We start from the raw sequence: 144,179 nt of genomic DNA on the forward strand, positions 1-144,179 counted from the left end.
AGAGTATGCAGTAATCATAGAATATGGGTAGTCCAGGTTTGTTTTCTGGAAAAAATAGAGATTTTCTAAATAGTTTATTGCATGATTTGTTTTCAAAATATTCCAGGATGACTAGAAAGCTATATCCTGTAGACCATAAAGTTTAGTGTATGTCTCTGAAAGCAATCGTATTAATCATAATTCAGATTTTTGTATTTATTTATTTTTGTATTTATTTATTATTTTTCAGCGTTTTTCCCCATCATTGGGAGTTGTTTCTTTTTCTCTTTTTTTTAAGTTAAATTATTTTATTTAAAAATATTTTTATTGTATTTTTTCCCATTACCATTTAACCCCCTATACCCCTATCCCCTCTGCAATCACCACATGGTTGTCCATGTCTATGAGTACTTTTTCTTTTTGTTCCAATCTCTCCACCTGCTAACCTCTCCTCTACCCGCACTAGCTGGCATCTTGCTCTCCACCTAAGAGTGTGTCCCCATTTTCCTTGTGAGTTCAGTTTGTTCATTAGTTTTCACATATGAGTGAAATCATATGGCATTTATCTTTCTCTGACTGGCTCCTTCCACTTAGCATAACGTTCTCCATGTCCATACATACTGTCACAAAGGGTAAATTTTTCTTCTTTTTTTATGGCCAAGTAGTATTCCATTGTGTAAATGCCCCATAGTTTTTCTATCTACTCATCAATTGATGGACACTTGGGCTGCTTCCAAATCTTGGTGATTGTAAATTATGCTGCAATGAACATAAGGGTGCTTATGTTCTTTTGAGTTAGTGGTTTCTTCGGATATAGTCCCAGAAGTAGAAAACACAACATTGGAGTTGTGTTTCAATTCACCTTTTAGAATTAGAAGATTAAAAAAAAATTATTTTGAAGAGTTTTAATTTTTTCAACTAATATATATTAAGCTCTCACTTTATTTCAGGCCCTGTTCTAGTCCCTGGCTATACACGAGTTGATAACAATTAAAAAAGGTTTTGTCTTGTTTTAGCTAAGGGAGATCAGTAAGGTAATAATAAAGTTGAAAAAATTGTTTTACTTACATACATGTCTGGTGAAATATTTTAAAGTTCTGTGATTTGTAGGAAGTTTCTTTACCATGCTAGCTCTATCTATTAACATCAAGAGGGGCCTCCAATCACTGCGACAAATAAAAATGAACTGCTCAGGGAATAGGCCACACCCTTGGGAACCACTGGAGCCAAGTATAATGAGTAATCGAGAGAAATGCTCAGGTGAGATTGGAAAGATGGTCAGTGGTATCCAGGAAGTCTACAACCCAGTGGATGTTCAAAGAGCTACAGGTTTTTTCACAGGATCTAGTAGGTCTTTACTTTTTAGTCTTTTGGTTTTGTATTATGATTATTTCTTATAAACAGCATATTTTCATGAAATCATTTTAGACTCAATTTAAGAGATATTACCTACCACCTGCAAGAGACTGCAAAGCAATACTATAAACCCACCAATCAGAGCAGTGCTATCAAACAATGGTTCTCAAAAGATATCAGATAAGGGAATAAATAAATTACTTCTTTTAATCTTCTTCAATGTTTTAAAGTTATAAGTCTTGCTTTTTTATTTTATATGAGTACTTTTACATTTTTCTAAAGCATTGTTAACATTTTCCATAACTGTCAAAATCAAGAATAAAATGGTTTATTTTGAAACCTCTTTATTTAAGAGAATTTCTATTTTTCCCTTATTACTTCTAAGCCTTTGTTAATAAAATCTTGAGGTTTAGATCTGTATTATTACTAAGACTTTTTTTTCCCCACTAAGTAACTTTCTCTCTTTGACATTTGCCTCTAGTTTTATAACCAGATTTACAATTATTTAGATATTTTATTTTAATTGGTCTGCATGTTCATTGCCTATTCTTTTATGTTGACTTTTCTGTTTTTGACCTGTTAATTATATTTCTACTTTCTGCCTTCAAATAATTTTTCAAGTAGAATATAAGGGTATTTCTTTCTAGAGACCTTGTATTTGATCACCTTCACTGACCATTTTGATAAGTGTTGAATTCTTGGGTTACAACCCTTGAATAATTAGCTCCTGAATAACTTAGAGTTGATTTAACTAAGACAATGTTTTAAAGCATACTATTTTCAAAAGCACTGTTATTTATATTGTTCTAAAATGTAAAATTAAATAAAAAGAATAGATTTAATTTTTCCACTTTTTATATGGAGAAATTTCTTAATTGCTAATTATGAGATAGGTCATCTCCTTCATCCCTCCTTTAGAAAATCAGATATAAAGTATATATCACAGGGTTTGGCACTCATTTACTCATTTATTTATTCAAACAAGAATACAAAGGTGTATGATTCATTCAGCTTTTAGTGAGCAGTTACAGTTTTAGCTCATGAACACAACTCAAAAGAAGAGGAAGTCATGATCTTTGAAATTTGAGGAACTTACTATCTTGTTGGAGAGACAAAAACTATAAAAATAACTGGGAATCCAATTACAAGGCAGTATATAATTTAATATTACACACACAGCATGTCTGTAAAACACAAGATAGATGTTATATGCCACATGTAAACTTTGTGACATATATGTGTATACCTGTATATATGTACACATATAGTCATGTATCACTTAACGATGGGGATATGTTCTCAGAAATGCATCATTAAGTGATTTCCTCCTTATCTGAACATCACAGAGTGTGCTTACACAAAACTAGATGGAAGAGCCTACTACACATCTTGTCCATATGGTATAGCCTATTTCTCCTAGACTACAAACCTATGAATTGTTAAAGGGACTTATTTAAGAAAAAGAATATCAAAACTATGAACATTAAAAGACAACAAACTCACAACTAGCAACAACTGAATCTAGAAAATAAAAACAAAATCCAATGAAGCAAACCAGAATAGGAACAGAATCATAGGTATGGAGATCATTTGAAGCATTATCAGCTGGGAGGGGGATAGGAGAGAAATGGGGAAATGATGCAGGGATTAAGAGGCATAATCAGTTGGTACAAAATAGGGGGAAGTTAAGAATAATATAGGAAAAGGTGAATCTGAAGAACTTACATGCATGATCCATGGACATGAACTAAGGGGGGTGGGATTGCTGGAGGGAAGGGGGATACTGGGCAGAGGGGAGCAAAGGGAAAAAAATTGGGACTACTGTAACAACATAATCAATAAAATATACTTTAAAAAAAGTAAAGAAAAAAGAGAAACTGAGGGAAGTGAGTTTGTGCATACAAGTATGTGTGCCTGTGTGCTGGGAGTTGTGGGGTAGGGAGGGCTTCCTCTTCTCCAGCCTCTCTTGGCCCCAGGGTGTAGGGCAGGTGAACTTCCTTATCTATTTAAGCCACCCATAGCTAGCAGTATATTCAATATTTTAGTCAGGTTCAACCTTTTATTTCAATAAGGCAAATTTATGGCTTATAATCCATATAATCTTCTGGGACTGCTATAATATGTGTGGTTCCTTGTTGACTGAAATGTAGTTATGCAGCACATGATTGTATATATACACATGCTTTATATACCTAGAAGTTGTAAAATTATTCAACTTTGCATTTAGTGTGTGTCAGTCTTTAGGATATTAGAAATTTAAAAGTGATTAAAATTGAGTAAGGCACTCAAGGAACTTCTGCAATGGTGAGGAAGAGAATCAGTCATCAGACATTGCAAAGTGAAAAAAGATGTATGAGTCCTGGCGTGGAAGCTCAGTTGGTTAGAACGTAGTACGGGTACCCCAAGGTTGCTGATTTGATTCCCAGTTGCAAGAAACAACCAGTGAATAAGTGGAACAAGAAATAGTTGTTTCTCTCCCTTTCTCTCTTTCTCTAAAATCAATTTTAAAAATATAATAAAAAGAAAGAAAGAAAGATGCATGTGGAGTAAAATGGATAGCACGAGACTTCTTGGTCTCTCACAGAGTTTGCTTGTTTAAAGGGCCACCATGGTCCTAGAACATCTACAGACCCACCGACTGTAGGAACAATGGCCAGGGCAACAGCTAGAGAGGAACCACTCCCATACAGAAGTGGAAGAAGTGCCTGGAAAAGAGGTGAGTGCTGAGCAAGCGGCATTGTTCCCTCTCAGACCCCTCCCCAACATACAGCACCACAACGTGGTGAAATGGGTCGCTGTGTACTGACAAATACCTAAGGCTCCGCCCCTTACAATGTAACAGGAGAGATAGCTCTACCTAAGACACAGAGGCAAACACAGGAGCCTGTCAAGATGAGGAGACAGAGAAGTCTGGCCCCAAAGAGGGAATGGATTAAGGTTTCAGTGATAGAATTAAGTGATGAGGAGATAATCAACCTAACAGATGTACAGTTCAAAACACTGGTATTAAAAATGTGCACAGACTTGACAGATATGCTTAAGTATGGCAAATGCAGAAAGGAAGAAGGGAAGTATAAGTTAAATGAAACAAAGGAAAATCCACACAAAACCAATGGTGAAGGGAAGGAAACCGGGGTTCAAATCAATTATTTGGAACATAAGAAAGAAAAAACAATCGATCAGTACAGAATGAGGAAACAAGAATTGAAAAAAATGAGGAGATGCTTAGGATCCTCTGGGACAACTTTAAACATGCCAACATCCAAAATTATAGGGGTGCCAGAAGAAGTAAAGGAAGAGCAAGACATTGAAAACTTACATGAAAAAATAATGAAGAAAAATTTCCCAAATTTGGTGAAGGAAATAGACATACAAGTCCAGGAAGCACAGAGAATACCAAACAAGCTCAACTCAAAGAGGACCACACCAAGACACATCATAATTAAAATGCCAAAGGTTAAAGATAAAGAGAGAATCTTAAAAGCAGCAAGAGAAAAGAAGAGAGTTACCAACAAAAGGGTACTTATAAGATTATCAATTGATTTCCAGAAGAAACTTTGAAAGCAAGAAGGGACTGGAAAGAAGTATTCAAAGTAATGAAAATTAAGGAACTACAACCAAGGTTACTTTAACCAGTAAAGCCATCATTTAGAATGAAAGGGCAGATAAAGTGCTTCCCAGACAAGGTAAAGCTAAAAGAGTCCATCATCACCAAGCCATTCTTATATAAAATGTCAAAGGGACTTATGTAAGAAAAAGAAGATCAAAACTATGAACACTAAAATGACAAAAAACTCACAACTATCAGCAACTGAATCTAAAATATAAAAACAAAATCCAATTAAGCAAACCAGAATAGGAACAAAATAATAGGTATGGGGATCATTTGGAGGGTTATTAGCTAGGAGGGAGCAGGGGGGAAATGGGGAAATGATGCAGGGATTAAGAAGCGTAATTGGTTGGTACAAAGTAGACAGGGGGAAGTTAAGAATAATATAGGAAAAGGTGAAGCCAAAGAACTTATATGCACGACCCATGGACATGAACTAAGGAGGGTGGGATTGCTGGAGGGAAGGGGGGGACTGGTGGAGGAGAGCAAAGGAAAAAGAAATTGGGACAACTGTAACAACATAATCAATAATGTATACTTTAAAATAATCCATGTTCCAGAGGTGGAGGAATGGATTATAAGAATCTTAACCTAGTATCTGAAGGGGTGTTTGTACTGGGTGTCACGGGTCCAGTGAGTAATTAGCAGGAATTACTCCAGTGATGGGAAAAACAACAATAAAAAACATGGATCATACCGAAGTCTTTAAATGTAGGGACAAGCTTTGTTTATCTTTGAAGATCCAGTCCTTGGGCATGTTACCTTTTTACTGGTGTGTAACTGGGCCGCCTTCTTGATGATGGGGCATTTCTCTCTCTGCTAAGGTTTTTCAATAGAAATGAAATTGCCTAATGACTGATGAATGAGTGCTAAGGTGCAGTGTTTTGGTGAACTAATAAGGTAAATTTATTTATATCAATTTGTCTTATCCTAGGATAAACACTTCCTTGGGTGATAGTGTTTTTGTTTGCTTGTTTGCTTTTGTTTTTATTTTTGTTTTTGTTTGTTTTTTATAGCTGGCTGGTCTACTAGTGAGAATATTAGGGCATACAAATTCTAACTCAAGGTAAACTTTAGGGAAGTACATGCTATCTCTTTGCCTCAGCTTTTCCCTCCTCAATTAAGTAGTATAATCATATTAACCAAATCATCAGGCTGTTATGAAAAATATTTTAATTAAAATATTCCCATACCAATCATCCCTTTGGTGATGAATAAAACTTGGCATAATGAGGTGGTAATCTCCAGCTCAATAGGTGGGAGAGAATTGCAACAGGAACTTCTGAGATTCCTCAGCCTCACCTGGGAACAATTATAATAACAATCACAACAACAATAATAACATAAAAGAAAAAAGAAAAACCCAATTGTACTTAACATTTATATGATACCAGTGCCAAAAATTCTATGTGGAAGGAGGGTGGCAATCTAGTTGGAAAGAGGTAGGGAGGCTAGAGACTTGTCTTGAGGTTGTGTTGGTACAGCACTTCACCTAAGACTGAGAAAATGATGACTGCTAAAAATGAAAGGAGGAGGATGGGGCAGGCAGGTGGAGGAGGGGGGTTGTCAGGCTGCCTCATTCCTCTATTCACTCCTCACAAGCTATTTCTTAATGCTGGCTGGTGCCTGCTGCTTTGCCCTTGCAGAACTCAGAATGATTTATTCACATCAATACACCTACCACAGATCCAATCCTTGTGTAGCCTTTGTTCAAAGGAAGCGTTATTTGTCCTGGAATTTCTGTCTCATGTCATTCTCTCATAGGATAATGCTAATCTGTGTAAGGCTGAAGTGCCAAAGGAAGGCCTTGGGAAGTTAATGAAATTCTTTTATGAGGTATACGTCACATCATCTGTGAAATTGTCTAGTATCAAATAACAAATGTTTGGGCGACAAGGGGTTAAAACTCTTCCATCTGTGTAGTGGTTCAAAGTCTGAGTGTTACACATTGATAATTAGAGGAGGATGAGCATGATCTTGACTCGTCAGGATAAATGTGTTCCCCCTGCCCCAACCATTATGTCAATGATGGCCTTATTCTAGAACCTCCCAAATGGTTTTGAACATTTCCAGTCATTATTCCTAAAAATAAAATATTATCTACTATGTACATGAACTCTTGAGAGTTTTCATAGGTTGTAATTAAGTAGGCGTAAAAGGTGAGTAACACTTTCAACTCAAGTGGAATGCTGGTTTGTTTTATCAAGTATTTGCAAAGGTTCTGATTGGTGATTAAAAGTGGATTAACAATTTTAGTTTCCTCCCTCAGGGTATCAGTCTCTCTTTTCTTTTTTAGCATTCTCTGAGCCCTGCCTTGGGGCACATGCTTCAGGTTGCTAGATCCAGTTTAAAACTCCAGATTGAGTTTTACATATTAAATGTGCATGTTTGATTTGGAGTTCTTGAGCTTGCCTGGGGCACCCTCTCTAATTAATCATTCCCCCAGGTTTAGAAAACTTCTGCCCAATCCTTTCTGATTTGTCAAAGGAAATAGAGAAGGTCTTAGTTTGAAGAAGTCCCTATCTGGTATGTGTCACATCATATGGATTTTAAGATTTAAACACATTTTCTTTCTATATGCAGTGGCTTTACTAAACCAGAAGATGGAATATTTGCATATATTATCCATCATTCACCCACACTGGCAGACAGAAAGCTTGATAGAGTAAACGAAAGGAATAACTGTTTAATAGTTCTTTTATTTTCCATTCAGAGCACACACATTTTACTGAAAAAAGGCCTCACAGCACGGAGTCTGATATTACAGCAGTGTTTTCAGAAAGCAATAATTAAATACTCCTCATTAAACTGGTTCATAAAAAACCCTATTAAAACAATACAAATAATTAACCTTAAAAATGTTGCTTTAAATTCCAAGAGGGTGGCAAAGACATGCTCTTAGGTTCAGTAAGAGCCTCACAACCCCCACCCAATAAGTTGATTAGCAGGAAGTAAAAACTACAAACAATGGCTATTGAGCAGTCCAGTGAAAAGTTCCTCAAATCTTGCAGAACACCAGTAGGAGGTAGAAAATTTTTTACTCCCTTATTCTATTCTTCTCTCCAGCAACATGCCCAATAAATCACCAAGTACCTCCTCCCAACGGAACACCAAGTGCCTCGTTGTTCCCACCATTGTGCCCGCTGTCATCCCCAGACTCAACCCATTGTTCCTGCCGTTACCCCCAGGCCAAACCAATCACTTGGCGCCCCGATAGCCTGTTCCAGTCATCTATCCCTCCCTTTAAAACCTTGTCAGCCTGTACGCCAGCTGCTGTTCTCTCCTTTGAGACAGCCTGGCAGGTTCCTCTTAATAAATCTTGCATCTCAGCTTCTTTGGTTTCGGTTTTTACTATTTCTAACAATGCTACAGTAACAGTCTTTCTGTTCACCGGGTTATTTCAAAAATCTTGTGTGCTGAATTTTTCTAAGGCAAGCAAGCACCTCCCTACTGAGTAAAAGGCCCAGGAATATTTGAAATGTATTCAATTAAATCCTGTTCCTTTAACAGTCAGTCTTCTCCAATAATTTATCCCTAATTCTGACAAGAACCCAACCAAAGGCTAATTATCTTTAATCACTTAATTAATAGGTAATTCTTACAAAGAGGCTAAACACCTGAACCCACCAAGTCCTTGTTGCATGGGCAAATCCAGCTAGTTCTAGGTGCTAATTTTACTAAATGAGAATTTGGCCAAATTGTATGTTATTGCAAATTATGGTAAATCTATCCAATTAAAAAATAATAATGAAAAAGTTATTCTTTTGTTCCCCTTTAATCACGGAGGCGGCTGTGTAAGGCCCCAAATGCACAGGGCATACGGCTCCCCTCACCACCCAGATGGCACTGCTGGCTCAGCCTCCCCGAGGTCCATGCTAGCAGCCCTCACCCCTTCTCCTCAACCGCCCAGCAGCACTGCTGCTTTAGGCTGGGCTTTCTCCACAGTTCCCCCTAATTTTCTGTTCTGTGTCAATGCTTCGTCTTCTCAGGGTTTTCCTAAACTTCCTCACTCAGGTCCCAGACCTGTTTGTGGTCTGACCTCTTGAAGATAAATCAACCTTCACAGAGAGAGACATCTGGGTCTTAGCAAAGGGTTGCTAATGATTTTTCAGTTGCAGATTTCATGATACATCTTGGATGGTTATTCAGTTCAATGGTTCCTCAGTTTTTCTAAGCTGAAAAGTATAAGTGACCCCTTCTGCTAAGCACTTTTTATTTTACCTTGTACCTGCAGCCATGCAGAGATGGTTATCACCAACACAATAATCATTTAATAAAACACTCAAATGTCTCTAACATTTCATCTCACTCATTTCATTGAACGCTGTTCTTTTCTGTTCTTTCCCCTTTCCCTCCCACACAATATTTCTTCTTCTCTCTCATCCCTCCTCCATCTTTAGAACCTAGATCCGTGATTCTCATATCTTGCCTGTATCAGAATATCTGAAGGGCTCTTATAACTCAGATTGCTGGACTCCACCCCCTAAATTTCTGATTTGGTAGGTTTGGGGTGGGGCCAGGGCATTTGCATATCTAACAAGTCCCCAGGAAACTGACGCAGCAGGTCAGCGGGTCAGGACAGCACCTGGCAACCCCTGCTCCATAGATAAGAGAAACTGCAGGGCCACCTGTTCTAGTTCGAGTGTCAACTTCCCATCCTTGCTTCACCTCCTTTCGAGCTGGACGGCCTCTCATCTCGTAAAGCTCCCTAACCTTCTGTTTCTTCACTAATAAAATGAACTTAACAAAACATCCCTAGCAGGGTTGTTAAAAGGAAGAAATGAGATCATGTTTATTAAGCATTTGAATGAAGAGGGATTGTGATGCTTTTTAGTGTTATTTTATTTCTTTTCTAGAACTCAATTTTCAGGACTTCTAATTAATCCTTTAAGCACCCAATTTGGTTAAGGTAGTGTGTCTGTTTAGAAAATAAGAAAATAAAATCTCCTTGGGAGGATCTTGATAAAATAATGATTCCAAAATTCTTCTGGACATGCGCAATAATAGCCAAGAGAGTTTTGAAAGGAAGCTCCTCTTTTGATTGGGATTTTACCCCATCAGATATCAAAACATAAAGTCATCATAATCAAAACAGTATGGTATTGGTTATTGGCTTAGGAAAATGTAAATAGATTAACAGAGTAAAAATTCTATATCACATGCGGACACTCACACACTCATATGTATTGTAAATATGATTTTTAAGTCGATGAGGGAAACATGGACAATTAAGTGATGTTGGAGCAGTTAGTTATTGATTTTAAAGACTTTGATATTTGCCTCATAATACACAAAAATAATTTCTGTGTGAGTTTTTAAAACCTAAAGAGTATTGAAATTTCTTTTGATGTGTGTGATACAGGGTGATATTTCTATAATCTTGGGAAAATGAAAAGAAATAAAGGTAAAAATTATACTTGAATTGACATAGTTTGAAACTTCTGTTTGAGAAAGGTATTTATTATGAATAAAGTTGGAGGAAAAAAGGATTAACACTAAATGATAAAACCACCTTTTTCAAAGTAATAAGAAAACAAAATAAATATTAATTTAATGCAATAATAAAAAGCAGGCAAAGCATATCAATAGGCAATTCAGAGGAGGAAAAAGAAATATAAATGCCTGACAAAGACTGTTAAGATTTAGTGTTGTTAAGGCTCTAGCGGCCCTATCACTGCCACCTAATATTCATGGAAATGTAAATTTATGCAATTTTTTTGGTGAGCAAACTAAAAATGCACATATCACTTTGAAACACCAAATCTACTTCTAGAAATTTATACTTTATTTTATACAACAGAAGTACTTTCATGTAGGCACAATATGTTCACAGGAAAGTTTACTGTGGCATTTCTGTCAATACTGAAACATTAAAAATGTGTACCAACAGGGCAGTGGTTAATTATATTATGGTACATCTACTATACGGGATACCATATAAAAGGTACTTCCACCAAAACCCTTTGTTGGCTAAAACATCTATTTGAAGGCATAGTTTAACTTGCAAGAAAATAAGCAATATTCGTAGGTGCAAAAAAGAAGAATGAGGAAACTGGAATGTTAAGCAAGTCCAAGAATGCTCCAAGGGCATTGCTTATAGCAGAAATTGCAAGCAGGGAACAGGAGACAAGGCCCTGGGCTTGTGCAGGACGGAGAGTTGGAGCTGAGGCATCTGGATAAAGCAACTCCTTGTGGTAGCTCTTCAGTGAGATATGAGCATGCTAGAAATTTCCATCCAATAGCAAAAGGAAGGTAAAAAAGACAACTGGACTCTGGGGGAGAAAGGTAAAAGAATCTTTTCATACCATTCAGAAAAGGCCAAAAATAGAAAAAATAAATGTAATTTGCAAAAGAGCAATCATAGGAGTCAATAAATGCTTAACTCTACTAGTGTTTAGGAAATTACAATATAAAGCTAAAATGAAATATTTGATAGACAAATATTACAGTCAGAGTATACTATTGTCTTAGTTTGTTTGCACTGCTATTCCCCAAAAGCCCCACAGACTGAATGGCTCATAAACAGCAGAAATTGATTGCTCACTGTTTTGGAGGCTGGGAAGTTCAAGATCAGGGTATCGTGATGGTCAGGTGAGGGCCTTCTTCCCAGCCACAGACTTCTTGTATCTGAACATGAAGAAAGGGCTAGGGTTCTCTCTGGAGCCTTTTTTATAATGTATTAATTTCATTCATGAGGGCTTTACTCTCATGGTTTAAGCACCTCTCAGAGGCCCCACCCAATAATGCCATCATCTTTGGGAGTTAGATTTCAGTATATGAATTTTGAGGGGACACAAACATTCAGACCGTGGTACCTATTATTAGAATACCAGACCTATGGTGGGAGAATAAAATGCAACAAGTACTTTAGACAATCATATAGCAATAACTAGACAACTTTAAGATACAGTATCCTGTGGATCAGTGGTCCATTTCTACATTTATACTTTAGAGAAGCTCCCACACAGGCATAGAGAATGTATATATAAGACAGATAATAGTAAAAATTATAAACAACCTAAATGTCCAATAAGAGAAGAATATGTAAATAAGTTATGGTATAATCAAATAGTAAAATGGTATTCTGCAGTGAAAATTAAGAAACCATAGCAATATATATCCACCCAGGTACTCTTACAAGATAATTTTGAATGAAAAGTATAAGTCATAGAGAAATACATATAATATGATACCAGTCCTGTAAAGTTTGGAAACATGCAAAACAGTACTAAATATTGATTAGCAATTCATACATTTCTATAGTTACAGCAAAAGAAAAAAGAAAAAGAAAGAAAGAAAGAAAGAAAGAAAGAAAGAAAGAAAGAAAGAAAGAAAGAAAAAAAGAAAGAAAGAAAAAGAGAAAGAAAGAAAAAGAAAGAAATAAAGAAAAAGAAAATGGGGATGACAGACACAAATTCAGAATAATAGTAACCTTTGCTGGGGGTGTGAAGAGGTGATGCTGTTGTTGGATAAACAACATGAAGCAAACTTTAGTGTCCAATGGTAGGTAATCATGTAATAAGTGTTGACACAATTCAGAATATTTTCAATGTTCCAAAATGACAATTATGTAGATTATATATTAACCTGGAGAAAGATTTTGATGTGATTAATAAAGATTCAAATGAAGAGGTACATTATATTACTTTAAAAAATACAGGAGCACGTGGAACAGGTTTGAAAGGTAATGTGCAAAAATGGATATAATTTTTCTGTTAACATTGACTGACTGATTAAAAATTAATTGTCCTTAATATTGATATGACATAGTCTCAATTTTTAATTATTTTTTAGATTCACCTAAGAATCAAATCAAAATCCCTGAGGACTCTGAGTATTGATCTGATAACTTGGTCAGAATCTGAATAAGCTATCGTTTGAAACTCTTATATGTACCTTAGAGCCACTAAAGTAAGTTCAAGGTTTGGAGTCACTAACTTGAGGTACACCTAATTTTTGTATGGATGAAGGGTATAGAGGAGGTGGTATTATTTCAGCAACTTTTATACAAATTTGAAAGTATTTTAAAATCAAATATAAATATATTCATGTGGAAAAGTAAATATGCACCAAACATCCTAAAAAATAAGAGCAGTGTGAAGAGAGTTATTGAATTGTATGCTAAGACATATTCTAAAGCTTCTATCATTAAAACTATATGATATTGGTTCCTCTCATTTGTCAGGTTAGCTGTTATAAAAGTGGTAACAAGTGTTGGCGAGGATGTGCAAAATTGGAACCCTACTACATTGTTAGTGGGATTGCAAAATGGTGCAACTACTATGAAAAGATATTATTGAAGTTCCTCAAAAAAAAATTTACCATATGAAGCAGTACCCTTCTAGTCATTGATCAAAAAAAATTCGAATCAAGATTTTTTAAAAATGTCAGATAATTCATATTTCCTGGAATTGCTTTATTTTTAAATTATATTTTAATTGATTATGTTATTACAGATGTCACAATTTTTCTTCCCTTGCCCTGCACCCCCACTTAGCAACCCCCCCTCACTCCCTCAGGCAATATCCTTTGTTCATGTCCATGGATCATATGTATAAGTTCTTTGGCTCCAACATTTCCTGTACTGTACTTGACATCCCCATGCTATTCTGTAACTACCTGTTGGTACATCTTAATCCCCTCATGTCTTACTCATTCCCCCAAACTCCCCTCCCATCTGGCAACCATCAAAACACTCTTCATGTCCGTGTTTTTCTGTTCTTGTTTGCTTAATTTGTTTTATAGATTCAGTTGTTGATAGGTAATATGTTTATTGCCATTTTATTGTTCATAGTTTTGATCTTTTTCTTAAATAAGTCCTTTTAGCTTTTCATATAATAATGGTTTGGTGATGATGAACTCCTTTAGTTTTTTCTTGTCTGGGAAGCTCTTTATCTGCCATTCAATTCTAAGTGACATCTTTGCTGGATAGTGCAGTGTTGGCTGTGGGTCCCTGCTTTTCATGACTTTGAATATTTCTTGCCACTCCCTTCTAGCCTGCAAAGTTTCTTTGGAGGAATCAGCTGACAGCCTTTCAGTTCACAGACCTGTTCTTAATCCACTGAGCCATACCAGCCAGGACTCAGCTAACAGTCTTCTGGAGACTCCCCTGTAGGTAACTAACTGCTTTTCTCATGCTGCTTTTAAGATTCTCTTTTTTAAAAAAGATTTTAAAGGATTTTTTTTTATTATTATTATTGTTGTTCTATTACAGTTGTCCCAAGTTTTCCTCCTTGCCCTCCTCCACCCTGCCCAAGCCCTGGTCCCATAGTCAATCCCGACACCATTGTACATATTCATGGGTAATTCATATATGTTCTTTGACTAGTCCCTTCCCCTTCTTTCCACCATTATCCCTTTCTACCCTCCCTTCTATCTGCTCTCTATTTTTCATCTTTGGTATTTTAATTATGATGTGTCTTGGAGTGGGCTTCTTTGCATCCATCTTGTTTGGAACTTTGTGCTTCCTTAACTTGCATGTCAATTACCTTCATCAAATTAAGGGAGTTTTCTTTCATTATTTTTTCAAATAGAGTTTCAATATTTTGCTCTCTCTTTTCTCCTTCTGGAACCCCTATGATATGAATGTTGGAACACCTGAAGTTGTTCCAGAGACTTCTTACATAATTTTATTTTTTGTATCTTTTCTTTTTTCTTGTTGTTCTGATTGGTTGTTTTTTGCTTTCTTATCAATATTATTAATTTGATTATCAGCTTCAACCACTCTGCTGTTCTTTCTCTATAAATTGTTCTTTATTTCAATTAGTGTATCCTTCATTTCTGACAAGATCTTTTTTATGCTGTTGAGGTCCTCATTAAGTTCCTTGAGCATCCTTATAACCAGTGTTTTGAACTCTGCATTTGATAGATTGCTTATCTCCATTTTCTTTAGTTCTTTTTCTGGAATTTTGATCTGTTCTTTCATTTGGGCCATGTTACGTTGTCCTCTCATTTTGGCAGCCTTCCTGTGTTTGTTTCTATGTATTATGTAGAGCTGCTATGACTCCCTGTCTTGGTAGCACGGCCTAATGTAGTAGGTGCCCTATAGGGTCCAGTGACACAACCTCCCCTATCACCCAAGCTGGGTATTTGAAGTGTGCTCTCCATGTATGTTGAGCATACCCTCCTCTTGTAGTTGAGCCTTGATCGCTGTTGGCAGGTCAATGGGAGGAACTTACCCAGGCCAGTTAGCTGTAAAGACTGTCTGTGACCACTGAGCACCAACATCAACCTTCTGAAGAGGATCAGCTGTGCAGGGACAGGACGTGTAGACTCTGAGGTTTCCCAGGTGGTGCATGCCAAGTTCAGTTCACTACATCTGTGTTCTGGCCAGGGCCACACACAAAGCAATCAGAGCTACAAAGCAATCAGAGATGGTTGCTACTTGTGCTGGGCTTGGAGGTTTCCAGGTGAAGCCAAGCTGTGAACCTAGGCTGGCTACTCTTAGTACTGGGGCTGGAGCTACTTAGCAAGAGGTACAGAGGCTTGGGGCTTTCTGATGCTGGTTGTTTCTTGTTTGAGAGAATTTAGGAAGTTTTGAAGCTTGAGCCAAGACCAACTATTCATATGGAAAAGCCACTGTTCACAGCCTGGGTGAGCTGTAAGTTGGGCGTGGGGAGTAGAACCTCAGGGGATCTCCAGGGTGGGGCAAACAGTGGTAGTCAGGTTGATGGAGTCTCAGATATGGCACCTGCCTGCTGGCACTGTGTCTCTGGTGAGAGTTCAGAAAAGAATCAATGGATTCTGCCTGCCTTTCTATCTGGGGGAAAGCTGTCCCTCAGTTCTTGCCTTGAGGTCAGACACTTCAATTCCTCTCTATATGCCACTGGTGCCTTTCAAGCTGCTACCCAAGTGCTGGAGCTCAGAAGTGAGTCTGAATAAGTCCGTATGCAGGTCCTTTAAGAGGAACTGCTTGGGACTCCAGAAGTTTCTTCCACTGACTCAATCCCTGCTAATTTTTGTAGCCAGAAGTTATGAGGACTTATCTTCCTGACATTAGAACTCTGGGCTGGGTGACCTGGTGTGGGGTTGGGACTCCTCACTCCTACAATATCTTTCCTGAATTTTTATCCACCACTTGTGGGTGTGGGACCAGCCTGTTTAGTGTCTTTGTATCTGCGCCCCTTCAACCAGTATGGATGGATGTGATTTCTTTAATTCTGTAGTTGGTGGACTTCCATTCAACTCGATTTCTTACTGTTCTGAGTGATGGTTGTTCTATAATTTAGTTTTAACTTTGATATGGTTGTGTGAGGAGGCAAACTGTGTTTACCTATGCCTTTACCTTGACCAGAAGTCTGGAAACTCAGATCTTGAGGAGATTTCAGCATTGTATGCTCATTGCAGCACTATTTGTAATAGCCAAGATGTGGAAACAATCTATATGTCCATGACACATGAATGAGTAAAGAAATTGTAGTATATAGATATAATGAAATACCATTCGGCCTTAAAAAAAGAAGAAAATTCTGCAATATGCAACAATATGGATGAACCTTTAAGGACATTATGCTAAATAAAATAAACAGTGATGGATAGACAAATGCTCCATGATTCCAAATACTATACGAGGTATCTGAATCAGTCAAATTAATAGTCTCAAAGAGTGAATGGTAATTGCCAGGGGCCTGGGGTTGGGGAAACTGGGGAGTTACTAATGAACTTGCATTAAGTTCTAATTAAGCAAGATGAGTAAGTTCTAGAGAAATGATTTATAACATTGTGCTTTAATCAACAATAGTGTATTGTACACTTAAAAATTGTTAAGAGGGTAGATCTCATGCTTTTATCACAAGAAAATAAAATTGTTTTTAAAAACTATGAAACTGAGACATGAATGGATAGCCATTGCAAAAATAGAAAGTTCAGAAACCAATGCAAATAGGTATAGAAATCAGACCCCAGTAAATACAGAAAAGAAGAAAATGATAAAGATGTATATTAAATTGCTGTGGAAAAGATTGATTTTTAAATAAATAATGTTGGAACAACTGGATAATCTGGGGAAAGGAGAAAATAGAGTACATATTCAAACCATGCATCATAATAAACTCCAGATGGATAATCTATGTTAATGAAGTTATTATTTTAATAGATGCTGTTTCCTACCTCTGTCCACTGAAAGAGCCAAGATGTAGTGACTGACACCATGCAAGAACTGAGATATTAGTTTTTAAATACCTTTCTCACTAAAAGGAACCATGACTCTGGAATATTGCATGATTAAAAAAACTTGCAGTGAAAGAGCATAAGATAAACCTGAAGCTCTTGGGTCAGAAAGCAAGGCAGTACTGAAAGAGTGATGTGAAAACAAGACAGGCACACTACTTGACTGACTAAATTGAGACAATAAAGAGCATCAAAAAAATATTGACATTGATAGATTATAGCACATTGAATATGAATATTAAAAAACAAGAAAACAACCAGACAAGTCCAGATTGTAGAAAATTTCTTAAGCCCTGGACTCTTCAAAAAATGCCAATGTCATAAAAAGCAAACAAACAAAAGGAGGGTACTAAGTTAAAGAATAATAAAGAGAGGAGATAACTAAATAAAATGTGCAAGCCTTGGTTGGATCTTGGATTAAAAAAAACACAGCTAGAAAGGACATCTTTGTAGATAATCAGAGAAATTTGAATATGGACTGTATATATTTCAGCGTCAAATTTCTTGAGTGTTATAATGATGTGTTTATGCAGGAAGATGTTCTCATCCTTAAGAGGTGTGTGACATCTAATTAGTGGTGAGTTGTCATGATATCTATAACTTACTTTCAAATAATTTGTCATGAAGTGTGTAAGTCTCTGTGTATGTGATGTTAGCAACTAGATCTAGGTCAAGAATGTATGGTGTTCAATGAATTGTTCTTTCAATTTCTTATATCTTTGCAGTTTTTCAAAATTAAAATGGTAGAGGAATAAAAGGCATAAAAATTCACTATCAATTCATTAAATCGTCACTTAGGTATATAGAAATATTTATAGATCATGCATTATTTTATATTATTTATAAATAAAGATAAATGTAAAAATAAATATTCAAGTACATTAAGGAATAAATAATGTAAGTAGAAACCATCTGTCTCTTTACTTGACAGATGAAGACATAAATCCACAAATAAATTAACTCCCCTCTGGTCACACTCTAAAGTGTGTAAGATTCTATTTCTGTGATCTTTATACACCAGCTGACCATCAAATATTGTTCTTTGAATGCTTGAAATTTTCTTTCCAGGCTCTAGGCTTGAAGAAGCTCATTGTATTACGCCAGTACTTTATCAGCAAAAATAGAACTTTCAAAGATTTTGTTTTTCTTCTTTTTATATCTATTTTTCCATTACATTTCAGCAGGGATTAAAATATCAGTAGGGAAACTATATTTTTAAACCCAATTCTTTATAAACTGGTGAAGCAGTTGGAAGTCCATTAAATCTATTGAATAAGGTGGTAATGATGCTGAAATGAACAATAAAGCGAGGGTTAAACAGATTCTAATTGATTTAATACTTTGAAAATGCACAGAATCTTCTGTTTCTCTGTGTTAGCAAGGATTCATCTTCAACCACAAATCATCACAGATCAAGATGTGACACATAATTATTCCCCAAGTCCATACTCCGTTCTGTCCCCTGCTGGCTGTGTGACTTCTGGCAAGTTACTTAACTTGTCTGGTTTCCTCAGGTGTAAAATGAGAAAAATGGTATCTATAATAATTCACAGATTTGTTGAGATTAAATGAGAATGCACAGGGTCTTGTACATAGTAAACATAGTTATTTAAATTAAGTGTTTTTTTTATCAATTAGATATTTCTCAAGTGACTGAAGAGTTTAAAGTAGTTAATATTTTACAGATACCACTTTCCTTTCAATTTTCATATTTACATACCATGATGACTTGACTAGAAATATTGCCCATATACACTAGACTTAACTTTTTGACATGAAATACATTTAACAAACATTGTTTATTTATCTGCAGTCCTTCCAGGATTTTTATTTTGGTCATGTATAATTGTTTAATATATATATTTCCTTCTTGTATATAACATCAGGAAATAGTGCCCTGGGATATATAAGCCAAAGATAGCTTTTTTTTCCCCCCAAACATATTAGTTTGAAACTGGTGCTTTAGTGATACCTTCTCACATTTTTTTCCTGTGAAGTAATTTTACATTTGATTCGATTTTACAATGTATTTAAGGATTTGCAGTTAATACAGGCATTTAGCAAGGGAATTTAGGGTTTTAGAGGAATTGTGAAGAACTGACTCAGCTTAAACTCTTGTTCTGACCTCTTCAGAGTTCTTTATTCTGTGTAAAATCTAACTGCACATTGGCTCATTTGTTCATTTTCTATAAGTATTTATGAAGGACTTACTATGCTCAGTGCTAAAGGGAAAATGTAAGGAATACTATCTGTTTTCTTGTAAGAACCAATATAATTTGAAATATAAATCATACACATAATTGTATATCTAAGAATGGACGATAATATATAAATGGCCAAAATGAGTGGTCTAGAGGGGAAAGTTAATAAATCCAGCAATGGTCAGAAAGACTCTATTTATGTTAAATGAGTTGCTTTTTAAAAATATGGGCAGAAATTGACCTGCAAGGAAGGAAAAGGTATTCTATGTGAAAGGAACTGTGTGACCAAAAGCTTAGAATGGAGACTAAGCTTAGCATGTCAAAAGAATGAAATAATAAGTAGACTAGAATGTGGGATTTGGGAAGAAGTAGAAATAGGTTATGGGGAGATAAATTATAGAACATCTTAGCTAGAAAAATGACTTACTTTACTCTGGTGGAAACAGGAATCTGTAAAGGATGTTAGGCAGTGGGGTAACTTGGTGAAAAAATATTTTAAGGAAATTAAAAATGTATTGATGTAACTGAAAGAATGAGAAAAAAGAAACTGAAAGCAGAGAGCCCTGAGCTCTCCATTTAGTTTTTCTGAAGAAGATAATGGCATGTTGTATTTAGCATAATAGAACACAAACATGGAAATTCAGGGCTGGAGATAGAATTTTGAGTCATTATCATTAAAGTAGTATTGAACAGTTTAAAAAGATAAGAACAGGATTGATTGGGCAAGGAAATAAGCTAACAAAAGCAACAGAAAAGGAGTGCTGAACTTTAAGAGAGCTTCATCCTAAAATAAAACATCCTTAATGTCTGTATTGTATTTTATGTATTCAAGCTGTTTCATATTTTTAGGTAAGTACAATGCCAGACAGTATTTTGTGAAGACCCACAGCATCACCTATCCTGCCTAACGACCCTGGATAGGAAAATATTTGATATGGCATTAAATGTAATGCTTAAGTAACTCATGAGGGTTCATTCCCAATGTTATCACTGCATGCTGTTTTTCTGATTAAATATAATGGGTATTTATGATCTTGAAGAATATTCCAGATTCACATGGAAAGACCAAAGAATCTCTGTATTTGTGACAGATCAGGAGGTCAGTGGGGGAAAGAGAGGAAGCAGAAAGATTGGCAGAGGAGCATATGGGCTTTTGTGGATAAATTTGATCATATCGAAGTTGTGTAGGGTAGGGAGTGGCCTAGAAAGAAACTCGACTTTTTGAAAGTCAGCTATGCATCAAGTATAACGTTCTACAATCTGAACATGAGCTTACAAATTCTTGAATCCAATGAAGAATGAAGTGAAGACTGAGTGACGTTGGCTCACACATTGTAACTGTGGTTGTAAACAGTCAAGGCTCAGTGGGTTGGAGTCGAAAACAAATGATTACACTCTGGGTAGTGCGGGTCAGTCAGTTGGAGTGTCACCCCATAAACTGAAAGGTCATGAGTTGGATTCCCAGTGTGGGCACATGCTTAGGTTGTGGGTTCGTTCCCCAGTCACACCACGTTTGAGACGCAACCAATTGATGTTTCTCTTTCACACTGATGTTTCTCTCCCTTTCTCCCTCTTTCCCCTTGTCACTAAAATCAATAAGCATGTCCTCGAGTGAGGATAAAATAAATAAAAACAAATAATGAAAAACCAAATGCTTATTTAAGGGGCTACATGGAAACAGGCTTAAAGGGAAGGTTGTCTCTTCCCAGTTGGCTGGGGAACAGAGGGAGGTGGCTGTCACCTGACTTTGTGTCTAACTTGATTTATAGAACAACTCCAGTAGTGTGTCCTTGTGACATCGTGGCTAGGGAATCTTAGTGTAGTCCCGTCAGTATTTTGATCAGTATTCTGATAGGACCTCTGGGGAATTGCCAAAGGAGAGATTCTTAGTTACTGACCTGGATCTTCAGAGACTTCTTGATTCTTACACTATTCAAGGCCTGAGGGAGGCATTTGAGCAGATCAGCTTCTCTCCAGTCTTCTTACCTTGTCTTAGCATCTATGAGCCTTTGAAAGCCTCCTCTGTTTCTCTTGGCCAACAGTATTAGGTTGCCCTTGGTAGAGGGCTGGTAGGGCCTTTTCTTGCACTAGTTGTGTTTAGGCACTGGCCCACATGGTCTGCTAGGTTTAATTTACATTTGGCACTGGGCTCAGTACTGTGTATACCTTTCAAAACTGCTAGGGAATTACAATGTGCAACACCTGGTAATTTCAATTAGGGTCTTGGTGACCACCAGACAGTCAGCTGACAGCTGGGGAACAAACATTTATAGTGGATCTGGAGAAAGAATAGCAAGTGAGGAATCTAGTGTAGCTAGGAATTTTTCTTGCCTTAAGCTACTTAAAGTCAAATGGCTTATGTGTCGACTTCCCTTCGAGGTGCCAAACAAATGAAAATAAGCTTCAAGGCATGATTTCCTAATGAATATGAAACCTTGCCATAAGCAACCTATCTCAATAGAAATACTGGCCTTGCAGAGCAGGGAGAGAAACTTAGGGTGAAAGGCAGGATGATTTTCCCTTCAGTAGTTTATTTCCTGGCCTGAGAAAATATTTGTGTATAAATGTGTAAAAGGAATTACAGAAGCATAGCTAAAATTTATATTCTCTGAGCATGTGTTATAATATTACTAAGATGCAAAGGTCTGGCTTTCTGAATAGATTAATAGAATATTCCTAGAAACCTCCATCTCCGAATTGGTCAGTATTTGTTAAAATATATGTTTACAAAAGGAGAAAAAAGAGAAACAAATATCTGGAATGGCCTAATTGGTTCCAAGTGTGTGCATGTGTGTGCGTGTTCTCTGAGGATGCTCTTCCCTCTTATGAAGAAATAATGATATTTATTCTCAGAGGTTTATTCTAAGGGAATGATGAAACCATACTATTATATATGGTTCAAATAGTTTATTTTGTTAAATATTTTGTCTCTGCCTTACTTGCATCATAAGAAAACAGAATGGCATTTTATTTTATTTTATTTGGAAGTCTGTAATTTATTTATTTTCATTTTATTTTATTTTTTACTTTATTTTTATTGTTGACACTATTACAGGGGTCTCTATTCCCCTCTTCTTGCCCACCTCCATCCAGGCCCCATCCCCCTTACTTCTGGCCATGACCACACTGTTATCTGTGTCTATGGGTCATGCATATATGTTCTTTGGCTGATCCCTTCACCTTCTTTTGTCCAGTCCTTCCTCTTGTCTCCCCTCTGACAGCTGTCAGTCTGTTCCATGTATCCAAGCCTAACAGAAAGGGCATTTTAAAAGAAAGGAATAAATTGGAATCAATGAATTTAGATGTTAATTTTATTAAAAATCAGAAATATAGAATAAATTATAAGCAAAACATAGGTAATTTAATTTTTCACCTCCAATGAGAGAATCTTTTGTTCCCTACCCTTATTGTCTTAGAAGGGCATTAACCGCAGTGTGGAGACTTTGGGAAGCAGCTGCGAACCTGGATGGATATTCCACTCACTTGCCAATGTTTTGTGACCAAACAGATGTGTACGCAAATCACACCTGTTCTAATTCCAGAAGCTCTGCTTCAGTCAATCACTTTAAAATAACTTCTGTCTCCAAGACATAAAATGTACTAAAGAATCTTGAAGGCTGGACAATGAAGGTGTCAGCCGCTCCCTGACCAAGGGCATGGCTGAAACATATGGTTGCATTTTCTAGGCTTTCATGGGACTCCAGGGAGCACTCAATGACAAATCAATGAAAACTTCTCATGGATGGGAAAGCGAGAAGCCCAGAAAACATGTTGGGGGAACAACAGGGCTCATCTTGCTCTACAAATGCTATTATTTTTTTGGCTCTGTTCAGAAAAATCTTAAAGTGGCAATTGCTGTGTGTGAGACTATTAGGGCAGGTAAATCTTATTTTGAAAGTAAAAGCTGTCCTTCGAGAAGTGCAAGGTAAAGTATTTGACATTTACTATTTTGATTACTCTTAAAATATTTTTTATGTGTATCTGGCATGAACCAGTACTACAAAACTAAGAAGAGCAGACTGACACTTTTCATATAATGATAGACTTTAATAAGGTAAGATTCTTCTGGCTTTATATCCCATATCCCCAAGCTATCACTGATTGTAAGTAGAATCCAGAGTGTTAAAAAAAAAAAAAAAACCTCTGAAGAGTTATTTTCACAGAGAAATAAATTGATTTTATTTTCTATTTATTTTCTCAAATTCCACAAAATTATTTAATAGGGATAAGCTATGATGAGTTAACAGGAAGAACAATAACAACAAATGGTTCTTAGTGACATAAAACAACAAATTTGTATTTCTTACTTAAGCTAGATGTCCGAAGTTGGTGGGCAAAAGAATCTCTTCATCATAGCCTGATGGCGACAACAAAAAATAAATTGATTTTAAACTGATGATGAGCATTCTGTAAACTGGGTTCTGACATAGGTCCCTTTACTTTTCTTCTCTGCACATGACCTCTTCTTATTCCTGTTTGGTATATGGTCAGAATTTACTGTGCTATGTTTGAAAACTTATCTTTTCCACTGCATTCCTTGCACACTTAATAGTTACATCTTGGTCAGAGCAACTGTGTCTGGTGTTTTAATCGATAGCAGCCACATTCACTGTAGACCCTTTAGTTACCCAGTAGCCACAGTTCTTTGTCATTAAAGAGTTTCAATCTTTTTTCCCCCTTACTCATCCTTTCCTTTATCACCACTACAAATTCTTTGCTATAAACAGAGGGCATGCTTAGATCTTACCACAAATATATTCCAATTTTATTTAAGAAATTCATTTTGATTTTTTATTGATAGGTATCCTACATCACTTTTTAGGAGCTCCAAATTTGCACCCAGGATGAAATCTCCATCACTAAGATTCTACTACACGTTCTTACCTTGGAAACAAATTTGTGCAGACTGCATTCTGAAAAGAGCTACGACTTCAGGTTTATAGCACAGGCATTATTGTTATTCATCATGTGCAACTACATCTGGGCAGGAAACAAAAAGGCCCAGAACAGCACAAGCTGCCCAATCCTGCAATAGTCTGTGGGACTCAATAGAAACAATGACGCTTTTGCAATACTGCTGGACACATTCTTCATGCTCTTATTTCCAGTGGCAATGAGCAAGACTGGGTGGGCCCTGGTCCTTCTTTGTTACTTCTTGTTCCTACTGCTCACTGTGCAGTACAGGCTGGGGAAAATTTTGACTGAGAAAATGTTCAACATAAGGTTAATTTCATTATGGGAACTGTCAGGATGGCAGAGAAATGCTTTTAGAAGATCTTTAGTTATTTGCTTCTATGCAACCCCCGCCATCACTGTTAGTTTTTCTGTCTCCTCCCCACTCCTCTCTTCACCTACAAATCTTGTATTGCTGTATATTTATGTAGTAATATAATAAAAGGAAAACTAGAGTAGCTGTTTTAGCTGATGTTGTTATGAAATAATGTTTATTACACGTGCAAGTTGACAGCCATGCATGCCATTTATGATGCACTGATTTCCCTGACATCTGAAAAGGATTTTGAGATTAGAGCTGCTCTAGAACACACCATTCACCTGGCTATACTCTATGGTTACCAGACAATAAAAAACAGTATCGTGCAACTGTATTTTGAGCTCTGAAAAATAGATGGAGAGGATGCTATTTTAAAATATCTCAGACTGACTTTGGTGGTTTACTTTAGTTGGGCTTAGGGTAACTGAAGGAAGACCATTCCACTCCTGTCAATTACAAGGGAAGGCCCATAAAGAGTAGCTACTGTGTCTTTCATTATATTGATTTGAAGACGCAGCAGGAATGTTTTGTTTGCTAAAACAAACCAGAAAAGATGAACATGCACATAACGAAAACATAAAAGTTGTAGAGGCAGAAAATTCTGAGCTTGCTTCCAAACATTTGTCTCCTAAGTACAAACTTATTATAACCCTCAAGCTCCACAAAGGAATAGCTTGCAGATAGACCTTGGGAATATGATCCCCCTCTACCACCACCACCCCAGCCTCAACCCTCTCCATGCACATTTTACAGTTCTTTGCGTCATACTTGAAAATAATTTAGTAAAATGAATAGAATCCCAGAAAGCCTGCTTACCACGGCTCTTCAATGAAGAATCTTTTCAGGCTGGTTATTGGCAGTGGAAAGAATGCAGCCAGATACTGGAGAAGGGTCCTGGGGAGCGGAGCAGCCAGGCCCACTGGTGTGCAGCCACCACCATTGTTCACTTAATGAGCCTGCTGGCACTTTCCCCAGCATGGGCTGCTGCCGTCCTCACACCTGAGTGGTTGATGATATCAGTTGGGGATGTGGCTCACAGCTGTCGGGATGTGGTACAGAGGAAGTGAGCATGAGTGAGCTTTATCAGTTAAGTATTGGAAATTGTTCTATAGTTAAAGCTATCTAATATCCTGTAGCTTATCCGTCAACAGTAAATCTATGATTTCCTAATAAATTCACATTTCTGCAAAAAAATCAAGGAAAAGACAGGGAAATTGAGTGTATTGAGTTTTTTTAGCATTAGTTTTCATGACAATTTTGAGTTCAATGTTCTTTAAAAATTTGACCAGATATTTTGGATCTGTGAGATTCAGCCCCATAATTTAGTGATGTAGATGATGTTGTTTCAATTGCTCTTGTGAAAGGTACAATTTTTTCCCCAGTTAAAAATATTCCAGATACATTCTTTTTTTTAAAAAATTAATTAATTAATTAATTTGTTTGTTTATTTATTTTTAGAGAGAGGGGAAAGGAGAAAGAGAGGGAGAGAAACATCACTGTTTGGTTGCCTCTCACTGGTGCCCCCAACTGGAGATCTGACATGCAACCTAGTCATGTGCCCTGACTGGGAATCGAACCAGCGACACTTGACTCACAGGCCGACGCTCAATCCACTGAGCCACAGCAGCCAGGGCTTCCAGATACATTCTTTATGTAACCTGTTTATCAGCAAGTATAGAAATATTCTTGGTATGACACATGTAATGTGTATTTGTATATAAAATTTTCCAGGTATTTTAGATGCAGAATAGTGTCATTTAGGATTTCCAGAACTCCAAGAAATATTTTAAACAGGACAGATAGTTTACCTCAGTCAAAGTTAGACATTTATTTAACTTAAACCATGTCATATAGTCTTTTGTATGTGAAACTAAAAGTGCATGCATAAGGTACAAGATTTGAAAGATACAGAGAGATTCATTGAAAAATAAGTCAGTACTACCAGGTGGATCATTTTGTAAGTTATATAAATGTCTAACCACTAGGCTGTACACCTGAAACTAATATAATATTGAATTTCAACTGTAATTGAAAAATAAAAAGTATTGTTAAAAAGTCAGTAACCTCAGCAACGAGGACTCCTGCATAACCAATTTATCATTTTCTTCTCTATGTTTACAAGTATTTATAATAGATTTATTTATACTATATATATGTATGTATGGAATTCAGTTAACCAGGCCCCTATTGGGCTGCTTTCAAATTTCCATGAACAATGTTACAATGGTGTACACTTGGAACACACTTCCCCTAGGTATCAGCATAGCTTCTTTCCTCATTCAGGTCTTATTTAAATGTCACCTCCTTACCTTATGTAATCCAGCACCCTTCCCTCATTACTTCTGACCCCTCTTACCCTAATTTCCTTTCCTTCATGCAAACATGTGACATATTATGTATTTATTTATTTATAGCTTATCTCCCCAACCAGTATAAGCTTCATGAGACTACTGCTTGTTGCTCTCTCTCCAGTGTCCAAAATGTTAGTCCTGGTATGTAGTTGGTGCTCAGTATACTTATTAAATGATTAGGTCATTCTGTACCTTTGTGAGTCCATTTGTAGGAAGAAATGACTAGAAGAATTGCTGTGTCAAAGGGTGTAGGTACTTGTAATTTTGACACATATTGCCAAATTTCTTTCCTTAGAAGCTATAAAAAATTCTATTTCTATAAGTAATGTAGCAACATTTTTTTCTAAGTTGATAAAACTATGGTATGTCATTTTAGTTACAATTTGTGTTTTATATTATAAGTGATGTACATACTGCCAAAGTCTTTAACTGTTTATGATGGCTGAACATGTATAAAGTGTTTTCATCTGAGCTTTCTTGACAGACCCAATAATCTTCCTGCCTCTCATGCTCTGATACCAGACATTGCTTATTATCTGGTCTCCTTGGCTCTAGGTCCATCGTGATTCTTGGCTATCTCAATCATGCCTTTGCTCATATACTCTGAAATCCATAAATAATATGTATAAACACTGGCTGATAAAATCAGTGATTAAACATATTTCCTTAATTATAGTCCCTAAGTGTTCTTATGAAGATGTCCATTTTCTAGCTGTTTCCTGCTATAGCCTTTAACTATCTGAGCACATAGGAGCCTTCAGCTTTCAGAGAAAGCCTCTTCTCTCCCAACAGTTGTTAGTATCCTTTCCCAATAGTGAGCCACACACCACTGGGTAACCAGCCTGGTAAGCAAGTTTATAGGTAAATTTTGGTAGCTATTTTTGACTTCTAGATTTTTATGCAATAAAATTTACCTAATTTTCCTTTCACCTTAGCCATTTAATGTTCTTCCACTTTCAGGTCCTCAGTTTATACCACCAGGAAGACTAATATCAAGCAGTACATCTTACCATAACAGGCAAAAATACAAAGGATTTTATATATAATCAGGCCTGAATAAGAGTGCTATCAATCCATTGTGCTGTTTCTTAGTTAATCTTAGCTCAGGAACTCTTTAGACTCCCCCTTTAGAAATGTTTGTGCCAAACCTATGTATTTGGCCACCATGGTTTTACATTACTGTTGTAATTCATTCTTAGGCTTGTTGGGTAAAATCTAAATACATAAATTACAGAATCTTCCTAAGAGGAATAAAATAATGTCATTAAGATGATCTTCAACACTGGATCTTCTTGCTACTGCAACTCGAATCACCAATTGTATAGCCTCCTCCCACCAAAAGAAGGAAGTCATGGATTATTTACCTTTTGTGACTGTACCAAAACTTTGAAAAAATGTTACCATTACAAAAACACAGAGAAAAACATCAAAACAATTTTTAGGTCTGAAAACGTGTGTTGTCTTACCTCTAACGAGAAATCAAATGCATTATAACATGATTTTTTATTTTTAAGTGTTAGTCTGGGATCCTCTGAATTTTAGTGTGGTTTGTGCTTATAAAATTGTTGTACGATATTTGTTAGATAATACTTTCATTTCTTTCTTTTTTATTAGGTGGGGGTATTATGAAGAATCAATGTTTCAAACATAAATAGCATAATAAAATCTAGTATTTAAAGCAGTTTAGTAATATATCGATCAAAACACAATTCAAAGATCACAGGAAAATTTTTTCTAAAATTCTCATGTCAGTAAATGCTATATTTGGAAAATTTAATGAGTTATAAAACATCATGTGTCTACATTTAGGAAGGCAGAGAAAATTAGGTAATAAAGAATTTTACTTTATAATGACACAGGAAAATGTGCAGTAATATTCATGTTGGACATAACCTTGATAAGAAATATCTTTAAAAATATTATTTTTATAAGCAGCAGTCATAATGTCAGGGCACAGTGATTATGAAAAACTTCAGTGGCTAAAAGAAGATAACCTTGACACTATGATATAAAATCCCTGAAGTGTTATGGATGACTATGTTCTATAAATGTAACTTGGAAACATCTTCATGCTGAGATTTAATACTTGGGGGTCAGTATAGTGGTAAAGTTTGAAAAAAATAAACATATCAACTAAACAACCTTCATTATTGTGTCCACCAAGGAGTCTCTGTATGAAGTTGTTCACATCAAGAATTATTTCAACACTGAGTCAAAAAGCCTAAAGCATGCAGGAAATCAACCAGACAAAGACAAAATTCTTTTAAAAAACCCATGAATCTTTAAATTCTTGCACATAAAGTTTTACATAAAATGTACTTATACACATATGTCATTTAAAGATAAATTTTCCAAGGGTACCAAGATATATATATTCTTCAACTATTTACTCATTTTCCAAAAGGTAGTTGAGTTAATCAGAGAGAGATAAATGTTACTTTATAATCATTGTCACATAAAAATTAAAGTATTAGCCCTGGATGGTGTGACTCAGTGGATTGAGTACTGGCCTGTGAACCAAAAGGTGATCGGTTTGATTCCCAGTCACAGCACATGCCTAGGTTGCGGGCCGGTTCCCCAGTTGGGAGTGCACGAGAGGCAACCGACTGATGTACCTCTCATATACTGATGTTTCTCTCCCTCTCTTTCTTCCTTTCGTCTGCTCTCTAAAAATAATTTAAAAAAATATTTAAAAAAGTTAAAGTATTAAAAGAAGTTAAATACAATTTTTATTTTCTAAATGGAGATCAGAGAATTATTAGGACAGCAAAACTATTCTGTATGACACAGTGATGATAGATGCATGTCACTATACAGTTCTCTAAACCCTAAAATGTACAACATCCAGTGAACCATAATATGAACCATGGTTTACATTATGATGCGTCACTATAGGTTCATTGATTGTAACAAATATACCACTCTAGTGCGGGGTGTTGATGATGAGAGAGGCATGTGTGAGGGCAGGAGGTATATGAGAGATTTCTGCACATTCTGCTCAGTAGTGTTATAAACCTAAAACTGCTCTAAAAAGAAATCCTATTTTAAAAACCTTCATTTTATTTTATTTATTTTTATATTAAAAATACTAATAGGTTTTTGGAAGTGTCATGGGCATACATACTTTTAGTATATATTTTGGTAAGTTTTTACCTATGTGCACATCACCGAAAGTATCACCACAATCCAGAAACTGAATATTTCTGTTACCTCCAAAGGTTTCCATATGCCCCTTTGAAATCCTACCTTCTCTTCCACCTGATCCCAGTTCCCAGGCAACCACTGTTCTGTCACTATAGATAAGTTGGTATTTTCTAAAGTTTACATACATGGACTTATACAGTATATAATCTTTTTTGTCTTCTTTCACTCGGCATAATTAGTTTGGAAATCACTTGTGTTGTTGTATTTATCTTTATTATTAGTTTTTTAATGCTGAGTTTTTCCGTTATATGGATGTGCCACAATTTGTTTTCCCATTCACCTGTTGATGAAAGTTTGGGTTGTTTCAGTTTTGGCAATTATAAATAAGGCTACTATGAACAGTTGTGTACAAGTCTTTGTATGAACATATGCCTTATCTTGTCTTGAGAAACAACTAGGAGTAAAATGGCTGAGCATATAATGTGTGTATATTTATTTTTTTAATAAAGTGCCAGACTGTCTCCAACATAAAATATCATTTTATATTACTACTAGTAGTGTGGAAATAGAGAGTTCCAGTTCCTCTAATGCTTGCCAACCTTTAGTATAGTCAGTCTTTTTAATTTTAGACTTTCCAATGGGTGGTATGCTTTGTAGTTTTAATTCGCATTTCCCTATGACTAATGATGTGGAGCATCTTGCATGTACTTACTTGCCATTCATGTATCTTCTTCAGTGAAGTGTCTGTTAAAATCTTCTGCCTTTTAAAATTGGATTGTTTTCTTATTCTTGAGTTTTTATATATTGTATATGTCCTTTATTAGATATAGGCTTTGCAAATAATTTTTCCTAGTTTGTGGTTTGTACTTTTATTTTCTTATATCTTTCTAAGAAGAGAAGTGTGCTATTATGCTTATTTTTGTTTCTCTATAAATAATGTGTTTTCCTTTTAGCTCCTTTTAAGATTTTACCTTTTTCATGGTTTTGAGTAATTTGATTATTATGTGCCTTACTATAGGTTTTTTTCCCCCATGTTTCTTGTGCTTGGGATTTGTTGAGGTTCTGAATCTGTGGATTTAGTTTTCATCAAATTTGAAAATAATTCAGTCATTATTTCTTCAAACATATTTTCTATTTTTTTCTCACTGTTTTGTTGGGCACTCCAATTACACATAAACTTTAAGTTATCCCAAGGTAACTGATTCATTTTTTATTAAAAAAAAAACACAACCTTTTTCTCTCTGTATTTAAACAAAAATTTCTATTGCCATATCTTCAAGTTCATTGATTGTTTTTCTTTTGCGATGTAAACTTGCTTGTGATCTCATCCATTGTATTTTCAACTCCAGCATTGTACTTTTCATTTCTGGAATTTGATTTGGATCTGTTTTATATCTTCAGCGTCTCCATTTAACTTTTGGAACATATGGAATATAGTTGTAATAACTGTTTCAGTGTTCCTTCTAATAATTCTAGTATCTGTGTCAATTCTGAGTCAATTAATTCTCTTTATTATGAGTTATACTTTCCTGTTTCTTTGCACAGCTGATAATCTTGGATTGCATGCTAGCCATTGTGAATTTTATCTTATTAAGTGTTGAATATTTTTGTGTTTTCATAAATATTCTCAAGGTTTGCTCTATGATGCTGTTAATTTACTTAAAATCCGTTTGATCATTTCAGGACTAATTTTTATGATTGTTAGGTGGATCTGGAGGAATGCTCAGCCTAGGACTATTACCTACCGCTGAGGCAAGATCCTCCTAAATATTACAGCCAATGCTGCATGAATTAGGTTTTGGGGTCTGGCTGTTGTGAAAAGGAACCATTCCCAGTCCTGTGTGAACATCTGGCACTGTTCCTTCCAATTATTTCAAACAGTTTTTTCCCGGCTGTGGGTTATCTCCTCATATGCAGGGGCCGATCAATGCTTAGCTGAATACTCAAGGGAGACCTTCTGCTGGTTTCTGCATTTCTCTTCCCTTATAGCTCTCTCCCATCTGATATTCTGTCTTATAAACTCTAGCCTCTTAGGTCTCCCTGGACTCTCAATTGTGTCTCCACTAAGAAGGTTCATCAGGCTCAGTCTGGGTTTTCCTCTCTGTACAGAGGCTGGGAAGCTCTTTCAAGCGGATACAATCTTAGGGCTTCCTTCATTTGTTTCCTGTCTTTTATTCCTCGTGTCCAGGCTCTTAAAACTTTGCTTCACTTACTTGGGGTTTGTTTTTGTTTTGTTATTTTATTTCAGGCAGGGCATTACCTCATCTCAACTAGAAATAGAGGTCTACAAAAATGAATTTTCTAAACATACTATTTTTGGAGAAGAAAAAGTAACATTTTACAGATGTATGTAAGGAGATATGCGAGTGCAACATTTCTGTTTACATGTGGAATATATCCTAAGGTACAATGTTAATAGTTTGGGCTTTCCTTTAATTTGTTTGGATATTAAAATGATTATTATTTAATATATGTTAAGCCTTCTAGATGCAGGCACCATAGCTGTATTTTAATTAATCAAATTCCTGTCTTGAGAAACTTGAAATCCAGTGGCACAAGAGATAAATAATATTAGAACTTAAATATTATACAAAATTAAATTATCAGTGGGCATGAATAGCTAATGTGAAAATACATGAGGCTAAAACTTTCTTTTAGTGGGAGAGTCAAGCCACAACATAATAATAAAAGGAAAGATTATTGAAATTTATGAGAGGAGATAAATTATGTAAGTTTCCATAACTGGAGTATTATAGGATGATTATATGGATATAGAACAGATGACATGTACCACATAAAAATTCCATGAGGTATTTGGGTAGGTATTATTATTGCAATCTGAAAGATGAGAACACTGAAGTCTTGTGAGAAAAATAATGGATTCTTCAAAGACGTACTTCTGATGCTGGAGTAGAGCTGTCTGTACCTTCTCTGAGCACCCCTAATTGTTCCTTTCTTCTATAATTGTGAGACTGCATCAAACCAACGGGCGATATGATTATTGCCCTTACCACAACACATATGGATTTATCACATGGAAAAAATACATGTTTGAGAAGTACAATTTGACCTGGGTTGTAGATAGCTCCACGAAATGGGAATGAAGAGATTATGTGTGTTTATGTTTGTGAGCTGTATAACAATTCTATGGTTTTGACTCTGTTACTAAACTGTACTGTTTTATCCATCTTTGAATGTCTGTTATTTAGCATGGCACTACATATATGGTTAAGTGGTCAGTAAATAATTGTGGAATAAGTGGACAAATGAATATTCTGAATTTTAGAAGAATTGGAACTAAAGTATACTAATTGGGAACTTAAAACAGGACTATTTTTCTTAATTTAATAAGTTAAAAATATTTCTTTAAGAAGGGTAGAGGTAAATATTTTTAAAGAAGCACAAGAATCAATCTCCTAATCTTGTATCTTCAGTGTTTGAAAGAGTCATAAAGGACTTACAGTTTTACACACTTTACCTCTTTCACGCTACTATTCCTTTTCTTTCATTCACTTCCAGACCACAAGCCCAGTCTAACCATGTCCCACCACCTGTTTGCTGCCCCACTACATGAAGCCACCAGAACTTCACCTGCACCCAGCAAAGGTCTCTCCACTTGTCCTCTTGCCCTTCTGTGGTCTGTTCTTCACAGAGCAGTCAAAAAGAGTTTTAAATGTTATCGCTTCTCTTTCTTGGCTCAATATTTTTAATGACTTCCCATCAAGCCGAAAATAAATTCTAAACTCTATTTTATGACCTATCAGGCCCAACAGGGCGCACTGTCCCCCCACCACTCTGCTTGCCTTTTCTACCAACTTCCCCTGCCTCATTCTGCTTATGCTGGCCTGGGTGCTCTTTAAACACTAAGTGTGTCTCACTGCTCACCCCTTGTCTTAGAATGCCCTGCCTCATTTTACCCTGAAGTTATTTGAGTAATGGTCTCTCCATTAGAACAAACATAAAAAGCTCCCAATGGACTCATCTAAAAACACACTTTTGGCTATACAGTCGTTGTCCCTCAGCATCTGTGGGAGGTTGGTTCCAGGATGCCCGCAGATATGAAAATCCATGGATGCTCAAGTTCCTTATATAAAATGGCATAGTAATTGCATATAACCTGAACACATTCTCCTCTATGCTTTAAATCATCTCAATACTACTTGTAATACATAATACAATGTAAATGCTATGTAAATAGTTGTTATTATGTATTGTTTAGGGAATAACAAGAAAAAGTCTGTACATGGTCAGTACAGAGACAACTGTTGTAGGCCTAACTACATTGTACACATCAGCAACAATGTAATTTTTTTTTCCCAAATATTTTTAAAAGTTTATTTATTTATTATTATTTTGTAGAGAAAGAGAAAGGGAGGGAGAGAGAGAGGGAGAGAAACATTGATGTGTGATCAGTTGCCTCTTATTGCCTCTCCCACACCCCCTGTACGGGACCAGGTAGGTGCACAACCTAGGCATGTGGCCTTACTGGGAATCGAACTGGTGACCTTTCAGTTCACAGGCTGGCATTCAATTCACTGAGCCACACCAGCCAGGGCTTCCCAAAGATTTTTGATCCATTATTAGTAGAATCTGAAGATGGGAAACCCATCTGAAGATGGGACTGACTGTATACACACTATAGGTTTGTTAAACGACCAGTCATACTGACGTCTAATTACAAAGTGTTTGGAAATAAGGATGGTTTACTCTCCTTTTGCAATAGGAACAGTTTGTTGTGAAGGGGAAACCATTGCATGGCTTATGGCTGTCTTGGGAAGCTGGCTTTACTGTATGAACCATGAATTATCCAGCATCCACACTGGCAGAACAAACAGCTGTCATTCCTTCTGTCTCCCTCAGTGTGTTGTTACCTCTGCAGTCGGCATTTTTCAGCTCTAATGCACATCCTTAGGACTTTAAAACCTAACCTTCCCTCCAAGGTCAACTGCAGGTCAGTTGACGGGGACAAAGCTACATTACACAATTTGTTTACTCAGATCCATTTTATGCCATTAATATGGATACAGTGTTTTGCTAGAAAAAGGAGGATGTGTTCAGGGAGAAGAACATGAAAAATGACTTGGGGAGAAATAGGATATTTCTAACAAAGAGATATATTAGTATAAGAACTTATTAAAAACATATCATTTATAATGCACAAATTGTAGTCATTGCAATGGCCATCATTGTTATTCTAAACTGCTTCTCCAGACTTTCAAAGGAGACCAGTGTCCTCAAACAGTCTCTTTTGTCAGTGATGGATTTTTCTTTTTATGTTGCAGAACTATAAGATGTGTTCTCTGCTTAGTTCAAACAGTTGCACGTCTTTTATTTTATTTTTATTTTATTTTATTTTTTTATGGCTGCACTTCTGGTCATCCCTATTTTCACCGATTTCCCTTCCATCTTGTCTCTTCTAAGCTGGTTATAGGAGTTAAGATTTTTTTTTCCTTTCTGAAAATAAACCAAACAGAAATTACCTTTCTGCTTCAGGGAATCTGCTACCTCCATAAAAATATTAATAAAAATATGATCCCTGTAGAATCTCTGTAACAATCAATTTTGTTCCCTATAAGAACGTTGTGGCACCGTGTGTTTAAATGGCTGCGAGTGATACGCACTTGTATAATGCGCAGGACGACGGTGCACTCTCCCTCAGGTGCACGTTCTATATATCTGCATGAAGAATTTTTGAAAATGTTTGGCTTCTCTTTTCCAGGGTAGAAATAGCCACTGAGGCATCACTTGAACTACATGTGGGTAATTGTGAACAAACAGCAGTATACAGATTATGCTGTTGACTAGAAATCAGAAATGGAGTGGTTTAATTTGAAGAAAACATTTGTGTTTCTTAATGTCAGTGGTATAGCAAACAGTTGGAAGTGGAAGGAAGATAATAAATGCTACAAAAAGAACTACGGATAATGCCTCAATTTTTTATATGTTTATATAACCATAAAGTGGGGAAGTAATACAACTAGTGAAGGTACTTTTCAGTGAAGAATACATGATTCACAGAGCTCAAGTCATGCAAGGTATTAGATGCCAATATGTTTATTTTGTGGATTATGGGCTATGATGGAGTGAATGTGTCCAAAATTCCTATGTTAAAACTCTAACCCTAATGCAATGGTATGTAGAGAGGACGTCTTTTGAAGGTAATTAGAGTTAGATAAGGTCATAGGGTGGGTCCCTCATGATGAGATTAGTGCCCTGATAGGAAGAGGCACCATAGAGGGTACTCTCCATTCACCCACCCACAGTGGATACAAAGAAGAGGTCAGGTGAGCACACAGTGAGACCATAGCCTCTTGTTTAAGCCACCCAGAGTATGGTATTTCCTTTCATACCTGGGCAACTCAGACAAAGTTTTGGATTAACTGAAGTAAAGCTTAGTAAGAATTAAGGAAAGTCTCACTTCCCCAGAGAGGTTCAGAAATTAGACTGATTGAAAAAGGGGCACAGTAATAAATCTCACTGAAAGTATCTTCACAGGGTGATCTGATCATAAATTCCTAACTGGAGAGGTCTTGGTAGGTAGTCATGCCCCAGGCCTATAACTTCTTTAGTAAAAGGTTTTTAAGCCAGCCCTGTCCATTGTTTTTGTGCATCTCGGTTAACACACCTTTGAAACGCCAGAGGTAATCTTCTTTTCCACAACCCTCGGGGAGCATAACCTTGTTATTAACTGTCCTGTAACCTGGTGTCAGCCTTGCTTTCTCCCACTTTCATGTAATCTTCTTATGTTCCCTCCTTAATTCCAAATGCATAAAAGAAACTTCAAACTGTCATTTTCTGGCACACTTGAGGTCTCCCTTCCTTGTAATTGTAATCAATTCGGCTCATATAAACTGATAAAAGTTCTCTATAGGTTTGGGCATTTTTAGGAGGACAAGACAGTGGCTGATTATTGTTGGAGAGGGTGGGGGTCAAGAGGAGAGCAGTAATTAGTTTCAAGAGCTGATGCTGTTGAGCATGTTTCATCTCCAGCTCCTCTGTGTTTGCCTGGCTCTAAAACTCAAACCTCTCCCTTGAGTCTCCCTTCCCTTGATTTCTCACAGCTCTAATAGGCCATTGTTTTAATATTGAAGCCCACTGGAGAAGAGAGTGGCTAACCAAATCAGGTGTAGTCTACCCCTAAGTATTTCAGAGGAGATGATTCTTAAAATATTTTATATGTTTTATTCACAATTTTAAAATGTTAGTCATGCATTTCAAAACCATTTAAGTTAGACTACTCAGTTTTACACTAGATAGAAACCACCTATAAACACTATATTGGTAATATTGTACATTAACTATACTTTCTTTTTACAAAAGAAAACCCAATATGTACTTACCTGTCAGGGGAGATACCATGATCACGAAGGTGGCTTTCCTAGGGCGAGGCTTGTGCATTGCACTCCGGGTGTGCTGACCCCTGCGATTTCCCCCAATGTGGGAAACTCGACTGCATAATTGTGGTAGTGGGGGACTGCATTCATGCTCTCCCCTGAAAAAAAAGAAAATATATTGGTGATTGCCGTTAAAGTGGCCTTTTAAAAAGAGTTAACTTTGCTAAAAGGAGGCTCATCCTGAATTTTAATCACTAACAACAAGAAAAAATAAAACAAACGTACAAGCTTGAAAAATAACTTAAGACGCAGTACTGGAAATCTATTTAACACTCATTATAATAAGTATGTTTAACAGTAACTCTACTTAATTCACATTGTTCCCACATGAGTCCACAGCAGAGGGGGGCTACAGGGAGCTCTAGGGCGGCATAGAACCATATACGTTAGGAGATGAGTGAAAGCTCATACTATCAGGGAAGGGAGGGGGAAAGAGAGAAAAGGAAACAGAAAAGGAACTGAACTTAACAAAAACTACAAGTGCTCGTTATTCAGGGGGCCAGTTCTCCACCTACAGGTTGGATAAGATCTCCCCTCACCAAAACCCCACACTTAACCCCGATTTCCCATATTTTGTGGGCAAATTAGACAATCCAATAGGAAAACGAAAGTTACGTTTAGCTGCCCCCGCTGCCTGGATGGCAGTGAAGCGATTTTCCTCCCTCCTCTTTCATGTCCCGCGCTTTCAGGCACCCAGCTGGCTCCTGTAAGGTGGCTGCTCCACTAAGGTCGACGCCCTGTTGCAACCCATCAACAGCTCGCTCCCTGGTCCCCCTTCACCTCTTTCCAGCCCACAGAGGACAGTTACCTAAAAGAGTACGGGGGTATTTGGGGAGAAGAATACTCTCACCCCACCTTCCCAGGGGGTTAAATGGCTTTAACTATTACTTCCCCACAGCACAAACTGCTTTAAGTCTCCCCTTCCCCAAAGAGCTCTATCCATGCAGGAAGCCTGGACCAAAGACCTATCCAGAGTTAGAGGGAGAGGGTGGGAAGAGGGAAGCACTGTCCTCCTTTGGATGGAAGGGTGACCTGGAAGGAGGCTGACCCTAAAATCAAGGAGTGGGAGATGAATAGGAGACTGTGGGATATATAAAACCTTGGCATTTTGGGCCTTGATGAGAGAGACTATCTCCTTGGCCAAGGGTAGGTTCTCAGCTAAAATGGTCAGTGTATCGATGTACAATTTGCTATAGAAGGTCAGGTCTCCCAGTAGTTTCCACCGGTGTAGGCTCTTATTACCCAACTGCTTTCTCACTGGGGACTGGCCCTCTCCCTGCATTGCCCCGGACCTTTTGACTGTCAGGTGACCTGTAGGTTCTTGATTCCTGCAGGAAAAATTTCAAGACAGGAGTCCAGGTGAGAGCGTAAGTAAGTTAATTTAAGCTTGAGACAGTGAGGCAGAGGAAGGGCCCCTGGTAAGCTGCCCATTTCTCCCCTGTGTGCAAGTCTCTTTGGGACCCTTAGAGCATAGAGTAGAATAAGCAAAGTATACATCTGTGGAAAGGGGGACGCAAATGTGCTCAAAGAAGAGCATGCTCTGGCTTCCTTTGTCCTGAGGTTTCCGTCTATTTGCTATAGGTGGGAATGTTAGGGGAGGTCCCAGGGGAGGATTTCAACAGAATATTCATTAGATTTCCGGATGTGTTATTTAGTATGCTGATGTATTGAAATGAGCGTATAATGGAGTCTAGGGTCATTTTCTAGTTAGTTTCACCTTTATTGTGGAATAGTCTGGCTCTAATTGTTTTTCTTTTCTTTTTTAAAACTATCTTCCTGACTAAGGTGATTTAATCCACCTGCTCTTAGGTATCTTTGGTTAGGGAGGATAGAGTCTTGTGGTTTATCAGCTGGCTGTTAATTGCTCAGCTATTCTGGCAATTTGCTCAGCCATTTGTTCCCGTTTCCTTATTCTACTTGCCAGGGAATTTTCGTAGCTTCTTACTAACCTGCCTCACTGTAGCATTGCACAACTCGGCCCCACGCCGAGGTCCCTCCGTGGCTGAAGCTGAAGTTGCTGTGATACACTGCTTCCCTTCTGAGGTCCCTCCTGGCCCTGGCTTCACCACATGCCTGCAGTGGAGCAGGGTTGGTGAGGACACAGCGGGAATCTCGGGTATGAAATGCCATGGTCTCCCTCGTGGTCTCCATTCACTTCCGGCCCAGAAGCTTCTTTCTCCACAGACTCAAGATGACAGCAGCAGTGGTGGCTCCAGTTCTGACAACGTATGCTTCCCCACACTGCCTTGTGCAAAATGAGCTCGGGGAGGAGAAATGTTGGGTGTTTTGTTTTAATAGTAACTTTGAGTTATTTTCCTTTCCCTACTCCCTGTTATACATAAAGAAGAGTGAACAACATTCAACAGCAGGTGTTTGTTGGACCACCTCTACGTACTTACACCCGGCACCAACTTCAAAGATGAATAAGACCTGGTCTCTGAGCATGAAATGCTTCCATTCCAAGGTGTGGTAGGAGAGTGTGTGGAGTAAGGCACTGAATAAATAATAATGTGTGATATTTTCAAGTTGGGGAAGGAGAGACTCAGTCAGGAAAAGAGAGAGGGAAGATTTAACAGGGCTTTACAGAAAGTAAAAAAGTTTGAATGATAAAGAGAAATCAACCAAATGGAATTGGGAAATAAGAGCCTTCCAGGGCAGGTGGGTATGAAAGAATTCATAATATTTAGGAAACTAAGAATCTGGTTGTAAGAACAGCTAAGTGGGTTTGTAATTGGGTGAGGGCAGAAGATGAGTTTGGAAAGTTGGGTAGTATCTACATTGAAAAAAATCCTTGTAAGACAGGGCTAAACGATTTTCCTACCCAAATCTTGGCAAAAAGGAACCACTGAAAGTTTTAAGCATGAAAGTATTAAGATAATTTGTTTTCTAGATAACCCACTTAGGCTGAATTGAAGGTAGATTGCCTGGGGTTAGGGAGGTCAGACTGGAGCTTGTGGTAGTGTTTGGGGTGATGGGGGTGTCACAATTAAGGAAATGGAAATGGAGAGAATGAGCCAGAGAAGTGCCAGAGATAGAATATACAGGGCTTGGTGGATCTTAAAAGGAAGAACAGTTGGTTGGATTTGCCTATCTGTAAAACTTTAGAATTGGTGAAAAAATTAGGAAATTCCTATTTTCAGTTGAGCACAGTGAGACGAGACCTAAGTGTTCTGAGGTGCAAATGATCATTGCTTGATAGGTGGATTCAGTGGTCACTTTATCTATGAGTGAGTGTGGGACAACGGCCTCTGCCAACCATGGCATCGTGTATTTCTTATACCAGGAGTCCCCTGCCCAACCTCACAGAACTCCTGAGAACCCAAGAGACTGGGCTTTCTCTGGGAAGAGTGGTCTAGGCAGCACCCTAGGCTGGATTCTACGCTTCTCCTACCTCCCACCCCCCAAAATAAGGAAATAAAAGAATCATTTGTACCTAAAAACACTTAGGTTTATATCATATAAATCCTGAGTTCTTAAGTGCAGCATGGAGAAGGATGCTTAGTTTCTTTTGTATCCAAATGTTTTTTATTGGTTTACCCTAACTCCAAGAATTATATAGGAAAATAACCGGTCGTAATGAAACCTGCGAAGTAAATTAATGACAATGTTGAATCTCATTTATATAGAATCATTCATTTAGATATACTTTTGAATTAATCAAAGTATTATTTCAATGAATAGCAACCAAAGATCATACTTTGTGGAGTCTCCTCTTCATTTCTTATGTATTACAAATAAATTATAATAGAAAAAAATGGAAGTTAGAAATGTAATTGATTAAAGGACATTTTGAAGGGTACCATGCTTGAAAGTGACCTCTCCTGTCCTGGAGGACTTTGGAGTATCAAGGTTATATATCATTCCTCAAGCCAAGTGCCACCACTGATTACACAGCTAAGGCCCTCGAAAATTTTATTCTAGCCAAATTAATCAGATTTGGAGAAATGTACTACCTGGGAGAAAGATAGGAACCTGGTTTGAAAGCAGCACCTGTGGCCATACAGTGGGATTTAGCATGAGGTGGGTAGCCAGCAACATGTGGAATTGGGAGTAGAATCAAAGGAAAAAAATAGAAAAGTGCAGACCTCAGGACAGCAGAGAAAAGTTATGAGTGAGTTGTGACCATGCTGGGAATCCTGGGAAGTTTATTTCTCTTGATGTTTTTCCTTTGGACTCTGAGAAAAGCTATGTTTACTATGTAGTTCAGTTTCCCCTATGCATAATTCTCCTTCATTTCTCCAGCCCTTGAGTAAGGTTGAATAGTCCTGTACAGCTATGTGGTAGTGCTGAGAATAAAGTGAGAGTAAAGGGAAACGTGACTTAGCTTGACATCAGCTCTCCAGAGACTTAACAAAGGAACAACTTCAGTCTCAGAGGCCTCAGGGGCATCAGGCCAGTGCATTCTTGTGCTCTGAGTGTCTGGGACAGCCCCTGATGGTCACAGAGACTGTGGAGCAGGCAGTACAGGGCAGACTCGGAAAACCCCTCTTCCCTCCCAATATAACAGGGAGGTGATGCTTGTAAGAGGGGAGGGTGACAGAATATACGTGGCTATAAAGTGCTGTTTTTTTGTCTGTTTTTTGCACTGTCATAATTTTCTGGCCACTCTCTTAGTAAGATTAAAAGATAATAAATGGCTCCTTCTGAGAATCACTACCACAAATGTTGCTTCGGTAAGATATTACTTTTATCTACATATGTTGTTAAAAAAAACAGTTTAAAGAGATTTCCTATAAGGACAGTTATACATAGAATACATGTTCCTATGTCCTTTTATAAGTACAATTCTGGTTAAAAATCAATATGCATAGATCAGCATTTATACTGCAGTTCAAAGATAACTATGCGTATATAACATATACCATGCCTGCTAAAAAGCAGGCCTGGGGAAAGTTTGCAAATAATTTAACAGTCTTCAGAAGTACATGCTGTGGAGCATCTGGAATCTCTTTCGTCTTTTTTTGGATGGAACAATTTCAGATTTGTTTTGCCATCTTCCCTGGATTTTTTTGCCAAACGACCCAATAAGGGACAACTTAAAACCTGAAATGTGCTTATCCTTCTGACTGTTTTGTTTCACCCTTCTGACTTCTCTGGCATCTGATTATAGAAGGGAGTTTATTCTCTCATCATCAAGACACACTGGTCCTACTGAGACTCATTCTCAGGGCTCACCTCTTATTGGTGCCCCGCTGACAGCAAAGTTACTTGGCTCTGCTGAAAATGATCTTGTGCTTTTTCTGGCTACAGTTGCTGCACAGGAATAAGGTAATGAAGGTCTTAGAATCGTTTTATGTTCTACTTTTCCATGTTCTCTGAGTCAAGAAACCTCTGGATCTTGATCGAGATGGTTTCTCATCTGATCTTAGGATCCAATTATAGTTTTAATGTATACATCAGATGATGTAACAAAATATTGGAAATTCCTGACTTGTTGGAAGAGAGCAGGTGTTTTTCTGACTAGGGAAATCTACACGCATAGTTGCAAAGGTTCCTGTGCTTGTCTATCACATCTGATCTTGTGTGGGAGACAATGGGTAGCAGCCATCAATCTCTCCCATGTGGGCTTCTGGGTGAACAGCTTTTCTGGAATGTGTTGTGAAGTGTTCCTGTTGGGAGCCATGCACTTTCAGAGTCTTGTTCAACTGTGACTCCAGACTGACAGCTAGAGACTGAGAGTCACCTGCCCTCTCAGTCCTATTTAAACTGGTAGAAATTTTGACTTTTGCAGGGACAGAGAACACAGCAATGACTATCTTTTACAGAGTCACCTGCAAGTTTAGATTCTGTGCAGCTAAAGGTTATGAGAGTTTGTGTACTGTCATGATAATGAAGATATTTTCAGAGTGTTTTCCATTTTAGAGTGACATATTTCCAATCTACAGGCCAATTAATACTCAGAATGATTAACCAAAAACATACAGGTATATTCATAATAGCCTTTGAGGCTTTTGGGGGAAGTGATACTAGCTCTTGTTAACAGACAATTCTAAAATCTCTGTGGCATTGGGCAATAAGAGCTAATTTTTTTCTTGCATAAGGTCCAGGGGGGAAGATGTTTGTTACATGCAATAAACCAAGAATTTAAACTTCTTTTATATTGTGAGTCAAACACCTTCAGATATGCTCTTTGCAAGTGCATAATGGGAAGAGAGAGTGACTAGTGCAGGGCTGACAAACTTTTCCTGTAAAAAGCTAAATAGTTAATATTTTGGTTTTGCAAGCCACATAGTTTTATTGCAATTATTCAAACCTGCCATTTTAACAGAAAAGCAGCTATAACTTTAACTTTTGTCCTAACAAAATTTATTTACAAAAACATGGTGGGCTGGGTTTAGCCATCATGCTATAGTTTGCTGACCGGTGGATTTATGATTTATTTATGATTCTGACACAGAAGTAGCATATATTTCTTCCACTCATTCTGCGGGCCAGAAATGAGTCACATTGTCTTGGCCTAACTGCAAGAGAGTTGAAAATGTAGTTTAGTTGGGTGCCCAGAAGAGAAAAGGATGTAATGGACTCCAGCTGTCTCTATTACACTCTTCAACAGCTTAATGTGATGGCCCTTCCAGGCAAAACAGAAGTTCCTAATGATTCAGTTTTATGACTAGGATGTTAGATTATTTAAGTTATGTATTTTTTCTACTGTGGCTTTCGTTTGAAAAACTACTGCAATGACAAAGGTCCAGAAAAGAGCCATTCTGCAAGGTACATTGAGAATTTCATTGCTTTCATGGTCTTGGTGCTGCTGCCTCACAGAATGGAGAGAACAGAGCTTATAACTAAGAAAGCAGATGGGTGCTGCCTCAATCCACGCTGGTGGGATGGGAAGCACAGGAGCTTTCATTCTCGTCGCTTTTGTCAGACTCAGTCTGAGGAGGCTGTCTTAGTCTTTTCAGGCTGCCGTGACAGAACACCATAGGCTGGCTGGCTTATCAACAATAGAAATTTATTTTTCAGAGTCTGGAAGCTGAACAGTACAACATTAAGGTACTGACAGATTTAGTGTCTGGTGAGAATCTGCTTCCAGATTCATAGATGGCTTTTTTCCCCCTGTGTCCTCATAGGGCAGAAGTGGGGAGTGAGTTCTCTAGAGTCTCATTTATAAAGACATTAATCCCATTCATGAGGGTTCCACTTTCATGATCTAACAACCTCCCATAGACCCTGCCTCCTAATAATAGGAATTGAAGAAGGGGCACAAAAATTCAGCATACTGTATTCCCTCACTTATTGTGGGTATTACATTCTAGACCACCCCACGATAGGTGAAAATCCGTGAAGTAGGAACCTTACATTTATTTTAGTATTTATATATATTTTAAGGCTTTATAAACCCTTCCCACACACTTATAAACCATTCCCAGTCCCTTATTAACCTTTCCCACTCCCTTATTAACCTTTTCAACACTTTTATAAACACTACTTATGTTCTTAAACATATCCTACACTCTTAAACCTATGTAACTTTAACAACATACATATACAGTACTGCAAAATCCCATGATATAGCGAAAAATCCGTGATAAATATAATATTTAAAAAAATCCCACAATACAGTGAGGCCGTGATAAGTGAACCGCAATATAGAGAAGGACTACTGTAAAGCAGAGGACTAGGGGAAGGAGGTTAGTCCTCAACAAACCTTCTTTCTTATGGCTTTTGGGTAGGGTTGAAAGAATCCTGTTTTTATTATTTTATTACATACAGCTAGGGCAAAAGTAGGTTTATACATATATGAAAAATAATACAATAGTTAATAACTGATAACAGAAGAACAAATTCTGTTTCACATACAGATATAAACTTTTGCCCCACCTGTATAAAATAAGTCCCTGAAGACAGACTACATTTTATTTCTCTGAAAGAAACTTTCCTTTCTTGTCATCTTTTCTTTAGCCATATGATTACTCACCAAGTGGCTATTAATAAATGTGTTTTGAATTTAAGAAACTAATAAAAACCATATAAAGCAGTAAAGATGTAGAGTATAGGTCAATGGTTTTCATGTACAGTCTAAGTTTATCTTGAGTCATTAATGGAATTTTTTACATTAATAATGTCTTATTTTCCTTTGCTCTTCTGAGTACTAGAACTTCTCCCAGACTAGCCCAAGGCCAAGTTGCCTATATACATAGCATAGTACACTATACATCGTGTAGTATAGTATGGTTAATTTTTAACATGCAAAATGGGATTTTCAAGTAAATTTTGAGATCCAGGGAGAAACTATTTTTTAAAAATTAATTTATCACTTGTTATAAAATATCTAGTAATCAAATATGAAATGCCCATGTGATAGAAGTCTATTATATTTTAACATTTTTATCAATTATAGAAACACCAGGAGTCTTATTGCTTGATGGTATGAAGGGAAGGCTAGAGGAAAATTTTTTGAAGCAAAACCTAGGGGCATCTGTGGAAGAGAAAGGTAAGAGAAATGCGAGAACTGGTCAGGCATGTGTCCTAATTGCCCACCTGTGGTTTTTTCTGTTTGGACTTGGAGATTTTGATTTCTAAAATTTAGATTTCCCAATTTGTTCTTGGTGTTAGTATAGCATAGTTGGATATAGATATAGCTGAATCTAGCTTAGAAATGTGCCAGGCCAAGGAGAGCTACAGGGTGGACCATCTGAGTTGAGGCCAAATGGGAGGTCCAGTTTATATTTTTTAATAGTTGAAACCTTTATTGAATTATAATTGCTAGAAAACTGCACACATTTTAATGTATACAATTTGATATATTTGGGCATATGTATTCATCCATGAGATCATCACCACACCCAAGGTAATAGGCATAACTATCACTTCTAGAAGTTCTTTTGTGTCCCTTTGTGTATGTGGTAAGAACACTTAACATGAGGTCTACCCTTTTAACAAATTTTGAAGGACACAATACTGCATTGTCAACTGCATTACAAATGCTATTTTGTATAGCAGATCTCTAGAACTTACTCATTTTGCATAACTGAAATTTTATACCCATTGTATTTTCATTTCCCCCACCCCCCGGCAACCTCTATTGTAATCTCTGCTTCTATGATTCTGACTATTTTAGATACTGTATTAGAAAAATGCCATTTTCCACCTTTGTCTCTCTTTTCCTATTCACTTAGAACACTTTGCTTCTGACACTTCTGGTCACTAAACGTGTGGGCTTTCCCCCACCAAGTAATTCTCTGCGACACCAGCTGGGTGTCATACAATTTAACTCAATTCTGACACTCTACCTAGAGAGAGCAGCAAATCCCACAGGTTAAGGGCAAATCATAGGTCCTCAGGTTATCCGAAACTTCTGTGTGACTTGTCTACAAATCAGAGGTTCCCTTAACCGTCTTTGGATTCAGTTAATTTTCTAGAGGGGCTCACTGTCTTCAAGGAAACATTTACTTATGCTTACCAGTTTATTGAAAGATGTGGTAAAAGATAGAGGTGAACAGCCATATGAAGAGATGCATCTGGTGGGCTCTGGGAGAGTCCTGAACGCAGGAGCTTCTGTTCCCATGGAGTTGTGCGGCACATCACCCTCCTAGAATCTCTCTGACTGCATACTTTTGGGATTTTTATGCAATTTCATTACATATTTATGATGAATCATTAACTCCATTTTCAGTCCTTCTCCCTTTTCAAGAGAATGTATTGCAGAGCTGAACATTTTAAGCTTCCATTCATGGCTTATCCTTTCTGGCGACCAGCCCTCATCTGGGAGTGTCCAGGGGCCCACTCGGAGTTCCTTCATTAGAATAAAAGACACTCCTATTTATCACCCAGGAAATGGTTTCAGTAGCCCTGTGTCAGGAATTGGGGTCAAAGACCAAATATGAGAACAAAAGATGCTCCTAATTTTCTTATCATTTAGGAAATTATAAGGGTTTCTGGTGCTCTGTGCCAGGAACCAGGGGAAGAGGCCAGTACATATTTTTTTTTTATCATCTCACACATATATGAGTGGAATGATGCAGACTTTGTCTTTCTGCGACTGGCTTCTTTCACTTAGCACAATGACGGGGCAATCCAGTGCACACCTCAAGGTGTCTACAGTCTACACCACCAGTGCCAACTGAGGTGAGGCTGAATCACTGAGGGAACACTACCAGGCCCTGACCTAGAGAAAATAAACTACAACTTACACATGTCATAGAGTGAGTTTTAAATTATGGAGTGTCAACAATTTTTAGTCAGATAAGGGATACTATCTTTCACACTAATTCATGGAGGGACAAGCATAAGATTCAGAGTGGATCCAAGGATCACAACTAACCGCAAAGCCCATGTCGCTCTTCACCACAAAGCACCCAGAGGCAAACTCATGGGGAGAAGCAGAAGGAGGGGAGCCTCTGAGAGGCACTTTTATCCTAGCGAAACTGAGTGACACTTAAAGGTACTATTGAAATGATAGGATCAGACTTCAAACAGACTGGACATGTAGGTTATTTTTCCTTGCTAGTCAGCTTGAGTGGAAGGTGGATTAATTATAGACAAAGCAAGAAGTTACATTTTCTCTGCACATCTGAATTGGGAATTGGTTTGTGAGTTAAATATTTGCTATTCTGCTATGCTGATTAATGAATTAAAAGAAAACTTAAAAAGAAAACCATGTAAAATTTTTATTGCATTTTAGACTCTCAGCTAATTGGAAAATATTTGTATTATCCACACATGCGTATATATTTACATCCACTTATCCTGAAAGAATCAATTATAATAAGTAAAAAGCACTTCATCTTAAGATTTGGTAGAGATGTAATTGGATGTTTTCTAAGCATTATAATAATATACTTAATAGTGTGACTCAATATACACATAATAGTTTAATTTACCTCAAAAACTCAAATAGATCCTTAAAAAATATGTTGTTATAGGAAACTTGCTTCCTTTTTATGCAATTGATAGCATCACAAAAAAAGGTAAGTCATTACATGTTTGCCTGTTGTTAACATTTCCTGAAGACACATGCCATTTTCCACTTTTAAACTTCTTGCCTATTCCATGTTATTACTGTGTGCCCAAGATATAAATTTATCAGAAATAATTCAATAAATATTAAAGAGTGGAAGTACTCTCATGCAAGGGGGAAGGGAGCAATTTTTGTGTCACCTGTTTATAAGGAAATACTTTATCTGTTTCTTACTCTCCCTCTGTAGGGAGGCATATGGCATTAGTTCACTGTTTCTCACTGCCCTACCCTGTCCCTCAGCTTGCATGCACGCGTGTGTTTGACTGAGAGGAACCTCTCTGGGTGCATTTGAGAATGCGAGAAGCCAGCTAAGCCTCCCCTTAAGGGCTGCTGATGCTGAGAAGGAGCCCCTGCCTGGCTGGTTGCTGTAGCTGCCACTAAAGGCTGGAGAGCTGCTGGGAACCAGCGCAAAGGATCCGCTGCTGTGCTGCACTGTCAGGCGGCTGGCCTGGCGCCCCTGCCTTGCTGCCACAATCACAGTCTCCGACCACATTAGACTGTAATTCAATAAAATTCAAATCCTTAGTTGCCTGGAGAAGCCAGGCAGTGGGCCCAGAGGCCCTTTCAAATCAGGGTTTTTACAGTCATTTTAATCCACAGGAGATGCCATTATTTCTCTGCCTCACAAAGACAAGCGGAACTGTACAAACACAGAGGGCTGGTAAGACATAAAGTCTTGAGGAGGAAGTTGAGCCAGATTCTCTTTCAGGGGGAAAAAGGTGAGAGCAAATCCATGTGTATTGTTTGGTGTGTTTATTTGTTGTCTATTTTCAATTTTCAGGGACAAATTCAGGTAGAAATGATATGATAAATAAACAATGAGAGAATGTATATGCAAACACACCATTTTGTGTAACAAGCCAGTAGCCAGCACACTGCAGATCTTATTTTATTCGACCGAATGAATATTATTAGAGTTGCTTCCTTTTCCTGTTGAGTTAGGTTGGATACTAGAGTGATGGTTACAGTGATTTCACTTTGCCAGGGCATCCAGATTCGGCTTAGCACTAGTTCTACTCAGGGATGTGGAGGAGCAGTACCCATGGCATAGCCTTGGTAGAGCAGTGCTGCCTGGTGGTTATACCAGCAGAGGACGAAATGAGTAAACATATGCTAAGAACATAAAGCAGTAAATAGGTGCTATTAAAAATGTGGTCTGCAGACCAGCAGCATGAGCTTATTAGAAATGCAGAGTCCTAGGCCTGGTTACAGAGCTACAGCATGAGAATCTGAATTTCAACAAAATTCCTATTGACATGAACCATTTGAGAAGCATTGCTATGCAATTGTTGGTTCTGGTATCTCAGGCTGGCTTTAGCTAGCCTGCTTGGTCAAGGTGAGCTGGATAGCCCTGCTGATTTGCCTTTCCCTTCCAGGCCCTGAGCCCCAAGAAGAGACTTTGTCCTCCTGACACTGGCCTCTGCTTATCCTGAGTTCTTGGTGGCCATTGAACTGTGCTCCTGTGAGCCTATGTTCTGTATCACCCTCAACCTACACCCTGACCTTGAATGTTTACTTTGCATCCAGATCCTGATTATTTCTAACTCTACCAGCTTATTTAACCCTAAGTTTCCATTAGTATCTTTGCTTGTCAGCTTTATTGGATGTCTTAAAATTGTATTTTGCATCCTGATGCCTTTGCAGTTCAATCAGAAGGTTCTATGCTCAACTTCACTCCCTGAATGAAACAAACAAGCAAACAAAAATAGTAAGAACATGTTAGGGGAATAAAAAAGGTTGGGGTTGTAACACTTTCCTCCTGGGCTCCACACCACACAGAAACATTTGGTTTTTATAGTTGGCTCCCAGAGGCAATTTTCTAACAGATTTTATCACAGAGAAGAGAGGTCTTTAAAGAATGCAAAGGTCAACAAAGCAAAATGTGCTCTATTAATGGCATGGGTGTGACATTTGGACCTCTTAGCAGCCAATATTCTTTTGGCTTTAGGAAAGAGTCCATTGCCACACCTGCTTGCTTTATTTCACATCAAATTGTCTTCAGTAAAAAGGTTTGGAAACAGAGACCTTACGAAAGCATTCTTGCCAAGCTTATCACAATTCCATGATGCTTGGCTAATAATGCAATGAGAATGGATGACACCAGGATGCCAGGGCCCTTGCCGTGTGATGATTTGAAAGAATGTAATCGTATGTGAAATGGACAGAAGAAATGCTTCAAGGGCACACTGGCCCATAACTTAAAGTAACAGGGCAGCCCCGTGGAGAGGCAGGAATTCATAGCAGTAAGCTTTGCATCCAGCTATGGATCAAATTGGAAAAGAGGAGAAGTTAGTTATTTGTAGACTGTGAAATTAATGTGCCCCATAAACCATTTCAACTGTGGATGTCCTAGGTGCTTGGAAGGACTACTGGGCCATCCATAATTATTGATTGCCTCTTCTGTGTATGGCACTTAAGAAAACATCCAAGGGGCAGAAAGAAGAAGTATAGCACTTAGATCCTTTCCCCTTAAAATCTTACAGTCACATAATGCATGTGAGAAATACATACATATACTGTACATTGGGGAAGGTCATCAAGACATGCTTGCCAATTTTACTCACGAGCTGGACCTAGGCAACAGAAGGCTCCTCAGTCCCTCTCCTGTGCCTTGGAATGTGCGATTCTGCTTGCATCCCATGTACCCAGAAGGTGCTCCAAGATTGTGTCCTTAAAATAGAAATATAATATTGACGCTATCTGAACTGGGTATGTGGTTGAACCCAGTTAAGATCTCTTTATAAACTTTTACAATTTGGCAGGCAGGTTTGGAAAAATCCTTTTCTTACCAAAGACAAACCTCCTGTAAGGTCCTTCGTTATTGAAACTGCCACCTACCAATCTGAAATGGTCTACCTCTTTTTCCAGTTTCTTCCTGCACTTCTATTATGGGGGCACATTTCAGAATACACCTGAAAAGCTCTTGGCCAGGGTTGTGAATCAAAAATATATGAATATGAAATGGAAATAAACTTTTGCAAGAAGTAAATTAAAGGTCCCAAATGAGTAACAGAGTTAAGGTTACTTCCAACTAGTCTACAGGGGTCAGGACAGTGTCAAGGAGAAGGTGCAGTTGGAGCTATAACTTTGCAGGATCAATTTATATTCCTTGCGTATTGCACTAACAATTGTGTAAACACAGAAGCTTGTGACCCAGGTGAAACATGGATGGAAATAGAAGATGGATTTTAGGTCCCCAATCAGTAAACTTTTTTTTTCTCTGGCCATCCCAAACGTAAACATATTGAGAGGTAATAGATAGGAGTCAGACACTTGGAGAGAATGCCAGTATTATTACTGCTAGAAGTTCAATCAAAGGACACGAGAAATGGGTAGCTGCATTCATTTTAATAATTTAGTGCTGACATGGGCAGAATTAGCTGCCCATCACTGGAGCCACAGGTCACACTGCATAGAGACTGGACCTTACCTCATGGCAGAGAAGAGGTAACACGCACTGTCTGCAGGCAAGGTGCCTTACCTTGCTGGCTTATCGCTTTTTCCAAAGTTCCCAAACAGAAAAGTAATTTCTCCTCTCTTGGGAATATTTATCACCCCCATGCACTCCCCAGAGTTTATTCTATTGTTAATAGACTCTCTAAGTTGATTTCTGTGCAACCAATCAAATGCACAAACAACACAATTATTTATCTTTCTTTAAATATGTACATTTTTTGATGTCAGTCTGTGTGCATACACATTGAATCTACATATAGTTTTTTATTGTTTGACTAGTTTTTATGTGTCTGATACAGTATTGTAACTATAGAAATAAAGCTTTGGGATAAAGATTGTAGTCCTTAAAATCGTGAGCTCTTGCCTTGGCTGTGTTTCTCCATTGGTGGAAGTGTTTCCTGCGCAGCAGAAGGTTGCAGGTGCTGTCCCCAGTCCGGGTGCATAAGGGAGGCAAGCGATCAATGTTTCTGTCTCACATCGATGTTCTGTTTTGTTTCTCTCTCTCTCTCTCCCTTCTCGCTCTAAAGAAACCAATAAAAACATATCCTCAGGTGAAGATTAAAAAAAAACTGTGACCTCTTTCCTTAACCAATAAATTTGTTATATACTCATACTTTAAGGTTATTGTCCTGAAGATCTTGATACAGACGATTGCTGGCGAGTTCCTTTTCCTTCAGCCTGATTTAATACACTCTGATGATAAGAGACTTAGGAGAAACAAGAAAACGGCAGTGTTTGGACTGTTATGTGGAAGGCAGATGAGATTCACATTGAATGGCCTTATTGCAAATAACTAAGAGCAAAGATTAGAAGTCATGTGGAGATAGTTTACATACACATAAGGAAAAATTTTTGAACAATGTGAACCACTTAAATATTGAAGAGGGCTGTCTTGGGAGATTGTAAATTTCCTAGATTGTAAATTTGAAATTTACAAATCAAATGATGGGGATTTTTTTTTTTTTTTAAGTTATTTTAATCAGCACATGGCTTGTTGTCTAGATCAAAATCTCTAAAAGCCTGTTCTAAAACCAGTGGCTCACTGGCTGTGTGACATTAACCCAGGGAGTGTGTAAAATATAAAGATTTCTGGATAGAGATTCCAATTCAGTGGGTTTTGAGAGAGCCACATTATGTAGATCAGAGCTTCCCAAAGGGTGTCATGTTGTGCCAGGAATAGGTTTTTTGGAGGGTCACCAAGACCACCTTCAGGCTCACAATTCAAGAGAAAGACTCATGGGACTCAGGAAAGCTGTTACACTCATGTTCATGGTCTATTGTGAAAGGATATAGGGTAACATCTGCAAACGAAAAAAGATGCATAAGGCAAAGTCCAGGAGGAAGCAGGTGCAAATGTCCAGCCGCAAATATCCAGGTGCCTCCTCTCAGTGCAATTGCTTGAGCAGAGATACATTTAATTTTCCCAGTAATTTGATGTGTGACAGCATGTGCAAAGTATCACCAGTCAGGTAGGTTCACCCAAGCCTTGGTGTCCACGGTTTTTATTGTGGGTCAGTGCCTAAGTAACTAACCTTAGTTATTTAGTGTCCAGCCCCCTGAGATCAAACTGATACAGCATGGTCCAGGGCCTCAGGCACACAAAAACATTTACTGTTCATCTGGCAAGATATTCCAAGTGATCAGCGGTTATTACGCAGTAACCAGTCAAGGTCCAGTCCTTTCTTTGGAAAGTTTAGCTTTTGAGCAATCTAGACCTGCTGAGTTAACTCCTGAATGTACAGAGCTTAAGATATGGCTTCATGTATTGATCCCTTTAGCCATCAGGAGGTCAGTGACCCCAGGCCATGCTGTTTGGGGCTCCTCAGGGTCTGATGCAAGTGTGGCAGGAAAAAAATTGGAAAGAACCCAGGTAATTCTGAAAAGCAATAAGGCTTGGAATATTTAGGACTAGATAATTAAGGATTTTCAAACCATTGTTTCTATGATTCGTGGAGCTACAGTTCCTTACAAATGCCTATCTTTTTCTCTCTCTGGATACTTAATTGATTAAGTTTAGTTTCTGGCCAAAGAAAATGAATTTTGGAGAAGTATTTGCAACAGATGCAATGGCCTTTTGAGGATGAGAAATAAACATAAGCAGAAGTATCTTAACTGCATCCCCAGAGGAGGAGGTGATGGGAAACTCAGTTTAGAGAGTCCTTATATTAAGAGGGAGTGGAGGGTAGGAGTGGTTCTCTGACAGGCTTTTATAAAGAGTTCAGAGCAAGAACTCTTATTGAAAAATTGTGTAATGAAGGATGTGCAACAAACTGTTGAAAAATGCATTTTCAATTTTGTGGGAACTCCGGCACATTATGTGTTTCTCTAGGTCCCAGTTATCTTATTAGCTAAATGGGATTAAATGAATCTATCTTTGCATGATTACAGTGCTAAATATAAAGAATATTTTTGAGAAATTTGCAAATGTAAATGTTAATTACCTGATTAATATTTTGCAGTCATTAATGCTAGTTTATAGCAGATATCTGCTCACATAGGTTATATATATTTTAGAAATGAATTAATTTGCATTTTAGTGTCAGCTTTCTTCTTGGTAATTTGCTGTCAGCAAATTACACTGTATTTCTCCAATTTTGTTCCCTATACATTATTGTCCTCTCTTGGCATCTAAAACGTCTTTATTTCCTGGGTCTCTCCCTTTTTCTCTGACATTTTCTTGTTCCACTTTTTGGGATCTCTGTGTTTGCCTGTCCTTTGTATATAGTTGTGCCCCAACTGTATTTATAGGGTTCTATTCTTACTGCCATATGTTTTCCTTTTATCCTTTCCCTTCAGAAATATAATTAAATAAATGTTTACTGAGTGTCTACTATATTCCAGAGAGTGTGGAAGGCACTGGGGACAAGAGATAAAAAGCAGACACCCTGGCCTCAAAGACTTTAGCTTCTTAAAAACTTGACAATCATGCCAGTTTCTTGCCTTTGTAGTCCCAACCCGCAAATCATACACTGAGCATCTCTGCTTAGAAGTCCTGTAGGTACTGCATACCCAGTCAACTTATTTTCCTTCCCTATAGATAGACTGTCTGTGTTTCCTTTCTCTATTGAACAGCATTATCCCATGCTTTCGTATCAGTAAGTTTGTCTTCCTCTCTGTATGTGTTCCATTGTCAATTCCTGTTTATTCTGCCTCTGATATGTCTCTCAAGTCCATTTCCTTATCTCTGTTTTCACTTTCTTAGTTAAGGTCCCCACTGGCTCTCACTGGGATAGGTTTAGCAGCCTCTAAATTGTGTCCATGCTTCCAGCTCATCACATGATTTCAGAGTTGACTTTCTACTTATACTATTCATACTTTTGTGCATCTTATTCTCCTGCTTACTTTCATATAGGCCATAACCCTTCCTATGCAACCCTGACTGATCTCTTGTCTCCCACCATTTTCACACATGCACTCATGTCCTAGCAACATCAGACTAGAATTTCCTGCACAAACCCATGTCTTGCCATATCTTGGTGCCTCTGTTGATCCCCAAAACAAGGATTGCCTTTGTCTCCACCTTTGCTTGGTGAACTTCAACATTCAAGGCTTATATTCTTCTTCTGTGAAGTTCCTTCATCTTTGATACTGTCTCCACATTTCCCCAGGTGCTGTCTCCACATCTCCCAATTCTTTGTTTCTATCTCTCTTCTAACTTGGTTTTTGTGTTTCCTGGAACTTGTTCAAAGTCTGGCACAGAGTAGATGGGCAATTCTTTTCCTCCCCCCCCACCCCCTGTGGCTGATGAATAAGCAAAATGAAACTCATCACACTTTATATCTAAAGCTCTGTCTCCATGTGACCTTTAACAACTTATTTTAGCCTTAGAAAAAGACTGGACTTTTGAACAGTTGATGTATGTAATTGATGTAAATGTAATAGTGAAATGTAAACTTTGATTTGCTGAGTTTACATTTAGCTTAGTACAAAAAGATAATTTATATTTTCTTATTTCTAGGCTCTTCTTTAAAAAAATTATAATAGAGGAATTACACCTGAAAAATTAAGATAGTCCAGTTACGTTACATCTTTTCAGTAGCTGTGTTAAAGGAACTGAAAATATTTTGAGATTTTTTACAAAGTATAATTACTTTAGATTCTATGCCTATTTATTCTTAATGTTGCATTTATACTTCAATGAAGAATATACTGAATGGTGATAAGATTTTCTTATAGGTTGTTTTAATAGGTTATTGAGAATATAATTGGGAAGGCATATAGTTAATTCTAGTTACTCTATTTACATATGTATTCATAAGCTGGTTATATACCTATTATCACCCTTTTTCATGATAGTATTATTTAGTCCAGTTATTATGGGGTTTCCCTGTAAGTTTTAGGTATTCTAGGGTAATGCGTGGGTAAGTTGATTATTGTTGCAGTCTGTTCCAGGAGTACACTGATTGTCTCCACAGGGTGGATTTTGTAGATATACTTCAATTCATTTACAGCTCAGAATGACATGAGAGTTGGAGTAATGCTATTGGCGTGTTAGGCTGCATGTGATATTTTCCTGGATTCATCTTGGACCTAATATTATTTCCAAGTGATTTTTCTTTTACAGTGTTTAATCTAAGAAGCATAGCAAAAGAAGACTTAGAATTCTCTTTGACTAACCATTTAAATATAAAGTCACTCAGGATACACTAAAAAATGGCAATAAAAATTGGGAAAAGTATTAAACTGACTCCAAACATTAACTCTTTTTAGTGAATTGGATGGTATAGAGGGATCCATCAATGTGGCGCTTACTATTAAAACAAAAATAAGTTTTAAGTATATTTTTCCCTAACCGAATGTGTACTATGTTATGGCACTTCAGCCGTTACTCATTAATAATTTCATAAATCATAAGACAAATCAAACTTAGGTCTATAGTGATCAGAGAAATGATCCACCCTCCAGCAGATTCAACTGTTGTGGTCGTCTGAACATGCTAGCTGGTTTTAATCCCTTTTTATCTTTGCTGACTTAGTCCCATCTGTCCCATCTGCTGAAGTCTGCCTAACTCCTGCCCCAGTCACTAAAGCTAGTAGTAGCAAGTGCTCCTGACTCCAGGATGTTTATATGTTACCCTCAGACTGTGTTCAGTGCCGGTCTACTAAATATCTCTATCACTGTAATTTTTCATCTCATGTTTATAATTGTCTGTTTCGTGTCCATTTCCACCTTTAGACCATGAGCTCCTTGAGATTAGAGGCTGTTCTTTGCTCATCTATGCCTACCATGATGTCTTCATTGTAGTGGTAAATACTGTATGAATGTTTGTATAGAATAGATGAAGCCAACTCTCAGGGACTAGAATTTTCATTGCTATGCAGTACCACTGAAAGCTCTTATCTAGAAAAACTGGACTAAACATAATATCACCTAAATTTTATGGACACATCTGAATCACTGTATTAAACTACTGTGTTTAACCTAGTTCTAAAATAAAGTCAATATTTCTTGTCCTCTAGTTATTTAAAGGTTATACTCTTTAAACAGAAAGTGGAGGTGTATTAAAAAGTGTAGGGAAAGCCATAAGTGTAAATTACTCCCCAATATAATCTCTTGAGTTCATATTTAATAATGATTAGTTATTCTATCAATAATTACTCCATGTGTGAGGATATTTGTACATAAATCACTTTGTTTGGCTTGGATCTAACATTGATGGGACATAATTGATCTTTAAAATTTTTATGAAGAATCACAGACTGTGAAATTAAAGGTGGTTTTATTGTCTAACTTTGCCTTTTCATCAAGCAGACACCTGTTTTCTTGGTAGTGAAAACCTTGCTTTATATATATTATTGACCATTTCATCAATTAAGTGTGTCTCCCAGTAATGAAAATCATGTTACTTTTTACTTTACATCAGGAAATTTTACTAGAATTTTCTAACCTGCTACACTGCCAGCTAGGGTTTTTTCCCAGCCCCCAAAAGTCTTTAAAGCAGGCATTAATGTCTACATACTATGTTTTCTAATTCATGATTGGATATGCCAGTTTGTCATTTAATCTTTTGTATTGCACAGTGTTATGTGTGATAAGAGTTCGAATGTCCACTGAGCCAGTTTTATACTAGTTTTGTCATTCTATAAAAAGCTGTTTATTTACATTTTACTTTCTTTTTTCTTTCTTTATTTCTTCCATTATTTTTTCAGAAACTGTTCATTTTCCATCAACCTTATTTCATTATTCATTTAGGAGTCTGTGGAAGATCAGCTTAAGACCCCTCTAGTTGTTCCTGCCCATTCAGTGGCTGGGCAGTGGGGCTGTGGATCAGTCTTCAGTGGGGAACTGCTCCATAGGCACAGAGGGCACCTGTACCTTCAGATCAGTCTGTGACCTTGAGTTGAGGAGCAGTAAATTTGGGAACTGGAGCAGTCCATTCCCCCTGAAATTCCTCCTTGGTCACAGCCTTTTCAGCAGCAGCCCGCTCTTCCTTTTCCATCTCTTCAGGATCTCTGCAGCAGCAGAGATCAGGCAGGACCTCCCATGGGTGCTCACAGAAGATGGTGCCGCACATGCTCAGAACTCCCCGGGCCAGCATCCACCGCCTCAGACCCACTGAGTGAGCTCCCTTTTGTTGCAGAGGATGGTAATGTCCACATAACACAGAGGAGTCTGTGTTACATAGAACAATGGTAGGCAGGTCAACCTAAGACACCTCTGTGAAAGGCTGGTGGTTATCTCTGGGACCAGTCACCACTAGAAGCTGTGGTGCCTGGAAAGCTGCCTGGATCTGGTTACTGAAGGTGTCAGGAGGGAAGCGGCCAACAATAGGAGTGGCTGCAGTGGCAGCAGCAAGCTTCAGCACAGTTCGCTAGCCAGTGCTCCTGAATGATATCGGGCTGACATAGCCAGGTTTTTAATGGCAAATGACATAAGCTGGCAACAGAAGCTTTTCCTAGGTTCTTTTCAGATTTATAATGTAGATGCCATCACTTTTCCTTTTGCATATGGAAGTCAAGGCAGATGCTACCTAAGTGGCTTCCTGCTGCAAACAATTTAAGGACATCCTACTCCTTAATTTACAGGACATCTATGGCTCCAGAAATTGTGAAACTTTCCCTTTAGGTTATGATGGGCACTCAGAGCAACATGGTATGGACCCCTCTCTGGATAGTGTGGAAAGGCTTTACTTTCTGATTATTCATAAACACTGTCATTATCTTGGGAAAAAGAATAGTTATGGTAAACAGGATGGCGCACAATAGTTAAAGCTTATAAGTGAAATTGAAAAATATTATGGGTTTATGTTTTTGTTTCATTCATAAAAATTCATGGTCCTTTAGGACATCAATGTCAGTTTCCTAGTGCTGGTGGAACAAATTACCACAAATATATTATCTTAAAACAGCTTAAATTCACTATTTTACAGTGCTGGAAGTCCAAAGTCCAAAATGAATTTCACAAGGTGTTGATGGGCTTCCCTTGGGAGATATTATGGAAGACTATTTTGTTACCTTTTCTAGTTTCTAGAGGCTGCCTCTATTCCTTGACTTGTGACCATTTTTCCATCTTCAAAAGCAGCAATCACATCACTCTGGTTTCTACTTTGATTACATTGAGCCCATTCATAATCCAATACAATCTCTTTATATTAAGGCTTTTAATCACAACTGCAAAATCCCTTTTCTATGTGTGTTGGAGGTCCCCAAGGTCACCTCAGATTTGATGTTTTGCTAGAAGGACAGATCTCTGCATAGAGTCATACAACCACGATTTATTAAGGCCAAAAAAATACAAAGCAAAGTCAACCAAGGGAAAAGGCACATGGAGCAAACTCTAGGGGGAAACAGGTACAGGCTTTCAAGGGTCTTTTCCCAGTGGAGGAAACCAGAACGTTTCTTAATTCTTCTAGCAAAGGGTTGTGACAACATACGTAACATATCGCTAACCAGAGAAGCTTATTAGACACTCAGTGTCCAGGGTTTTTATCAGGGTTGGTCATGTAGGCCTCCTTTGCCTGCCTTGTACCAAAACTTCAGACTCCCAGGATGAAGGCAGGTGTTTACCATAAACCATATTGTTTGCACAAACATTTTAGGCACTCTTATCAGTTAATGGTGGGAATCCTTAAAATCTTAATTCCCAGATGTTAGTCAAGGGGCTAATTTAGCAAGTAGGTCTTTTTAAGGATAGCAGTTTAGGACTGCTATGTTAACTCTTTTCTGTATACCATGTAAGGAAACATTTGAAGGCTTGAGGGATTAGGATGTTACATGCTTGGGGATATTATTTTTCTGCCTACAGCATGTCCATTATTTAGTTTTATATGCATAGCTCTAGCCCAGTGCCTTCCACATAGTGGGTATATGGGAAATGCTTCTCTGCTCATTGACGTGTGGATCATGATTTGACATACTCCCTATAGCTCTGTCTTAGTTAATGGCATTACCATCCATCCAGGACCTAAATAGAAAATCTATTTTGATTCCTTCCTTTCTCTTTCCCTTGGTATACAATCAATCATCAAGTTCTATTGGTTCTACTTTTGGAATGTTTCTTGATTCCACCTCATTCCCACAGGACCATACCACCACTGTAGTCTGGGCCACCTAACTTTTGTCCATATTTGTCTATAATCACTACGCTTGTTTCAGCTACTAGTTTTGCTTCCCTCCAATCCATTCTCCAGGTAGAGAAGCAAGTGTGTTTTTTAAGGAACACAAACTAAGAGTGTTATTGCTCTATTAAAAACCTTTCAGTGGTTTCTGTCTACTTCTCAAGACTCAATTTCGACCCTCTTTACCTTGCACGCTATACAGTTTACAGGTACATGGGGTTTCTCTTGGTCATTGAAGCAGAACAGGTTACCTCCTTACCTTTAGGATTTTGCATGAGATTGTTCCTTTGTACCAAACACTTCCCTCCTTCCTTGCCAAGTTAATTCCAATTATCACTTCACTTGAGTTTCCGTGAAAACATTTCTTCCCCAGGGAGATCTTCAGGCATCTAAACAGGTTAGGTCCCTCTATTGCCTGACCCTATGTACTCTGTGCTTTGCCTATCGTTATACTTAACCCAAATGTTATTTTTGTTTTGTCCTTCTTCCCTGATAAATTATAATCTTCATTATGGTAGAGACTCTGTTTTATTTGCCATTATATCACTAATATCTAACACGTGGAATTAGACATAGTAAGTTTTCAGTAAATATTTCCTAAAAGAGTGAATAAATTAGTGCTAAAAGTTTTTATGAATGATTGCATAGCTGCTTTGGAAAACAGTCTGTGAGTTCCTCAAAATGTTAAACATAGAGTTACCATATAACTCAGCAATTGCACTCCTATGTATATATATCCAAGAGAAATGAAAAATAAAAAAAAACCCATACAAAAACTTGTACATAAAATTCATAGCAGGACATAATTATCATAATAGGCAAAACATGGAAACAACTCAAATCTTCATCAACTGATGAGATAAATAAAATGTGGTTTATCCATACAATGGAATACTATTTGGTAATAAAAATGTATTAAGTGCTAATGCATACTACAACATGGATAAACCTCAAAAAGATGCTAAGTGAAAGAAGGCACTCAGAAAAGATCATATATTGTGTGATTTATGTGAAATGTCCAGCATAAACTAATTTATATAGAGAAAGGGTAAATTAGTGGTTGCCTAGACTTGGAGAAGTTGGGAAGAAATGTGAAATGACTGCTGATAATTATGGGGATTCTTTCTGAGCTGATAAAAATACTCTAAAATTAATATGGTGATGGTTGCACAATTCTAAGAAAATACTAAACACCATTGAATTGTATATTTTAAATTTGTGAATTATTTTTTTTCTTTAAGTATATTTTATTGATTATGCTATTACAGTTGTCCCAATTTTTTCCCCTTTGACCCCCTCCCTCTGCCTGGTACCTCCCTTCCCTCCAGCAATCCCTCCCCCCCTTAGTTCATGCCCATGGGTCATGCATATAAGTCCCTTGGCTTCTCCATCTACTTTACTATTCTTAATGTCCCCCTGTTTATTTTGTACCTACTAGTTATGCTTCTTGATCCCTGCACTATTCCCCCATTCTTCCCCTTCCCCATCCCCATTGATAACCCTCCATATGATCTCCATATCTACGGTTAAGTACCTGTTCTAGTTGTTTGCTTAGTTTCTTTTTTTTTTTTATATTCACTTATTGATAGTTTTGAGTTTGTTGTCATTTTAATGTTCATAATTTTGATCTTCTTTTTCGTAAATGTGTCCCTTTAACATTTCATATAATAAGGGCTTGGTGATGATGAAGTCATCATCTTGTTTGGGAAACACTATCTGACCTTCCATTCTAAGTGAGTTTTGTGGGATAAAATAATCTCAGTTGTAGGTCCTTATTTGTTATCACTTTGAATACTTCTTGACAGTTCCTTCTTGCCTGCAAAGTTTCTTTTGGAAAATCAGCTGCTAGTCTTATGGGAACTCCTTTGTAGATAACTCTCTTCTTTTCTCTTGCTGCTTTTAAGATTCTTTCTTTATCTTTAACCTTTTGCATTATAATTGTGATGTGTCTTGGTGTGGTCCTCTTTGGGTCTAGCTTCTTTGGGACTCTGCCTCCTGGACTTGTATGTCTATTTCCTTCACCAAATTAGGGAAGGTTTCCTTCATTATTTTTTCAAATAAGTTTTCAATTTCTTGCTCTTTCTCTTCTTCTGGCACCCCTATGATTTGGATGTTGGAATGTTTAAGTTGTCCCAGAGGTTCCTAAGCTTCTCCTTGTATTTTTCAATTCTTGTTTCTTCATTCTTTACTGGTTGACTGATTATTTCTGTTTATGTTTCAAATTATTGATTTGAACCCTGGTTTCCTTCCCTTCACCATTGGTTTCATGTGGATTTTTCTTCATTTCACTTAGTATAGCCTTCATTTCTCTCCTTATATGTTTGCCATACTCAATCATTTCTGTGAGCATTGTTATCACTAGTGTTTTGAACTCTGCATCTGTTAGGTTGGCTGTCTCCTCCTTGTTTATTTATCTCTGTGGATCCTTGATCTGCTCCCTCTTTTGGGCCATACTTGTCTGTATTATCAATTTGACAGCCTCTTGTGTTTGCCTCTGTGTTTTAGGTAGAACTGTTGCATCTGTTATGTGATAAGGGGTGGAGCTTTAGGTATTCATCAGTGCTAGGTGATCCTTTCACCACCTTGTGGTGCTGTATCTGGAGGAGCGGTCAGAGAAGGAACAATGCTGCTTGATCAGCACTCACTCCTTTTCCCATTACTTCACCCACTTCCCTCTGTGACTGGCCCCCTTCTAGCTATTGCCCAGGTTGTGGTTCCCAGAGTGGGTGTGTTTGCATACTTTCTAGGACCATGAGGGCCCTCTAAATGGACTCTCCTGAGAGACCAACAATTTCTTTCACTGCCCCAACTCCCACTGGTTTTCACAGCCAGAAGCAATGAGACTTTATTTTCCCCGTGCTGGAACTGTGAGCTGCGTGGTCTTCCCTGAGTCTGGGATTGCTTCCCAGGTGTCCCTTTCAGCTTTTATAATGTGTAATAGCTCTTTCTGCTGGCCAGCTGAAGCCACAGTCCTGCTGCCACCACATCCACACCACATCCTCTCCACCACGGCTCTCTGTATTCACGCCTCCTACTTGTCTTGATGAGAATTACTTCTTTACATCTTTATTTGTTGGACTTCCATGCAGTTTGATTTTCTGGTATTTCTGTTTGTTTTTTGTTTTGAGGTACATGTAATCCTTATGGCTGTAGAAGGAGGTAAAGCATGTCTACCTAAGCCTCCATCTTGGCTGGAAGTTTAAATTTGTGAATTATATAGTATGTGATTATATGTTAATAAAACTGTTATTATAAAAAATAATGACAGAAAACTCACTAGTTCATCATTGAACTTTGAAAGAGAGCTGATGGAGATTATGTCTAATCTAGACCAAGAAGAATATTGAACTCAAGAAATATTAGTTGGCTGAGTGACTTATCATTCTCTATTGACTGAAATGTCTGGCCAGCTAGTTCACCTCCAACTTAATTATGTAAGTGCTTTTTCTTGAGACAACCATTGTATGTTGGTATAGAACAGAAGAGCATTATGCATATTTTGTCACATGAAATATTTTAAAAGAAGTGAATTTAAGGATTGAGAGTTAATGAAGTTAATAATTTTTGTTGGTTCATCAAGGAGACACTCAAGTGAAGCAATACACCCCACACACATGCTAGGTACAGAGACTGCAATGACTGATTCAGGCAAAGGTGCCAGTAGTTTGGCTCATTAACTCATATTGCTTTTGCACTATAAGTACTACATGTATAACAACCCAAAGAAAAAGGCAAATGGTTGCTTCTTACTATTATGAAAATAGTTTTTATCTGATGTTCCTTCTGAAAGGATCTTGAGGACTCTTAGTGGGTAGAGCGTACCACACACTCATGTAGACCACACGTTGAGAACTGCTGCCCTAAGTGACATATAAAATCACAGAAGCCTTAATAGGATCTAGAATGTGTTTACAGGTCTCTCTAGCACTAGGTTGTGATCCAGTGGTCCTTACTTCTAGGGTTGATAATCATTCCAATCAAGTTGGAAATTTTATGGTTACATTTCTCCTTAAAGTAGTACACTTCTAATTATGGAAGCAGCATTGCTAATTGTTAAGTGTTGGATTGGCCAAAAAGTCTGCTTGTTTGTTTGTTTGTTTTCTGTAAGATGACGCTAGTAGCACTTAGTTGTCTTTAACTTTATTTGAAACAATTTTGTTAGGTTGTAGTGTGACAGCTGTCATATCACTGTGCATTTAAAAAAACCTTATCAAAATTTGTGAATTTTTGTGTAACCATGTTAATATTAAGATGGAAGAAAGTGTGCAACATTTTCAGCATATTATGCTTTATTATTTCAAGAAAGGTAAAAACTCAGCTGAAACACAAAGATTTGTGCAGTGTGTGAAGAAGGTGCTGTGACTGATCGAGCGTGTCAAAAGTGGTTTGCGAAGTTTCATGCTGGAGATTTCTCGCTGGACGATGCTCCTCAGTTGGGTAGACCAGTTGAAGGTGATAGTGATCAAATTGAGACATTAATTGAGAACAATTAACATTATGCCATGTAGGAGATTGCAGATATACTCAAAATATCCAAATCAATAAATTTATTGATGAAAATGAAAAATGTGTCTTATTTTAGAGAAAAAAACCATACAGAATTTTTGGCTAACCCAACATTTAGCATTTATGTGCTTTTCACTGTCAGAGGATGCATAACAACAATCACTTAAATCTTATTTTATCTCAGGTCTCAATTTGTTTTTCTCTTCTTTGCTCTCTTACCTAGAATAGCTTTACTCTCTAGGAGGTAGAGGTGGAGTCAGGGCCTTTGTGGTAAGTAAAGTTCCATGGTTTAAGAAATTCACAACATTCTTTTCTGAGTATCTTTTCTGGATGCTTAGATTGGTTATGGATTAAAACATATTCTGGCTGTTCTACATCTGGGAACTGAAAGGCCAGCCACCAAATTCTTGATTTGCGTTTAAAAGATCACATTCTGAGCTTAGTTGTAGGCATGGTTAGCTTCAGCACATGAATAATTCTCTCAGCAATAATAGGTGGGAGAAACTGCCAAACCATTCTGTAATGTGCACTTAGGTTTTCAGACTAAACTACCATAATTTGTGACAACATGATAATGTGTCAGTGGCAGGTTTGAGTTTTGCATTGTGTTAATGTTGTCTTTGTTTAGCTTTTTACAACACCTTTCTTTGGGAAATACTGAAATTTCTTTTTGTGTTGCAGATTTGTCAGCATGGCCAGGTGGCATTTAAAGAGCCTAATGAGAAAGATGACTTGGTTCCAAGTGGCAATGTCAAAAGACACACTGCAGCTGCCCTGTCTCAGAGGTCTGCAATAAGACCGACATTCTCAATTATATCCCAGTGTTGCGTTGTCACTACTGCCTTCTCAGCATCCACCTTCTTCAGGCATACCTCTCTTCATCTGTTCAAGTAGGTGCTTTGGCATGAAGGAAGCTGTGCTTTATCTCCCTGATGCATCTTGCTGTCTTTAGCACATTTGCTTGCTGGTGGTGGTGCCAGGGCTCAGCTGTTACATGACAGGCTATGATAGAGTGAATAAATTGCAGTTGATTTTTCTTGTTGAAATGCTCATCAGACTTTGTATTTCTCCTTTAAAAAAATGAAGGCTGCTTATTAATAGTTACTATCAGGAATATGAAAAATATAACACAATTTATACTGTTTTCACATTTGATCATGTTGGATGAATTGTAAAAAGAAAAGTTCTGATTTTTCATAGCATTCACTTAAATGTGAACAAATTCCAGATTTCCCAGAAATCTCACTTTATGAAATTAAAGTATTAAGAGTATATTGATTTGGCCTTAGCTTTTAAAACAAGAAAGGGGGAAGGAGGGAGGGGAGCAAGGGGAGAGAGAAAGCGAGAGAGAGAGAGAGAGAGAGAGAGAGAGAGAGAGAGAGAGACAGAGACAGAGAGAGACAGAGGCAGAGAGAGAGAGAGAGAATCATTACTTCTAGCTTTCCTTTATCCCAGAAAAGTCAGGATCCCTCAAGGGAGTACTTTTTGGGAGTCCAGGAGATTGCTTTTCACTTGAATGTTATTTGAAATTTCCTGTGGATAGTGGATCTAAAAACCTTTGGGACAGAGCTGAGGATTTGTGATCGAAACATTCTTGACCTTGCTTCCTATAAAACCACAAATTAATACTGCTAGCACTCATTACCACAGGATAACCATCCAGCTGTCCAGAATCCAGACAAAATTGAGTAATAAATTCAGAAAGTTGGACGCGCCCTGTTTTTGAACACTTGAGTTAAACCTTTTCCACCTGATAATGTTATTCAAATCTAAACCCACGCTAAGTTAAAAACTGTAATAAGAAAACTCCAACACTGTAAGGTTTTTAGAATGGTGTTTAAGATACAGCTAACTCTAATTTATGGTTTTAAAAAAAACAAGGAACAAAACTAGAAAAACTAGACCATATTTATGTGCCTCTTTTTTTCTTTCTGTAGTTCATGTTTTGTGAGGAAGATTCCACAGCACTGTGCAAACAGGGGTTTGTTGAAAACCAGAAGTTTCTTGAGGTCAGTGGCTCCCTTTATCTGTACTAAAGGTCAAAATTAGCAATTTTACCAGTTAAAAGACCTTGAACAAAGTCATGTCCTCATGACTTAGCTTCTTCAGTTGTGAAGTGGGGATAATAATAGTGCTATCTCAGAGAGTTGTATAGGTTTTAGATGAGTGAATATAATAAAGCACTAGAATAGTACCTGACACATAACGAACACAATCTAATTGTTAGTTTTTGTTATATGTTTAATAATTGCAGTAAATATAACTGAGATGATGCTAAGTGTCCAAGAAAAAAGATAAGTAGAGGGAAGGAGAGAGAGAAAAAGGGGAGACAAGAGAAAGAGAGGATCTTCTCCCTGATGAGAAAGGGAGAGGAGATAGCAGATCACAGCGGGTGTGTTCCCTGGCGCTTCTCCATGGAAACAAACTCCACGTGGGTTGAGAGTTTCCTTGAAGGAGAAGAACACCACATGGCTCAGTTGGGGCATGGGGCCTCCCAGCCTTGCCAAAACTCCTGTGATCTAATGAAGGGACGATCACAGCCAGGCCTCAGCAACAATTAATAAAGATGGATGAGCCAGGACTGTGAGGCAAGGGGATCCCTCTCTATCCTTGGAGCTATAACACACACAGTCTGTGTGCCTTCTGGAAGGAGAGAAAACTTTGTAGGCTGAATATTTGGAGGTGGATTTAGTTTATTTGAAGATAATAAAGAAATTTAATGTTTTCTGTATAGCTGGATTGCAGAGTGAGATTTATATCCACTACATTAATTGGTTCTTGTAATAATATTATTTGTAGATGAATTCTTTTAATATTTCACATATGTTCTGTTTTCCAAAGTATGTTATGTCTTTGATGACAGGGACCATTTAAGAATATCTGTCATCACCCTCCACTGTGCCTTAAAATCAGTCTCTGAACACAGTGAATATTTAGCAAATATCATTATTGTGCTGTCCAGAGACTCCAGAACAGTGGTCCTCATCTGGTGGCTAGGCATAACTCTTCACTAAATTATATGACACAACATTTTTATCAAAGCACAATGTTTTATCTCTGCTACAACTCAATACTGTCACTTGGAGCTCTGTGAGATGTAATGTAGAAGGAATGGATGCGTGATGCAGTTTAGTTGATACAAAACTGGCTTTAAAGAAAGAGCGGATGCATTTTGAGACATGCGGAACCTTTTGCACCATAAGGATGTAAGAGAATAGGCTCAGGGCAGGAGACAGCGCTATTCCAACCGCCCTGTATAAAGGCTACAAGAGAATGAATGAAGTCATACTAGGGAAGCTTTATGGAAACTGAGATATTATGTTTTAATAGTGATTTGTGTTACTGTGAATGACTTTGATGATGATGATGATTTTGGTATTTAATCCCTTTAAGTATAGAGTCAAAATTCTAGAATTCGAAAGTATGATAAATTCCAAAAGGGCGAGAACTACTGTTTGGGGAGACTTATATGTTAATATCGTATGAGGTACTGGGATGGTAGGTTCTTGATTTTTTTCAACACCATCCTGTTGAATCAAAAAGAAATATCTCAACTGGATTACCTAAATATCTCCTGTCTATTGGCAAGTGGTCAAGCAGACTCTAAGCAGCAATGAGCACTGTAGTTGCTAATTTGACTTGCCATATTTCCATAGAGTTCTTCAGTGAAGAAACAAGCCCAAATGTATTCAGACAATTTATACATGAGCTTAATGTTTACATCAATTTCCCTTGCTCCCAAGTCTCATGGGTGGTGCAGCTGTGAGTCCATGTGAAAACTGTGTACGCAGGGATATGTTACAGTCAAGGAACCCTGAGCTTAGGAAACCCCTAAGGTTATATGGGGATATTAGCAAACCTGCTCCATCTTTGCTCCCAATAAAGACATTATTTTTATTACCTTGGAATGCAAGCAAATCTCTGAGGAAAGCAGAGAGACTTGATTATTCTAGATGAGTAAATGTGCTCTCTGACCAGGAGAGTGACACTCCTCTAGTTTCCGTGGCTGTCTATGATGCAAACTTCCCCAAATAAAACGGTTGTTGCACAGTCACCTACATGCAATGCGCTGGGTTAACAGCGCAAGGAGCAACGGAGGCCATTAGATCGGGATTTGAGTGTGAGTTCTGCTGCTTCACTAGTTGGGTCTTTTTGAGGGAGTTATTTAACATCCCTATAAATAAGAAAGAATATTTTTCTCCTTCCAGAGCTATTAAAAAAAAAGAAAGAAATTAGATCATGCATTTAAAGCACTTAACACTGTACTTAGCACAATACTAACACATTGTAAAAGTTAGAATTGCCTTAGGCCAGTCCCTTTATATCGCGGTTCACTTCTCGCAGCCTCACTGTATCACGAATTTTAAAAAATATTATATTTAATTATTTATTGCGGATTTTTTGCTATATCACGGGATTTTGTGGTATTTTATATGTATGTTGTTAAAGTTATGTAGGTTTAAGGGTGTAGAATAAATGTAAGATTCCTATTATGCAGGGGGACCTGGAACATAATACCCGTGATAAGTGAGAGAATACTGTATATCAGAACACTTGATCAGCAATAGCTTAAAAAATTAAGGCGTTTTCTTTGCTCACATTAAAAAAAAAAGAAAGGCCAGAGATAAGTACCCTAGAACTGGTTCAGCTCCTCACTGATGCTAGTGACGGCTTGCTTTGCCTTCTCACTGCTCTGCCTTAGCATGTGGCTCCTGTTATAGTGGTGAATGGTTGCTGTTCCTCTAGGCCTAAATGTGCATTCCAGAAGGAGGGTGGAAGACCAAAAGCCTTCTGTTTGCAAGCTCTGCATCTTTATTCTGGAGGGAATGCCCTTCTTAGGGATTTCTTCTATATACTAACTGGCAGAACCCTGGCTGGTTTGGCTCAGTGGATTGAGCGTCGGCCTGCGAGCTAAGTGTCGCTGGTTCCATCTTCCAGTCAGGGCACATCAGAGAAGGAAAACTCTGACTCCAAAAAACCTCCGCTGCCTTGCGGCATACCTCTTCAGGGGAAAGGCTAAGGGAGTAAACCCCGACAGAAAATCTGGAGCCGGAGTCCCTAAGGCGGTTTGACGTTGTAGTCAACACCGGCAACTCCTGCGGCGCACCTGAAGCCAAGCTGTATTGACTCTGTCTTTCCCTTGGACCTTTCAGCTGCGAAGAGAGGGGGGGTCTGCTGCATGGGCAACAGCAGACCCTCCATATCACCCTGCCCAGGCTCTGTAGCTTCAGCTTCACTGGAGAGGACACTCCAGCGTCATCGCAAGATGTCGATTCAACACGGGAGGAGACAGATACCGTGTCACTCCCGAGTCGGACTGCACAGCCATTCTCGGCGGTGCAGATAGACTCTTAAGAAGCTACACCATCATCTCTCGAGACGGACGGCTGCCGCCGACGACGACGACAACTAACTGGCAGGTTTTGGGTTACATAGCTGCTCTTTCCTGGGAGATTGGATATTTTTCGTTGACTACACAATTGCCCCAAACAAAACCAAAAGTTCTGATAGAAAGGAAGAAGGTAGAATGGATCGTAGTAGTTGACTGGCAGTGTCTGCTACAGACGTAACCCCTTGTTCAAGCTGTTCACAGTCTAATATGGTGCTCTAGTGAGTAATATAACTTTTCACAGACCCTAGTTGGTATATGCTTTCTATTAGGCATTTATATTTAAATTTGAAAAGGTTAATTCTACTTGATTTTGTGGTCAAAAGACAGATATATTCCCAGTTTCCAGATTTCAGATACTATGAATAGCATGTTCAGTGAACTTGAAAATGGAATAGAAGTAACATATTACAGCTAATTAGGCCTACTGGAAAACCTTATTGCCCCTAACATAGGTAGCCTAATTACCTTATATTTTAATTTTCTCTTCTTCATTAACAGGTACTAAGGGACATCTTCAATAAATTGGTTCTCAGCATTTTGGTTTTAAACTTCTGTTTCCATCTTTATATTATCAAGAATTGGTCAACTGGGTATCAAGTCATTCTGTGTAGTCAAGCTTCTTGGATGTGAATTAACCTATTAAGTTTAAGAGTATCTATTTCAGCCGTTTCCTCTGATATACATGTATTTCCACTCCTTAATAGAGGATACTGAAAATAATTTACCCTAATTTTCATGATTCAGAATCACTTTTTGAGTATAGTCATTATGAAATTCTATAGTCACGGATATTGATATAAACACCTATTGTCAACTTACCTTTTTGCTTACTTGCTTCTTTCTCACAGAATGAAGCTTAGTTGTGAGATCCTTTGGGTCAGTGTAATAGGCCCCCTTCCAGAACCTCTTATCACCCTCAAGGAAGTTATAAATGTCTTCCCTGTTGCTCCACTTGCTCTTGAATTTTTATCCCTGTTCAAATAATAATTTTTTAAAGCTTGTAACATCTATAATTGGACCAAAAATATTAACCTATTATCTTGCCCCCGTCCTCTCTTCATTAATTTCATTAATGAAGTGAGAAAGGGAATCTCCCTCCTCCTTTTAAAGACTTTGGGAAGTGTTTTCAGTTGGCCTACTCCAGAGTAGAGGTTGGCAAACATTTTCTGTAAAGGACAGGTAGTATATGTTTTAGTACTGGGGGCCACATGCAGTCCCTGTCACATGTTCTCCCCTTACTCCTGCTTCTTTCATTCTTAGCTTGGAGGGCTGTACAAAAATAGACCATGGGGCAGAGTTGGCCTACAGCTGTACTTTGGTGATCCTTGCTCCAAAAATGCAGTTCTTTATTATTAGAGCAGTGGTATCCAAATTTTTAATAAGGGGACCCTATTATTAAAAGCTTTGAGAATGTACTCATGGTTTTTATGTAAAAATATTTACACATCTTACCAAACTAATAAATTATGTACATTATTAACATGCACAAAAATAAAAATTTAAAAGCATGAGTTACAGTATGAATATAAATAAAAGCTCTAGAGGTTCTTTCTGTGCCTCAGAAGATCATTTTGCCCTCTTCTCGGGGAATCTACATTTCATCTCAGAGTTGTCTCTATTAGAGGAAAAAGGTGACACTTCTCACATGACACCAGCCCTACAATATTCTAGGTCTTAATATCAGCTTTTTCCTTGAGTCTAGTTACACAAAGAGAATTTGATTCATTGGGACCTGTCAAAATAATGGTTGTAAAACATTATAAGAATAGACTTTAAAAAATCAGTTCTCTAAAGTTATTCAGAGAATAAACTGTGATCAAAAAGAAGCTCCTGAAGACCATGAAATTCCCTTTCAGGAACATGATTTATTAACCATTTTCCACTGGTGAATATATCGTCTTCTAATGTGATGTCTCACTTGAAATGCCATGGCCACTTTTCAGGAAACAGCACACAACACAGGTAAATGCATTACTTATAAAACTGAATTTTTAAGTGAGCAATAGCCTAGAACACAAGAACTTTCAAATTGTTTTCTAAGAACCATTATTGAACACAAGATTATTCAGACCCCTACATTCTTAATCTTGGGTTCATGGATTTCATAAGTGGCTGCAGATGGATTTTAGTGTATCAATGAACACAAAATTTTTATGGAGTGTATGAATGTAATATTATGCGTATTTCTGGGAGTATGGCCATAATTATCTATTTAGGAAACAGAAGTCACACCAGTTATTTTACTAGAGAGAATTTAGTGTAAGAAACTATTAACTAAGTATAAATTATTAACAAGGTAACTGAAAAGGCAAAAAGAGAATTCAAAGTTATCACAGAAGTAGCAATTGCAGGAAGCTGCTATTATTCCTAGAGCTGGAAAAACAAAGGAAAGGAGCCAGTATTGTAACTAAAATTCAGAAACATGGGGACAGGACACTACAGATTTAAAACTAACATCTCAGAAGAGCCTCTCCTGATGTGGTGCTGGGACCCAGAACTCTCAGGAGGGACATCAGACAGTGGGAGAAGGGTCTCTGAGGGGGCACCATAAGGCTGGTTCTTCACACTAGACTCACCTGCGGCTTCAGAAGCAAACTGCCCTGCTTGGTGAAAAAGCATTGATGGACAGTGCTCAAGCAACCCGTCAGCTGAAAGGAAAAAGCAAGACCTTTCTTCCTCTTTCCATCTTGCAGTCTTCCTGAAGCGCTCCCTATAGGTGAACTCCAACGGGTGTCAGCTGGCAAAGCAGAAATGTGGTTTGTAGCGTCTCAAAGCTGGGTGGATTTGAAGATTGGAGATCATAGCTTCATCCTGGACTGCCGTCCATAGACTTAATCAAATTCTTAAACAAGACTGGAACTCTAAATGTTAAAACCTCTACTCACTCCTTTTTAATATTTGGGAAAGATAATTATATTATATATGGAGGTGTTGCTTCATAGGTAAAAACAAATGAGAATCTGAATATTCTGAAATACAGTAGTCCCTTGAACAACACAGATTTGAACTGTGCAGGTCCACTTAGATGTAGATTTTTTTCCAATAAATACTGTAAATGCTTTTTTTTTCTTTCCAATGATTTTCCCAATAACATTTTCTCTAGCTTACTTTATTGTAAGAATACAGTATATAATACATATCACATACAAAACATGTGTTGATTGATGGTTTATGCTATTGGTAAGGCTTCCAGTCAACAGTGGACAATTAGTAGTTAAGTTTTGGGGGACTCAAAATTTATATGTGGATTTTTGATTCTGAGGGGTTGGTGCCTGTTACCCCCATGTTGTTTAAGGGTCAACTGCATTTTATTTTTCTGTGTTTTGGTATCACATACTGCAGACCAGTAATTAATTAATCTTTTGGGAATGTTCTGGAACTAAAGTTCTGAAGAAATGTAGTGAGGTCCCATTTCTTTACTTTTAATGATTGGCTTCTTTTCTTTGACTTTGTCTGGGAAGGATTTCATTTCTTAAGACAGTGTAGAGCACACCACCTGTGGTGGTCTCCCGCATCAGGATCCCCCGGGGCCCTGTCTCTGCCACTCCCTTGCCCTTCTGTCTGTGATCAATGCAGGGGTTAGAGACACGAACATCTGAGGTAGTCATGCAGCCCAGCCAGGTAACTGGTCCAGGTTTTAAAAGAGGACATCTCTCTCAGGTGTTCACGTAGGGAGACATGAACTAGAAGCTGCTGATAGCCCTGTTTCTCACCATGAGGAGGAAGCCACTTTGAAGAAAGAGGGAATTGGGCCATAACAGTGAGGGAAGCAGAGAGGAGTGGCAGAGTCCTGTAAGTCTCCAGGCCTGGTACCAGTGCCTCTGAAACAGCTGCACCAAGCCTTGTGAACCCAGTTTGCTTATATGAATCAAGCTTACTTTCTTTTCCCCCTTAAGCTTGTTCAGGATGGTTTTCTATCACTCATACCCAATAGAGGCTTGCCTAAACCAACACTGTTGTGTTATGTGCAACTATTTCTGTATGCACGATATAGATGATCTCAGGGACTCAGCTGCTGTAAGAGTGATGGAACTTATATCCAAGGTTGTTTGAGGAGTAAATAAAGAAATACACTTAAAGCACTTAGCATGGTACTTATCAGAAAGCACACATTAAAAACATTTTTACGAACCCACTATTGTATCATCAATGGCCTAGCTTGTCACTAGACTATACTATGTATAGCAGTTTCTCCCTGAGCCCCCTATGCTACTCAACTACACCATTTGGTTTTCTCTTTTCAGGACATCCTGATGCTATCATAGACCAACAAGGTTCGGGGAGGTAACTATTAATGCACAACAGCAATGTGTCATTTCTTCAAACATTCACTTAAGTTGAGTGCAGGTGTCCATAGGGGAAGGCACCTTTTTAGGCTCTAAGGGTACTTAATTTTCTTTTTCTTCTGCTGCGCATCACTGTTACTCTTCTTCCTTTTCTACTACCATCAGCTGGCGAATTCTTGTTGTTATTTCTAATTGGTGATGTTGAAACTTCCCATTTGAATCTATCTTCTCTCAAGCTTTTCCTTTTGTTATTTTTTCCAAATTTTCTTACATCTGTTGCTTCTCCCATGAAAAGCTTAGTTAGTTGTGTATTGTATTGCAGAAAAGCAATGTAATACTTTCAGTGAGAATTGTAAGTCTCATGCAGACCAGCATATTTTTACTGGCATAGGATAGGAAGCTAAATTTTAATCAGAAGTTTGCTTGATGACCCAGGGATCAGTTTGAGACATAGGATGACTCCTTTACACTGCTCCTGACACAGCTGTTTGATTCAGCCATCATTGCTGCAAGCTTGAAAGGATAAAAGTGCTTTGTTATTCAGAAATTATTTTTGAATTGATATTAAACCAGGCAGTGAAAGAGTATGCCATTGCTGCTATTTAAAATGAATGTTTAAAAAATAAATTTGTTTTATGTATCTGAACAACTGTCTGCCTCATAAATACAAAGAAATGAAGATATACTCAATTACGAAACAAAACAAAACAGAAACAAAACTAACAAAGCAAGTGGGAGCAAGTGATGTTTGGGATAATTTCCTTTAATAATGGATAAACAAATTATTATTAGAAAGGTAAATATCTTTGTATAGGTTCTACCTAGGTTATTCAAGTATAGTATTATCAATTTAATACTTTTAGCCACATAGTTTACTAGTTTTTAACAGGTTGATTCATATTGACATTAGATGACTGAAATACCTGTGCTGATTATTCAGCTGTTTGAATTTTATAGCCATTGTTTGAGACAAAATTCAACATGCATTAGTGCTCTGAGGCAGTGTGGTATAATAATAATGTGTACACATGTCTATCTTATGCCCCTACTCTCCTCTGCTTTCCAGGCTCAAACATTCAACTAACTGGCCACTGGATAATCCACATGAATGACCAACAGATAGTTTACAATAACACATCTGACACAGAATTCTTGATGTGTATTGGCAACACCTACTCCTCCCCTTCTCTTTCCTATTGCATCAAAGTCCTGAGGTGTTCCTGACTTCTCTCTTTTGCTCATATCCTACTCCACTCCATCAACTGTACCTTCAGAGTATACCCCAATTTCAGACATCACATGACAGCTCCAATAATGGTCTCATCTGGTCCTAATCCTCCCTTACCTCTCTTCTGAACCTTCAACAGCCCCCTAACTTTTCTCTCTTCTGTCTCTTGGGCTCTTTGACTACTCTTCACAGAGCAGCTACATGGATAGGTTAAAAACATGTCACCTCACATCATTCCCATACTCAAGAAGGTCCGTAAATACCCAACACACTCCAAATGGCACCCAAGTAATTTTTAATTTTCTTGTTTACATTTTCAGTATTTTCTGTAATTACCATGTGTAGTTTTTATAATCTGAAAAATAATTTGGCTTCATTTTTTGCTTTTACACGTGGTATAACATTTTAAAATACAAATTAAAGAAAGCATTTCTTGGTGCAGTTTTGCTTTCTTTAATCACTTGGTTTGATATACATTCCCTGATGCTAATTTCAGAGGCTTCCTTTTGTTTTGGCTACTCCTATTACTAGTTAGATTAGAAATAGTACTCAGTGACAGTAGGAGACAGCGCAGTATAGTGGTAAGGGCATGGATTTTAAACCACAAGACCTTGGATCTAGTTTAGTTGACAATGGATTACCCAAGTAGCTTTAGCCAGTTGACTTAAATCTTTTTTGTCCCCCATCTTAAAAAAGTGAGACCAATAATATCTGGCTTACCTCGTCGTCGGCAGCCGTCCGTCTTGAGAGACGACGGTGTAGCTTCTTAAGTGTCTATCTGCACCGCCGAGAATGGTTGTGCAGTCCGACTCGGGAGTGACACGGTATCTGTCTCCTCCCGCGTTGAATCGACATCTTACGATGACGCTGGAGTGTCCTCTCCAGTGAAGCTGAAGCTACAGAGCCTTGAGAGACGATGGTGTAGCTTCTTAAGAGTCTATCTGCACCGCCGAGAATGGCTGTGCAGTCCGACTCGGGAGTGACACGGTATCTGTCTCCTCCCGTGTTGAATCGACATCTTGCGATGACGCTGGAGTGTCCTCTCCAGTGAAGCTGAAGCTACAGAGCCTGGGCAGGGTGATATGGAGGGTCTGCTGTTGCCCATGCAGCAGACCCCCCCTCTCTTCACAGCTGAAGGGTCCAAGGGAAAGACGGAGTCAATACAACTTGGCTTCAGGTGCGCCGCAGGAGTTGCCGGTGTTGACTACAACGTCGAACCGCCTTAGGGACTCCGGCTCCGGATTTTCTGTCGGGGTTTACTCCCTTAGCCTTTCCCCTGAAGAGGTATGCCGCAAGGCAGCGGAGGTTTTTTGGAGTCAGAGTTTTCCTTCTCTGATGTGCCGTGACTGGAAGATGGAACCAGCGACACTTAGCTCGCAGGCTGACGCTCAATCCACTGAGCCAAACCAGCCAGGGCACTGGCTTACCTACCACATAGGATTTTTGTGAAGATCAAATAGATATTTGAAAGTGCCAAAGTGTAAGACACTCAGTGAATATTAGTTTAGTTAAAAATAATAGAATCACACAATAGTCAAATGCTGAATTGTGAAATCTAAAGTAAATTAAGGGTTCAATTGAGGATTGTATTTGTCATGTTTTATCTTAACACAATATTTATATGCATAGAGGATGGTTAGATTAATGGATGTCAGATGCGAAATGAATAAAAATAAAAATGACAGATGTGGAGTTAGAGCAGCCCTGCTCATCCAGAAGAGACAGCTATACATAGCTTAGGGGAAAACTGCCTTTTTAAGAAGATGGGATTTATTATATACCTTGAAAGAGCATCTAAGAACATAGATAGGTATGGGTGGAAATAGTGTCCACATCAGAGAAGGGAGAGAGGTTACACCTGCCAGGGTTCGCTTGTTGGGGCAGCTTTAGGCTGACTTTGGGAAGAGAGGCCCTCTTGGCTGGATGACCTAGGAGAAGCTTTGTTTTGCCAGTCCTGGAAGTACTGCGCGTGATGGTGATGAGGTCTAACGGCCTCTCAGCCTACTGGAAAAATTTACAGTTGGAACCTCAGGAGAGGGAATAGATCTTCAATCAGTTTAAAGCAACCAAAAAGGTTGTCAGGCACTTTGCTAGACCTATTTACATATTACCATATTTGATTATTTGCATTCGTTTTTAGATAGATATTATTATTATCACTTTAATAATGGGAAAACAACTCAGAGGGGTTAGAGAAGTTGTTCAAGATTACATTACTAGAAAGTGACTAACCTGAGATTGCAGCTCAGTTCTGTTGGCCATTTTACCCTATGTCCTCTTGAATCCCATTGAAATCATGTGTAATAGAGGCCTCGACTCTATTCATATTAATGATTTTCAGAGAGAAAACTGTAATTTTTTTCAGGAGTGTTGGTAGAGTCTTTGATACTAGGATATATTACAACTGAAAACAGTGATGTATGGAGCTACTTTCTTTACAATGAAGGATGCTTAGATTTGTGGTTTGGCATCTCTGAAAGATTATCCTGTTTTTTTTTTTTTTCAAGTTAGATATTTTCTAAACAAAGAAACATTTTGCTTTTTTAGGGATAGCCTTTACAACATCCCAAAGATTGTCACCAAATCAGCGTGTATTGATGTAAGAAACCAAGATTTTGGCGCACTAAGAGTTCTGGATCATTTCATCCAGTGTAGGTAAATGGCAGAGCTACCTATAATTTCTGACCTGCTTCATGGATTCAGGGACATTATTTGACAAGGACACTGCTTCATTATCATTTTTCTGTTCTAAGTCACAAAACAAAACACATGATTTCAGTGAGATCTTTTCAGTAAGGTGTGGCTTCTTTCTAAATGCTTCAAGACAAGACTTGTGTTGGATAAAATCCAAGAGTTAGTAAAATCCTAGCCTTTTCAAAACCAGCCTTCTTTTCACAAAGATTTCCATTGTCTAATGTATCATGAACAGACATAAGGTACTTCTTTGAATTCTGTTGGCTTCATATTTTTATTGGAAAAAAAAAGGCTTTTAACACCTAAAGCACTGAGACTTTTGTTTTTAATTCACATTCAAATACAGAAGTAAAATCTAAAATATAGAAATTTTATTATACTTTTTGTACTTTATTTTCTTTGGCATTTTATAGCTAAATTCTGTGAAACAAATATATAAAAATCAAATGTCCATAAATATAATGACAAGTTCAGAGTCTCTAATCCTTTTCAGAAGGCCTCAATTCCTCACCATGGGGGCCTTTCAATAGAACTGCTTGAGAGGCAGCTAAGCTGGCCTCATGTCATAGAAGTTAGCTTCCCCCAGAGTCTGATGGATGGAATATAAGAGAGGGAGAGATAGAGGAACCAAAATTTCTTTTACGACCTCCCTTTGTAAATTACACACTATAACTTCTGTATTCCCTTGTGGAGGGAACTATAAGGGCAGGCTCTTTGGGGGCCAACTTGGACGCTGTCTACCACAGTGTCCTTGAGGTAAAGTGTACGTTTTTCTTCTCATTTTGAGCTTCTAATATTTGTCAATATTCTAAGAAGTTATGTGAGAAAGCTGAGCAAACCAGATTCTATACAAAGGTCCTCCACAATGTAGCCAAGGTCCAATTTATTTGAGTTCTTCATTCTCTTTAGGAGTGGGGAACAGGAAAAAAAAAACAAACACTTCTTAAAGCTAGAAAGAGTTATGACAAAATTTACTGAAAATTCTGTTCTCTAACATGCTAGGTGTGTTTTTGAATTGTTTGGAAATAATTTAGAGAACATGGCCTGAAACAGAAACATTGTTTTCCTATTCATTTTCATTGCAGAAATAATGACAGATTATTGTTGGCAAACTTGTCTTTTTTAAAACAAATTATAAATTGGGCAGTGTAAACTGTGAAGTATCAAATAAGTTTTCATATTGACTGGTTCTGCTATTGCTCTCTTGATGTACTCATGGTGGAGCTGTTGGTTAAATCCTGTCTCTTACATGTTCAAGGAAATACTAAAACTGTGTTCACATAATTATTAAAGAGAAAGTCACATCCTATAGAATTGTGTTGCAAATTTTGATTATTTGGGTCAAACAGTGTATAAAAGCAATGACTGCAGGTCAGGGATTCATGGTTTCAGATCCTTGTTTGACCTTTTCTTAGCCATGTGTCCACATGTGCTCTCAGATGCAGTTTTGTAAAATGGGAATAATTATCATATGTGTCAGGGTGTTGTGTACAAGATACATGAGGCTCATAGTAAGCAATAAATGTAGTTATTATTAGCTGAGTTAAAATAATTTATTAGTATCAATGACTGGTGAATGCTTAGCAAATTTCCTATATCAAGACTTTCCCTTTAAGGCAATTTCTTGTGTGTGTGTGCATGCACACACATGTGTTTTAAAATAAGAGGCACTCGATGAGCCAGGATTAAGAAAATATGTTTTCCTCAGAAGGTCTCTTCTACTGGAAAATTTATTTGAAAAATCTGAGTTGTGTTAATATAGACAAATAACTAGAAACCATCCATCTATCTATTTTTCCAGCCAGCCAATCATTTAGCTGACATTTATAAAATATCCAATATGTGATGAGCACTAAAAATGCAAAGAATAAGATATAGAACCTTCCTTCCCGGGCTTCACAAGTTATGAAGATTCATATCAAAGAGAGATAAGCAAATAATTAAAGCAGTGTATCAATTGTTATATTTGTAATGTATCTGATATGAGCCACATATGACACTAGGTGCTTGCACTGTAAGAAACATTTAACTGCCCAGGAGAGGATTGCTGAGGGGTAAATGCTTCATCTGGGTCTTGAAGATGGCTGAGGAAAGGACTAGGGAAAGAGTGGTTGGGGCGGGGATGGAGGGTGGGCACAGACAGTACTTTCTGAACAGAGGCTATAGCCTGTGGAGAGGCAAGAAGGAAGAGGAGAACATGGTATTTCCTGAGGACCCTCTGTTGTTGAAAATGTTGTGACTGTGGAATGCTCAGCAGTGGTGGTCAGGGCAAGGTGAGGGAAGTAAATGGGCCAGATTATGAAAGAACTCACAAGCCATAATGAAGTATGTGAACTTTACCTTGTAGGTATTGGAGAATTATTAAGGGATTAGCACTCATTTACTGTGAGCTCTGGGTAGTTTAAACCCATAGCTTGCATAAATTAAACTATTCTGTGATAATATGGAAAGATAATTGTCAGATTCAAAGACCTGGGTATGACTCATGACTCCATCACTTCCTGATGATGTGATCTTGGCAAGTTATTTACGTCTCCATGTGGTTTGCTTATCTATAAAATGGGGTAATAACATTATACTTGTGATTGTGTGATAACTAAAACTTTAAAAATACATGTAATATTTAGCTCATAGTAAGCACTTAGTGTTAGCTTTTTAAAACAATAATAATAATAGTAAGCTCTGGGTGGTGTAAATGATTCAAGAATCATTATTCATTACATAATGTGAAAGTGAGTGGTGAGTCTGTGAGTGCTGATGTGAAGGCAGCTGAAGAATTTTTGGAAACTCTAGATAAACTGATTGTGGAGGAACATTACTTGCCAAAACACGTATTCAATATAGATGAAACCTCCTTATTCTAGAAGCAGATGGCTGAAAAGACTTTCATCCATTAGAAGGCCCAGTCAATGCCAGGTTTCAAGGTTTTCAAGGACAGGATAACAGCCTTGCTTGGGGCCAGTGTTGCAGCTACAAACTGAAACCCTTTGTGATCTGGTACCATGAGACTCTGGGGCCTTCAAGTATATCAGTAAGCAGACACTGCCAGTGCGCTACAGGGGCAGGAGGAAGTCATGGATGACCCCATGGAGGACCCAGCTCCTCTTCCAAGCAAACCAGCAGGGACGTATTTCTGAAAAAGAGTGACTGCTCCTCAAGAACGTAAGGCAGGTCTTTCATCAGGGATTCTAGAAAAAGACATTGCTATTCTAGGAGATGACAGCTGCATATGCATTATTGTCCCTAAAAACCTTTCGGTGCAACAAGATGTGGAGGTGGAAGACAGTGATATTGATGATCCTCGCCCTGTATAGGCTTAGGTTAGTATGTGTGTTTGGGTTTTAGTTTTTAACAAAAAAGTTTAGAAAGTAAAAAATTAGAAAAAGCTTATAGAATGAAGATATAAAGAAAGAAAATATTTTTAACTGTAAAGTGTGTTTTAAGCCCAGTATTATAAGAAAAGAATTAGGAAGTTAAAAAAATTAAAGTTTATAAAGGAAAAGTTACAGTAAGAAAAGAACTTTTATAAATTTAGCATAGCCTAAGTGTACAATGTTTATAAAGTATAGCAGTGTCCAGTCATGTCCTAGGCTCTCAGATTCACTGACTTCCCCAGAAAAATGTTCAGTCCTGCAAGCTCCATTCATGGGAAGTGCCCTATAGAGGTATGCCTTTGTTTATCTTCTGTTTTGAATTTTGACTGTACCTTTTCTGTGTTCAGATATGTTGAAATATGGTAAGTATTAGTAACAGAAATACTGAGCATTGTGTTACAACTGCCTACAGTATTTAGGACAATAACACAGTGTACAGGCTCATAGCCGAGGTGTGTAGCAGACTATACCATCAGGTCGGTGTAAGTGCACTCTGTGGTGTTCACAAAATGAAATCACCTGACAATGCATTTCCTATCCCCAACATTAAGCAAGGCATGACTATCTAATTTAGCTCCATATTGAATGGTTCAGCCACTAAGTAATTTACTGGTTGAGAGACAGGAGAGATCAGTGGGGACTGGATTCATTCAGGAGAAATTCATGGAGAAGGCAGGGCTTGAGCAGAGCCTGCAGGAAGCAAAGTCAGTTTCAGGTGGTGTCAACAAAGCTGAAGAAAAAATTTCAAGGGGAAAGTAAAATATCTGCTATGTGTTCCAGGAAAAAGTACTTTCTGTGCCTGTTTTTCTCCATATATAAAAAGAATAGTTTGCAGTTTCTTTTTTTTTTATCTTTTAAGAAATCACGACATACAAACCCTGAAAAAAAATCTAAAACATACTCACACAAAGAAACAAAACCACCATGATATTTTCTCATTTGCACTTAACTCGAAGTTTGGGAGCCTTTTTCCTGGTGTGGATGCTGCCACAGGCTCCTGACATTCTTAACTTGATTGGATCCCTGCAGTGCAGTCTACTTCAGACTACCTTTTTTAGACCACTTGAAAGTTTTTCGATTTATTCAACAGAATATATCAGGCTGTCAGCTTTGGAGAGCTAGTGCCTGAAGAAGATATATCTTTCCTCTGCAGGTGGCACTGGCTGCCAATTTTTCTTTGGGGTGAGCTCTTGTTCCAAAGAAGCCCTCTGTGGTTTGAGCCCCAGTCACATTTGAGTTGATCTCCCTTTCTGTCTACTGCTGTATCTGGATAATGGCTATACCTGCTGTGTGTGAGTGGAGAGAGGAGTCTATTGTGTTATAGCTTTGCTTTGTGATTAGCAAATTACTTTTTTGCTTAAACTGGGTCATCCCATCTCTTTTTTCTTACCCGAGCAATTTATCTGCCTCTATCATTTCCTGGATGTTCATATCAATGTCACTTTGCTTCAGCTGGTGTCCCTTGAGTCTTTGAAGTTTCTGCAATCCATCTTCTCTTTGATGATTTGCTATCCACTCTGCAGAACAGCTTCACTCTCCTGCTGTCCATCCTCATCACATAAGCAGTCTGGTTCAGCTGAACTGCCATGAGCCTTCCCTGCTGGGCTTCAGTGAGGAAGCAGAAAGATTTCCTCAGGGACCATCAGAGACCTCTACCAGGTCTGCCCATAGCATATGACAGAGCCTGAAGGGAAAACATACCCACTGCTGCCAGCTTTACTAGGTGGGCTTTATAAGGTGACAATAACATCAAAAGTAATAATGGGAGAAGGAAAGGAGCTCTCTTTTGTTTCTGGGTCTTCCTCTTGCATGCTTGCTCTTACTGAATGTCAATTTCCTTTTTTTTCCCTCCTGCATAGCAAGTTATCAAAAGATCAGTTAATTTTTAAAAAATTTACCAAATGAGTTATAATTCCAGGCTGAGTTTTGAGGCTTACTAAATTCTAGTAATGGAAAAGTTTAAATGAGGCCATTGGGCCCCTGTCCCCTATTTCTAGGAGGGAGGGTGCTCAAGGATCCCAACAGATAGGTCTCTTGTAAAACAGGCCACAGGAAGAGAAGCTGGCTTATGGTGATGGGTCTGTATTTAACAAGTAACAGTTAGTGGTAATGAGGATTGTACACTATTAATAAAACAGCTAAGAAAAGGACTAGGGAATTATGGCAGCTAATGGTCTGAGGAACATTTTCTATAAACCCGATTTTATGATACATTTTAGAAGAGCAATTTGATCATAAATATTCACTCTCTCATGACATGTTCCGCATAAAGTCTGATCCCAGGAAAATTTTTAAAATACCTTTTAAAATTATAGGAGACAAGGAAAGATAGCTTTCATATGCAAGGGAAGTTCTCAAATTTTTTTCTAGTGAAGATTTACCCTTAGGGAAACTCATAGTAAAGTGAAAAGTTCAACTCACTGAGAATACTTTAACGTCTATAAAAGGATGAGACATTTGATCAGGTGGTAAGTGGCTCACAGGTGTCTTGTTTTTCGATTTCATTATAATAAGGAGTTTTGCTATTTCTAGAGTTAGTGTTTGGTATTTTAGTCATAACATTTTGTCTTCTCACAGGTGATGTAACTATTATCTTAATTTTCCTCAGCGGTGCTAATATTAGTGACAACTCCTTCACCCTTCCCCAGGCATTGTGGGCTGGGCCATAATTTCAAGCATGGCCAGTAAATTAGTGTAGAGATATTTTCTTGATAATACTTCTTCCTTAGTTCCTCAGGGCATATTTTAATCTGGGATTAAGTAACCGTGGCTTCCCAAACCAGAAACACACAAGAGAACCTAATTATATTGCCACTCAAATTACTGTTTTTCTTAGACTTCTGGAGCAATTTCTTAGTCTAAATTGGGCAATGAAGAAATATGTTGAAGAGCAAAAGATAAAAGTGATATTTAGAAATTTTAAACTCTAAATGAAACTTTAAGTGTGGGAATTATTATTTTTTGCTCTATTTGTATTCCCCAACCTAAAGCAGACCTGTATTCAGAATAAGTATGAAATCAGAAAAAAAACACATCCCAACAGCATATGTGTGTATAAGATATACCTTATTTGTTAATTACTTGTTAGTTTCTACTATATTTCTTCTTTCTGCCATTTTTGTAAGCTACTGATCTATAAACTATTTTAGTAACATATCTGTTACTATAATATTTTTAGTATGCACTCCCTAAATATCTTTATATATATATTTTTTGCTTATATATTAAATACATTTACCATTATGCTAATATATTGTGTGTATTAAAAAGCATACACAGAAATAAAGACAAAGTTGAGCACAAATCAACAGATTATTTAAAACATCTTGTGAATCAATGGTAGTATCTTTTGTTAATAGTTTAGGGCAGTACAAAGAGTTAAGACAGGGGTAAATGTAAATATAAATAGTAAATGTAAATCCATATTTCAAATAATTTTTTGATAAAATCAAATTACTTTTGGTGGCCAGATTATTACTCTTTTTATACTTCATAAGGGAATTTTCATGTAAGGAGTATAATGATCAGCTCTGATATTTATTGTTCACCTATGTTTACATTATTAGTATTGTATTCAATCTGTAGTCTTGCAGGAGTATTTTTAAACTTGTAAAGCTTAAAGAGTTCTTTTACTAAAACTAGAAAAATCCATAGTTCTACAGAGTAGCACTTCAGACCCACTATCTGTCCATTTAAGGTGAGTCTTATTTTATTTGAAGGTCATGGATATAAAATAAAGACCAGTATCATAGTCAAGAAATCCCAGTAGGTCTTCAATACAGTAGCTATGACTCCTGACAACTATTCAGAATCACCTCATTTAACTTTGCTACTCTGTATGAATTCTGTTAAGGGCATCATTTTAGAAAAGAAAAGTCTAGCAATTACATTCTAATTAAGCTGTTTAAAGTACAGGTTAACTCAAGTATGCATTTACTAAGGTATGGTGTTAAATAGAATGTGTCCAGATAAAAGAAAATACCCTGGTACCAAGTTTGTGAGCTGCAAGAGAGTTCTAATGAAGATACAGCTACTGAGACTGTTGAAGAGCTGAACTGTTTACTAATGTAATTGATCTTAGAAGATTGGTTCAAGAAAAATGGGCATAAGAAAAGATAGAGAATGTTATTTTGGAGAAAGAAAACATCTAAAACAAAATTTCTGATTACTTCCCCTTGATTTTAGACTGCAAAAATGACTTGTTTCTTACATAAATTTGGAGATCCCCATTCTACATAACTATAGGATTAAAACTAATTTCTTTGTAAACACTTTCTCAAAGCTTATGCTATCACATATGTAACTCTGGGAAAGATAGCAATGGCTTCTCCTAATCCAGGGAGAAATATGAGACTGTCTATTTTCTTTATTTTTTCCTCTAAATATTTTTTACTTGCCTTCTAATTTTTGAAGCATAAGCCATAGTAGAAGCAGTGCCTATATGTTCCAGAAACACCAAAAGGGCCCCCTCATGTTATTTGCAGGAACAACTGATGTTAAGACTAAGTTCAGATTATGATTTAAGGATTTTTGAGATATATTTAAACTATTCAAGTTTATTTGTACAAAAGAGGCTAGCATCAGGAGTTATAACTTCTTGATATAGAAGTATATTAAATTTGTATCCTAAAAGTCTCTTTTTGTGTTATTGTGTAAAATCAGCAAGTGTATTTGGGAACTGGTACAATGGATATTCTTTCTTATTCTCAAAAGCTTCTTGATAATAACATTTTCTTCTTTCTGACTTAAATTATGAGGCTTAGGCATTAAAAAGGTTGGATGTATTCCTTTCACATATTATATATCCCTTGGATATCCAGCAGATTTTGAATTCTCTTATAGTATGAGAATCAGATCTTTTTTATTTTTAGTCAAAGTGCTATTCAGTTTTGTTCCTTTAGCATTTAAAAAAAATTGTATCAAAATCTATTAATGCTTTCTATAACCTCTCTACAGATAAGGTAAGACAATAAAAAAATGTCCCCCCAAAATCAATTCAAATTATTGTTATAAAAATACTGAGTAAACTACTGTACAATAGATGAATGTGTTTGACTTTCCAAAAATTAAGGCTTAATTAATAGGCTTCTTTTGATTATTGACCAGTAGCAAAATTTAAGGAATGTTCATGAATCTTTATATTCTGGAAATATGGGGGAAATTAAAATTAAAAGTCTTACAGAGGACTATTATTGTCTATAGCTAATATTTCTTTATTTGTAGAGTAGTTTATAGCCACTGTAGAAACTTTTTAATTTTTTTTTTATCCTCACCCAAGGACATTTATTTTTCATTCTTCTTAGAGAGAGAGGAGGGGTGAGAGAGAGACATCAATGTGAGAGGGAAGTATCAATTGGTTGCCTCCTATACACACCTTGTCTGGGGATCAAACTCACAATCTAGGCATGTGCCCTAACTGGGAATCAAACCAGCAACCTTTCAGTTATTGGATGACTCTCCAACCAACTGAGACACACCAGCCAGAGCTGAGACTTTTTAAAGTTCAATGGCAAAAATATTGGTTGTCACAGAAGGCGAACCATGAGAATCATAAGATCTCCAGCCCCACCCTCAGAAATTCTGACTCGATCTGTTGGTGGGGAGTTGGGAGGGAAGAAATTAGTATTTTAAAACTCTCACCATGTGATTCTGTTAATAGACCAGATTTGGACTACAGTATAGAAGTCAGATTTCCTACTACAGCCATGGGAAAGGAGAAAAAAATCCCTTTATGTTTTGAGAAGGAAGAATTTCATGCAATTACATGTAAGAGGGGACATTTGCTTCAGTGGGTCTGTTGCTAATTACAATATTCCTGGCAGAAACAATATTACATTGCTCCCAGATGACAAAGCCTGGCCAGCTCAATGAGAGGATATGAGAAGATAGTAACAGCCCTCAGAAAGAAAACTGGAGGGAAACCCACCCTTTCCAGTCTTGGTGGACTGTGTGCAGAAGGAGAGAGGGAGACGGGAATATCAGTCAACAGCCTGTCTACTTTCCTTCCCCCCATTAAACTTCATTGTGGAGTAGCTTTACTTTGGTTCAACCACACAGTTGCTGGAAGCAGCTCAGGGATATTGGGTTTATTGGAAAGACTGCAGGAACTTGGGAGAGAACTAGCCTTCTTCAGCTTAGTGTCACAGCGTAACATAACACAAGTGGGATGGCATAAGTCAAAGAAAGGATACATAACAGGTTAAAGTTTAAGTTTGGGACTCACACATGCAAAATTACTATATGTGAAATTCCAAAGTGAGGTGCTAGATTACCATATACTGAATTTACAAAAGAAATAGAATACCAGATTTTATATTTCATAGGTCTCTTCTCTAGGGGTCCCTCACTTATATTAAAACTATAAAAAGGTACAGAAAGTAGACATAGGGAGATAGTTGAGAATAAAATGTGTATGTGTTTAGTGGGGGGAGGTTTCTATCTTCTTCACTGCAAGCTCAGTTTGGGAGGAGGCTTCAGTGGGGCCCCTCAGAGGGTGTGAAAGGCATTCCCACAGCTTGGGCACCTGTCTGTGACAGCAGGGTAGAGGTGACAGCAGGGTAGAGGTGGCCAAAACTTCTAGACCTCATTGGGACAAAGGATGCCTGAGTATTTTCCATGGTGGTCCATGTGGAAAGAAGAGTTTGCTCCGAGTTGGGAAGATGAAGTATCGTTTAATAGTAAAAGTCTAAATTGAGGGAGTTCAGAAGGGCATTGGTCCGACACCTGTCAAAGGGGCATAAGTGGACATTCTCAATGAAGGAAATCTCCAAGGAGCTTTTGAGATCCCTGTGAGGAAGAGTTGGGGGCCCCTCACCAGACAACAATGGTACCTGCATTGTCTATGCCCTTTCCCTTAATTCTTTTCTCTCTGCACCCAACCTTGGAGAAATTCTAAATCTTCCTTACTAAATTGGTGGAAGGGAAGGAGTAGGATTAAGCATGGACAGAGGAGGACCCTGCCCCTCCTATCCCACTACAAATGGCTAGCTCAGGCCCCAGCAAGAGGGAGGAGAGATGCTAAAGCAACAGTTTGAGTTTTTATCACATACACTAGCTTAATTTGCCAAATTAGAATGTTTTGTGAGTTGCAATGACTGAAGGATTGCTTAGAAGTGTGAGTCTTAAGTGCAGGGGGGGATTCTTAATCTAAAAATGTTAAGGAAAAGGGGATATGAAAAGTTGTGTTTTGATCACATTAGGTATGTTCAACACACTAGTTTCAAATAGGCTGGTTATTAAAGGGACCTGAAAACGTCTGTATGCTCTGGGGAGAGCTGTGTAGCTATAGAGAGGGATGGCAGGGGATAGTGTCTAGAGGTGGCAGTTTTCTGATACTGTATTGACTGGATGCAAATGGGTGAGTTCAAGAATTTCAGTGATGAGAGTCAGTGAATCATACCTCCCACCAAAAAAAAAAAAAAAAAAAAAAAAGTAACGTGATCAAATATTGGCCTGAGTAGCACAAGAAGACCAGATCAGCTGCTCTGCAGAGATCGCCTTCAAACCCATTTCCCATCAGAGGTTGGGAAGTAGGGTTTGAAGGTCTGATGTAATACCCCTCCCTCATTAATCAGATGCCATCTTGAAGAGGAAGAGAGGGATGAATGGAACATTGAAGATTTTTTGGAGTCATATAAATGGAAACTGAGTTACATGAAAAGAGAGCTTAGGTCATTAGATCAAACTGAGCTTACTACGTTGGACAAAATTTTAGTTTTTCCACACTAAATAATATCTGATAGCAGTGGTATTAGTAAAAATGGTAGTTAAGAGTAGTGGTTATTTTAAAAAAAGGTTAGATCAAGATAGATCGGGAAAAAATAGCATAGTGTAAGTGAAGTTTTGACTTTTCTCCATTTCTGGTTTATTTTTCTTGTTTCATTTGAAAAGGAATATATATCAGGCAGCTATTGTGATACAAGCTTCATGCTTACTATTTTCACTGATTTTAGGACAGTATTAGGAATCTTACATTACTGTGTTTCTTGGGGCAGAGGAGAAAGAATCTGGTGTGGGAGAGAAGAAGGACTGCTCTAGAGAGAGTGGAGGAGAAGTCATAGAGTGGTTTGTATTTTATACTAAGCAGTCAAAAATAACCAGTGCTTCCTTTGAATTATCCTTGTTTTGGCTGGGTTAAGGGCCAGTGTGCTTAGTTTTTGCCACCATGAAATTTTTCAAAAAGAGAGAGAAGGGAGAGAAATTGATTCATTATTATATGGGACACAGTTTTCCTTGACTTTAAGAGTGGAGGTTAGCAAAAATACATGATATTGTTAAAACATTCTTATTTAACACTTCCACTTTTGCAGCTTTCTTTTCTTTTCTTCTTCTTTTTCTTTGTTTTGGGGGAAAAAAAAAGGACTGAAAACTCCTGCTCCCCCCAAACTGTGAGTCTATAGAAGTTCTGGATTTCCTGAGAGCATCACAGGAATTCAGACAGAGTGAATGACCTTAGAAGTACAAGCTGCCTTGTAGATGGCTGCAGGATGTCAGGATGTCAGGATGTCTGTAACAGTCATGGGGATGGATCCTTTTAAGAAATCACTCACTTTGGGTGATCAGGCTGTGTGTTACAGCAGACAAGGCATGGGCTTTCTCCTGGTTAGTCAATTTATCTATTTTTCCTCCTGTGTTTGTTAGAAGCAATGCTCAAGGTGGTGAGGGTAGTAAAGAAAGGAAAATTATTTAGACCCAACAAATGGCTCTTTCTAGAATGCTTTGATGGAATTTTTTGTTTTTTTTCTTTGAGCTTATGTTTTTTTTTTTTTTTTAAAGTAAGGTAGAAAAGGGAAAAAAATTTGTATGAGACTATTAGGACATCATGATCTTGCACCAGTCTGTATCTAAGAAGTCATTAAGCATCCAGATTATTTGGGAGATGGTTACACTATGGGTTGTGATAAGAGAACACTAGGTGCAGTACTTGTCACGGTAAAATGCACCTATCAGAAAATATGGGAGAATTATTATACACTGCAAAGATCGATTCGGCCCAGTTATTGAACATGAAATTGCTTTTAAACAAAAGTATTAAAAACTTAGACACTATAGAAGAGATGTCAGCTCAGCTGTGACCACAAAAGAAAGCATGGGATATCTTAGGTCACATATAGAGATAATTTTCCTTGCTAAATGTCACATTTTGCATATACTAATGACCTTCCTTCTCATATTTAAGTTGAGAGAGTACCCTAAATGAGTTTTAAAAAGACAAAAACAACCCTGGCTGGTGTGGCTCAGTGGATTGAGCATCAGCCTGCAAACCAAGTGCCACTGGTTCGATTCCCAGTCAGGGCACATGACTACGTTGCACATCAGGTCCCCAGTTGGGGGCGTGAGTGAGAGACAACCACACAGTGATGTTTCTCTCCCTCTCTTTCTCCTTTCCCCTCTCTCTAAAAATAAACAAACAAACAAATAAATAAATTATTTTTAAAAAAGACAAAAACAAACAAACCGAAAACAAAAACAAAAACTCTTCCTTCATTTGCTAATTGACATATATTTTTGGAGACTACTTTAACTGACAAGTTTATATTAATATTTGAGATACCACATTTATAATACTTTGAAATAAGCATAACATGATGTCCCTTGAGTCAGGAATGCACATGTGTTATCTTCAAATAGTATCAAAAGAACCAAAGTGGGCTTTCATTGCAAACTGATTTTGCTAGAGGTGGGCCCTGTATGACATACTCTATTATGCAATAGTGGCTTATTTCAGCCTGATTTTTCTACTTGCTTATTTTTCTCCATGCATCCTTAGGAAACCATTTGAGAGGACTTTTGATTAAAAAAAAAAAAGAAGAGAAACGGACCAGAAATCCAGCTACCAAAACAACATGTGTGATCTAGCCCTGGCCAGGTGGCTCAGTTGATTGAAGCATTGTTCCGTATATTAAAATGTTGTAGGTTCAATACCCTGTCAGGGCACATACTTGGTTGTGGGTTTGATCCCCAGTTGGGGCACACACGGGAGGCAACTGATCAATGTTTCTCTCTCACACTGATGTCTCTCTCTCTCTCTCTCGTGCTATCTCCCTTCCTCTCTCTTTAAAATCAATAAACATATCATTGAGTAAGGATTAAAAAAACAAAACAACATGTGTGATCTCACCATGCACTGGGATCAACACAGGTCATTGGGAGGCAGGCTGGAAGAGACCAAGGTGGGCCTACAAAGTGTTCACAGGCTCTGTCCTCTCTCTCAGGAAGAGCTCTGGTTTTTGAACTGAGTAGGATTAAGTAGCTTTAGGAGGATGGAGTTTAGTACTATCCAGGAAGTGATAGCATTTCTCAGCTACTCTGTTACCCTGAAAGAAAATATGAGAGCTGTTGTGGTTTTATATTTGAGGTTTTGTTTCATACGTTTTGGGGGCAGAGGAAGGATAGTATTGCCCTGAGTTCTGCATAGTTAAATCATAAAAATTTAAAGAGGGGATCTTTTCACCATGGCTGGTGGGGCTTAGTGGATTGAACGCCAGTCTGCAAACTAAAGTGTTGCTGGTTCAATTCCCAGTCAGGGCACATGCCTGGGTTGTGGGCCAGGTCCCCAGTTGAGGGTGTGTGAGAGGCAACTACATATTGATGTTTCTCTCCCTCTCTTTCTCCCTCCCTCCCCCTCTCTCTAAAAATAAATAAATAAAATCTTAAAAGAAAAATAAAGAGGGAATCTTTTCAAAATTTTGCCTGAGCAAAGAGCAAATAGGTATCAATCATCCCAGATGTTAATAGCACACAGTGGCAATATGTTTGTTTTTAAATATATTTGATTTAAGCATACAGATACTCTAATAGTATCTAAAAATAATATATTAGATATTATTTACCAAGAATATAAATGACATATATAAGAAGATGATTAAAAGCTTCTAAATTCTCACCTGGGCTTACAACACACAAATAGCCCAAGTACATCAGGATGAACTCACACTGATACTAATATTTAAATTGTGGTGTGGTTCCAAAGAATGGACTAACCATATAAGGATGTCTTGGTGGAATTTCATCCATAGTGTTGGGAACCATAAGCCTAAAGTTGGAGTGAGGTCTTTCCTGGGCATGGAGATTCGGGAGCATGAATAATGCAGCTAATGAACCCAAGGAAAAGATTTGTCCATTTAATCAATATTTGCTTTACTTTTCAAAGAAAATATGAATTCATTGAAACAGTTTTATTTATTTGACTCACAATTAAAAAAAATATATAAAAATTTACATATTTCTTTCCCCCTCTTCCTCTTATTCTGTCTGATACCTTGTGTTTACCTATGGTAACCACTGTTAAAATAGTTTCTTAAATATTTCTGTGTGGCAGATTAGGTTTCAAAAATGGACACATATCCCATCCCACCTGCTCTTTTACAATGTGACTTTGTCACTCCTCCATTTAAAGAAAATCTATTTCCCCTCTCCTTGAATCTGAGCTGCCCAGTGTTCTAAACTCTATAGGAATTAATTCATTTGAGCTTTAAAAGAGCTGTATCAGGAAGTAGTATTATCATCTCCATTTTAAATGAGATAATCAAGGTTAATACCCAAATGGTTACTTAAGAGTAACATTCATAAACTGGAAATTACAGTAGCTGCAGGAAGAAATAGAAACTTTAATTCACCCCATAGTCCATAACAGATCAAGAGGAACACTAATAAATTGAAAGGTTGGTTATTATTTCAAATATTTTCTTTCTGATATTTCAGTTGGTTATTTTTTTTTGCTTTTTTAATAATTCTCAAAAATTATTTTCATTGTTTCAAAAATATATTTCTCATTTTCCTTTTATCTTATAGTTTTACTATTATTTTCTTTTTAAGTCTAATTCTGTTCCTACATATTTTTACATTTTCAATTTTTAAACTCATATTAAAAAATCTATTATCTCTTTTGCACTCTTTAAAAAAAATTCTGTTGGCACAGAGACTTTTTATCTCAAATCTCATCTCTTATCTCACTATTTTTAATTCCTAATATTTAATCCTAATTGGGTTTTTAGTTATTTTCTTTATTTTTAATCTCTTTTATTATTATTCTTATCATATCTTATTTTTTTTCTAGTCTTCATGATGAGAGTTCTTGATAAACTTTCTAATTTGTCTCTCTCCCTAATAACATCATCTGCTACACAATAATTGTCCCCCAAAGCCTGTAAGCTTCTACCTTGAACGAAATGAATTTGGCCTTTAAGATCTAGGACAAAGTTCTGCACCTGAAGCAATGAATTTGATGGGTTTTAAGCTATATGGTTGTACCTTTTGAGGTCCATTATCTTTCCTATTTTATGGATGTGGCCAGTTGAGGTCATAAAAGAAAGGACTCTAATATAGTGGCTTTAGTTAAATTTTTATATTATACAACTGAAAAAGAAGTTAAACATTTACTTCTCAAATGCCAGTGTTTTAGACTTTTTGTTCTTGCTGACAGGTAAAAAAAGTTGGCTGAGATTAGGATTTGGGTTTTGCTGCTGAGTGTATAGGACAGGGATTTTTTTTAACACCACTATAATCAAGGTGCACTCTATTCTGGGCACGTGCTCATTCTCTTTTTGATGATAATTTTTATTTATTTTACACACTTTCCTATTTGAATTCATCATCACTGTGACTGATGACCAAGATGGATGTGAAGCTAAAGGAGGCATTTCCTGGAATGACTGCAGTGGGTCCCTTCTCTATAGGCTTCTCCCCTTACAGGAAATGCAAGAACATCCCTAGAGACTTTGGCCACATTTCTTCCCTGAGAACCAGAAATATAGATCATTTAATGGTAAGACTTCTCTGCTTATATTATCTCAAAATGGATGCTTTGGACAAAATACTGAAAGATAATATCTCTTGTTTTCATCTTTGGGAAAATAAACAGAACCAATATTACCCATGGTTAGATTAATAAGGTTAATTAAATGGCAGCGAAGACTAAGGTGAACAAATGGGGCTTTAAGATACATTGTTTGCCTGCTATTATCACAATTCACAATGGTAGCTTAAAGGGAAATTTTTTCTCTTATTTCCTGTGAACAGTTTGGTAAATTAAAAATGGTCGGCCCTGGCCTGTGTAACTCTGTTGGTTGGAGCATTGTCTCGTAACCAAAAGATTGCAGATTCAAGCCCTGGTCCAGGTGCATATTAGAGGCAACTGATTGGTGCTCCTCTCTCACATTGATGTTTCTCTCTCTCTAAAAGCAAGGAAAAAATGTCTCCCATTGAGGATTTAAAAAAATGATTTGATACATTGGTACCTTAGAAAATGTGGAACTCTTTTAGTACTTGCTTTGTCAAAGATTTCTAGGTAGCAAATGAAACAATACAAAACCAAACTAAACTACCACAACAAAAATAAACTAGTTAGTGCTTGACATAGGAAACAAAAAACCAGAAACATCCACTTGCAATTTTATCAAGTGAAATTCTAAAACTGTCTAAAAAATCTAGTAAAGTAAAACTATATGGAAAGCTCCATCAAACTGACCATTAAAACAGATTTTGAAATATAATTACTTGAGGTAGAATTTGGGAAAGTGAGACTGAGGATTGGTGGATTTGTAACATGTATTTGCCAGCTTGACAAAGGAAGATTATCTGCCTTGAATTTTGTACTGAACTATTTTCCTTATACTGTTTCATATTCTGTGGCTGATTTAAGAGTTTAAGATATTCGTGGAAGGTTTTATGTATTTTCAGTTGTTCAAAGACTTCAGGTAGTATGCTCCATTGTCAATTTCTTTCTTTATTAATGTCAGATTTAACTTAAATATAGTCCATTCTTTTGTTTTTAAAGAAATAGTTACAGACATGTATATGCATATTAAATTCCTTTGACAATACAGGCCATGACCTTCTTGGTGAATTGTAAATTTGATTTCTTATATTAATGTTCCTCTGACGAAATAAACAAGATTTAAGCGTGGCTTTCTATTATTGACGAATCATATCCTATATCACCTTGTAGAAACATCTTCACAAAAAAAATAAGACTGTTTGCAATTTTGACATTGTAGAAAGAATTAATTGACCTTTAATTTGTTGGCAAGACTTGATTATGAGCAAAACTAAATGAATATCTTTCCCAGTTATTTATTTTTTTATCAAATAGTGCCTCAAATATTATGGTAAGAATTGGGGTTATTAGTAACAGTCTTTTGATTAATCAGATAACAATCGCTTCAATAGAGAAGAGAGAGACAGAGTTCTGATTCTTCTTTACAATAATTTCACCATATTTTGATGGTTATTCTAGATTAGCTAGAAACATATTCTGACATAAAATAATAAACATGATGATAGTGATGGTGACATAATTTTTTGGCACTTAGAATATTTATTAAAGGAAATGAATGAAACCATGCTTGTGTAGTTGCTCAAAGGTTACTACCTAATCTAAAAAAAAAAAAAACCCAAAACCCCCAAAACCCATCTTTCTAAAAGGCTGAAAACACTGTAACAACAACATAATAGGCTAGCACTGAACACTTCACATATACCAAGAACTCTGCCTACACCTTGATTATGTCACTTAATTATCACAATAACCCTTTTAGAAAGACATTATTATTCCTGTTTTTAAAACAAGGAAACACAGGTAGAGACAGAATAAGTTCTCAAATGTCACACAGTAAGTGGCCATATTAGAATTCAAAACTCAGTTTGATGCCAGAAAGCAAATAAATAAAATTTGATAGAAAGCTAAAGATTTGCTAAAAGCTTAGTGAAAAATTAACCTACTTCAAATAAAAATCTGTGATAATATAATTTTAAAATTCTGGCTTAAAAAAAAAAGGTGAATCAGAACAGATCTTCATTAGTGATGGCCTCTTTTAGTTGGAGGTGGTTGATACACTATCAATTTTTAAAAATAGGACCAGTGGAAGTGGTATGAATTTCTACATTTTTTTTTTCTCATCAAAACACTGGAATTCTTGTCTGTTTCAAAGTTGTATTTCAGATTCAAAGGACATATCGAAAAATTTGTTTGCTTTTTGCACACACTTTCCTTTGATGCTACCTTCACAGGCAACAACACATCTGCTGTTGGCTCTTTCAAAGGGATTTTTCACAGAGAAAGTAGAAACATTGTCTCATATCAATATTAGTAGTAATAATTTCAAATACCATATTTGCCAGGATCAAGGCCAATTTGAAAAATTAAAATAATGTATTGTTCTTCCAGAATTGTTAACTCATTTATTCTTTGCAATTATTTCAAACTCTATTCTTTGTAGGCTTATTTTCAGGCTTTGATAAATTGCTGGTACTATATGTAGAAACACACACAGTAATTTTCAGACATTATACCATTCAGAGTTACATCAGTGGTATTTAAAGTAATACCTACAGGATAATTTTCTGGTTCTTCCAGTTATATCTTAATAAAATCTCAACAAAAAATAGCCAAAAGAGTGTTCCTACTGGGTATACACTTCCATAGTTTAGAACAACATGTTCAAAAGAACTTCCAGTTTGAAGATATAAGATCAATTAAAGTTTATTGAGATGTCACTTTATGATATTTTATTTTTAAGTATATGTACTGATTATGCTGTTACAGTTCTAATTTTTTTCCCTTTTGTCCCCCACCACCCAGTGCCCCCTTCCCTCCAGCAATCCCCCCACCTTAGTTCATGTCCATTGGTCATATATGTAAGTTCTTTGGCTTTACCCTTTCCTATACTATTCTTAACAACCCCCTGTCTATTTTGTTCCTACCAATTATGCTTCCTGATCCCTGCACAGCTAATCCTCCATGGAGGGTGGAGGTTGGTGGTCAGTGGTCAAGCCAATCCTTGCAGCTGATTGGTCTGCTAAATCCCTCCCATTGATCTGCCAACAGCAACCAAGGCTCAACTATAAGAGGAGGGTGTACTCAGCCTACATGAAGAACTCACATGAGTACCCAGTTTGGGTGATAAGGGAGGCTATGCCACTGGGCCATACAGGACACCTACTACATTAAGCCACACTACCAAGACACAGAATCAAAGCAGCTCTACCTAATACATAGAAACAAACACAGGGAGGCTGCGAAATTGAGGAGGCAAAGAAATATGGCCCAAATGAAAGAACAGAACAAAACCCCAGAAAAACAATTAAACAAAACATAGATAGCCAGCCTATTGGATACATAGTTCAAAACACTGGGGATAAGGGTGCTCAGAGACCTGACTGATTGAGTATGGCAACAAAATGAAGGAAGAAGTGAAGGTTATATAAAGTGAAACAAAGAAAAATATACAGGGAACCAACAATGATGGGAAGAAAGCCAAGATTCAAATAAATGATTTGGAACAAAAGAAAGAAATAACCATTCACTCACACAGAAAGAAACAAGAATTGAAAAAAACGAGAAGAGGACTAAGAATCTCTGGGACAACTTTAAATGTGCCAACATCTGAATCATACGGATGCCAGAAGAAGAAGAGCAAGAAAACTTATTTGAAAAAATAATGAAAATAATGAAAGAAAACTTCCCTACTTTGGCAAAGAAAAGAGACATCATCTTATGATATTTTAAAGATGTGTTGGTAATAGAATTATCAAACTGTTATTCTTGCTTTCCTTGGTAATATAACTGTGTTTAACTCTAAATCTGTTGGAAGGGTTTTGATTTCATGCTCTACTCTGTAGGTATTTTCATTTAGTGCTGCTTCTACTTTTCCAGATGTTGGTTCTAGGGAAGACATGTTGAATCATAAAATTCAGGAGATAAGTTTTCTGTTAGTCCTGATATTGTCATCATCATCATCATCATTGAACAAAATGACTGAATCATTTAAGTCCAACACACTTTTGAATCAGAAGACAGAGGAGACAGACAAGTAATGCAGTGACATTTCTATTGTACTTTCAACTTAAGGCTCCAGTCGTGGTTCAAACTCTTGTTTTTTCTTCACTATAGGTACAACATCTTCGGGCTAATTTAATCCTACCAGATTAATGTCAATTTTAGATATGAAGTGAGTATTCTTTCCTTCCTTTGGGCTGTTGATTTTTACCACTCCTAGCTGTGCATCAGCCTGAAGAAAACGTCCTCCATGAAGGTCCCAGGACGTATTTTCACGTAATTTCTAATTATTGCTCAACATGTTAAAACCAATTACGTGACTTGTCCAATTTTTAAAACTTCCAGTCCTATGTCTTCCACATGTCTCTAAGGTAAAATCGCTGGAATGAGTAACAATTTTGGATGGCAACCTGACTTCCAGAGAAGTCATTTTCCCCATGCTGCTCTGGCTCCTGGGAGCCGCCATCTTCCTCCTCCTCCGTGCCCTTCCTTCTTAATCCGCACCCAGATGCCGCGCAGGTTCACAAGGGCCGCTTCTGTGCTCAAACGGAGGACGGGCCGGCCTCAGGAGGCTTAGCCACCCAGGGTGCGGAACTCCCCCTCAGCCTTCGGGTCGGAGGTGCTGCCGTGCCCACACGGGCCTGCACCAAAGCAGGCCAGGCGCTCCCAGGCCTACCCGCAAGGTGGGGGGCTGCTTGCCCGCACCCCGGCTTCTCCTCAGGCCCCTCTGGGGGAACATCCCTGATCATAGCAGCGACGAGGAGGGCGCTTGCTGGGCGGTTCCCCTCAGCCCACGACAGTGCTTTCACCGCCATCCAGGCCGCCTGAGAAGCTCCCCCCCCCCGACAAAGGGCTGTAGGAAGGGAGGTCAAAGATGAACGCAAACTTGGCCTTTTGCGTTCTGGGCCACGAAATGGCCGCACCCGCGGACCCAGCCGCTCCATCCGTTTGCAGCCCCTGCTGTGGCTGTCCTGTACCCTGCCCAGCCACGGATGGGCGCGGGTCTCCTCTGCCACTGCCTCCCGTTGATCGCCACAGCAGAGTCCTTAACACAACACGGAATCTGTTGTGTAATTATCAACAAAGAGAAGGGCTGCAGGCCTAAGGTAGTCATTGGTGGTAACTGTTGCTCAACAATTAACCAGCTTATATTTAAGATTCTGTCCTTATTAGCAACTTAGGCCGTTCAGTTACTGAGGCAGGTATTTTGTAATTGGTTTTTCTTGTGTTGCTGAGAGGCCCCTGGTGTGAGCCTTGTGCGGGAGAGAAGCCATAAACCACAACCTCACGGACAGTAAATTTGTAGAACATGAGCAGAGTGCAGGCACAGAGAGACCCGTAACTCTTAAGGTACCCACTTTTGGAACTACCACTTCAGGCACCAGGGGAAGGCTTCTCTGTGATTCTTGTCCACTATCTTGGATTGAAAGGTGATTGAAATGCAATTGAATCCCAATGCCATGAAGGTTTGTGGATTGTGCTATTTCCAGGATAGGAGATAGCGTTGCTTTGGAGTGCAGGAAGATTTGAGTGGCAGAAGCACTCAGGAAAGAGAAAGACAAATTAATTAGTTTGTCCAAGCCACCATCGTTTCTTGCCTACTCTTCAATAATCACATCTACACCTTTCACTTTTGCCTCTCTTTAATCTATCCTCCAATACTTTACAAGTGTAAATCCAATCTTGTCACTTACCTAATTAAAACTCCAATGGCTTCAGATTCTTCTTAACACTCCTGGCCCTTGTAACCTTGTCACACAGGACATCCCCAACCCCATTCCCATCCCCATCCACATCATGCTTCTGCAGATTGACCTGCTCTTTGTTTCTGGAGAAACCTAAGCTCCTTCCTGCCTTAGGGCCTTGCACATACATATTATTTTTCCTTGAAATGCTTTCCACCCAACCCCTCCACCTCACTGAACTAATTTCTTCCTATCCTCAGATCTTAATTTAAAGTTCAGCTCCATGGGGAAGGCCATTCCGACATCCTGGGCCAGATTAGGTTTCTCTAAACGCGTTTATATTCTCTTAAACACTCAAGACTGCTTCCTTCATAGGACTTACTACAATTTTTTTTGTGTAATAATCTCTCCCAATAATTGTTTAAATGTTTCTTCCCTAAAAATTAAAAGCTCCGTGAGATGACGGTTGTTTCAAGTGTATTGCCAGTCCTTAGGTTGATGTCGGGCACGAAGCATGCACTTGTGTTTTTTTTTTCCCCCCCCGATGGAACATCAGTTAATTGTGTTATTAACAATGCCACAGTTAGATCCAAGCCAGATGGCCTAGAGGAATAAAAATGCCACTAACCAATTGTGTAATCTTTGACATGCCTGGATCTCAGTTACTTTGTTTTAATTGAAGATTGTAATTCCTGTAAGATAGTTGTACTTTAGAAGTGTTAGAACACTTGAAGTTATACACACACACAATAAGGATATTTTGATTAATGATGAATTTATGTGTGTGCTGTTAAATATATAGGTATAGCTATAGTTTGAAATGAATATATACATCAACCAGGGTGAATATCAGTACACTGTATTCAAGAGGGTTTTAAAAAACACCAGGATTATTACCTCTCTTAACAAGAAATTCAACCATAGGGCCAGCTTTAGATCTTAGTTGTCATGACTTTGGCTCTGCCTCCCTGGCATTTTCTCTGCCCTCCTCTGTGAGTAAACCTTGTTTTCAAACTAACAGCTTGATGGTGTTAGCAGTTATGGGCATAATATCCAGACACAGCAATATCTAGAGAAAGAAAATCTATTTCTGTGAGTCTTAAAAGCGAGGTAGAGAGGCTCCTCTCCTCTCCTCCCTTCCCTTGCCATACTCTTTCTTTCTCTCTCTTTCTCCACAATCAATCAATCAACAAAAATAAAATAAAATAAATAAACCAGCTCCAGACAGGCGAATCTGACTGTCATGACTGGCTTCATCCAAACAGGCTTCAACTCCTTGGTTGGTAGTGGCACCACTCTCTGATGAATCCCATAGATCCATGGAAAAGGGTAGATAATAGGATGACATTGTAGTTGTTTTTGGAAGGAGGAGGAAAAGGTGAGGAGATGGATGCTGGGTAGGCAACCAATAGTGTCTGCTACACAATATGTTAAAGTTATATATTTAAAATTATTTTTCTTATTCATGGAGGTCAGAAGATCTAGGTCATATAGGTAGTGTGGAAAGATGAAATGTAGTATCACATAGTGATTTAGAATATAGAGTGTTAGGATTATTAGCAAATGATATCACTAGTAAGCCAGTTCACACTGGTATGAAATAATGAAGAAAGTTTCTCTGCTGTGTAGGTAAAAATCATATCTGATTATAAGGTAGAGGGATAACAAAAGACTCCCTAAGAAAGCATGACTGTCAGGAATGACACACATATTCTTCACTTGCAGACATAGTTAATTGATCACAGAATACTCATTGAGGGTGGAAAAGGTTTGGAGTCCTTTCCAGAGAGCTCCTGACTACCAGCTGTAATTAATACTCCAAAGAAAGCCTATTTACTATTATGATATAGACATATTATAGAACTAATTTTTTTTGTACTAAGAGAAGAACTGGTTTATATGAAGCAGAATACAAGAATTTCAGTGTAATTTCAAATTAAAGATATAGACCAAAAGCAGAGGAAATGGAAATATGAGTAGTAGTTTTAAGAAATCATGTTTGTTTGTTTGGTTTTTTTTGGTATAAATGGCCTTTGAATTAGTCCTTGCAGTATGCAGGGGTTTTATGGATCAATGGGTGAAAAAAGGAACAGAAAGAGGACATGGGTCAGAGCATTAGCAACGACAGGTAGACACTAGGATCAATGCTGTTAAAATATTGAGATGAAAATGTGCGTGTCCCCAATCTTCTTTTCTCTGTGCCCTCGTTCTCCACCTTGTGGCACTTTATCCTCATTCTGTTTGCTGTCAACCAAATCACTCTGTCAGCAAAAGATCTGACAAACTAATTTGTGAGAAACAGCACATGACTGATAAAGCTCAATGAGAAATCCTTCTCTGAGCTATTTTGAATATTTGTTAGAAGCAAAGCCTTAAGCCAAAGGTGTGACGTTAATAAGGTATAATTTCATAAGCTTAGTGAAACAGGTGTAAGGCAAGGGCAAGAGGTGTTTCAGGAACAGAGCCCTCTCCCAAGCCTGAAATCATACCATAAAGGGAAATACTGAATAATGATAAAAAGAGAGATATTTTGGGTAAAGACAAATTTATTCTGCTCACAGTGCCCAATGCTTTAAAAATGGGCTTCTTGAGATATAATTGATATACCATACAATGCAACCATTTAAAGTATACATTTAAATGGTTTTTGTTATAGTCACAGAGATCTGCAACCATCACCACTATCCAATCTTAGAACATTTTCATTATCCCAAAAAGAAATCCTGTACCCATTAGCAGTCATTTCCTGTTCTTCCTCCCTTCAGCCCCTGGCAACCATTAATCTACTTTGTCTCTATAGATTTTCCTGTTCTTATCATTTTATACAAAAGGAATCATACAATATGTGATCATTTGTGACTGGCTTCTTTCACTTAGTGTAATGTTTTTAAGGTTTAACCATGTTGTAGCAGCTATCCATACTTCATTCCTTTTTATTATTAATTATTCCATTGCATGGATAGTCTACATTTTGTTTATCCATTTATCAGTTAGTAGACATGTGGGTTGCTTCCAGTTTTTGGTTATTTTGAATCATGCAGCTGTGAATATTTGTGTACAATTTTTATGTGGATCCATATTTTCATTTCTCTTAGGTATATACCTACAAGTGAAATTCCTGGATCCTACGGTAACTCGATGCTTATTAACATTTTGAGTAACTGCCAGACTGTTTCCACAGCAGCTACACAATTTTAAATTCCCATCAGCAATGCATGAGGGTTCAGTTTATTCCACATCTTCAGCAACAGTTGTTTTTCTATGTCTTTTTTAATATGGCCATGTTGTAGATATAAAGTGGTATTTCATTGTGGTTTTGATTTATACTTCCCTGATGGTTTCCCCAACACTTTTTGAACACTCTTCCTTTAGCCACAATACAGACATGGTTCATTGTTTTCTGTCAAGTGAAATTTCTTCTGTTTTCCTTTCCTAGCTAACCAACAATAGAGATTAACACAATAGGTGGCAGCTTCCCTTTAAACAATTCCGATCCTGTTTCTGATTTGGATGGATGATACTCAAGATATATTCCAGTCAAGAGCAGGAGTAGTGTCCAAAAATGCAAATCTAATTTTGTGTGTAAGAGCAGATAGCAATGATTAGAAACTGAAAGTCACAGCTCTGTTCCACATGTCACTTCAACCTTAGTATATTGCTAAATGGTCCTTTGCTGCAATTTGAAATTGTGGGAGAGCAGTGACTATCCTAAAACTCTTCTAGGAACTAAGAAAGATGAATAGTCTACTACAATACATTTCCTTAGATGTTGAGAACATTAGTAGAGTTTCAGCATTGCAGAAAATCTTCATGTTGCTTTCATTTCTCTCCAGTCAGAAGGAACTCAGCTGAAAAATGATACCAGAGTCCCTAGTTGGGGAGAGTCTCTGTTTCCTGACGTTTGCTTGGCTGACTTCATTGTGCCATTATCCCTGAAGTGTTTGCAGAGGCCAGCTGCTCCCAAGGACTTTAGGCAAGTCTTTATCATGTCAATTAACTTTGAGGAATTTCATCTTTGTTTTTTTGTTGTTGTTGGTTTTATATATAATATGTATTCGTCGGCAGCCGTCCGTCTCGAGAGACGATGGTGTAGCTTCTTAAGAGTCTATCTGCACCGCCGAGAATGGCTGTGCAGTCCGACTCGGGAGTGACACGGTATCTGTCTCCTCCCGTGTTGAATCGACATCTTGCGATGACGCTGGAGTGTCCTCTCCAGTGAAGCTGAAGCTACAGAGCCTGGGCAGGGTGATATGGAGGGTCTGCTGTTGCCCATGCAGCAGACCCCCCCTCTCTTCGCAGCTGAAGGGTCCAAGGGAAAGACGGAGTCAATACAGCTTGGCTTCAGGTGCGCCGCAGGAGTTGCCGGTGTTGACTACAACGTCAAACCGCCTTAGGGACTCCGGCTCCGGATTTTCTGTCGGGGTTTACTCCCTTAGCCTTTCCCCTGAAGAGGTATGCCGCAAGGCAGCGGAGGTTTTTTGGAGTCAGAGTTTTCCTTCTCTGATGTGCCCTGACTGGAAGATCGAACCAGCGACACTTAGCTCACAGGCCGACGCTCAATCCACTGAGCCAAACCAGCCAGGGGCATAATATGTATTATGCTTATAATTATATTATAATCTTAATAGCTATTCAACAAATATTAAGCTCCAGGCAAGAATCTTTATTTATTTTCACTGAATATAACCTAATCTTTGAGAACAATGCCTGGTACATTGTAAGTACTCATAACTATTTGTTTATTGGATAAATGCATGAATAGAGTGCTTCTTATACCTGATACATAAAAAATGCTCAGTAAATATTAGCTATTATTTTAAAGTTTTATGTTAAACACTTCATAACAAATACTTCACTTAATTTTCTTATCAACTAAGAAAGATAAATATTATTATTATTCTCTTACCAACGAAGAAAGATAAATATGTTAAAAGATGAAGAAAGGAGGCTCTTAGAAAGTTAAGTAATATACTCAAGGTCACACACAAGACCGTAGATGGCAGAGCTGTAGCTGGAACCCAGCCATGCTCGTCTCCTAAACTTGTGCGCTTCTTCACAATGCTCCTCTGCCTTAACTATTGAAGAATAAACCATCAAAGTTCTGTGCTCTTTCATCATAGCCTTGTAGCCCAGAACTGCCAGATGTTACAATTTAAACAGAGGAGGATGTTGTTGTGTATGAGTCACCTCTCCTTGCTTTGCAGCCCACAGCCCACAGTCCTTTGAAGGGTAGAGGACAGGTATTCAGGGAATAGAAAAAGGAAACTTCAGAATGCTTGAATTTCATATGAAAAATTGTAAGTTAGTGTTATCGATCCACCCCATGTGTAGCAACTGGTAAGGGATTTGTTTTAACTTCTTTTTCTGACTTTTGGAAGTTTTGCTACACTGTAGTCACAGACTAGAGAGGCTGCTTAAACTCAACCTAATCATTCTGATGTGTTACTTTAAGTATTTATAATAATAATACCTTCTAATAATAATAACTATTATCAAGGGGTAAAAATAAGAAACTTATTATGGTGGCTTTTTCCCAGAGGAAAAAACAAACACTTTTCCTGAGAGTCAAGAAAAACATAAAAAACAAAAATCAGTGCTGACTTGTAATTTAGTTTCTTGGAGTTACTTCTATGCTAAAAAGTCTTACTGACTAATTATAGTCAAGGAAAATATGTGAGAGTGCAGATTTGAAGAAATTAGGCCAGACATTTAAAAAATATATGAGGCTACTGGCAAATGAGGTTTTTAATAAAAAATTGAGAACAGTTTCTGCCACAAATGATGATCTGTCTGGAAGTATGATTGGAAATTTGTGGGTTAGGATACGATTTTTAAAAAAGATAAAAATGTTAAGGACATTCTGCATTGCCAGATCTACTCAGTATTCTTTGACTGTGTTCCTCAGCTTCACAGACACCCAAGGTGAACTTACAGTGAGTGCCACATGGCTGAAGAAAGGCAGAGTACTTAATTAGCAAGATTTTTAAAAGTAAAGCTAAGGTGATATTTTACTAAGCTCATTTCTTTATCTCAGTTCATTTCCTGTTTGGTTTTTCAAACTGAAAGTATGACAGTGGTACACATTCTTCTGGGGCTGCCAGGCTTCCATTCCTTTTATTATTGTTGTTATTATTTTTAAAGTTGTTGGGACGTGACTGAGTTTGGCATGCAGCCTGAGCCTGTCACTGTAGCTTATATATTCCTGGCCATGGGCATTGGTTTAGAAATAGGTATGTGACCCAATTTGGGCCCAAGGAATCAAGGCCCGGGACTTCTGCTCAATTTGTTGGGTGAGAAAAGCCCTTCTATTTTGCTTTGGTTGAGAAAAGAAGAATGTAAGTCTGAGGTTGCTGGCAGCCATTTTCCCTTCTCTACTGTCACCTTCAAAGGAGCAGCTTCCTACGAGTGGAAACAATACAGAGGGAAGCAGAGCCAGGACTGAGACTGGGTCTTGGTGATGTGGATTCAGCTCTTAGATCCAGCTTTATTTAAAGTCATTCTTGCCATTTGACTCTGAAGTTCTGTGAGCCAATAAATGTCCCCACCCCACCTTTTTAAAAAACTGATTTGACTTTTATATTCTGTACTTCACAACCAAAACATCCTAATTGATCTGATGTGATAACCTTAATTTAATCGATCCATACAACCTTCCCAGCCAAAGACTGATGCACATACTAACACACTAAGGCTATTTACAATGGACTTTATAGCACAATCCTGGTCATTTGTAAAAGGTATATCTTTTACTGTTAGGAGTCTAATTAGATTAATTTAGAAAAATGATAAAGTGCCTTGGTAATAGTATCCTGAAGTAGCTTTATTTTGTATAAGGTTTCACTTAGTGGAAAAATTAAATAAGAGTACCATATTTATTTTAAGTCTCAGACTAAATCCGGATCTCCTTATGGCCTGTCTTAGGGTCTGTCTTAGCCTTGTAGATAGTATTATGGAGTTAATTTTTATGTGCCTCTTAAATTCATATGTTAAAATCTTAACCCCCAATATGATGGTATTAGGAAGTAGAGCCTTTGGGAGGTGATTAGGTTATGAGGGTGGAGCCCTCATGAATAGGATTAGTGCACTTATAAAAGAGATCATTAGCATTTAAATGGCAGCTGTTAATATCCTGTACCTAGAATTACAGTATCTTCATTTATCTGTGTAAACACAGAGTTTTTGTGCCAGAATTGTAAACATTAAGATTCCTAACACAAGTTCTCAACTTTTTTTTCAAGAAGAGGAGTCTTTTGTTTTACACTATAACCAGGAAGAGATGAGTATTCTTAGAGAGTTCACTCCCTTTTAATAAGGAACACATTTTTCTTTTCCTCTATTATTTAAAATGTCTGTGTTAACAGTAACATGGTCTGCTAGAACTTGAAGTTATGAACTTCCCAAATGATTGTGTTCCCATACTTTACTCCTGGTACTTCTTAGTTTTTCATATATTTAATCAAATGACAGCATATATCCTTTCTTTGTGAGTAAGGTTTTTTTAAATGACCATTTTTTTTCCACTTAATATTTTGAATCTAAAATTTGACTTTGTCTGAAATAAATATGCTGCCTCTGTGGCTTTTTGTTTTTGTTTGTAGTTGATGTATTTCCCATAAGGTTTTTACTTGTAACTCATTTTAATCATTGTGATTCTGTTGTTTCTTTTGTAAGCAGTATATAGTGTCATTATCATTCAATTGATAAATTTATACTGTTCACATATATGATATGAAGTGTTTGAACTGTTGTTATCTTATTTTATGACTTATCTTTCCTTGTCATGATTACTTTCTAATTTTTGTCACTTGTTCCATAGATGGCCCATATTTATTTGCTTTTTTTTCTCCTCCAACAATTGGGAGGCACATGCGAGGTTCACTTTGTTTTTAAAAACATCTTTCCATCTACATTTTAAACCTTCAGTAAGAATTAAAGAGCATCTTTTTGATATCCCTATATGTCACTTTTATTTTTGACCCATTACTAAATTCTTGAACTTGATTAGTTTTATCTTGGGTAGTAGGTCGTAGGTCGGCAGCCGTCCGTCTCGAGAGACAATGGTGTAGCTTCTTAAGGGTCTATCTGCACCGCCGAGAATGGCTGTGCAGTCCAACTCGGGAGTGACACGGTATCTGTCTCCTCCCGTGTTGAATCGACATCTTGCGATGACGCTGGAGTGTCCTCTCCAGTGAAGCTGAAGCTACAGAGACTGGGCAGGGTGATATGGAGGGTCTGCTGTTGCCCATGCAGCAGACCCCCCCTCTCTTCGCAGCTGAAGGGTCCAAGGGAAAGACGGAGTCAATACAGCTTGGCTTCAGGTGCGCCGCAGGAGTTGCCGGTGTTGACTACAACGTCAAACCGCCTTAGGGACTCCGGCTCCGGATTTTCTGTCGGGGTTTACTCCCTTAGCCTTTCCCTTGAAGAGGTATGCCGCAAGGCAGCGGAGGTTTTTTGGAGTCAGAGTTTTCCTTCTCTGATGTGCCCTGACTGGAAGATCGAACCAGCGACACTTAGCTCGCAGGCCGACGCTCAATCCACTGAGCCAAACCAGCCAGGGCATTAGGTCGTAGGAGTGGTTAAATTAATACTTATGTTAATATTTTTTGTAATGTTTTTGATATTTTTATTCCATTTTATGGTCATGTTTGTAATCATTTTGTATAGTTAATCATTATTTGCTTTCAGTGCTCACCACTAGTCCTTTTATGCAACAACATTGTTTAAAATACTGTTTTTAATTTTGATGCCATTCTTACTTGACTGACTACCTTTGGAGGTTTAGGTTAACTTAACTTCCCATTCCTTTTCCTCTCCAAATTTTTAATAATTCATAACAGATATGGAGAGCCAAGAGTGATTAATAATGCCTAAAGTACATGGCCCTATGGTTGTGTTGGTCAGAGTCATCTGCAGACAGTTCAGTGGAGAGAAATGAATCCATTCCTGTTAGCTTTAAGCAGAAAAAATCATAAGGTATCAAATAGTTTATAAAATAATCAGAAAGGCTTAAGAAATAGACTGTGTCTAGAGTAACCTAAAAGAGTGACTCTCAGGCCACAGTCAAGAACCAGGCCATCTAGGGATTTTCTCCCTCTCATATTATCAGGAAGCATTCAGCTCCAGAGTGGTCCTGTCAAGCAAGGCCATGATCTGGAAACTGCTTCTATGGCTGTTGGCTACACAACTATGTCCCACCTGTTATAAAATGTGCCAGGAAAATGGATGGCCCATGGCCTGCCTTTTGACAGCCATGAAGCTTTGGACTGACTGCTAATGCTGCCCCAAAACCATGGGCCTACACGACTGTGCTCATCAGCAGAAATAGCAGCAGCAGCTGGAGAAGGAGACTTCTGCAACACAAATTCTTTTCCAAATCCCCTGTGAGTATATTTGATTGGTACAACCTAAATCATACCTAGAAACTCTAGGTGCAAAAAAGCCTATGAATTGAATTGTTTAGTTTCTCAGTCCCTGCTATGCAAGAATATTCTTTAGGAGATAGAATGGGTGTCCAAAGCCAAATCTCTCCTCTGACACAGTAGCTGAGAGAGCTGAGGATGTATCACCTAGAAATGAATCTCTATTCAGTCAAATGCAGAAATGTACTGCATTTTCCCAAGCCTCCAGGCTCTGTATTGCTGGTCTACCACTTGAGGCCAGGAAGAAGAGGGCATGTTCCACACAGCAGGCCACTACAGCAGTCAGAGAGGAGAATCAGAGAGAGTGAGTGAACCCATTTCTGGCTTTGAGTCACAGTGACTATCCCAGGAATGAGCACTAATGAAGGGCAGGCTCTCTTCACTTAGATCAGCCATGGCTCCCTGCTTGGAGTGGAGAGAGGCATGCAAGGCACTCTCTACCCCAGCCTTCCCAAGAAGGTAGACATTGAGCTGAACAGGAATATGGCTCCTGTACTTTGAGAGGGGAATGTGAAAAGTGAAGGAAAAGGGTTTCACCAACATAACTGCCCTTGATCTTTAAAAAATTGTATAAATTGGTATATTTTCAGAACATATAAATCCCCTCTGTGGTTGAAAATGTCTTTCTACTATCTTCACATGTGATTGACAGATTGGCAGGGTTACAATCTTGGGTTATATATAGTCCCTTTTCCCTAAAAATATGATTGTGTTGTCATTAAGTATTGCAAAGGAAAAAAAAAAATCAGGCTAGATAGCCTAACATTTCTTGGTAGAGAAACCAGTTTGCTTGCTGTTTCTACCTCAAGTTTTATGGATTCTGTTAACTGAGCACTTTAATGAAATGTATAGACTTTTAGTATGTTGTTTGAAATTTACTTGGAACATAGTTGGACACTAATACTAAGTTATACAATTTTTTATCAGCTTAGATAGGTTTTCTTCAGTTTTATCTCTAATTATTGTTTCTGTGGTTAGCCTGTTGGATAGACAGACATGGAACATTTCTGTCATTACATAAAGTTTTATTGGATAGTGCTATTTTAGACAACATGTCTTTAAATCTACATTAGCTGACGAACTATTGATAAAATACTATCTGTTTTTAATGCAGTGCATTTGTGGGGGAGTATTTAAAGGTATCTAAGATTATGGACTCTTGGTTTTAGCTGGATTCCTTTTTAAAATAACCTCTTTATTTTAAAATAAATAAAATATTTATTTTAGAATAGTTAAAAATTTATAAAACATGTTGCAAAAGTAGTATACAGACTTCTCATATAACCCTCTTTCAGAAATTTTCAGTGAAGTCAATAGGTAAGAGAATCAGTATTTACCCAGTTAGATCATTTACAATTAAACTGATTATTAATGTAGTTGTATTAGTATCTATCATGCTTGTTATTGTTTTCTTGCATTTTTCTCTTCATCCCTCCCCTGTTTTCTGTCTTCTCTGGTTTTAATTGAACATTTTATGTGATTTCATTTTATCTCCTTTCTTTTAGTGGTTGCCTTACTATTTATAATGCACATTTTAAAACAAATCTAAATCAATCTTTAAATGACACCGTACCACTTCATATGTAATAGTTATTTTATAATTGTGTATTCTCAATTCCTCTGCTCTAGTGGCATTGCCATCATTCACTTCACTTTTCCATATGTCATAATCAATAATCATTCAATGCACTGTTACTATTCTTGCTTTGAAGAAAATCTTTTAGATCAATTAAGAGTAAGAAAAAAATAGAAGATTTTATTTTATTTTTATTCATTTTTTCTCTGACATACTTTCTTTCTTTATGTTGATCCTGACATGTCATTTTCTTTCTGCATGAATAACTTCTTTTAACATTTCTTGCAGGGCTGGTTTGCTTGTGATGAATTCTTCTTTTTGTCTGAGAGAGTCTTTATGTCTCCTTTACCTTTGAAGGATAATTATCTGGACATAGAATTTTAAGTTTTCAATCAACATTTTAATTCATTTTACTTTTTTACAGTTTGATTTTATGGAATTTCTAGTTTAGCTATCAGTAGGAAGGGAGAAAGTCATTAAATAGCCAGCTAGGTAGAATGATGACACTCTTTGGAAAAGAGAAAAGAATTAGGTAAAAGTTAGGATGATGTATCAAATATTACTGAAGGGGGTTTTTATAGAGGACACTGATTTTTGTTAACCCAGTTCTTAGGCTTTGTTTATGCATTAAGTTGTTAGCCTTCTTCAGAATACAGTCACTTAGGCCAATAGAATCATCAGGGGTAGAGAGTTTATGGATCCTAACAGAGATTCCATGGCACAAATACAGGGTAGGGGTGGATAGTCAAAGTCTTCCTTCTGTTTCTGGTATTTATTTACTTAACTTTTTTGGAAATAAGTTACTAATTACACATAAAAGAAAATAACAGTGACTTTAGCTTTAGCAAAGATTGCTTAAAATAACACAAAATACACAAAGTACAGAAGAAAAATATCAATAAATTGGACTTTATCAAATTTAAACAATTGCTCTTCAAAAGATACCATTGAAAAGTGAAAATGCAAGCTATAGACTGGGAGAAAATATTTGCAAAACATGTCTGACAATATGACATAATATTCATTGTGTGATGTAAGTGGTAAATCTATAAAAATCACATATTACTCCTACAACCTAATTGATAGGACAGAAAATAACCCAACTAAAAGATGCATAAAATATTTGAATAGATATTCCCCTGAAGATGATATGCAGATGGAAAATGAATACTTGCTAACCATCATTTGTCATAGGGAAATGCAAATTAATCACAATGAGATAGTGCAGTACTCATACTAGAATGGCTAAAATTTAAAAGGCTGACCATACCATGTGTTGACAAGAATTTGGAAGAACTGGAACTTCAGTGAAGCCCTAAAAAGAAAAAAAAATTAGATAAATACAATTAAAAGTAAATGAATAAAATAGACATATATCTGATATATCAGATGCTCAGCATTAATCCATCAGAGAAATGCAAACTAAAACCAAAATGAAATATAACTTCACACTCACTAGGATGCCTATTACAAAAAAAAAAAAAAAAAAAAAGACAGAAGTCTTAGTGAGGATGTGGAAAAATTTGAACCTTTGGAACTCTTGTACATTTCTGGTAAGAAAGTAAAATGGTGCAACACTCTGAAAAACAGTATGGTGGTTCCTTAGTAAATTAAATACAAAATTATCATATGATCTAGCAATTCCACTTGTGGGAGATACACAAAAAAATTGAAAGCAGAGACTTGAACAGATGTTTGTACAACAGTGTTTATGAGAGCATGATTCACAGTAGCCAAAATGTGAAAACAACCCGAATGTAATAAAATGGAATGGATAAACAGAATATTTATCATTTGTTTATAGATATACATTGGAATATTATTTAGCCTTAAAAAGGAATGAAATTCTGATATATGCTGCTGAAAGGATTAAACTTGAGGACATTAAGTGAAATAAGCCAAACACAAAAGGACAAATATTGTGTGATTCCACCTATATGAGGTGGCTAGAACAGTCAAAATCATAGAAAAAGTAAGTAGAATATTGGTTAACAGGGGTTGGGGAGGAGAGATATGGGGAGATATTGTTTAATGGGTACAGAATTTCATTTTGGGAGGATGAAAAATTTCTGGAGGTGAATAGTAGCGACGATTGCACAACAATGTGAATGAACCTGCTGGCAGTCAACTCTACACTAAAAAAGGAGAAATGATAAATTTTATGTTTACTTTATCACAATAAAATTTTAAAAAATCTGATATATCAAGTAGGATTTCTAAGGGCCAGGCAAAATTATTATTTTTTGTGTCTAACCTGAATGAATTTTGTAGGAATTAGAAGATGCCCTAGGAGGAAAAAAGCAGCATTCTTTTAGGGAAAGAATTTTCTGAAAGGCTGGCTCAGAGAGACATTTGTTGAGGAGGTGAGCACAAACCCCTTTAGGTATTATTTTAGGCTAAAGGCATTGTGTGCTAAAGAAGGAGAGGGAGATTCTTGTTGAAATGAAGGCTTACCTAACAGTTCATCCTGCTAGTCTGGGTCCACTTTAAAACAGCAAATTCTTTTGTTCTGGCCTGGTACATAACTGGGTTTCTGATCCCTTGGCCTGCAGATGGCTTCATTCACTCTGTTCTTCTGGAGTCTTGTTTTCCCTAGTTGTCATGCTATGATGACAGGATCTGCTCCCCTACAAGTTTATAGTGTCATTTGAAGATGGGCTAAAATTAAATAAGCCTGTAAATTGCCTTGAGTTCCTCAGAGACTAAGTGGTGATATTCCTGTCAGCTGCTCAGCCCATGTGAGTATAGCGTCAGTCACTGGAGTCCCACTGCTTTTTACAACATAGTGTGTCAAGACAACAGCAACACATAACGCAGATGGTATTAACCAGGGGTTGTGGCTAAAAGGCTTTTTCATTTAATTATCCCTCATCTGTACAATATTTTAAAAAAGAATTATCTTAAAAGCAACATACAAATGAAAGAAAATACAGTTAAGATGCCATAGCTAAGATAGTCTTGAAAGTATTCATGATTTTCTTCTATTTTCTTGCATCATTTCATTACTTTAAAATAAACCAGATTTCTTGAGCATTTTGCTAATTATTACTGAAGGATAAAACATGATTTTAATTGGTTAATCTCAATATAGGAGAGAAAAAGAACATTTCTTAATATTCTCTTAAATTCAGTAGGTGGGGCCTGTGAATTAAACTGACAAGAGACAAATTAACAGCAGAAAAGTTTGTTATGCATGCACACAGGAGCTTCACAGAAAAGAAGTGAAAACTCCAAAGAAGTGATTAGGCCCAGGGGCTTATATACTGTTTTAACACAGGGTGATAAAATGACAAAGGAAAGGGATCTGGGATTCTAGGGACAGGTAAATATATGTGGGGGAAACTAATGGGAAATAAGGGTTATTTTAGTAAATTGTGTTTATGCAGACTCAAGTCAGTGTCATCTCCAGGATGAGTCATGTCTTCCTCCTTGTAGGGGAAAGGCAAGGTGGGACATCTTCACAATGGGAAATTGATTCCTGTTTATAGGCAAAAAGGGAGAGAACAGAGACTTCCTTCTGTGTCTGCTGTTTCTTAATTACCTTCAGCTGAAAATAATCATTATGCCAAAGTAGCATATTTTGGGGTGAGTATATTCTGATCCCCATCTTTAGAAAGTGAATGTGTTTTCTTCTTTCTAGGTTACTTTTTATTATAGGTTTAACAGAGACTAACTTTGGACCATCCATAATTTAAGAAATATCGCAGATAGCTGTATGTTCTTTGCTTGGATATTGGTCTCCTACTCTGTAACTTAGATCCTTCTTTGTCATCATTTACTTGAGAGTTCTCAAATTTCTTTCTTTGAGTGTGGAGGAGAATGCATAGTTATCCCTTATAACCCTTGGGTGGCAGGTAGCTTTGCTACCTCATGTGCGGGGTGGTTGTGCAGTGGTGGCAGGCATAACTCTCAAGAAAGTAAACAGGAAGCTCTGTCAAGTTCCTGTTTGGAAATGTTACTCCTGCTGGTGGTCTTCTGGAAGGCTGGGTCTATCCTTTTCCAAAACCTAGGATTTCTGGAGACAGGATCTGTTCCATCCTGTAGAGAATGAGAATTAGAGAAACGTGCTTAAATGATTGGTTGGCTGGGGTAGAGTTATGGTCTGAAATTACCTTGCTGGGTGGATGGCCTTGAACTATGTGAACTTGATTCAGAAGGCAGCTGACAGAGACACTGAAGGATCATGGCAGCTGAGTTGAACAGCCTGGGAATAAGCTTAAAAGAAAACAGTGTTGACAGCAAGGAAAGCAGCAGCCAAAAAGCAAAATTCAGGAGTACACATGCGAGTTATAGGAGAGAGGAATTACAGATTAGAACAGGGAGTTTAGAGGGGAAAAGAAAAGCAATAGTAGGATTACGGTTGAGAAAGCAAAGGCCCTGTATTGTAATAAAATGTATGTTATATCTCTGTGAAGATGTTTATAAACCTTATGTAATACTAGAAAAGAAGGCATAGAAAAGGTAGAGTTATTTGATAAAGGCTGCACCAATGACTTTTTTCATATCCAAATTTAGAACATACCCTTTTCTTTATTTGTGGAGAATTTAGAGGTCAAAGGTAAATTAAAGTTGTATAATATTTGCCACTAGGTTAAAGTTTCTTGAACCATTTAGTACTCTCATTCAGTCTTCCATGAAACTTATTCTTATGCAAGTGATTATTCATGTTCAAAGGTGATGTTCAAGGGTCCTAACAAAATAAACACAATCTTAACTCTATTTGGCCCTTGTCACCTGTTTGGTCCAGGCTCTAATGGTCTATCACTATTTAAGTTAGTGGGTTGGTGGTTCATGGGAGAATAGAGAAATGTGCACTTACCATGTTTTTTTTAAGAAAAATAACCACAATAAATAATTTTTATAAAAATTGTTTTTCGATACTTCCTTTCCATTAAATTAGCAACTTTGAAAGTTGTCTTACCTGGACATTGATTAGTGAAGAAAACACAGATACTGGAATTGAGATTCATGCTGAGTCTAAGTTTACCTGTCCTTGAAGATCTTGTGGATCTACTTCATACCATATGGGCTCTGAAAATGTGATGATATCCAGTGAATGAGAAGGATATTTCCGAAATGATTTGGTTCATAAAACTGTCAGTTGATTTCATACATCTAATTGAAAGGTTTTCCATCTAAAATAAGGTCATTAACAGAAGTGTCTCTGATTTATTTACATTGCATATTCCTATAAAGCAGCAGGTTTGCAATAAAGCATTTGACACCCCCATGATATTTTGAAAAAAAAAACAATATACAATCTGGCACAAGTTAACGCTGGTGTGAAATGGCAGTCTGGGGGAATGTCTTAAGCAGCAGCAACTTTCAAGACTAAATGAAGTGTCATCTTAAGGAGTCTGATGTTAATGCAATTTAAATTACTCACCTGAAATTAATATTCTGCTGAGGGAAATAAAGCAATCTAAGGGACCACATAATTTCCGACCACTTTAATGACATTATGTCCCTTATCTAATATAGTAACATTCCAGTTTGTTTTAACATTAAACACATTTTTCCATTTTAATTACTTAGCATCTTAAAAAAAAAAAAAAGATCCAGTCATTCCCTGCAGGTTGGTAACAATTTGAGATTTTTGCTTTGCTTCATTAGAATTAGGTAAACATGACCTTGACATACTTATTATCTATCATATCTAATATTCCTATAGAGGAATGTGGAAATCAAAGAACTATGACCTATTGTATGAATTCTCCAAGCCATTTAAGCCCATACAAGGCCAATTTCATTTTTCCCCCTCTCTTGCTGGAGGCAGTTTGAAACTTGCTCCATCTTTCTACTTTGGCACCTGAAAATGTTAAAGGAAGAAAGCAGTTTTTATAACTAATTGTCTAGCTCTCTTGAGGCAAGAAGAAATGCTTGATTTTTTTTCTGGATGAGGGAGAGATTTAAGGTTTCTAGGTTTCTAGGTTGTTGGGTTGATTGGGTAAGATAATGAAAGGACAAACATGTTGACTTAATATATGCTGGAGTTAGTATTGTATTAGAGAGAGGATTAAAAATAAAAAAGCAGAGATGAAATGTAGCTAAACATATTATGCCTAGTGAATATTCTCATTTAAATTTTCTGTAGCATTCTTAGCTTTTAGCACCATGATCATGAAAGTCAATGCCCTCAGGCAGAAAGAAAAGGCTACTACTAGGCCCTTGAGAGAGAGCTGATGTTGCTTTTCAACCTTGGCTGCACATAGAAGCGCAGGGCAGCTTCCTTTTATCCAAGTGCCCAAGTTGCACTTAAGAACAATTAAGTCAGAATCTCTGAGTGTGAGATTCAGGCATTTTATATCTATTTTAATGCTCCACAAATGATTACAATGTGAAGCCAAGGTTGACAAGTACTGTGGTATTGAAACTCTGTGGGCAAAGGCATTTGCTTTGGCATTACTATTTTATGAAGAATTCAGTTATCTAGTTAATCTTATTATTGACTTATAGTTTAAAGAGAAAAGAGCAAATTCCTTTAATTTAGATTTTGTAAAAAGTGACAGTGAAGTTCTCTAGGGCAAGGACTGGCTTCAATTTTTTTTTTTTTTTTTAGTTCAATTTCTAACACAGTGACTAGCATATAGTAGTTGCTTGATGGATATTTTCCAAATAAATGCTTAGTCCACCTATTTAAATTTATTTTGATGAACATTATTATTGTTCTTAAGAGACCTTGTTAACAGTATCGTCGGCAGCCGTCTGTCTCTAGAGACGATGGTGTAGCTTCTTAAGAGTCTATCTGCACCGCCGAGAATGGCTGTGCAGTCCGACTCGGGAGTGACACGGTATCTGTCTCCTCCCGTGTTGAATCGACATCTTGCGATGACGCTGGAGTGTCCTCTCCAGTGAAGCTGAAGCTACAGAGCCTGGGCAGGGTGATATGGAGGGTCTGCTGTTGCCCATGCAGCAGACCCCCCCTCTCTTCGCAGCTGAAGGGTCCAAGGGAAAGACGGAGTCAATACAGCTTGGCTTCAGGTGCGCCGCAGGAGTTGCCGGTGTTGACTACAACGTCGAACCGCCTTAGGGACTCCGGCTCCGGATTTTCTGTCGGGGTTTACTCCCTTAGCCTTTCCCCTGAAGAGGTATGCCGCAAGGCAGCGGAGGTTTTTTGGAGTCAGAGTTTTCCTTCTCTGATATGCCCTGACTGGAAGATCGAACCAGCGACACTTAGCTCGCAGGCCGATGCTCAATCCACTGAGCCAAACCAGCCAGGGTATTGTTAACAGTATATATATATATACAAATATATAGGGAGGGTATCCTGATTATTCAGTACATCTCTTAGAATAAGAAATAGACATGAAAAGGTTATGTAGAGGTGATATTTGTATTAAATCCTGAAAGGGGTGAGTAGGGATTTTCCAGAGAGACTTAAACATTACTGAAAGGAAAACAAAGGCTTAAGGCTGTGTCCTCACAAACTTTAAATAACTCATGATAAATGTAGATGAAACTTAACATCACAATATCCTATTAAGGAATTGACTAGTAACAATTGATATGTAGCTTCAAAATGGTATTTTAAAATATTTGAAGAATATCTTAAATGAAATATTTTGGAAGTATTTTCCAATAACTCAATTATGATGCAGACCTGCTTGTGAATACCACTATAGCAGTTCTATGTAATGAGAAAAATAAATTTATATATATTCTCTTAAATCTTTCTGTAATATTTTAAGGCAAGATTTTATTTTAAGGAAATCTTATAATTTTGAATTATTAAAAATTTCAGTTCTTTTATTGATTGATTGACTTTAGAAAGGAAAGAAGTGAGAGAGGGAGAGAGAGAAACACTGATGTGCTTTTTACTTATTTATGCATTCATTGGTCGATTCTTGTATGTGTCCTGACTGGGGATCGAATCTGAAAACTTGGTGTATCAGGATGACAATCAAACCAACTTAGCTACCTGCCAGAGCTAAAAATCTCAATTCTTAATTACTATTGAGGGTTTGCTAAATGTTAAACATTGTGGTGGGCATGAAAGCTGCTTTAAGGAGCTCATGGTCTCAAATAGGAGAATAATAAACTAAAAAAAAGACCAAAAGTACTAGGGGGTTTTCAAAACTTGCTTTGCAAGTTCTTGCTGAATTTTATATGCCAGAAATTACCCTAATCCATGCTTCTCTGAGATGCTGTGCTACGGGAGGTAGACTATGATCTTTTCATAGTCATGCCTCCAAATGTTGGACAATGTGTAAGGTTTATTTTTGCTACATCTGAGACACTGTTGGTGCCCATTGGAGGGAAAATAGCTGATCAGATGTTATATTGTATATATCGTTTAACAATTTATTTGGATTTTTTGGTTGTATCTATCCTTCTGAAACATTGTTTTTTGTTCAAGATTTATTTATATTTTTTATTCCCATCCTCTTTCCCCCTCCCCTTTGGCAACCATCAGTTTGTTCTCTCTATGTGAATCTGTTTCTGTTTTATTTTTTGTTCATTTATTTTGATTTTTTGTTTAGATTCCACATATAAGTGGGCTCATACAGTATTTGTCTTTTTCTGTCTGACTTATTTTATCCATGTTGTCAGAAATGGCAGGATTTCATTATTTTTTATTGCTGAGAATAATATTTCATTGTATATATGTATGTGTATGTATGTATATACATATACCATATCTTCTTTATCCATTCATCTACTGATGAACTTATAGGTTGGTTCCATGTCTTGGCCATTACTATTGAATAGTAATGCTGTGGGGGACATAGGGGTGCATATATCTTTTGAATTAGTGTTTTTTTCTTTCTTTGGATAAATACTCAGAAGTGGAATTGCTGGATCACATGAAAGCTCTATTTCTAATTTTTAAAGGACTCTCCATATTGTTTTCCACAGTGGCCACGCTAATTTACAATCTCAACAGAATATGAGGGTTTCCCTTTTCTTCACATCCTTACAAGTACTTGTTATTTTTTTATTTATTTATGATGGCCATTCTGACAGGCGTGAGGTGATATCTCATTGTAGTTTTAATTTGAATTTCACTGATGATTAGTGACATTGAGCATCTATTGGCCATCTGTATGTCTTTTTTTGGAGAAATGTCTATTCAGGTCCTTAGGCCATTTTTTATGTGGATTTTTTTTGGGGGGGGGTTGGTGTTGAGTTTTATAGGTTCTTTATAAATTTTGGATATTAACTGCATCAGATGTATCATTGGCAAATATATTCTCCCATTCAGTGAGTTGTCTTTTCATTTTGTTGATGGTTTCCTTTGCTGTGCAAAACCTTTTTAGTTTGATGTAGTCCCATTTCTTTTTTTTTCATTTGTTTTTCTTGCCCAAGGTGATGATACATTAGAAAAAATAGTGCTGTGAGAAATGTCCAGAATTTTATTGCCTGTTTTTTAAAGAATTTTTACAGTTTGAGTCAGCATTTATGTCTTTAATCCATTTGAGTTTATCCTTATGTATGGTGCAGAAAGGTGGTCTAGATTTTATTCTTTTGCATGTATCTGTCCAGTTTTCCAAACACCATTTATTGAATAGACTATTTTTACCTCATTGTATCTTTTGCCTCCTTTGTCAAATATTAATTGGCTATAAAAATGTTGGTTTATTTCCAGGTTCTCTATTCTGTTCCATTGATCTACATGTTTGTTTTTAGGCTAGTATTATGCTATTTTGATTACTATGTCCTTGTAGTATAGTTTGATACAGGTAGCATTATTCCTTCAACTTTGTTCTTTATCAAGATGGGTGTGGCTATTGGGGCCTTTTGTGGTTCCATATAAATTTTCAGAATGTTTGATCTAGTTCTGTGAAATAAGCCATTGGTATTCTCATAGAAATTGTGTTGAATCTACAGATTGCTTTGGGTAGTACAGACATTTTAATGATGTTAATTCTTCCTATTCATTTAGTTGTATCTTTTTCAGTTTTTCTTCATTGTCTTATAATTTTCCAAGTACAGGTCTTTCACATTCTTGGTTAAATTTATTCCTTGGTATTTTATTCTTTTTGAAACAATTGTAAATAGGATTGTTTTCTTAGTTTCCCTTCCCTTCCTGGATATTTATTTTGTATGCTGTCTCTATTACTTTGAGGTGTGTTCCCTCTATTCTCACTTTGCTGAGAGTTTTTATCATAAATGGGTGCAGGATTTTATCAAGTGCTTTTTCTGCATCTATTTATGTGATAATGGGAGTTTTTATCCTTTATCTTGTTTATGTGGTGTATCATGTTTTTTGATTTTCAGTTACTTTACCAATTTTGCATCCCTGGAATAAATCCTACTTGATCATGGTGTATGATCTTTTTAATGTATTGCTGGATCCAGTTTGATAATATTTTGTTGAGGATTTTAGTATCTATGTTTATCAGGGATATTGGCCAAAACCTTTCTTTCTTTGTAGTGTCTTTATCTGGTTTTGGAATTAGTATAATGCTGGCCTTGTGAAATGAGCTTGGGAGTCTTCTCTTCCTCTTGAATTTTTAAAAATAGTTTGAGAAGAAGTTGTGTTAGGTTTTGTTCAAATGTTTGCTAAATTTCACCTGTGCAGCCATACATTCCAGGACTTTTGTTTGTTGTTTGTTTGTTTTTAAATTACTGTTTCAGTTTCACTAGTTGTTATCTGTCTATTCAGATTCTTTGATTCTTTGTGATTCAGTTTTGGCAGATCATGTGTTTCTAGGAATTTATCCATTTCATCCAGGTTGTCCAATTTGTTGGCATATAATTGTTCATAATATTTTCTTACCACCCTTTGTATTTCTTTGGTGTCAGTTGTTACTTCTCTTTCATTTCTGGTTTTATTTATTTGGATTCTCTTTTTTTCTTGAGTATTCTAGTGAAAGGTTTTCCTGTCTTGTTTATTTTTTCAAAGAACCAGATCTCCGTTTTACTGTTCTTTTGTATTTTTTTAGACACTCTTTTGTTTATTTCTGCTCTGTTCTTTTGTATTTTTTTAGACACTCTTTTGTTTATTTCTGCTCTGTTCTTTATTATTTCCCTTCTTCTACTCACTTTGGACTTTGTAGTTCTCTTTCAAGTTCCTTTAAGTATAAAGTGAGATTGCTTATTTGAGCTTTTTCTTGTTTCTTGAGATAGGCCTGTAATGCTATGAATTTTCCTGTTAGTACTGCTATTGCTGTGTCCTATAGATTTTGGTTTGTTGTGTTCTCACTTTCAGTTGTTTCCAAGTAGTTTTTGAGTTCTTTCTTGATCTCATTGTTAACCTGTTCATTGTTTAGTAACATGTTATTTTGTCTCCGTGTCGTTGTGCTTGTTTTCAGTTTTTTTTTCTTATGATTGATTTCTAGTTTCATACCATCATAGGCAGAGAAGATGCTTGATATGATTTCAGTCTTCTTAAGTTTATTGAGACTTGTTTTGTGTTCTAACATGTGGTCTATCCTAGAAAATGTTATATGTGCACTTGAAAAGAATATATATTCTGCTGCTTTGGGGTGAAATGCTCTGAAGATATCAGTGAAATCCATCTGATCTACTATGCCATCAAAGGCCACCATTTTTTGTTGTTGTTGATTTTCTGTCTGGAGGATCTATCCATTGATGTCAATGGGTGTTAAAATTTCCTTCTATGACTTTATTACTGTTGATCTCTCACTCTATTTCCATCAAGATTTGCTTTACATATTTAGGTGCTCCTTTGTTGGGTGCATTAATATTTACAAAGGTTATAGCCTCTTGTTGAATGTTTCACATCAATTCCTTCTGGTTTGAAATGTTTCTGTTGAGAAATTAGCTGACAGTCTTATGGAAGCTCCCTTGTAGTTAACTATCTTTCTCTGTGGCTTTTAAGATTCTCTCTTTGTCTTTAACCTTTACCATTTTAATTATGATGTGTCTTGGTGTGGGCCTCTCTGTGTTCATCATGTTTGGGACTCTGCACAACTTGGACTTGTCTTTTTCCTTTACCAGGTTAGGGAATTTTTCAGTCATTATTTCTTCAAATAGGTTCTCAATCCCTTGCTTGCTCTCTTCTCCTTCTGTACTCCTATGATGTGGTGGTTGGTATGCTTCATATTGTCCCACAGGTCCCGTAAAGTATCATCATTAAAATTTTTTTTAAATTAACTTGCTGTTCTGAATGGGTGTGCTTTTCCTACCTTTCTTCCAAAGTGCTGATTTGATCATTTGTTTCATCCAATCTACTGTTTATCCCTTCTAGTGTATTCTTAATTTCAGATATTGTATTATTAAGTTCTGACTTGTCCATATTTTATGATTTCTGTGTCATTTTTCATGCTGTTGAGCATCCTTATAACCATATTTTTGAACTCTATTTCTGATAAATTGCTTTCCTCTATTTCATTTAGCTCTTTTTTTCTGGAGATTTACCCTTTTTTTTTTTTTTTTTTTCCATTTGGGGTCTCTTTTTTAATCTCCTTATTTTGGCTACCTTTTTGTGTTTATTTCTATATATTAGATAGATCTACCATAACTCCAAGTCTGATGTAGTAGGTGTCCTGTGAGGTACAGTGGTGCAGTCTCCTTGGTCACCTGAGCTGGTTGCTTCAGGAATGTCACTTATGTGGGTTATGTTGGCTTTCCTGTTGTAATTGTGTCTTGATTACTATTGGCCCATTCATGTGTGAGATTGACACTCAAGGTAATCTTGGTTGTATATCCTTGACATTTAGGCTGCTATGTATAAGGCTCAACCCCAACTGTAGCATATATGCTGCTGTACAGGTACTGACTACATAAAGCAGAATTTGACTCAGTAGTGTCTGGTGCCTGCTGAGATCTCCCTTTGGATTTGTGTGACTTGTTGGATCCTGCTCTGATGTTGTCTAAAGCTGGCCACTGGGTGTGTTGGTTCTGGGCCTTGTGCGAGGGACTTTGGTGTAGACCAGTGTCAGGCACTGAATGTGACTGGCCCCGGGCTACCTGTTTGGAGCTACAAGTGATTCAGTGCCTCTGTTGGGCCTGGGTTTGGGTGGAAAGGACCAATATGTACACCGAGGCCAGCTTTTACCAACACATGCCCAGGGCAGGTCTGCAAAAGTCTTAAGGCACACTGAGGTCTGCCTCTTCCTGTTGGCTTCCTGGTAGGCTCAGTCACTGAAAGAACTTCTTGTGGTACTCAAGTTGCATCATGTGCATTCACAGTGAGTCATCAGATAGGGGCGTGCTATGTTCACCAGAGTGATACAGGTTCAAACTTGGTGCCAATGCTGGTTCTGAGGTTAGAGGTTAGTCAGCAAATTTCCCTGGATGTACCAAGTCTAGATTCCACCAGCAGGGTGCTCACACACATTTGTGTTGGGGCAGGGTCTCAGGGAGTCAACAGGGTGAAGACAGCAAATAGACCAAGCTCTGGTTATGTAAAGGGATTGCTCTGCTCCAGTCAGGTGTGTGAGGAAAAAGTGGCTTCTGTCCAAAAGTCACACAGCTCAGTCTGTCCCAGATTCTCCCAGAAGACAAAGCTCAATAGGGTAGTGAGGAGGATGGGGCTAGTGGATGTCCCATGATGGAGAGGTACTGGTCAGGTTTCAGGTACTGTGGGGATTGTGGCCCCTGCCTAAGAGCCAAACAATTTAGTTTGTCCCAGCTTTTATCCTGATCTCACCCACTAGGAGTCATATGGATGGGGTCTCCATTTCCCAGAGGGTGAGTATTCTGGAAGCCTATAGGCTGGTTCTAGTGGATCTTCCATGAAGGAGAAGTGCTAACCAGGTTCATGGGAAAGTGGGGGCAATGAACCTCCCCCAAAGCCACATAACTCAGTCACTGACACCCCCTGAGTCTTCTCAGACCTCTACACCCTGGCCAAGACAGGTGTCACCTCAGCAGGACATATACTTTACAGGGGAAGGAGAGGGAGTTCAGCCAGTGGGGCTGTTGCTTTTCCCCAGGCTGATGCCCAGGGAAGGGAGTGCTCTACCCAAGAACTATAGTGTCTGATGTATGGGAAAATGACTCAGTGACAAGATCCTGGTGTGAGATCCTGGCAGCTAACCTTCTTCTCTGTTTCCAGAGCCACAAACCCCAGACTCTCCTCACATGACTATAGTCTGCTCAACCCTCTCTCCATTGGTTCTCAGGGTGAGTTGCTGTGAATGAACTTTTGTGTGTTGGCCCTTTAAGAAGGTGCCTGTGTCTCTAGCCATCCTTTCCTGGTGGACAGAAACCCTGCTGCTTTTCACAGTCATGTTATGTGGGAGCTTTTTCTGGGCCTGTGTGCTCTGGGATGGGGAGCTCAGCTTGGGGTTTAGACTCCATGCTTCTCAGAGGATCCTGCCCCCTACCTCTGCAGCTGATATATCCCTTCAGAACCTCAGCCACCACCTGTGGTATCAGGTCCAGCCCTTTTTGTCTCTGCCCTTCCTACCAGTCTCGATGTGCCTTCTGCAAATCCTTGATGATAAGACTTCAGCTAGTCTTCAGTTGGTTATTTAGGATGACTGTTCTATAATTTAGTGTCAATTCCAATTTGGCCCTAGGAGGAGGTAAGCGTAACTTCTACCTACTCTGCTACCATTTCAGATCTCCTCTCATGTGGTCTGATATACATATACATTGTCTTACCAGGTTATTCAAGATTTAATAAGGGCACAATACATGATTAATGCATTATTAGGAATTTCTAAGAGTATTTACGACAAGCATACAGTAGACAAAGACTAGTTGTCATTCTACTGTCCTTAATTTAGGAATTATAAATGCTGAAGTGTTGTAGATATTTGCTCTTCAGGACTGAACATTGGAAATGAGTTCAGATAGATTCCAGATTTTCATTCAGTTTTTTTAAAAATTTCATTTATTTATTTATATATTCATTTATAGAGAGAGGGGAAAGGAGAAAGAGAGAGAGAGAAACATCACTGTGTGGTTGCCTCTCATGCGCCCCCAACTGGGGACCTGACATGCAACCTAGTCATGTGCCCTGACTGGGAATCGAACCAGCAACACTTGGTTCTCAGGCCAACGCTCAATCCACTGAGCCACAGCAGCCAGGTTCATTCAGTTTTATTCTCATATTCATTCATTGTTTACAGCTAAAAGTTTTATCTTGCTTTTATAATATTTTTAAAATTACTATTTTGAATTTTCCTACCTTGTGATACTGTCATGAATTCCTTATTAAGTTCACTAAGAAATATCTGCAAGTATTTTTGTATTAATTGTCTAGGGTTGACATAACAAAGTTCTACAAACTGGGTAACTAGAACAGCTGAAATCTGTGTCTTAGTTTTGGAGGCTAGAAGTTGTAAGTGAAGGTGTTGACAACACCATGCTTCCTCTGAAATCTATAGGGGCATCTTTCCTTTCTTCTTTCTAGCTGGCAGTCTTTGGCTTGTAGATACATTACTCTAATTCTTCATTCTCATATGGCATTCTTCCTACATCACTGTCTTTTCAGATGGTCTCTTTTTTTTAATTACCACAGTCTTGTGTTCGCCCTGCCCAGTATGACCTTGTCTTAATTTAGTTTATTGCATGTGCAATGATACTATTCCAAATAAGGTCATATTCTAAGGCACCGGTTGTGAGGATTTAAGCATATGAATATTGGGGGAGGGCACAATTCAACATGTAACAATCTCCATCCTGAGTGTTTGTATTTCCAAATGAACTTAGTCCTGTATTGTACTAGTTGGCTATGATCTGTGCAGAAACTCTGCTTCTCTAGTGAGAAATGGCAGTTGTTACAAATATATCAAGCCTTGAGCTCTTTCTTAATTCTTTTAGGAAGCAGACCTTCTCTGTTGTTTAATACTGTTATACTGTATGTGGACAAATAATCATTCAGTTGTCCATCCAGTGGTGGTCAACATCAAAGTCTGAACTGACTGATCGGAAGTTTCCTTCTCACTAAGCATAACTTTCAATCCTTTAAAACTTGTTTTGTTTTCTTCCAAATCTAAATTATTAACCTCAGTGGAAAAGATAATATACAGCTTCTTTGCCTTAGAATCTCATGAAATTATATTGCAGGACAGAGTTTTAGTTACTGGGAACATCTTTGGACTTGGAAGATTATAAATATTGTTCTTCCTATGCAGCCTACAACCACCAAAAGGCTCAGTCAGTGTCTGGAAAACCAAGTTTTTCTGGTCCATAGTCAAATTTTCCTGTTCATTATTAGTAATATGAGATTTTATCATTTCTCTGATTTATGTTATCTCTAGACTAGCTGTGGTTCAATAATATTGATCTAAGATAAATTACAAAATCATGCATACAAGATATAAAACATATTCTTTTTAAGTATGTATTGACCATGTATTGGCTCACAAGAAGTCTCAACAAATTTCAAAAAATAGACATCATATAGAACATTTTTTATTATCTTAAAACAATCTGATTAGAAATAAAAGCAATAAAAGGAAAATGGAATTTAAAAAAATGAGTTTGTAAACCAAAGAAACACATTCCAAAATAACCCCTGGGTTATAAACTTTTTAGAATAGAACAGTAATAAAAGTACGTATTAAAAATTGTGATATGCAGATAAAGTGGTACTTGGAAAAAAGTTATGCCTTAGAAGAGTTTATTAAGAGATAATATTGTATAGGTTTTATGTTGGGTGTTTTCTACTAACTCACTTTTGAAAGAGGTTTTCTCTATTCAGACTATATTTTTCAGTAGACAAGATATGGAATTGTCTTTTTCAATCTCTTTGTCTATTTGAATCATTACTGATTCTACTTCTCAGATTTATACTTGGAGGTCAAATTGAGGAAAAAAATGTACTCAGACTTTCATCTGAGAGCAAACTAAATTAATCTCTCCTGTGCTTTGTAGAAATTATTTCCAAATGTTTACTTTTAAGTTGTCTGCCAATGTTAATTTTGGGTTGGTGTTGTGGGTTCATATTTTCCTATATATTTATAAGGGCTTTAGTGGAAAGATAGGAGAAGTGGCATTAGGGGATGTTAACAAGTGCCGTTTTAAATAAGAAATTTTGCTGTTTGTTCCTTTTCCTTTAGAAAAGATGAAATTATGAGCTAGATAAATTAGAAATTTACCCATGCTATACTTTGATCAAATTCAGACAGAATTCAGTCAAATGTCAGGTTAGTCTTTAATCATTGCTTATTTGTCTTTGTGCTGATTTTGTAATTTGCTTATAGGAAGCCTCCTTATTCTTTGTGTTCCTGAGTGACGTATACTCTAACAATATACTTTCCTTCTCCATTTTACCTTAAATAAACATCCTTTATCTGATTTCATTCCTAGTTTTCCAAATTCCTTAACATATTTATTCACTAAAAGCCCAAGTAGACTCTTAAGATATTTTTAATTAACATACTGAATAAAAACTGAGTATTTAACCCAGGAGCTTCCATATTAAAAATGAAAATAGATATGGGTTAACAATCCTGTGTCATACTTCTAAATTAGAATTCTGGGATTGGAGTTTGGGCAGCTATAGTTTTTAAAAAATTGTTCCAATCCATAGGGATCATATCATCTATGACAAATGATTTGTATACTGGGTTAGGATGTTGTTGTATAGGAGTTTGGATGGACACAAAATTCTGAAAATTACAGGTGACAAGATCCCAAACATTCTAAATTGAATGACTTACTAAAAACTGGCCAAAGGTGTCTTGAGATATAGAAGATTTGTTAGCCTAAAAGGCATGACCCGGACTTTCTGTTTCAGTACATCCCATATAGCTTCTCCCTGATGCTGTGGTCTCACTCCTGCAAGCTGACCTCAGAGGACAGGATCCTATTAAGATGGCTCTGTACCTCCTGCATGAGAGCCCTGGCCCTTAGGAAACACTCTTGTCCTACTGTTTGTTGCCTGTACTGCAACCCACCATCAGGGATGGGAGATACAATAGAACAGAAAAAAAAAAAAAGAAGAAGACTATTTTAGGTTGTACCACACTGAATAAGCTTATTAAATAGGCAAGTTACATATATGTAACTCATATGACTCAGTCTATCAGCCTTGGATATAGCTATGATAACGTTTCATTTGAGTATGCTTCTGTCCTTTCAGCCAAAACTTAGTATCTTTTTGAGATTTCTGCATCCTAGAACTGCCAATCAACCATGTGAATATTATTTAGTTTAAAGTGGAAAGTAGGAGGTGTCTGTCTTCTGCATGCTGAACTGAGAGATTTGGAGTCTCATGTCCTCTTCTGTCATTGTTCTTCATGGCTGGAGTGCCATGGCTGCTGCCTGGCACTGAGGTTGTGGATCTCCTTTTAACTCTGTACATTGTGCTTAGTAATTATTCTCTAAGGCCCAGTGATTTCTCTTAATGACTTCAAATGACCTAGTATAATATCTGGTACATGATAATCAGTCAATAACTGGTAACAACTTCTTGAACTACATTTACTGGGCTATAAAGCATATAGAACTGTAAATGTATCTGGTTGATAGGGGGCATGCAACTGAAGGGTTTCCAGCTTGTCCTACAATAGGGGCTCTTAATCTTCTCATCTTGTGGAATGTACTTGGCATTGCTCACTAATATAAATTCTTTGGGACCAGCTAGAAAGAAGTTGCTATTTGTCCAACAGACTTCTAATGTTGAAGTCACTAAGGCTTCATTTTAGCTTTATTATTATTTTCTTTAGCTGCACACTTTTTTTTTTTTTGGTAATCTTATGCATTTACATAGCCTTCAGTACCGTCGGCAGCCGTCCGTCTCGAGAGACGATAGTGTAGCTTCTTAAGAGTATCTGCACCGCCAAGAATGGTTGTGCAGTCCGACTCGGGAGTGACACGGTATCTGTCTCCTCCCATGTTGAATCGACATCTTGCGATGACGCTGGAGTGTCCTCTCCAGTGAAGCTGAAGCTACAGAGCCTGGGCAGGGTGATATGGAGGGTCTGCTGTTGCCCATGCAGCAGACCCCCCCTCTCTTCGCAGCTGAAGGGTCCAAGGGAAAGACGGAGTCAATACAGCTTGGCTTCAGGTGCGCCGCAGGAGTTGCCGGTGTTGACTACAACGTCAAACCGCCTTAGGGACTCCGGCTCCGGATTTTCTGTCGGGGTTTACTCCCTTAGCCTTTCCCCTGAAGAGGTATGCCGCAAGGCAGCGGAGGTTTTTTGGAGTCAGAGTTTTCCTTCTCTGATGTGCCCTGACTGGAAGATCGAACCAGCAACACTTAGCTCGCAGGCCGACACTCAATCCACTGAGCCAAACCAGCCAGGGCTTAGCCTTCAGTACCACTTATAGGCAAACAACTCAAATTCATATCTCTACCTCAGTCCAGTTTCATTCTCCTGATGCTTATATTGCCTACATTTTTCGTATTTTCATAAACTTTGCATATATAATGTGTTCAAGACTGAACTCTTTGAGTTCCACCCCTCAAACCTGCTTTATTTCCATTTAGTAATTGGTGCCATCTCACTTTCCAGCTTCTTACACAAGAAAACAACCTTATAAAAACCACTATCATCTTTTGCCTACAATGCTTATTTTATTGCTTACCTTGGCTACCTCGGCTACCTCTGTCCACTTTTCACATAGCAACTGAACTGGAGTGATATTTATTTATTTATTTATATTGATTTTAGAGAGAGAGGAAGTGAGGGAGAGAGGGAGGGAAAATGAGGGGGACAGGGAGAGAGAGAGAGAGAGAGAGAGAGAGAAACATCGATTTGTTACCACTTATTCATTCAATTCATTCCTTGGTTGGTTCTTGTATGTGCCCTGACCGGGGATCAAACCCACAACCTTGGCATATTGAGATGATGTTCTAACTAACTGAGTTACCCAGGCAGGGTGCAACTGAAGTGATCTTTAAAAAGGAAAAAAAGGTTAATCTCCCTAACTAAAGCCCTTTTAATTTTCAGTGGAACATAAAATAAAGTCTAGTAGCTTGACAAGGGCCTTAAGGTCTTACATGATTTGATCTGTAAGTATTTATTCAGCATTATCTGTCTTCATCCTTCCCCTTGCACATTTCCTCCAACCACTCTGTCTATCTGAAAACACTAAGGCACTAAACTCATTTCTACCTAGAACCTTTACACTTGCTTTACTTTCTGCCTGCATCTTTCTTCCCTAACATGCTGGCCCTGTCTCTACACTCCCTACCTAGTTCACTGCAATGTAAAACTTTTTAAATGTTACTTCTTCATGGGGGCCTTTTCTTGCCCTTTCCTATTATTTTATTTTATTATACCCCCCTTTCTGAGTTATTTCATTTTTGAATTTTGTGTTTGTCCATTTAGTGCTTATCAGTGAGTTCCATAATGATAGCGACCTTTTCTGTTTTGTTCACTGTAGAATAAGGGGAACGTGAAACACTGCCTGGAATGACCTGCTGAATGGGTGAGTCAATGATGAGAAATTGACTGAAATGGGGGCAGGAGATGCAAAGAATTTTTTCTGCGCTTGCAGCAGTGGAGGGGTTGATCTACAAGATGCTGGTTTGTCTCTACTCTGCAGTTTACACTTCTCTCCTTTTCTTTTTATAGAAAGTTAGTGATTTGCTCTTCCTGTTGTTGATGTCTATTTCCACTACCATTGCCATCATGTTTTTCTATTCCTTACTTATCTTTCAAGTTGCACATTGTGTTCTTGATGAAGCAACGGAAATAGAAAGTACAACTGAAATCGTCTGGTGTTATTTTAGGCAAATGGTTAAGAGACAAGCATCAAGCAATTAAAGCCCAGAGTGGTGATTCCCAAACCTCACTATCTAAACTTTCCATGGGGAGCTTGTTTAGAGATGCCTATTCCTGAACTTCATCTTCAGGAGATCTGGGTTGGGATTTGGAAATTTGAAATTGTGACTAGGTCCCCTGGAATGGTAAGTTATGATGGGGTTTGATAGGTGATGAGTGGAAATCCTCCCAGAGATTAAATTTGCATTTTTTTTTTTTTCAGTGAGAAAGGTTACCTCTGTGTCATAGTACAGTTGGAAACTTGAAAACTGCTGGATTCACAAAGTCTTGTATCCTTTTAGAGGATAGGTGGAGGACATCTTGCAATTAATCATGTAAAGGGAGAAACCCTGACTATCCTGGGAGAAAAGTTTTTCCAGACCTGGAGTGAAGTGTGTGGCTCACCTGATATGTTAGGAGAAGTGAGGCTTTAAAACTCTGAGATAGAAGGTACTAGAGGGTGTTTAGATCTAGGGCTCCAGACACTGGCTTACACCATTGAATGAATATACTTGGGAAATAAACTGAAAGGTGAACACTGGAGGTGTAGCACTTTGTGCTTCAGTCTGGTAGTGTGAGAGATTCCATTTCTGAGCATGACAATGGGTACGTGACTTTTCCTCAAGTGCCAGTGTGCTCTGTCTCAGCATCCACGGAGCCTCTGCCATTGTGTGCTGGGATTGCTCTATGGTGTGGTAGGATCTCACCTAAACTAGATATGTGGATATTATAGGTGACTAGAATGCAAAAGTAGGAAATAAAACAGAATCAAATGTGTTCAGAAAATTTAGACTAGGGGGTAAAAAACGAAACAGGAGATTTGCTCATAAATTTCTGTAAAGCCAACACCTTGTTCATCATGAACACATGCTTCAAACAACGAAACAGATTACTCTATACATGAACATCACCAGATGGCCAAATAATGTAATTGAAAGTAGGGAATGGAGAAGCTCTATTCTCTCTGTTAGAACAAGACCCAAGGCAGACTGTAGTGCTGACCATGAACAGTTAATATCAAACATTAGAGTAAAGCTGAAGAAAAGCTCTAAAAGAATCATAGTGCCAAAATATAATATAAATAACATTCCTGATGGATTCAAGGTCCACATTTAAAAAAGAAAAAAACAGATTTACACAGCTAAACTTAGTTGACCAAGAACCAGAAGAACTGTAGACTGAAACTAGAAATATTGTTAGGGAGGAATGCAGAAAGACATACCAGAAGTGAAAAGGAAAGACAAATTGAGATGGATGACAAAAGAAACACTAAAAATTGGTAGAGACAGATGAGGGGCAAAAGCAAAAGGTGACAAAAGCAGGGGTAGAATTCTGAACTCATTTTTTCAACAATTTATCACAGAGAGATAAAGAGAACTATTATAATTGTCAATGTAAGGAAACAGAAGAGAACAACAAAAAAAGGAAAAACAAATGATCACTACTAAAAGATTCAAGACATAAAATGGAAATTAAAACCTAGATAGGAATACTGAATGACTCACAAGAAAGCACATTATCTGACCATGAGAAAATAAAGGGAATGTGGAAACTGTACTGAAAATCCATACAAGAAGAGACAAAAGGATGACAGATTCCTTTCAAGAAGGTTCTTAGGAGAAAGAATCTGTAATTCTAGAAATTTAAGTGAAAGCTGTCTTGGAAGTACTGGGAAGAAAATCACCAGGGGCATATGGCATGCCAAGAGAATTATTTCAAGTCACAGAGGCTGAATCTGTCAACCCCCTAACAAGAATATGTCAACAAATATGGAAATCAAAACAATGGCCTTCAGATGGAAAACATTCAATATACATCCCAATCTTCAAGAAAGGAGATGGTGAAGAGTGCAATAGCTGTAAGACCATTGCCTTAATTTCCCAGGCAAGTAAAGTGAAGCTCAAGGTGATGTAACAATGTCTTCTGCTTTATGTGGAGCAAGAAATGCCAGATATTCAGGATAGATTTAGAAAAGACAGAGGTAGTCAAGATCTGATTGCAAGCATTCTACTGGATATTGGAATGCTCCACAGAATTTCAGAAGAGTATTAGTCTGTGTTTTCTAGACCAGCAGTCTGCAACCTTTTTGGCACCAGGGACCAATTTTATGGAAGACAATATTTCCAGAGACAGGGGTTGTGGGGGGGAGACAAGAGGCGGAGCTCAAGTGGTGATGTGAGGGGCATCCATGGACTGGGAAGAGGGAGGTTGGGGATCCCTTTTCTAACTATAGTAGAGCCTGTGACTGTATGGATCATGAAAGTCTATGAGTTGCTATAAAAGAAAGATCATGTGTCAGCACTTGATTGTCCTGACGAATAATCTGTATTGTAGACAGGAAGCCACTGTCAGGACAGAATATAGAGAGACAGAATGGTTTCCTATAGGCCAAGGTGTCAGACAACAATACTTTTATCTCCTTATTTGTTTTATCTCTGTGGAGAATATACTATAGCAAAGAATTGGACTAGATTCAGAGGAAGGAAGGGTGAAATTTGAGAGAAGAAATATCAATCACTTAAGATATACAGATGACACCATCTTATTGGCACAAAGTAGCAATATTTTGAAATGACTTCAGAAGAAAACGCCAAAGCAGGACTGCATTTGAATAAGAAAACAAAACCATCAACTATAGAAGAAATAACATAACTTCAACACAGACAATGAAGACATTGAACTTGTTAAAGGTTTTGTCTACCTTGATTCAGTTATCAATTCAAATGGAGACTGCAGCCAAGAAATGAAGGGAAGGCTGACATTTGGAAGTGCAGCAATGGAAGAATTAGGAAAGATCACCAAGAGCAAATATGTGACGTTACAGACCAAGGCTAAGATCATCCACACCTTCAAAATTCCAATTACTGTGTATTGATGAGAAAGTTGGACAGTAAAGGTGGCTGAAAAGAAAAAAAAATGATTCATTTGACATACAGTGTTAGAGGAGAGTTCTGTGGATACCCCAGATTGCCAGAAATACCAACAATTGGGTTCAAGAGCTCTTAAGCCTGAAACATCTCTGGAGGCAAAACTGACAAAACTGAAGCTGTCCTACCTTGGGCACATCATGAGAAGGCAGTTCTCATTATTGTCAAGAGACAATAATACTGACAAAATAGGAGGCAGCGGAAAAGGAGAAAGATCAAATATGAAACAGATCAAGTTTGCGAAAGAAGCCATAGGCATGAGTCTACAGGAGATGAGTAAAGGTGTTGAGGACAGGACATGGACATCAGTCATTCGTAGGGTTGCCAGGACCAATGACACATAATACACAGGATCTCACCTCTAAGGATCTTATGGCTGTCTCTGAAGTGCTTATTGCCAGCTCACACCTGTTAGTTGAAAGATTTGAATGAACTGTAACAGAAGGGGCTTGGGCAGCTATCTTCAAAGATTCACCACTCTGAGCGTGTTTTAATATATCTGCACCTATACCTGCCAAGTTTGCCCATATTTTGTGCTTTAGACAGGATTTTGTAGGCTCCCTCCTAACACTCAGGACATTCTGTCTGTAAGGAACTGGACTGAAAATGAGAGGCCTTTTTCCTGTTCTCTCCACAAGGTATTTATGAGCAAGAAGGGACTCCTGGGCTACAATAGAGAGGTGATAGGCACCTTGGAGGAGATAGACTGGGTTTCTGGGTCTCCTGCTATTAGTAGTAGGTGGGGCACCCTCTGGGGCTGTGTAGTTTTCATTTTGTGCTTTGTTGGGGCACCCTACTTACAGGCAGATACGCTCTGTATGTATATGTATTATGACTTGATGTAAACTATGAAGGTTTCCCTACACGACAATATGTATGTCAGAGATATCTGATATATTATCATTGTTAATGTATAGAGGCACAGAATTTTAGAGTTGAAGGAAACTTAGAAATGATATAGATCAGCTTATGACCCAGTAAGGAGGTTCTCTTTATTACATCCTTCCATTACATCTTTTAATTGAATACTTATAGTGATAGGAAACTGAGAACATGTTAGGCTATTTCATTAATGTGCTTTTATATCAGAATTTGATGATTATTTTAATATCTGATTGTTAACTCTTCCTTGATTATTTCTGTGTTCAAATTGTTCTTGACTATTTCTTCCTGGTCCTTTTAACCTTATAGCTAAGTTTCAAAATCATATTGTTAAGTTATAACATTATACATTAATTTAGGATGATTTGAAATCTTTGCAATATTTACCCTTTAATTCAAGGACATGCTTATTATGTCTGTTCATTTGTTTGTCTTATTTATCACTCCTAAAAAAGTTTTGTAGTTTCTTTGTTTAGCTCCTGGAGATTTCATGTTTTATATTTCATTCTGTTAGTGGGATCTTTTTCTATCTTGTTTTCTAAGTGATTATTGCAAGAATATATGAAATATATTGCATTTTGTATATTTTTATTAAATAATTTACTATATGGATCCCAGTAGTATTTTCAGTTAATTCTTATATTATTGAGGTAGAGTACCAAATTCTCTTACATAGTGATCATTTTGTTTTTTTTTCAATAGTAACGATTTTCCAGCTTTGTTACATTGGCTGGAACTTCCAAAATAATTAAAATGAGGATTTATCTTTCCAATAATGATACTATTCATTTCTATTTCCCATATTATATTGGTTACAATATTTTTAGACTCTGCTTTCTGAAATTTTATCTTTCTAGTTTTGAGGGAGATGAATTTTTGGGACTCTTTTCAACTGTTTACTGAGGCCTCTACCTATTTTCTCTCTCCTTTCATTGTTCAAAATTATTTAAATTATTATTATTATCATTGCTATTGCTACTCAAAAGCCAGTAAGATAACAGCAAATTGAGCTTGGAAGAGTAAACAAACCAACTATATAAGTCCATTATTCTTAAATATTAACAGTTGGAGTTGAGGGGATATTTTCTATTATTTTTTTTTTTTTTAGTTTTGCTGATAGGGTTTCTTTTCTTTTTTAAATCTTTTTTAAAAAATATATTTTATTGATTATATTGTTACAATAGTTCCAATTTTTTTCCCTTTAGCTCCCCTCAGCCCAGCACCCCTGCAACAATCCGCCCCCCAAGTCCATGCCCATGGATCATACATACAATCTCTCCCGCTTCACCCTTTCATATATTCTTCTTCCTTTTCTTTTTATAATTAATTAATTATTTTAATAATAAAAAATAACAATCCCTCCCTCTCAGACTTAAGACCCTTTATAATCTTATAAAGGACAATGGGTGAAGGTCTCAAGCTCCTCTAGCTGCTTCGAGCTGGACATGGTCATCGTCCTACCTACCCTTGGGTCCAGAAATCCCTAATAAGGGTGGGGGTGTGGAGGGGAAGGTGGCCTTCCCACATGGGGAAGGATCGTGCAGACTCTGGGTCGGTTGCCTGTCCCCAGACAATGGCATGCTTGATTTAACAAGCTGGCATCCTTGCTGTATTCTGGGGGCAACAGATTTAGCAACAGGGTTAAGGGCATCGTTCAATCCATAACCACTAGATGACAAAAGGCAGGGATTAATTTTTCAATGTCCAACATTAGGGAAAAAAAGGGCTTCTTTGGAGGAAGGTGTGCCAGGCACATCTCACCTGTCCAAAAGCCTTTTGCCCATTATACTTAGTTTGAGCTGAGGGAAATATTTTGGTTTCCCCCCTCTTAGATCTCTGGACTCTTTCTGTCCAAGCCATTAGGATGGAAAAGAGAAACCAGTTTTAAGGTGAAGCCCACAGACCACCCCATACTTCACCAACCCAGCCACTTAGTTCAGCCAAGCCGTTGAGTCTCAGGAGGCAGCGATGCAGACAGGATTAAGTGAGGCCTATACATACAGACAATCATTCAGGTAATGAAATCATAGGCTTATGCCCTTTGAAAACAGAAAACACATGTTAATTTACGTAACATAACCCACAAACAAGTCTCTAAACATGTAAGACTGTCCTATTAGAAAAACATCCAGTTGCAAGGCATTTGACATTCTTCTTGCCTATAAATTAAATATCTTTGATGATACCACAGACATAGTTTAACTTTCAAATGAAAACAAATTTTAAATGAAAAGAAACTTTAAAGACAGTTAGATGCACTACTTTATAGTCTACCACTGAGCATTGTGATTTTCCTTGAATCACGATTTTTCTCCCTAAGATTACCCTCCTTATCATTAAAGGGACTGCATTAAGTCCATTTTTAATATATCCTGTTCATTTGCATAAACACAACAAGAGCAGCAAATGATCATTTATGATCTTTAGTTCTGCTTTGCTGGAACTTACGCAAGGAACATTTAGGGTGACCCTCAGTCTGCCCTTCAGGGCACAGAAGCTGAGCCACGTACCTGGCATTCAGCCTTGCCTGTAAACACCTGTTTTTTCCAAATCCTTCAGGTTTTCCATTGTGCCTTAAGGTCCCTTCTAGCCATCTTTCAGGAAAACAACCTTTATTCCTTCCCTGGAATATTTTCTATTTTTAATCAAATTTATGCTTTTTTATTTTTATATATTATATTGAAATTCAAATGTTCTTAACACTTGGTCATTGATTTACTTTTAGTAATTATAAAACATATCACAAATACCAAATTTTTGTTTTAGCCTTCAATATCTACTGTAATTTGAAAAACGGTAGTTCACTTAGGGTACACAAAAATGAGATATTTTGCAAAGATATTACATTTTTACCTAAAAACTAAGTGGCATATGGTTATAAATAGTAACACCTAAATTATACATAATAAAGTCACATTGCTAATTGTAAATAAAATAAAACTAAAGTATCTTGTATTTATTTTTAAATATGCTTTTCATTAACTATATTTTCATGAAAGGACCACAATTTAAAATTTACAATAGAGAAATGAGTGTAAATATTTTCTATATTTGTATGATATACCTAAACAGATAAACATTTTGATTGTTATTTTAAACATTTTATGTTTGTATGTTACAAGCACAGGTTATATGCTCATCTAAGTGTTTGTACATTATAGGAAATTGCAGTATGTACAGTAATGATGTCTCAAGCACAGATGAATGAAGAAATCCATTTACTTTAAACCCCAGAGACAGGGAGAAACTGGGATTTTTCTTTCTTTCTCGACAGAAACATTCATTCTCTCTGACATTCCCCCAGTTCCTGCAGTGTCTCCAGGCCAGCTGTACAGTATGTATAGACTCTAACCTTGAATGGGAGAACACTGATTTTATCATTTTGATGTAGTATGAGTTCACAAATGAAGAAGATAAGGGATGTTTTGTGTTGCTGAAAGACCATTATCTGCTTATTTTAACCACATGTATTTTTCCTTGATGGATATTTAGTTTCCCTTTATAATTTTTTCTTCACTTCCTTTTCATTTGTTTTGTCTGTGAAGTTTAGATAAATCTATCAGGCTGGTTGCTGATTTTATGTTGTGTTTGATGTATGCTTGCTTTTGTGATCACTCTGATTGCTGTTATTGCTATCATGTAATTTTAGTGCTAGATCTTCCTTGCTCTGTAAAAGTAATTATTTTTATACCAGTTCTGCCTAGGAAGTTGGATTACAACCTTTATAATACACATGCAAAGATTTGCAGGCTTACCCTTAGAAAATAAATAATTTCTATATAGAGAAGAAATTGTTGTGGCACACAGAAAACATAGGCTTTAATGGTGTTCCACTGTTCATAGACAGCAAGGAAATTTTCCTTACCCTGTCTTATTCTGATTTCTGGTTGATAGCTTCAAAAAATTCTTATAATGAAAGCATCGTCTCTTTTGGTTTAGGCTAATAATTTATGAAAAATCAATTCTTGTGCCATCATATGACTGTGATAAATTTAGTTAAACGATCAGTTCTGTTAAAATAACATTTATTAATCATCTCAGGTGTATGAAATAGAGGTGCTATACTATGCCCTAGAAGTAACCCAATAAATGAACTAGTATTTAAGCTCTTGTCATACTCTAGAATGGTATTTTAAATACTGGGAACTAAAAAGTCTCAAAAATAATGTAGTAATTCTATACAAGAGGGAAAGGATTATAATAATATTATGAGGTTTAATGCAAAAAGTAGGTGCTCAGTAAATATTTATGGTAATATTAGCTGTCTTCGTCTTTAGATTTGGTAAACTGCTTTATTTGACTATTTTATTATTATAGTTAATGCTTTGTAGTAGCTACATTTCTTACTCATTTTTAGTACTTTACACAAAATATTTGTATTGTTTCTATGCTATAATAATTCTGGAAATTTCATGAAAGTATGGTGAAAGCCACAAATATCACCAATAACTGCATCACTGTAAGATAGCATGATAAATATTTTGGCATAAATCTTTTAGTTATTTTTTAATGCATAACCTACACATATATTGCCAATTTAAATGAAATTAGTAACAATATATTCTATTGTTTTTCACTGAAGCAATTTATCATTTATTCATTAATTTACTTAATGTTTGTTGAAAATCCTCATCGGTTTAAATATTCTTCTACAACATTTTTAGTGGCTACATAGTATTCTTTTTTCCAGAAGCATGGTAGTTTGTTCAAACTGTCAAGTACTCTTAGTCTTCTCTGGTGACCACATTTTGGGCCACTATAAACAATGCTGGGTAATTTTCCAAAACTGGAATTGCTCTGCTAAGGTGTGTATGTATTTCAAAGATAATAGTGTATGTTGCCAAAAAGCTCTCCAGGAAAGTTAAGCCAAGTTATATTGCATGAAATGGTATATGAAAGTATCCATTTCCCAGTACTATACTCTAGTCAACATTGTCAATAAAAAAGTAATTACCGTTAGTCTTAATTCATTTTTTTTGTTGTTGCTTAAAGCAGTGTTGATAATTTTTTCATGTTTAGTGCATTTTTAATTTTCTTTTAGTAATTTACTTGCTCATTTTTTAACCTTTTTTTTTATTGAGTTATTCTTCATATTACTGTGTGAAGTATCCTGATATATTAAGGATACTAGCCCTCCAGCTTTCTTACATATGGGCTAATTTTTAAAGTTTATTTGCTTTTTTAGTTTTTGGTTTTTATGTGTATAAGCTAATTTTTACAAGTAATATCTATTTAACCTCTTTTGTTATGTTTTCTGCCTTTGTGTTAATGCTTAAAAATCTTCCCTATCAGGAGAGCAGAATAATAACTGACATTTTCTAACACTTGGTTAATTTCATTGTTGCACATTTTACTCATTAATAAGTATATTGGAAATCAGTTTTGGTGTATGCAGTGAAATATTTTCTGAGTCCACAGTATGATTGAAGAATACATTTATTTTGACTTCATGTAAGAATGCCAGCGGGATTAAGTACAGACCTCTTGGGTTTAGCTTTTTCCACTCAAAATTCTATAGAGGTTGCTTCATTGTGTCTTATTCTTTAAGATGGCTTGATTTTTCTTTTTTTACATAAAATTTGTTCTTTTTCTACTGAGTATATGAATCATTATTTGTTTTTAAAAGAGAAAATGTATCAAATTATGTCCAGATGATGGCCTCTTTCTTTTTCTTTTCTTCCTTCCTTCCTTCCTTCCTTCCTTCCTTCCTTCCTTCCTTCCTTCCTTCCTTCCTTCCTTTCTTTCTTTCTTTCTTTCTTTCTTTCTTTCTTTCTTTCTTTCTTTCTTTCTTTCTTTCTTTCTTCTTTCTTTCTTTTGCTTTAACTATGCATCCCTTTTAATATATAGATTCATTTCTATTTTCTAAGTTTAGGAAAGTTTTCTTGTGTTATACCTTTTTGTACTGTTTTGATTCCATTTTTTTTCCCTTCTAGTAGCTCCAATTATGTTTAATGGTAAATCATTTCCAACATTTCCACTGTTGCAGACAGACTCATAGATGGAGAGCAGATGACAGCCAGTGTGGTGGGGGTGGGATGAGGTAAGGAGGTGCAGGGATTGAGCAAAAAGAAAAAAGGACTCATGGACATGGACAACTGTGTGGTGATTGCTGGGGAGGGGGGGAGGGTGGTATAAGGAGACTAAATGGTAATGGAAAATATACAATAACTAATAAATTAAAATTTTATGTTACCAAAATTTTAATTTGATTTTCTTTTTTCCTTGTTCTTAAAAAGGAGAGCCAACATATACTCCAAATGATCGGTAATAATATAACATGTATACCAGTGATATCTCAAGTTCAGACCAAGAAAGAGATGTACTTAATCTAAGTCTCAGAGAATATAGAGAAGTTGAGGCTTGTCCTTCTTTCATTGACTATCCATCCTATCAAATCCTGGCGTAAAATCAGTACTTTCAGAATCTCCAAAGACCAGTGCTTCTGAGTGTACCAATTCCAATGCTGGATAAAGGATCAGATTATTCTACTGTTAGGATAAGTCCGTGAATCTCATGGAAACCCAGCACCACCACGCCATGCATTTTAAAAAGGGATATACTTGCAAAGATGAGACCTAACTTCTCTTGCATTTTAATGAGACTGCTTAACACTTCTATGACGTATTATTTGTCTTTCAACTTAATTATTATATTGTTTATATTATAAAGTTCCCCTCTTACCATTGTTTCTCCTGCTTTTCATTTTCTGCTGTCTTGAAGTATATGCTCTAATTTGGGTATGGTTTACTCTCTTTTGTAAGGTGTCATGTACTCTCTGGCTAGGAGGTTGTAAGATTTTCTTTATCCATTCTTGAAAATTTGAATCATTTATTCAAATAATTGGCAAGTGTGCTAGTTTGTGCTGACTTGTGTGTCAAACATTTTTGGAATCTAATGAGCCCTTTTAATTACAGGACTTAGAAGACTCAAGCTTTTTGAAGTTCAGAGAAATTTTATCTATTATTTGTGTCATTATCACATTTTATTTCCCCCCTGTCTGAACCACCTCTCCTTTGTGATCTGCACTTGAAGTCCCTTATCTTTTTTCTGATAGATATATATATAAGGGGGAAACCAAAAAACTGGAATCTACTAATAAAAAGTTGTGTATTTATTCTTACATGTTTAAACTCCAGTCACCCTCAAAGTACTCTCTATTTGATGCAATACACCTATCAAGACATTTTTTTTCCACTGCTCAGAACAGATTTTGAACTCATTGATTTTGCTGCCATTTCTTGTTTCACTTTTTCCTCATTGGCAGAATGTTTCCCTTTCAGGAGTTTTCTTCATCTGGGGAAACAAAAACAGTCATTAGGGGCAAGATGGCAAGAATATGGATTGTGGGGCAGGGTGTGTGTGGGCGTCATGCCATTTTTTGTAAAAAAAAAAAAAAAAAAACTACTGAACACTCAGCATGGTGTAGACAGGCACACTCATAAATCATCCATCATGAAATGGATAAATGCATTGCAAGTCTTCAAAAAAAATTCACTGAGCAGAATGCAGCCTCTCACAACAATGCCAGCTGGTACACTGATACAGAGGGGTTCCAGAACACTCACCTAGTGGTGGAAACCTGTACTCTAAGGGCCTGCCCTCCAGAAGATAATTCTGTTTTTTGGTAGGGGGTCTCTCTCATTTATCTATCATCTATCTATCTTAGATATTTGTCCTTTTGTCACCTAAATTTGTGGCCCAAGATTTTTTAAAAATGTTCATCCTTATCTTAAATTTATTGGCCAAATGTTTAATTTGAAAATTATGTTTATTTTTAGAAAGTCTTTAGTCATACTGAATTTCAATCTTCTTATGTCTGCCTATTGTTTTTCCATTTGTTAAGTGTCTTTGCCTCTGGAAGTTCTGTTTCACAATGTGGTGTGTGCCTGTTAGGTCTCTTGTCTATTGCTGATATATGTTATGGGCAATGGAGGATGGGGGAGAAAGGGATGCTTGTAATTAGTAGTTGCATTGATAAATTATGAATCATGGACCACTTCTAAATCAAAAATTATCTATTTTTTTCTTAACAACTAAAATGTACCTCTTTTTACCCCTTGACACTTTCCTCCTTTTTACCAGGTCTGTTTTACAGTATTTTGTTACCTAAAGCTTATTTGAAATAATGTCAGAACCTAATGACATCACAAACACTGACAGGTACTATTTTTGGCAGTGAAGATTAGAATATAATTCCATATAACCTGCTGTTGTCCAAACGCTAATGATTTCCAAAAACTACGTGAAGAAAAAACATATTTTACTTAAAATTGCTTTTTATCATCTTAATTTCTATATTTTATTTTTCTCTTTCTGCTCCATGGCCAAGTGTCAGAGCAGTAACTATTCCCTGAAAAAGGAAACAGGCTTCTTCCAAAGGTATTTCTTTGGCACCTCAATAAATCAGCA

General features: G+C 37.4%; 1 long non-coding RNA gene, 1 other non-coding gene and 1 pseudogene across 2 annotated transcripts; 1 reads left to right on the plus strand and 2 right to left on the minus strand.

Moving 5' to 3' along the window:
* The first annotated feature begins 37,413 nt into the window (after nucleotides 1-37,413).
* LOC150007223 (U1 spliceosomal RNA) lies at nucleotides 37,414-37,576 on the plus strand. The gene has a single exon (XR_016512075.1). It is a non-coding gene; the product is annotated as a U1 spliceosomal RNA (small nuclear RNA).
* LOC150007224 (uncharacterized) lies at nucleotides 37,481-113,965 on the minus strand. The gene is made up of 3 exons (XR_016511796.1): nucleotides 113,840-113,965; nucleotides 112,656-112,700; nucleotides 37,481-37,573 (listed from the first exon to the last, which is right to left on the minus strand). It is a non-coding gene; the product is annotated as an uncharacterized LOC150007224 (long non-coding RNA).
* On the minus strand, nucleotides 58,159-99,171 carry LOC150007225 (small ribosomal subunit protein uS2 pseudogene; annotated as a pseudogene).
* Nucleotides 113,966-144,179: the final 30,214 nt, after the last annotated feature.

Source organism: Furipterus horrens, unplaced genomic scaffold, assembly GCF_987537825.1.
Source record: "Furipterus horrens unplaced genomic scaffold, mFurHor1.1.pri manual_scaffold_6, whole genome shotgun sequence".
NCBI classification, from domain to species: domain Eukaryota; kingdom Metazoa; phylum Chordata; class Mammalia; order Chiroptera; family Furipteridae; genus Furipterus; species Furipterus horrens.